Below are 107,120 nucleotides of genomic sequence, written 5' to 3'. Positions count from 1 at the left end.
AAAAATAAATATCCGTTAAAATCGAAGCAAATCACAAATATTAAAATTTTGGGAAGCGGATATCCGATCTGATCCGTCAATATATAAATACATGTATATCTTGATTATATTTAAAATTTTAACATATAAAATTATATAATTATTATTCTAACATATGATTTGATAAAGTCTATTCACTATTACTTATATAAAAGTATTACATAAAAGGAAGAGAACACTTTTATGACAATTATAATTTTTTTCTTAAGTTTTGTGTTATTATAATTGTTAACTAAGTTCAAAAAATTACAAAATATGTAGATTCACTACTTCTTTTAATTTTTATCATATATATCATGCAAAAAAATATTTTACAAAACAAATTTGTATCAAAATTGTAAAATTATTTGTATTAATTAAAACATATGACATATTCATAAATATCCGTAAATATCTATTTATTTTCTGGATATCCATTTTTTGAATATCCGTATTTTTCTGAAGCAAAGCAAATCTAAAATTTAGATATGCGTGACGTACGAAGCAAATCACAAATACTTCAAAAGTCCGGATATCTGATCCGTGCCCAGATCTATTTTCCCTTACTTAACGGCTCAAAACTCTGACGATAATCACACGGCCTACTCAACTATTTTATATTTTGATTCGATCGCGAAAAGAATAGTTTTGTGATAGTTAGTTGGGAAGAGTTGGTAAATTGAAATTCTATATTGTCCATGCGTGATTCTCAAGCCCGCCAGAATAACCTGTTCATCAATAAATTAGCATATTTTACTTTTAGCAACGGAAATGAAAAAAAAAATGTTTCAGATCTTGGTACGCCATCAAATCTCTTTGCTACTTCTGGCAATTTTTGCTTTTGGTCCCACTGTTGTAGCGTTTAATTTTTTTTAATCAAATGGGTTGGACTAGTGTTACTTGAAGATAATCCCAATACGGGGAATCCCCACTTCGATTTTCAACTTGACAACAACTGATGAAACCTCACATTATATAAATGAGGACCAATTAACATAATATGCACATTACTACAATCGAATGATATGTCGATATAACACTTAGGATCGAATCTACAGAGACCAACAGTTACATTTTACTTTTATGGAATAAATATTAGGTTAAAACGATAAGGGGGTTTCAAAATTAAAATATCGTAATAAACAAGTAACAAGCTAGTTTAAAGTTTTCAGATGATTAAAAATGCTAGTTTAGGATGGGTTGATCGGATGTTAAACAAGCGTGAACCAAACAATTATTCAAGCTCAATTTAATAATAGTCTAGAACTCGGATCACTTAAAATCATATGTACCTAATATTTTTATACTATACTGTATTATAAAATGTGTTCTAATTGTGTTAGCTCCTCCGTCACAGTCCTTCATCTTTCATGATAGTTAGTTGGGAAGATTTGGTATATTGAAATTCTAGATCATTCAAGCGTGATTCTCGTGTGTCAGAATTCTTTGTGGAAATGAATCCCAAAAAGTATTGGTTCAGACTTCAGATCTTTTCGATTTTCGCAAATGCCATCAAAGAGACTTTGCTATAGAGATGGGCAATTATTCTTCTAGTCTCATTGTTCTTGCCAAATCTGGATCTGGAGAATCATAAATTTAGTATAATATTTTGAGTCTTTGACGTCATAATGTTTAAATCATATAAAACTATAACGAGTGCACAACCCTTTTGTAATAATAGGCGGCCAAATTTCATTAAAAAAAAAAACAAATATCGAACTACTGTTTTTTTTCTATATTAAACCAAGTTAACACAGAGTTGTCAAAAACCAACAAGTTAATACAGTAATTGATTGTTGGAGGGTAAATTTTTCAATAGCTTCTTTTTAATTTTTGTTCACTGAATAATTTCCAAAGATCAAAGTGACGAGATTAGATTTTAATAAAATAGATAAACGACAATTATATCCACATTTATAATTTTTATTAATTATTTATCAACAAAAAATAAATTCTTAAACTTCATAATTTTGTAGAGATTATACATACAAAAAGGTCGTACAAAACCAAATAATAATACGTACTAATCACAATGTTTTTGTTATATTCGTAAGATGCACTTAGGATTAAAACTATTATTTTGGTCATAATTAATTATCAAATTTAATAAATTTATACTATTAATTAAAAGTTAAAGATAATAATACTTTTAAACTAATAATGTATATATTAATAAATAACTATAAGATAATTCTGTTGAAATATGCGGATAAAATACCTAGTAATTTATATACATACTAGATGATAATCCGCGCATGTGCGGATGAGTTTTTATGATAATGTTTGTTCATTAAATGGTTTTAACATTTTGCAACACTACAATCTTTATCGATTGTGAAATAACGAATACACATATTGGTCTCTTAAATATATCATCGGTGTTGAAGAGTTAATGTATTACAGCTCATTTTAATTAATTCTAAGACTTCATATGCACAAACAAATTTAAGTTTTGTGTCTCACACAAATCACTAAAACCAAAAAAGAAACATCGATTGTATAATAAAGAAATGAAATTAGGTTTTTTGCTCTCGATTTGTTTACTATTGACTATTCATAAGTGATTTTATTTTCCACATCTACAAAATTGTGGTTTTGTTATTCTCAATGTTTCATTGATATGAATTTAATTAGTTTCTTTTTTTAAATTTTTCTATGAATTCAGTGAATTGTATAAGTATCACTTTAAAAAGATGGACATCTGTAAAAATTAGTTCCACTCTAGATACTTATTTAAGAATCAAAATTTTGAAAAAAATTACCGGAAAACTCTATTCACAGGTCAATGTTTAAATCTAATATATCAAGTTGTTAGAGAATATAAGTGCATACTCGAAATATAAATGTATGTCTAGTATATATTCACCAGTTCGGTATAAAAATCATCTAATTCTATAGCAATAAAAAAATTACTTATTATATTAGCTTACACTTTTGAGGTTTAGTTATTTAAGAGTATACAGATAAAATATATATAATATTTTACCATTCTAGTATATGTAAACTATGTATAAACTAAGAATTGTTTGATGTATTAAATGATAAACCAAAAAACATATAACTAATAGTTTTAAATCTATCATTCTTACAATTATAAAGATAGATATGGTATTAGGGAGAAACAAATATTAGACGAATGATCAAATCTCTCTCATTCTTCGAACAAACTCAAAATGAGTTGATTGGAATTTTGTCATGATATTTCATTCAAAGCTTTTAAGGAATAAAAATCAAGACTAAATTATTTTATCTGAATGAAATAATATATATATATATATATATATATATATATATATATATATATATATATATATAAGAATCACTTTGATTTGAAGAAGAGTGTTTCTAGAATTGTCATGATCAAATAAGATAATAGAAACCACCTATTTAAAAAATAATTTGTATGCATAAAAGTATATACATTAGAGTAAGCACATAAATTAAAACCAATAGCTTTTGATAATTTACAATCACGTTTTTTGTAAGTAAATCAAGACAATCATTTTATGTACTTTATATGGTATAAATTCAACTTTAATGATATTGACATAAATGCGTAATATATTTTAATATAAATATTTTTGTTATTGACACTTCCTACTCATATAATGTTTTTTAATATTTGTACGTTTTTGTAACAAAAATTTAAACTGTTAATCACAAAAAAATTAATGTGAGATTTGTGAGTACAAACGGGTAATATCTGAACCCCAACGGGTAATATCCGGACGAGAATGGATATCCGAAGATAACCAAACATAATTATACTTAACCCTATATTTCTAGTTTACTTCTATTATTTTATTTAAAATATTTATATTAATGATGCACATTGCTCAAAATTAGATAATATACATATAATTATGGACAAAATCATTTGCTACTCACTTAAACTACATATCAATCTCTTGTTTCTTGCATTAACAAAAGTTGAATCTAAAATTTCAAAACAACAACTAAATTAGTTTCTTTATATTTTAAAAGTTTTATCTCTAAACCTATTAACAGTTTAATCTTTTAAAAGTTATAAAATCAGTTAACTTAAGAGTATATTTTAAATACAAAAAACTTAAATAATGAATAATTTATTTATTTTTTCTTCAAAATTTAAATATCCGAACCCGACCTAAAATATCAGAACCCAAACATAAAATACCAGAAACTGACCCGAAGTGTAGAAATACCCGAACGGTTTCTATACCTTTATACTGAAATATCTGAAAATACTAAATACCTGATAGGAATTCGAACGGATACCCGAACGCCCACCCCTACGATATATGATTCTTTGTAAAATTAAACTATTGATCACAAAATTTTCAATGTGAGACTTTTATCATTTATAGTCGTTTTTAAAATTTTTAAATATAACATATAAGAAAAAATCTAATTTTTTTATTATATGATTAAAGTAATTGTTTAATTTCTTTTAATAATTTAAAATTAAACAAAAAGAGAGGATACAATTTTTTTATCAAATATGTATTATTCATAATCATTAATTGTTATATATATGTTAATCATATTAGTTAATTCTATAGCTTTTATGTAAAGAAAGAAAAAATATTTTTTCGTACACTACTAACTAATTTTACTTTAATAAAAAGTATAATATATATTTATATGGACTAATTTATTTTTCTAACAATTTTAAAAATAATCACGTGGCTACGAAAACATGTTGTAATACTATATATTATTCGTATAGAGAGAATATCAGTTTAAACATATGTACCATAATGACATTTGATAATTGTATAGATATCTACTTGAACCCCCTAAATACTCAGAATATCATCACATAGATCGATTTTTCCAAAGCCATCCACATCCCCATTGTAAAACTCATTCGAGAAATATCCAGAAAAACCTCCCGACAACTGCGACACAAACATCTCTTCCCCATTCAACGGCTCATAGTAGCCAGTCACCCGATCATCGAACGGCTCCTGATGAAGATCACGTGGCGCAAGATTTTCCGGCGGCCGCGGAGAAGAGCTGTCGTCGGATACCGCAGAAGGGGAAAACTCGGGCTCAAGCTCAAGATCGACGGCGTCTTGGCCGGTGAGCTCTTGTACGAGCTCTCTAAACTTGGACGCACAAGTTTTAACTCTCATGGGGTTCGATATGTAACGCACTTTGATGGGTTTGTTCCTTGAAGCCGTCTTCTTCATTTGCTTCGGTGTTTTTTTCGAAACTCGAGATGGGTTTCTCTGGTCTAAGCTTGTGGTCGTGAGAAACGTCCATGATGATGATGACTTCATGTTGTTTTAATCCAGATGTGTTTGTATCTTATACCTTTAAATTAACCTCTAGCATCATCATCATATATAACATTTTATTTTAGCTCTTTGGAAGGAGAGTGGAAATTAATGGGAAAGACCAAAAGGAGAAACGAAACAAGAGATCAGGTTCGTGTACCTCACGTGCCTTCGGGTGGAATCATTCGAAAAGTCTGCACTTGGATGGTCATGGAGCTATATCTCGTTGGAGCTCCTCCACGTGAATACCGGTTTCACATAACATATGACGTCTTTTATGACATCACCGCCTATCATATGAGATGACGCCAGGCAACCAGTCGTTAAAATGGAAAATTCGATCATTGTTGGAAAAAAACACAGCATACGTGTTTGGAGAAACTTTTTAATGTTTTTTTTTTTTTTTTGTAACTGTACTTTTTAATGTTTGCATAGATTCGTTGATCTTTTAGTAGTCTAACTAGGTAATAATCCGCACACCTTCTGCAGGAATGTGATTATTAATTTTATTATTTTTTAATAAAAAAACATTAATCTGTTTAACTTGAATATCGATTTGGTTTTCAGTTAGTTTTCTTATAATTTAATTTCCTAAAATATAGCTATAATTCTAAATTAATATTTATTTTGGTTTGTTATGTTCAAATCGTTGATGTTTTTTGTTTTTCCGGTGATAACAAAAAAATATCATTATTTGTTTGGTTTCATGTTAAATGAATTTTAGATAGTTCTGATGTCGAACCAATGGTTTTATATTATAGCTTCTAAACATATAATAGCTATAGAAACAAAAAATAAAATAAAATTATTATGACAAATTATTTCACTACAATTTAGTCGATAGTGAAAGAAATATTAAAAATATATATTTCAACTTCCACGAGAATAAAATACTTTAGTTGTGGTGAATATTTAGTTATATAGGTATTCACGTCCATGTCCATATGTATGTGTATGTAAAGTATATAAAATTGGTAGGTAAATATATAAAGATACTGTTAATCAATATTAAATGATATTTTTATTTAAAATAACATATGAAAGATAAAATTCTTAAAATAAAATTAATTAAAAAAAATAAGCCTAGACATTAGTGAATTTTTTTTTCATATAAAAAAAATCAAATTGTATCTGTAAATAGGGGTAGGCACAGATCAAATATCCAAGTATTTGGAGGTATTCATGCTGATTCGATACGTAGTCACCAGGATATTCGGTGCCTCGGATATCCGGAAAATGTTAGAATTTTCACGGATATCCGATTTGATCCGTAATTAAAATAAAATTTTGAAAAATAAATAAAAAATCTAAAAATAATATAAAATAATAATATTCATTAGAATAATAATAATTTACGTAGACTATGGATGGGAAGCTCTCTGCACGTGATATGCCAGCGTGTTTATTCTCAAATCGATGTGAAGTTGTCACTATCTATTATAGTATGAACGCATTTGTTATAATATTTCTTTAAAAGGACTTCTGTTTTTACACAAATATAAATATTGTAGTACACGTATATCTCTAAGTTTCTTTTTTTGGGGTCAAATCTCTAAGTTTCTTTACAGGTAGATTTTCACGTAACATATAAATTATTGAGTAAATATAATTCAAAACACTAGTTTTTTTTAACGAGGATTTATTATGATCTTACAATTATGATATGAAAAAGATTATATAGACTATTCGAAAACCGACAATACTACCTGCCTTATGAAGACCTACGCCTAAATGCATCACTTGATCCGTCCTATGAAAATCCACGCCTGACCATATTTACTTGCACCATGTTGAAGATCCCTTGGAAGTCTTTCCTCTGTAGTCTGCATAATTGTTTAATAAATCGCTCTCTCCGGAACTTGAAACATGGATTTCATGTAATCTGCAATAAATTGCATAGTCTGGGATTCGAACCCCCAGACCTGGGTGTAAAAACCTTTAAACCTTAACCAGTAGACTACAGTGTTTCCACCAAAACACTAGTTTATAATTAACATATTTTCTTGATATCATGGATATCCAAAATTTTAAAATTGTCGCTTTAATTAAAATTTGAGTTTGATATATTTACAAAATGTAGTATCATTTTCTGCTGGCTTGTGACATTTTGTTCATTTATAACTTTCAGGCATTTAAATAAACTTTTTTTTGAAAAAAAAAATTAAAAAAAAAATATCAAAATTATCTAACAAAAACAAAATCAAGAGGTTCATTCAAACCTTTTACAAGTGACTTATTCCCTTATAATTCTCTTCACAAACCTTGGTATAAGTAATTAATATACATGTATCAATTTAAATATATGTATGGCAATTCATAATTGTATAGATATATGTACTTGAAACCCCTAAATACTCCGAATATTTTCACAAAGAATCGATCCTTCCAAGGTAGTCATTCACATTGTAAAACTCATTCGAGAAATATCCAGAAAAACCTCTCGACATCTGCGACAAGAACATCTCTTCCCCATCCAACGGCTCATAGTAGCCAGCTACCAGATCATCGAACGGCTCCTGATGAGGAATATGTGGCGCAAAAGTCTCCGGCGGCGGCGGAGAAGGGCTGTGGTCGGATACCGCGGAAGGGGAAAACTCGGGCTCAAGCTCAAGATCGACGGCGTCTTGGCCGGTGAGTTCTTGTACGAGTTCTCTAAACTTGGACGCACATGTTTTGACCCTCATGGGGTTTGATATGTAACGCACTTTGATGGGTTTGTTCCTTGAAGCTGTCTTCTTCATTTGCTTTGATGTAACGACCGGAGATGGGTTTCTCTGGTCTAAGCTTGTGGTCGTGAGAAACGTCCATGACGATGATGATGATGACTTCATGTTGTTTGCCGGTGAGAGAATCCAGATGAGCTTATATCTTCTGTTTATACTTGTACAGTTATTTATAAATTTTAATTAATCTCTAGCATCATCGTAAGTATATATATAACATTTTCTTTATGCTTTTTGGAAGGAGAGTGGAAACTAATGGGAAAGACCGAAGGAGAAACGAAACAAGAGATAGGTTCGTGTACCTCACGTGCCTTCGGATAGGTGGAATCATTCCACATATCTACATGTGGATAGTGAAGCGTGTATCCCACGCATGATGAGAAATAGAAGGAATCAGTGGTGAGCATGGCCAGGCGGCTCATGGTCATGGATCTCCTTCACGTGATACGTGAATACTGAATACCGCTTTCATATAAAATATGACGTCTCTTTTATGACATCACCGTATATCATACGAGATCACGTCACGCAACCAGTGATTATGAATTTAAGATGGAAAATTACATCATTGTTGGAAGAAAAAGCAACGTATACATGATTGCAGAAACATTTTAATGTTGGTACAGATTCGTGTGTTCTTAAATAGTCAAATAGATTCGAGAATAGGGGACACCATTAAGTTTTTCCCAAAAAGTAGGCTCGGACATTTTACACGGATCCAAAAACCGAATACGAACCGATCTAAAAAATTCAAACCAAAAATTGAACAAAAATATAGAAAATACTGGAACCAGTTATCGAGTTAGGGGAGATTGGATATCCAAATTTGAATTTGATATCTAAAGATAACCAAACATATGTATATTTAATCTTATATTCTCAATTTACATTTTATTCAAAATATTTATATTGATGATGCACATGGCTTAAGATCAGATAATCTATATACTATACTAAAAGGGGATATAAGCTCCTCTTAGAGTATCCACGTAGGCACAAAAAATTGTCCAATCAGAGAGTCCGAAGTTGCCACGTCATCTCATTTATTTTTTCGTAAAAAATGAAAAAAACAATGCAAAGGAAAGGATCGAACCCGGGTTAGTATGACATAAATATATGACAGATACCACTAAGCCATTGAAATTTTCTTGGATACATAAACAAAAACTACTAAATATGTAATCACAAACTCTTATGTACATTTACAATAATATGGATTCAACTTTCAAGACTCCGATACTTTGTTTTGTTAAAAAAAATAAGTAAGTGACTAAACTAATATATTCTTTGAAAGTGTGAGAACATTGACAAATATGAAAAAGCATAGATTTTCGTTTTCAGGAAAAAGTTACGAATTTTGTAAAATTAAGTTTAACATATAAATTTTCGTGACAAATATGGAAAAGCATAGATTTTTGTACAATTTTGACAAAACAACTCAAAACATAGTTCTCTAATGTCTTAATAAAATATTATTTAAGAGTGCAATAATTAAATATATCAATTCAATAAATTTTGTAATTTATAGACAAAACAATAACATAACAAATTTTGAAACATTTGTTTAACCTATCGATTTCTTTTCATGAGAATCCAACTAAACAAGATAAAAAACAATTAGATTTATTTAATTACCATTTTATTCAATTTTGAATAATTTCAAATTGTAATAATGTATCTTTTTGAAGTTACAAAAAAATAATGTTCTTTCTTTATTACACTAGCATTATATATAGATTCCATATACAGAAATAAATATAAGCTTGCTTTCTCCGATTCATATGAAAACTTTTTAAGTTATCCACCAAAGCAAATTAATTAAATCAATCAAATTGTTAGAATACAACAAATTAATATATAATTTTATTTTAAATTAAATTATTTAAAAAGTGTATTTTCATTAAAAACAAAATAATAAATAAGTAAAACTGATTTTATGGTAATTTTTATGACATATATATATTATGTGAAAGAAATATAAGCTTAATATGGAAAAAAATCCTAAATACAAAAAACTCTAAAATTAACAAAAAAACTAATAAAAATTAAACTATGATATCAATTGAAAACTTCTTAGACAATATTAATAAAATATTTAAGCAATAATTAGACAAATTTGATTTTTTTTACCAGCCAAAAGTTTATTATTAATTAGCATCAGTTATTTCAAGATGTTTAAGAAAGATTGGACTTAAATGATATATGAACTATGAATAGTAGTACTTTGTAAAGCTGACTTAGATAACACATCTGCACATCATTTCCAGTCCTTTTTGATGCCTAAATTCAATTTCTTCAGAGCAGTTATTCCACAAAGAGATCATATGAGACATTGTTTTGATATTCAGATTTGTTTCTTGACTGTTAAGAAGATTGATAACTGTAAAAATGTCTCCTTCGAATATTATATGCCTATATCTGAATCTCAACATGAGACAACTTTTTTTTAAAGTAAATAATTTCATTTTTCTTATATTATATAATAAATATATATTATTTACTGATAATAAAAATATAGTTATTCATCTATCACAAATATCTATGCAAATATGTGAATTAATTACAACAATCAAACAACATAATGATTTCCACAAAGAAAATTTAAAAAATATATTTATGTTAGGTAATCTTATTTTATATTCTTTAAATAATATAATACAATATTATACATTATTTTTTTTAGAATTGAGAAATACATATATATCAGTTAGACAAATTAAGTGATAATTAGACAAATTTGATTTTTTTTGCCAGCCAAAAGTTTATTATTAATTAGCATCAGTTATTTCAAGATGTTTAAGAAATGATAGACAAAAAAATAGGATGGACATAAATGATATATGAACTATGAATAGTATTTTGTAAAGCTGACCTAGATAACACATCTGCACATCCATTTTCAGTCCTTTTTGATGCCTAAATTCAATTTCTTCAGAGCAGTTATTTCACAAAGAGATCGTATGAGATATTATTTTGATATTCAGATTTGTTTCTTGGCTGTTAAAAAGATTGATAACTGTAAAAATATCTCATTCGAATATGATATGTCTATAACCGAGTTCCCAACATGAGACAAGTTTGTTTTAAAAGTAAATAATTTTATTTTCCTTATATTATATAATAAATACATATTATTTACTGATAATTAAAATATAGTTATTCATTTATCACAAATAACTATGCATATATGTGAATCAAGTACAACAATCAAACAACATAATGATTTCCACAAAGAAAATTTAAAAAATATATTTCTGTTATGTAGTCTTATTTTATATTCTTTAAATAATATAATACAATATTATACATTATTTTTTTAGAATTGAGAAATACATATAATATCTTATCCACGCGTAGCGCGGTTAAAAAATCTAGTATAAATATAATAACGGACAAAAGTGATTTGCTATTCATTTAAAATACATGTCACGCTTCTTGTTTCATGCATTAACAAAAAATGCATCCGAATTTTCAAAATAACAACCAAATTATTGTCTTTATATTTTCAAAATTTTGTTATCAAACTTATTAATCTTCTAACCTATTAAAAATTAAAAATCAGTTAATTTAATGGTAAACTTTTAAGTACAAGAAAATGGTAAATTTTTTAAGTACAAGAAACTTGAGAAATGAATAATTTGAATCTTTTTTTTTTGAAAATCTAAATATCTGAACCGGCTCCAAAATAACCAAACTCGAACTAAAATTATGAGAACTCGATACGATATATAAAAAATACTCAAACGGATTCTAAACTCATGTACCGAAGTGCCCGACCCAAACCTGAACACATACCAATATGCCCAAGGCAACAAAAGAGTATCATGTTTACACGAATATAAATTTCGTAATAATACATTTCATCTATATTGTTTTTTTCTTCTGTATATACGTATATAGTTAGTTTCTAATACATATTATCGTAGATTTTATAAGTATTTAGATATTTCCAGATGCTCTAATATAGATTGAAAGATTTTTTCGTACAATTAAGAAATTCGATTGTTATGGACCTTAAAAGGTTTGAGATGCATCGTATTTTTAACTACAGCCTAGTCTACAAGCAGTTTGATTGAAAGTTCATTAATGTTTTTATATTAAGAGATTTAATGTTCAAATTGCGAGAAAACAATTTACTAAACAATTACGCTGGAATAATGAAGAAAAACTTACATGAAATCTTCACCATAGTGAAAGTAAAATTGTTAAACTAGATACTCATAAGAAAAGTAAAATTAACGGTTAAGTTGAAAATATAATTTTCATAATTTGTAATAAATAATCATGAAAATTTGTATTTTCTATAACCGATTGAATTATTGTTTACTCATTTAGCTGTTGGTGTTATCTCTTTTGGGTAAGAATTGTGAGAAAGACAATGTTCAAAAAATTGCTAAGCGGTAATTAGACGTTCTGTCGAGGATTAACGATTATGCAGACTATTCATGATCTAGACAAGACCTAGGTTTTAACAAATTATTGATTTATTATATATATATATATAAGATAATTTAGTTTTTGGGTTTAATTATAATTTTTTTAATGAATTATCATAACTAGATATACCAAAAAAAATTGACAATCGATTTAAGGGGACGGGTTTGGGTTAAATTGAAAATGATTTAAATTGATTTAAAATAATTTACTAGCATTTTTATTTAATTTCACAGATTTAAACTAATGTAAATTGATTTAAAACGATTTAAACCTATTGCAAAAGATTTAAATCGTATTAATCGGATTTTAGTCAAAAATAATTCGGCTAAAACCGATTTTCTGCTTAAGCGGAGGCAGGCGTCCGGATTGATTTTTTGAATTATGGAAAAAGAATAGTTTTAAAGTTTAATTTTGTGGTCACCATTTAAAGAAAAATTAATAAACAAAAGTCATACGCGGTGAACTCTGAAAGTGAGCACGAGCGTTGACGTCCAAGTAGACGGTCCAAACGACTTTTGTGTTCCTTGTGGAAAAAAAATGATGCTAGAGTATTTTTCTTTCCTTAGTTTCCTTCAAGGTGTAAAAGATAGATTACATCGAAGGTGACACAATAATACAATATTAGTAATGTCCACATACGACCTAGATAATTTCTAAAAAGTTGCAGGACCTGGTATAACAAAGTTGATTTTCTAAAAATCAACATCGTACCATCAATGAATGGATGGACAAGGTTTTACAACATGTAACAATATCCCAAAATAACAAAAACAGAAAGAAAGAAAGTTGACCATACTAGTCAATTATAAGAAAATCTCATTGTCATCCCACATCCCTCAAATTTATACAAACATCACGTTACCAATATAAAATATATCTAATCTTACATATATACCTTTTTGTTCAAAATCTTACCTATATACAATTTGAGATATGCAGGAACTCTCTGAAATTTAGTTGGATTATCATTATATATCAAGGTCCAACAAAAAAAAATCAGTTCACAGTTGTGTTAGCTCGTACTCTTTCCGTTTCAATGTAGATAATGTTTTAGAAAGACTATTTGTTTCAGTTTACATAAAATTTTGAGGTTTTAAGGTTAACTTTAACTTTATTAGAAACTATTCAACCAATTATAATCTACTGTCTATTTTATAATTTGTTAACTGATTTTAAAATTATATTTATAAAATACTTTTTTAGAGAAATATAATTTTCTTAATCTTTATGCACTACTACAAAACGTCAAGTATTATGAAATGGATGGAGCAGTTATTTTGGCAAATGTTAATGTAAAATGACAATTCATTGAAAGATTTATGAATTTAAAATATATTTTTTGAATTAATCTGGGGTATCGCAAAACGTATTAGCGTCCCGTCTCCTTACCATCCGACCAGAAGGTTCTGGACAAAGTTAAAAAAAAAATTGATGATTACAAAATCCATTTCATAAAATAAATACCTTTCCCTCTCTTAACCTGATTTCTTTGTGGTTTAGTTTTTAGCTAATTATCAGCTAACTTTTCTTGTTATTCCAGAACATTGCTTCTCACAGATTTTTATTTTAAATTTTTAATTTTGGCGTGCGAAGTATGCGGCTATCCTAGCTATTATAAGTTTGTAACCATTCTCTTTTGGTTTTATAATTCACATCAACAACAAAAACAACATTTTGTCACTAAGCTTAGTTTTGTTATGAGATCGTTCAAGTATACCTTTCTTGTTATGTAATGGATTGATGCACGTTTTAGAAGGCATTACAAAGGTCCTATAAAGCAATCTCATTGAGTTCAGCACATTAGAACTCAGAAACCAGAGAGTACTAACTCAGTTACCTGTTAAGAAACATGGCCGCACACCTTAGGATAGATTCTTGATGACTTAACTTAAGCTTGCACAAGTCTCGCAGTTTTTCCCAGGACAATCTACTATGTTTCCCCAATACAAGTACTTGTCCGAAAGCATATGCTGTCTCTTACAACGAAGAGATGTCACGAAATAATCGGTTAGGGATTGTTGATAAACCAAGATATCTTGCTCATTGATGAGCATCAAATATAAATTGATACTTTTGTCAAGGTAAGAACTGAGGTATGTGTTCTTATTACAAAGGAACAAGAAAGAAGAAAGAGACCACTTCAATGGGGAAGTGGGTATGTTTCTTCTTCTGTACAACCCCTTTTAATCTCGTTAGCACCATTCTTGAACAATAAAGACTCTTATCTTTCACCAAAACAAAGAGAAAAAAAAAAGACTACCATGAAACAGAGCAAAAAGAACCCATATAATCTCCTAGACTGCAACTTTATCTGACAAATGTGGTAGCTCTGCAGCGGTTAAGTTCCTCTCGAGTTACCTATCAGGTCTAATATTTAGACTTGGTGTGAGGTTCATCTCCTAGAGGCAGGCTAAGGAGAAGTAGATGCGTGAGTGAAGGTAAGAAAGCTTCTCTACGCTTTCTGCAATCTCCGAGAGGACACACCGTGTAAGAGTCTGACAAAACCCAAGAAACTTAGCTTGCCATCAGAATGTCTTATCCAATCCTGAAGCACAACATGAACTGGTACTGATGGTCCAAGACCGAGCTCCTATCAACAAAACACACATCAAGAATCACAGAAGACAGATATAATTTAAGAAAAAGGGGTAAGAATGTGTATACCGATGCAAGCTCCTCGATCATGATAACTCTGTTTCCATCCTTCTCAAACAACTCATAAGCACGACGTGCGTGTTGCTCCCAAGTTCCCATTGCTTCTAGCTGATAAACACTTATAGCCGAAGCGCAAAACTCTTCAAAGTCTAGTCTCTTGTACTGAAGACAACTAATCTACAAATGCAAAAATGCAAACTATTACCATCTTAACCCAACAAAACATAGTGAATAATTAACTTAATCCCTTATAGCCTTACCATGTCTACAAAATCCAAGATTCTTGAATCCTTTGTAGCCTCTGTCGAACTCTTCATGATCGCCTGCAAATTTTGTAATGACTCCGTAAGAAAACAGAAAGATACCAAAGAGAAGTTGGAAGTCGGCCGCCTGCGGTTATTAACCGAACCGAACCTGCCTAACCAAACCGAGAAGTTCAGTTTTGTTCAGTAACGGGTTAGTTCGGTTATCTTTAAAAAACAAAAAATTACCAAACAATACCAATCTTAACCAAAATTCTGACCGAACTAACCAAAATCCAAACTGAAATAACCAAACTTAACCTTTTTTTTTTTGGATTTTATTCAATTTCAAACCAAAAACCAAACACTACTTTAGAAAATTTTGAAACCGAACTAACAGCAAACCGTAACGAATTTTTTTCGGTTCACTTTAAGATTTCGACCGAACTAACTGAAGAAACGGAGCCCGCAGGCCTAGTTGGAAAAAAAAAACAGAAACTCACTGTTTTGTAGTTCTGCATTGAGATATATCCGTTTTTGCTTGGTCCCAAGAGATTAAATTGCTCACGCAGATAACTCAGCTGCGGTACAGTTAATGTTTTGGCAAGAGCCTGTTAACATGAAAAAATAAAGAATCAGTTATGGATTTTTCATATATTAGGCCTGAGGTTGAAAGTAACTACTCAAGAATCTGACTCACCGATAAAGCCGTTTTCCTTAAAGAAGATGACATAATGTATACTTTTACCAGCTTGAAAATGATCATATCAGATGGTATCTTTAGTTCATGTGAACCGGCCAGCCACGGATGGCCTGGATATAAACCAATTCTATGTTATAAAGTGAGACTAATATGATTATAGAAGCATCAAGATGGTTTTTAAGACTTACATAAAGCCTGTGAAGCAGTTAGTCTCTTACGGTAATCTTTGTTCAGCAAAAGTTTCACGAAATCTAATGCCTCAGGTGAAAGAGATGGCCAGGGAGCTTCTTCGAAATTGGGTTCTGTTTTAAGAACAGCTCTGAAGATTCCAGATTCAGAACGGGCCCAAAAGGGTCTGCTACCACAGAGAAGTATATAAGCAATCACTCCAATGCTCCACATATCTGCTTCAGTTCCATATGTACGGTGTAACACTTCAGGGGCCACGTAGTAAGCACTTCCTACAATGTCATTCAACCTCTCATCTGCAGAAAGAACAAAAATGTTAATTTTTACTTCTACCATTGTGATAAGTAGGCATGCGGGTTCAGTTAATTCGGAGTTTTGTTTTTGGATCGGTTAGTTTGGAATTCAGTTAGTTCAGTTCGGCTGAAATCTCGCTGAATTGAACCAGAAAAGTTTGGCTCGGTTCGGTTTTAGGTAAATTTCTACCGAAGTTTCAAATTTGGCTAAATTGGTTAAATTTTTGGAAATTTTTGGTTAAGTTTGGTTTGGATTTTGGTTAGTTTGGTTAATTCGGTTTGGAAATTTGGTTAAAGATTGGTACACTTTGTTAAAAAAATATTTAGAAAATCGAACAAAACCAGTTACCGAACCGAAAACTGAATTTTTTAAACTTGATGAATCAAACCGAACCGAAGTTTTCAGTTTATATCGGTATGTTCGGTTCAGGCCTAGTGTTAAGCTTCAAAAGGATACACATTTGAAACCTCTTACCAGGTCTGACATAGTCGGAGAGACCAAAATCAATGGCTTTCAGAGGAGAAGTCTCGTCCTTTGTACAAAAGAGAAAATTCTGCAAGCAAAGAAAACCAAACATAGAAAAAGAAACAGTAAGGATAAGAGAACAATCTGCATAACTTAAGCAACTCAGCGAAGATTAGGTTCTATTACCTCAGGTTTGAGGTCACGGTGAACCACACCTTGAAGATGACAGTATGCTACTACACTAAGAATCTGAACCATTACTTTTTTAGCATCATCTTCTGAGTATTTGCCTCCCCTGATCAGAGCCCAAACGATTAAAAAAAACTCAAACAGTCAGAGCACGATACACATTATAAACTATAGGCAAGACAGAATCATGTATGATGTGGCAGTTACCTTTGAAGTATTTTGTCTAAGAGTTCACCTCCTTTCAATAACCTGACGACAAGAGAAAAAAAAAATACATTTAGTTACTTTTATCTCAAACATTCAATTGCAAGATGGTTCTGTCTACGAAGCAAAGTTTTTGCTTACTCCATGACAATGTAAACATTCTCATCATCTTCAAAGGCATCATAGAACTGGACTAGGTTCTTGTGACCAGTCAAAGCCTTCAGTATCTTCACTTCTCTTCTAACATCCTCAATTGCAATTGCCGTAGTCATCTACAAAAAAAAAAAATAACAAAACAATATAAATAGAACACTCAAAAGCTCAAAGAAGAATGTTATATCCATGAGCCAACCTTTGATTTGGGAATAACTTTGACAGCAACATCATGACCTTTCGAGCTACCTTTCTTCCCTTTAGCAGAGCAAGTAAACCCAAAATGACCACGACCCACCTCACCATCAATCTCATAGTACGCACCAAACTGCTTAGAGAATCCAAAAGCCTTATCAAGGCCAACCTCACACTCACTCCCTTCAGGGATCGAAGCTCGGTCAGGCTTAGCGGAGGAGCCGTGACGACGCGCGAGGAAGGCGCGTATGTGCTTGGCGGGTGAAGAAGGTGGGAAAGGTCGCTTGAAGATGCGTAGTGGCGTGGAGCTCACGCTAGAGGAGGATACAGCAGGTGAGGAGGTTTTGAAGAGGCTAGGGAATGGACTAAATGGACTAAACAGATTGAGAGGAGTCTTAGGTGCTTCCTCCTCCTCCTCGTTGGTGGTGATTGAGAGGCTCTGTTTCGATTGGTGTTCGTTTGGTTTTCCATGACAGAGACCCATCAAAGTTTGATGCTTTTCGGACAATTACAAACAAGGTAATGTCTGTCGTGTGAAGAAACCCAGAGACTGAAATAACGGAAAGGTGAGAACTTTCCGGGAAAAGATGCGATTTTTTTTCCCGGGAAAAGAGTGGAGAGACGTAATCGCAGAGATCAGAGAAGGAAAAGGAGTTGGACTTTACGGAATCGAGAGAGAATGCGAGATCAAGGGGAGAGAAGAAGATAACTGAAAAACAGAGAGCAGGAAGAGTGGAAGAGAAGAAGGAGAAGGGGAAAGGAAGGAAGCTAAATTCCACTCCAATGAGAAGGAGAGTAGAGACGAGGAAAAGAAAAAAAAGCAAAAGGCGGTAAGAATAAAAGTTTAGAGGAGGTACAAAAGTAAAAGAAGATGCTTGGCAACAGACCGAATAACCTAAGAAAAAAAAATCTGAAACCCGAAATCCCATACAAAAATAATACCTAAATCCTTTATCAAAAAAAAAAACTTAAATCTGTATATATGATATTTAAGAGGGTGATTGGTTGTGGCAGTAGATACTCTAGACAACCAAAATTTAATCTAAAATCATATATGTCAACCAATCGAGTTTTCTAGTTCAGTTTTAAATCTTCTCGAGATCAGTCAGATCTCCGCTTAGTGCTGAGGGCCTGGCCCTTCGATCTGCGATGATGAAGTGTAAGGAGCTGGGAATCCAGCAGGTAATCTTCGAGTCTGACTCTGCTCAACTGATAGCAGCTTTAAAGTCGCAATCGGCGCCCTCGGAATTATATGGGACAGTTGCGGATATCTTCCATTGCGCTGCTTCTTTCGAATTATTTTCCTTTATTTGGATTCCTCGTACCAGAAACATTGAATCCGATGTGTTGGCTAAACATGCTCTGTTTTCTGAAAACTATGTTTTGTACCCTTTGGAGATTTAAATTCTAGTTAATGAAGTTTGTGTTACAAAAAGAACAAACCAATCGAGCTTTCTTTTCCTTAAAAATATCACGGTAAAAAAATCTTTACAAAATTAAAATATGGCTGTAGAAAGCTTTATTTCTAGAGCAAAAGATAGTGCATTACAAAGCTACAACAAAATAATGTACATCAAATAAATCCACAACTTAAATTCTACAGCCAAAAACATAAATCTACAGCTCATTCCAATCACCTCCTAAGCTGTGAAAATACATGAGTATTTTTTGTGCGGTGATATAAAATAAATCTGAAGTATTATTTACGAATTGATAACTTGAAACATGCGAAAATTTAAAATAACTTTATAGAAATATTCAAAATCAATAATTGAAATCTAAAGAAATATTTAAATATTTAATTTTATTTTTATTTTGATATGATATCTAAAAATATTTGAATTCAAAATATTATTGAACCTTAAATGAATTCAAATACAAAACTGGTCTTAGACATCTGTATATATAAAATATACTCAAACCCAAAATAATAATTACTGAACCGATCCTAACATATGTAGAAAATGACCTTCAAAACTGAAACCAAAAATCAAAATTTTCAATATGAACTTGAACGAGTATATGAATGTCTAGACCAACTTGACAAAACTAGAGCAACAAGAAAAAGAGCATCAAAGAAAGAGAATCTAACAAAAGAAAGATTTGTTTTTTTTGTTTTTCTTTCTCCGAAACATTTTATTCATTTAAAACGGAATCACTGTGGAGTTTTAATTGCTAAGTAAAAAAGTCATATTCCTCATTACATACATTGAAATAACAGTGATAACATTGAGAGTGGGGTTTGCTAGTTTGTGGATCCTACCTTAACCAAACCAGCCTGTCCTCATTCAACACAAAACTCAATGTTTCATTCATTGGTTTATTATTCTTAAATCCTTCCCCCCATATCATGAACACAGGGCCGGGCCTTAGGATAAGCGGGTGAAGCGGCCGCTTAGGGCAGCAAATTTCAAGGGGCATGTTTTAGTTTTTTTTTTTATAGATAATTAAAGTTTGTAAAGTTGCTAAAATAATACTTTGGGCATAATTAATAAGAATGATATTTGTCGGATCTTTTAACAATATCAATAAACTGTTTATTAAAAAATATAGTAGTTAAATATATTATTAAATTGTTAGTAGTAAATTTCTATTTTAAATTATAATTAAAAGGAAACCCTAATTAAAATTTAACTATTAATAAGAAGATTGCTATCAAAACAAAGAAATTGCTTATTGCATATTGTTGACAATTTCGGTATCAGTTGCAATAGTTGAACGAAGTTTTTCGAAGTTAAAACTGATAAAGAACTATTTGCGGCCTACCCTGTCACAAAAGAGATTAAAAGGGTTGGTTCTGTTATCAATTGAGACAGCTATGGTTGAAAGACTCGACTACATAAGTTCAATGAATGATTTTGCAGGAAAAAATGTAAGAAGATCAATATTTCAACAATAAGTATCTTTGATTCTATTGTTTTTTTTATAAACATTTTTGATATTTGATTGTTTTATGGAAGATTAATTTTTTATTACTTTTGTTATACGATTTTGAATTATATATAAGAGCATAGTTTTTTTAATTGGCTTGGGGCATCATAAGATGTTGGACCGGCACTGCATGACCAATTGAACATGATGAACTAATATAGTAAAATATGAAGTTGGTGTGGACTTTGTTATTATTTTATATGTTATGTGAACATGGCAAGCTGTGTGATCGTGTAAAACACAAGTATTGAGAGACTTTTGCTTGTTTGTTGAATTCCAACTTTGACAAATTTAAGGGTATTTTGGATGTATATGTGTTTTGGCCCCTCGTTCTTTTACTTAATTTTAACTGGCCCATCATCTCTTTTTATCATTTGTGTTTTCTCAAATCCTTATTTGGTTAATCATACATCTGGAAATAGTTTTAAAATTTTATTTTGCAATTTATGCTTTGGATAATCTATATACCATCTTTTCGTTTGTATTGTACCGTTTTAAATTTTGAATAATGAACACACTCATTGGATTTTTAGTTTTTTATATATTGGATATATATTGGATTGTGTTGATCATTATTACTATGGCGTGCGTACATACTTCGTTTTTGTATTACCGCTAATAATATAGGGTGCACAAATGATTTCTTCCATTATACATTCTACACATTGTCCCTAATGCAGTGTCTATGAATTGCTTGTAGAAGATTGATTATTTCTATATATGTTCAAATATTCTTTTTCTAAATATGTGTCCTTGAATGTTTCTTTCGACAAATCCTTGAATGCATATTATAAGATGAGACGGTGGTAGTTAACTATAGCGACCAGCTTTACGAGTATTTAACTAAACAAACGTAGCAATCATTGGATTAGATTAAATGAACATAAATAATAGTAAGAATAACCTCATTTGGTATGGCGAATAATAAAAGATCCTGAAGAATACGAGGAGAAGATGGCTAGAAAGCACATGCACGTTGGAGATATTCATATTCCCTCTTCATTATTGATCATTAAAAAAATTTCCTCGCCAGGGTATAACAGGAGTACGTATTTAGGCATTTGCGTTGTAACAGTTTTTTATTAAACTCTATATTTGTTTTTGGTCGAAAACTAAACTCTATATTAGTCTCAGTAACCAACAATCACCACTTACAAGATTGCTAAAATGGAAAAAAAGCTACTATTTTGTAAATCTTACGAAAAGGGTTGCTTTATTGATATGTTTACAAGAGAATATATACTACAAACGTTCACCGACTTTAGAGAATATCTTAGAGATAATTCCTCCAACTAACTACATCCTTATCTCTAATACACAAGTATATCCAAACGGTATCTCAACCTCCTATACTCCCCCTCAAGTTTGGAGTATGAAAATTTCTTACTCCTAACTTGAATAACAAGTTTTCGAACTGAGCTCTTCCAAGTGCTTTAGTCAACACATCCGCCACTTGCTCTGTAGTTCGAACATGAACAGTCTTCAGTACGCCATCTTGTATTGCATCTCTCACCTGATGGCAGTCTGATTCTATATGTTTGGTCCTTTCGTGAAAGACAGGATTAGCCGCTATGTATATAGCCGACTTACTATCACAAAACAACTCAGACGACTTCACCTGCTTTGCTCCCAAGTCACATAGCAGTCTTCGCAGCCATTTTATTTCCCTTGTTGCCTGAGCCATTGACCGGTATTCTGCCTCAGCAGACGAGTGTGACACTACCTTTTGTTTCTTTGTCTTCCACGACACTGGCGAGTCACCCACAAGAGCCACATAAGCGCTCAATGATCTCCTAGTAACTGGGCAAGCTGACCAGTCTGCATCACAATAAACCGAAAGACTGAGATCGCCCTGAGAGCTAAGCAGTATCCCTTGTCCAGCTGTTCCTTTAAGATATCTGACCACACGCATTGCAGCCTCCCACTGCACCTCCCTCGGTGTTCTCATAAACTGAGAGAGTATGTGAACCGGATATGAGATGTCTGGGCGTGTTATAGACAGATAAATCAATCGCCCCACCAGTCTTCTGTACTTCTCTGCATCACGTAGGAATGGACTCTTATCCAAGCTAAGCTTGTGATGCTGCTCCATTGGGGTAGCAACCGGTTTTGCTCCAAGTAGCCCCACATCTGATATCAAGTCCAATGCGTATTTTCGTTGAGTGAGCATGAAGCCTTCCTCTCCACGGCCAACTTCTATACCAAGAAAGTACTTCAATTTCCCCAAATCTTTCATGTGAAAACACTTGCTCAAATACTCCTTGAATTTGTTCACAACATCCACATTATTTCCACACACCAACAGATCATCTACATAGATGAGTACTCGCAGTTCCACACCTCGTCTTGAGTAGACAAACAATGAATAGTCCGCATAGGAATGTTTGAACCCATATTTCTTCAACGCATCAGTGAGTTTGGAGAACCAACATCGAGGCGCCTGTCGGAGTCCATAGACTGCCTTGTGCAGCCTACACACTTTGTTTGGATCAGAGTGTTGAAAGCCTTGTGGAAGCTTCATATACACCTCCTCCTTGAGATCTCCATGCAAGAAAGCATTGTGCACATCCATCTGATGCACTATCCATCCCTTTGCCGCCACCACGCGCAATAGACTCCTAACTGTAGTCATTTTTGCCACCGGTGCAAAGGTTTCCTTGAAATCCCTTCCTTTTATTTGCCTATTCCCCAACGCCACAAGCCTAGACTTAGGTCTCTCCATGGTGCCATCTGCGTTGTACTTGTATTTGTAAATCCACATATTACCAATTGCTTTCTTGCCAGGTGGTAGATCAACCACACTGAATGTCTTATTCTCTTCAAAAGCTCCCATCTCCTTTTTCATAGAATTGCGCCAGATTTCTTGTTGCATTGCTTCTTTGAAATTTCTTGGCTCCCTTTCACTTGTTATGGCCGCCAAAAATGCCTTGTGATCAGGAGAAAATTTCTCATCAGAGATGTAATTCTTAATGGGATACGGGGTGTTACCTTGGACATTCGTTGAAGACTCTGATTTGGGAGGTGGAGCAGTAAGATCGTGATGGGGTGTCTTCAAATACTGAGCGTTGTAGCTCACGTAGTCACGCAGTTTGACTGACGGTATCTTATCTCTACAGCCTCTGCCCAATTCTCTAGAGGCTTCAGCCTCAGGTACATGTTCCTCTGTCTCACTCTGTTTGTCTTTCTCACTAGACACCACCTCTGAACTCTCTGGAGCCACACCAGTTACTTCATTATCACTTGTCTCCTCGTTGATTGACACACTCCCCATATTTGTGTCAGCAACATTAAGAACCCAATCCTCATCTGAGATCATCACGTCATTTCTCTGCTCTTCCTCCTTCTCACTTGTTTCTTTGAATGGAAACTCATTCTCAAAGAAACTTATATCTCTCGACACAAAGAACTCCTTCGTCTCCAAATCGTACACTCTCCACGCCTTCTTTCCAAATGGATATCCCACAAAGACACATCGTCTACTCCTCTCTCCAAGTTTGTTTTTATCTCTATCTTGTCTGTGTACATAACAGAGCGATCCAAACACCCTTAATGACTCATACACAGGCTTGGCGCCAAACAATATCTCATACGGCGATCTTCCTTTCAACAGTTTCGTGGGTGTCAAGTTAATCACGTGAGTAGCCGTTGAGATAGCTTCTCCCCAAAATTTCACTGGCATATTTGACTGAAATAGCAACGTTCTAGCCACATTCAGTATGTGTCTGTGCTTTCTCTCCACACGACCATTCTGCTGTGGTGTGTCCACACATGAAGTTTGATGTATTATTCCTTTGTCTTGGAAGTATTCTCCCAAGCACATAAATTCTGTGCCGTTATCGCTTCGAACAGTTCGGACAGACTGATCAAACTGTTTCTCAGCATATGCACAGAACCGCTGCAACACCTTCTGAACCTCTGATTTTGCTAATAACAAATAGGTCCATACAGCTCTCGAAAAATCGTCTACTATTGTAAGAAAGTAGTTGGCACCAGTGGACGCAGACACACGATAAGGCCCCCACAAGTCTACATGAATGAGCTCAAAACACTTATTTGTTTTATTAATACTATCATGAAAAACATCCCTTGTTTGCTTTGCTCTAAAACACACGTCACAAGGACTAGAGCAAGCTTTATTTCCAACACCAGAAAGCTCAGACAAAGAATTAAAAACACCAAAAGCAGGATGCCCAAGTCGTCGATGCCACAACAGCCTATCTCCACCACCATCTGCTCTGTTTGCTCGTGCGACTCTCACATCTTTGAAGTAGTACACCCCATCACGTTCTTCACCGGCTCTAATCAGAGTCTTCGAAGAACGGTCCTGCAACACACAAATTGTATCAGTGAACAAAGCAAAGCAGTTACTGAACTTCAACAACTTGGAGACCGATATTAAGGTACAATCCAACTTCGGCACAAACAAGACATCTCGCAGTGATATCTTATCAGTTAGTATCATGTCACCCATTTGACAAGATGTTGATGTTCCTCCATCCGCAAAACCCACAACACACGGTAGGGTTGTCTTCACGTTAACGAGTTGACTCAGATCACCCGTCATATGGTGTGAAGCCCCTGAATCAAGTATTACATCACCAAGTATCTTACCAGACAGTTTCTCTGACTGACCACTGGACCTCCCATCGTTGATGATTACAGTGATCGCCTTCCACTGGTCAGGAGTGAGATCTGATGCACCGGAACTGTAAGAACTCGTAGCATGTGCCGCATGAGCAGAGCCACGTCCTCCACCTCTTCCATTAGAACCACCACGACCTCCTCTTCCCGAGCCTCTACCACGTCTTTCATTCATCCACTCTGGATAGCCAATGAGCTGCCAACAATTGTTCTTTTCATGGCCCGTTTTGCCACAGTGAGAACAGATCCGGTCTCTTGCTCTGTTTCCAAAGCCAGCCCCGTTGTTATCAGCTCTCGCAGCATATCCATTAGCATCCCGAGTGTCTCTGTTCGTTGCAAGATCCTCCATTGTTCCTTCTCGACGTGCAACAAAACCAACAGCTTCTTGCGAAGCGACCTCTCGCGACTTCGACGAGTTCAACCTCGCTTCCTCCCTTATCACTTTGGCATAAACCTTCCCAATGTCTGGTAACTCATCTGCTTCAATAATTGCAGTCACAACGTTTCCAAACCTTGACTCATCCAAGCCCATTATGAACTGATGGACTCGTTCATCTTCTCGCTCCTTTTCATACGTAGCAGCTGCTGAACAACTGCATGCAGGAGGTGGTCTGTAAGTTTGAAGCTCCTCCCACATCACGGCTAACCGACCGTAATAATCAATCACAGCTTGTCCTTGCTGTCTACACGAGGTTAGCTGTTCCATCAACTGATGTATACGAACCTTATTCCCAACCTCAAATCTCTTCTTCAGATTCTCCCACAACTTGTGAGCTTCTGTGATAAAAGTCACAGTCGACCGGACCTTCGGCTCTATAGACGATCTGATCCAGCCCACGATCATTGAATTAACGCTCAACCAGGACTCCAAATCTGAACTGTCCTCAGCTGGCTTCGGAAGTGTTCCATCCACGAACCCATTCTTCTTCTTTGCTCTTAAAGCATTCATCATCTCCATCGCCCATTCGTTGTAGTTATCTCCTTTCAACTGTACAGATGTGATTAAAGCACCTGGGTTGTCTGAAGAAAACAACGTATACGGTGATAACACCACCGTCTCTCCTTGTTTTGCCACGATCTGTTTCGAATCATCTTTCTCCGCCATCGAAACTTTGAACAATTTAGTAAGAGAAAAATTTCGTGCAGCACAAGTTATTCAGATCTATGCTCTGATACCATGTAAATCTTACGAAAAGGGTTGCTTTATTGATATGTTTACAAGAGAATATATACTACAAACGTTCACCGACTTTAGAGAATATCTTAGAGATAATTCCTCCAACTAACTACATCCTTATCTCTAATACACAAGTATATCCGAACGGTATCTCAACCTCCTATATATTTCAATCTTATATCTATTGTAACAAACTTTAAATTTGTGATGTTGGTTTTGCAATTCCCCATGTATATAATATAAAAGCAACGGATTAAATTTCTTGATCGTGAAGAAAACTCGCTCTGAAGACGCATACCATTACAGAGCATAATCAGATGAATAAATACTATACTATATGATTAGATCTACAGATTCTTTCCCCCTTTTTCTGTCAGCTATTTTGTTATAACTTATACGATTACTATAATATAATAGTATAATGGAATAACATTGTCACAGATTCTTTCCTTTTTCTTTTATAGACTATACAAATATATATTCCTTGACGACAAGACAAAAAAAAAACTACATATTCCAATCTAGTCATCATCATTAATAATAATTAATATGAATGATACTTAGCATATGAATTGAAAAGACTAAGACAAAATGATTGTAACCTTCTTACCACTTCCAGAACATATTCATGAGTGCTAGCTAGCGTTCTTTGTATTTGTTAGAATATTATACTAGTTACGTTTATTTGTGTTTTCTAAATGGGGAAATTTTGTTTATACACTTTTCTTGATACCACTTTTATTTACAAATTTTATTTATTTTATTTGCATTTACATGTTTTATATGTTAAAATATATACTAATCAAGGTTTATGTATGGTGTTCAAAAAAAATAAAAAAAATCAAGGTTTATGTATATACACATACACATGCACGTAATGACGATAAAAGCAAATAATTCTTATTCCTTGACACCTTCATCTCCTCCACTTCTTTATAATAAGCCTGTAGATTCGTCAATAAGCCTAATCTGGTAGTCTATATAGCTACATTTGAGCTTACATTTATCCCAAAAAACATATGTTATATCTCTCATGTTAAAACATAATCATTCTTATGGACCCAACTTTTTGTAAGTTTTTAAATTAAATACATATTTCTATTATATAGTTAAATCCAGTTTTCTAATTGTGGAAAATAATATCATACTACTAAATATGTTTCCAGACAACACAATAACTAATCTTGTGTCAAAACAATATAAAACATTAAGAGTCTGATTGGCATTAGGGCTTTCATGGCTTTAGAAAACTACAAAGCCTTAAAAATCTAAATTTTACCGATTAGACTTTTCACAACAATTGTACCTTTAAAGTAGCTAAAGTCACTTTAGGTTCATCTCTCCTCTTTTATGTTGTATTCTTTAAAGCCAACTAAACGTAATTTTTACAACAAAAGTTTATTTTATAAAATCTCTACAGCCATAATCCTAAAGCGAAAGCCTAAAACGAAAATCGTTACCAATCAGAACCTAGGTCTCTTACTTTTTAAATATTTTTTTGTTTATCTTTTTTTTTAAAAAATTATTTGATTTAAAACCACTCAAAAATCATTTATAGAAGGTTGAAAACAAGTATAACTACTTTGTGGGTTTAGATACTACAAAAAATCATTTAATATGAAATTAATTATATTAATAGATTATTTAGTTTGTATTTTCATAAAAAAAAAATTACATTCCCTTAAACTTAATAAATATTAGATTTTTATTCTTAAAATGTCTTTTATTGTTAAAAACATATAATTATTTGTGCAAGATTATGCTTGGTTTAAGTTGACATTAAATAGTTTTATACAAATAAAATGTTACGGTCAGTAAATTAACATCAAATAAGTTTTAAAATTAAAAATTTATAAAATAAGTATATATAACAAATTTAATCAAACAAATTACATATATTTTATTAAAAACTTCGTAATGAAACGAGTTGAAATAATTTTAAAAATATGTAATAATTTTAGATATTTTTCCTATTTAATATAAATATAAAATAATATAATTATATAGTTTTCAAATATACTAAAATAAAAATGTTAAAAATTACTTTAAAATTTTTTTAAATATTATTTATCAAAAAATGTTAAAATCTATTAATATTTTAAATTATATTTTGTTAAAAAGATACTCACGCTTTTAAGCGCAGATCATAATCTAATTATTTATTATATCATAATGTAGTTATACTCCTGAACTGACTATACACAGACGATATTTTTGTACTTTGTTGTTAATTGATTCTATTCTATCTAAAGAACTCTGGTATTTAATTTTATTTTCAGGAGATTTCTGTTGTACTAAGACTGAATATGTAAAACATAGGATATAGTGATTTGAGTTTTCTTATGAGACCATTCCTCGCTGTAGAGTACTCTAACTATATATAGTTATACATGATACATCTAATGCTCGTGTACTGTATTTTGACATATTTTATCTCCAAAAGGACCAAAACAAAGTGGGCTAACCCACATTTACTTCAAGAGTACGTTATACGTACTACTATAATACTCTCAAATTTCAACTCAATTATTAAGATAAAGTACGTAAAGCACGGGATATGGTGATCTCGATTTTCTTATGAGACCATTATAAATCTAAGTCTAACTCGAGGCTTTGAGTAGCGAGTGTAAGTGGCATGTAAAATAATTGTATGGCAACAAAGTTGCTTTGGTCTAGTGGTAAAGGAGTTCCAGCTGGAGTGTCCGCCTTGGGTTCGAGCCTTGGCCACTGCGGAATTTACATATGGGCTGCAGCATCCGAGACCGAAGACCGTTACGCGGTGAGCCACCTGGCGACCTTCGGGTCCATGCTCGATTCGGTCTCTAGTCTAGACCACCACGGTGGAGTCAGAATATTCGTTTATCAAAAAAAAAAATAATAATAATAATAATTGTATGGCCATATATTGTATTTGATCATTCTTTATCTTCAGATCAAATTGGGCTAAACCCATTTATTTAAAAAGCACTATAAGCCCAAACCCTACTGGTATGTTCACATGAAGAGAGTCCTTAGTTTATGTAAAACTAATGTCTACATATCATGGAGACATATCCACATGTAAATTATTTTGAACTGTCTTCTGTTGTGATTCTCATGAGATTGCTATTGACGCTAGTGTTCAACATTATAAACTAAATGACATTTTAATGATTTTTTCCTCCAATCCAATAGATCAAAATTTGTTTTTAGTTTTCTTTTAATTATTTGTAGATAGACTCGGTTTAATTTCTGAGTTTCCGGAGAGATTAACAGGAGTGATAAGTCATAAGAGTATGAACGTCAACATTTCACATTTTGGGAAATGTGAAAATATGTACAATGAGTCTATGACATTTGACAAAAAAAAAAAGATTCCCTAGTTTCTTTGTAGTTTGTACCTCCTTAGTTGTGTATTCAACCAGCTTTTACCATGTGCTCCCAAAAAATCTAGTTTAAATTTTAATCAACAAAAAAAAGAGTGAAGGTACAAAAAAAATCAGAAAGATACGACACAAAAGGAAGAGATCTTTGGGGGACAAGATGACATGAGCTAGCTTTGAAACTCAAACACTTCTCCATATATATTCTTTCATTAAGATTCTACAAGCACCTTCTTTTCCCTGCCTTACGTACGTTCACTTTACATACGCCATTTTATGCTACTAGGGTTTTTATATAACGTGTATATATATAAAATGTTTTTGAAGTCTTGTTTCTATGCATGTACTTCACAGTCTTCACCCAATCACATCTCTTCTTTAGATTTCCTTCAGCCTCAACAAATATTCCCACAATCTAATTAAAACCTCGTCGTCAACTAAGTGTGATGCAGCGCATCATCTTCTTTACCGCCTTTGCTTTGGGCTTTTCTCGTTTCAGGCTTTACTTGTGTTCTAAGTTTTCCTTTTATTATTAGAACTAGGATAAGTGTTAAGTTTCCTTTATAGTTTAGGGTTTTAACTATGTCGAGCCTTATAAATAGAGGCTCTAGTCTTTGTAAAACAGATACGCTTTGATTAATAAGAACTATTGAGTTTTGGTTTTAAAAGAGCTTTCGAGCACTGCGAAGAGTATTCGCGCCCTTATCTACTTGTTTTCGAATTTGCTTCGAGAATACGTTACCTGTTTGAAGATCAACCCTTGATCTCTCAAACCCTAGCTTCCGCACTCTATCAGTTGGTATCAGAATCAGTACGTTTTGGGAACGAATCTCTCGTTTTCAATGACAAAGAAAACAGGAGGTTCGGGTGGTGACAATCGGGACTAACACCCGGAGGTAACCACCACAGAATTCACTGAGCTTCGAGCCCTACTTGTCGAGATGCAGACTGCAACGCAAGTGTCAACACAAATGACACAAACATCCCTCCAGCAACTTGGCGACACGGTGGGCACCTTAGCAGCCCGCCTCGACGCTTTGACAACAGCATTAACGGCGCGCTTTCAAGCTCCATCCGTTGATCCTGCTCCACTTCCACAAGCACGACAACATCTTCCGCTACAACAACAACAACAATTTCCACCTATCCATCAACATCCCCGGCAACATCAACCACGATTGTAACACCAACAACAGTTCGGCGACGTTCGGGCTCATGACTTACAGGAAGAAGAAGACGAAGAACATAGACGAGTGTATCGCAATGATTTTCGACAAAGAGATTTTATGGATACTCGTTGGGAAAATAGCTTTAAGGTTGACATTCCAGAGTTTCATGGAGGCCTGAAGGGTGATGATCTCGTCGACTGGTTAGTCTCCGTCGAGGAAATCCTTGAATTTAAACAAGTCCCCGCTGCCCGCCGAGTTCCACTCGTGGCGATGCGTTTTCGCGGCCATGCAGCTACATGGTGGAAACAACTGAAAACTACTCGTTCCCGCACCGGAAAGAATCCAATCCAGCCATGGGACAAATTGACTAAACATCTGCGCCAAACCTTCCTTCCACATAATTACGAACGCACGATGTACACAAAACTGCAAAATCTTCGCCAAGGGAATCGCACTGTCGATGAGTATGCAGAGGAGTTCGCCATATTACTAACTCGTAATGAGATCAATGATAGCCAAATTCAACTCGTTTCACGTTTCATTGGGGGCCTACGACAGCAACTGCAAACCGCCATGGCTCAGTTTGATCCGTCTACAGTTGGAGAGGCTCACCGTCGCGCTGCGTCATTCGAACATCAATCTAAATCGTCTAATTGGAACTCTTCCTCCACACGTTCTCGCCACAACGAACAGACCAGCAGCAATACTCCGTCTACATCTAATAAAAATACAGAAGAGACGACGGACTCGGCTGCCAAAACTGCAACTCCGGACGAGCAGCAACTACGACGATCCACACGGCCTAATGCCCTTCGTTGTTATGCATGCGGTGAACAGGGACATCGACAGACAGCTTGTCCTCATGCAACACGTCGAGGCTTGGTGATCGATGAGACAATTGAAGAACAAGAGGTCTATGATTCACAAGAGGAAGATGATAATACCAACGAGGATACAAGTCACCACACCACAGGTGATACGGGACGAGCATTAATACTCCATCGTTCTTGTCTCTCACCGCCACAACCAGATGACAAGTGGCTACGAACTAATATTTTGCGTTCCACTTGCACCATTAAAGATCGCATCTGCAGTTTTGTTATTGACTCGGGCAGCAGCCGCAACGTGATCTCTGAAGAAGCAGTCGAAAAACTGGGCATTATCCGCGAAAAACACCCGGCCCCATATAATCTTGGATGGCTTAACAGTACAGCAAAAATGCGTGTAACACAGCGTGCCATTGTCTCATTTTCAGTAGGGACTCTTTACCGAGATCGAATCTACTGCGACATTGCCCCGGTCGACTATTGCCACCTACTTTTGGGCCGTCCATGGGAATATGATCGAAAGATTATTCATGATGGCGCCAAGAACACTTACAGTTTTCTTTGGAACACTCATCAGATTGTGCTGGTCCCTTCGCCAGAGACGCCACCACAGTCTTCTTCCCCGACACCTCAACTGGACCGAGCTCCACCTGCAACAAAGTCGCAGCCAGCAACACTTTTATGTTCTTATTCGTCGTTCATATCCGAGTTGCGCACGGAAGGAATGGCCATCGCTCTCGTTCCTACCTCATCACCGCGCCTTCTTACAACATCACCGCCTTCCTCTCTCGACGCAGTGCTACAAGAATTCGCTGACGTCTTCCCTTCCGAATTACCCGAAGGACTGCCACCACTCAGAGATATACAACATCAAATAGACCTTCTACCAGGTGCAACATTACCAAATCGCCCCCATTACCGTATGAGTCCGACAGAACATGAAGAACTAAGACGTCAAGTGGAGGATCTTTTAAGCAAAGGACACATTAAAGAAAGCCTAAGCCCATGTGCGGTTCCTGCTCTCTTAATTCCAAAGAAGGATGGGTCCTGGCGCATGTGTGTAGACAGTCGAGCTATCAACAAAATTACAGTTCGCTATAGATTTCCTATTCCACGTCTAGATGACCTACTAGACCAGATTGGTTCGGCGAAAATCTTCTCGAAAATTGATCTTAAAAGTGGATATCACCAGATACGAATTCGTCCAGGGGATGAATGGAAAACAGCTTTCAAGACGAGAGAAGGCTTGTTCGAATGGCTTGTGATGCCCTTTGGATTATCTAACGCCCCCAGTACTTTCATGCGTATTATGAATCAGGCATTACGACCCTTCATTGGACGATTCGTGGTAGTATACTTTGATGATATATTGGTGTTTAGTTCATCTCTTACGGAGCACGAAAATCATATTCGTCAAGTACTCTCTGTCCTCCGATCGCAGAAACTCTATGGAGCAAGACAAAAGTGTGAATTTGGCGTTACAGAGGTTCTTTTTCTCGGTTATGTTGTGTCTGACAAAGGCTTGGCCGTTGATACCTCCAAGGTTGAAGCTATACGCTCTTGGCCGACTCCAAAAACAGTATCCGATGTACGGAGTTTTCATGGCCTCGCATCCTTCTACAGAAGATTTGTCAACCATTTTAGTTCGATCATGGCTCCAATTACAGGTTGTATGCGCGATGGTAAGTTCGAATGGACACCAGACGCAGCAAATGCCTTTGAGGTGATCAAAGAAAAACTATCGACAGCTCCGATACTCGTCCTGCCCAATTTCTCTGTCCCATTTGAGTTACATTGTGACGCTTCGAAGTTAGGTATTGGTGCGGTCCTAAGTCAGCTTGGACGACCGGTCGCTTACTACAGCGAAAAATTAGCAGGCGCCAGAGGTCGATATAGCACCTATGATGTTGAATTCTATGCCATTGTTCAGGCCATCAAACACTGGCGTCATTACTTGGTGCATCGCGAATTTGTGTTGTTTACTGATCACGATGCATTACGCCACTTGGATAGTCAAGCTAAGGTCTCTGCTCGCCATGCGGGTTGGATATCTTATTTGCAGCAGTTCACGTTTTCTATTCGACATCAGTCAGGAAAGACGAACAGAGTAGCTGATGCACTCAGCCGACGACATAGCTTGCTCTCCACGTTACACACATCAGTTACAGGATTCACCTCTTTTGCCGATCTCTATCCATCAGACCCATTCTTCGGACGCATATTCTCAGCTACTACGCAAGGCGTCTATGATGATTATACAATACAAGAGGGGTTCTTATTTAAAGGACTACGTTTGTGTATTCCGGAGTGTAGTTGGCGCTTGCAGATCATACGAGAACTCCATAACGAAGGTCACGTAGGCAGGGATAGAACACTTCAATTAGTAATGACTTCATATTTTTGGCCTACTCTTCGACGTGATGTCGAAAGATTTGTTGAACGTTGTCAGATTTGTCAACAGTCCAAAGGCAAAGCAACCAACGCGGGTCTCTATATGCCTCTCCCTATTCCCACACAACCTTGGACGGACGTCAGTATGGATTTTGTCCTTGGTCTTCCGCGCACGCAGAGAGGACATGATTCGATCTTTGTTGTCGTCGACAGATTTTCAAAAATGGTACACTTCATAGCTTGCAAGAAGACAACGGATGCAGTCAACGTTGCTGTTTTATTCTTTCGCGAAGTTTATCGGCTGCATGGTCTTCCAACTTCGATCGTTTCAGATCGTGATACGCGTTTTCTAAGCCACTTTTGGCGATCTGTTTGGAAGTTGTTGGGCACATCCTTGGATATGAGCACCGCTTATCATCCACAATCAGACGGACAAACGGAGGTGACAAATCGTTCGCTGGGTAATCTCCTTCGTTGTTTAGTTGGTGATAATATTAACTCATGGGATACGAAACTCGGCCATGCTGAGTTTGCACACAATCATGCTCTTAACCGTAGCTTGGGCTTCTCGCCTTTTCATGTCGTTTATGGCATTGTGCCTCGTTGCCCTTTGGACCTGACGACTACGCCTGACAAGACTCGCCATCACGGAGAAGCTATAGACTTCGTCACTGATTTACAAACCATACACAAGCAAGCTCAGTCTAACTTGGAGATCTCGGCATCGAAGTACAAGGAAACAGCTGACCGTAAACGGCGTGACGTGCATTTTTCACCAGGGGATCTAGTTTGGGTTTATCTTACAAAGGAAAGGCTTCCTTTACGCGACTACAACAAACTTAAATCCAAGAAGATTGGACCCATTGAAGTGGTGGAGTGCATCAATCCGAACGCTTATCGGGTTCGTCTCCCTTCTCATTTGCGCACGGCGGACGTTTTTAACGTTAAGCATTTATCTCGTTACCACAGCGAGGAGAGCCAGCCGGATTCGAGGGCGAATCCTTCTCACCCCGGGGGAACCTGATGCAGCGCATCATCTCCTTTACCGCCTTTGCTTTGGGCTTTTCTCGTTTCAGGCTTTACTTGTGTTCTAAGTTTTCCTTTTATTATTAGAACTAGGATAAGTGTTAAGTTTCCTTTATAGTTTAGGGTTTTAACTATGTCGAGCCTTATAAATAGAGGCTCTAGTCTTTGTAAAACAGATACGCTTTGATTAATAAGAACTATTGAGTTTTGGTTTTAAAAGAGCTTTCGAACACTGCGAAGAGTATTCGCGCCCTTATCTACTTGTTTTCGAATTTGCTTCGAGAATACGTTACCTGTTTGAAGATCAACCCTTGATCTCTCAAACCCTAGCTTCCGCACTCTATCAAAGTGTAAGGACACACTTCTCCCTATACATATGTTTGCAATCATAATAACACAAACACACACAAAAATTAACACAAACCAAAAAGTAAAACTATATAGGCTATAACTGGTAAAATAATAAAGGATTGGTGAAATTTTTAAAATAAATGAAAAGATAGAAATATAATATAATTTAAAATGAAATAGAATTCATTTTAATCATTCGTGGTTTAAACTTGTTATGTAATAATTTTCTTTGTAATTTTGTAGAATTGATGAAATAAGTATTTTATTCACTCAGGGATGTCGTCATAGGACCTCCAATTCTAAAAAACGAAATTACATGGAAAAGCTTCTCAAATTTGTAAAAAAGAATCTGTTTAGAAAAGTTTTACTAAATTGTTTTCGGCCCCCAATATCTTAGGGACGCCTATTGATTCACTTTATCAAATGGTGAATTTTTCTTTTTTGAATTAATAGAATATCATTCCACGTCGATCCATTCCAAAAGTTATCTATCTAACCAAAGTTAAAACTTTATATTAATCATAAGAAAACTATATAATATAGTGCTCAAGTCTCATCAAATCACACCCGTTTGATGTGATCGAGAGGACGACGTCTTTTGGACCTTTCTCGCCCACCACCATGTCCCATCATCACCGACTGGTTTGACCGTTCGAGCAACGATTCAAATGCGTTCTGTAGTAACTTCACCGACTCGACACTGTGCTGCTCTTTGTTGCCGACCACAACGAGATCATTTCTCGTCCGACCACCAATTGTCGTCATATATGCATAGAGAGTTTCCATCTGAAGAGACTTGAGTGTCTCCACGAGATCTTGCATGAGATCTGGCCTGTCCTCGCAGCAGAACGATAACTTGAAGATTATCCGACCGTCGTCGTTGGAACAGTTTTCGAAGTTGAGTACACTGATTTCGTCTGTCTCAGAGGGTACGTTTTCGTTGGAGATTTCTAGGGTTTGTTGTTTTAGTTCGTTGACTCGTTGGACCACTTTTGCTAGTAGTGTGGCTTTGTCGGTCTGTGAAGAAAAATATGAAACGTAAGAAAGAGAAAAGTCTTGGATCTTTAGAAACTCTTTGTTCGAGAAATCTTGTCTTGCATGTTCAATTTGTCTTTTTTTTGTCAAAGCTGTTCAATTTGTTTCAAAGGAATTTTTTTTTTTTAACAAAAAAACTTAAGAACTTTTCCGACAAAATGATTCAACAGCTTCAGAGAATAAAAATAATTTGAAAGCTTTTTATAAAATGTGTCATCAAATTACTAGATATTCCCAGTACTTGCAGCTTTTTTAATATTCGAAAACATTACATTTGACTGATGCTAACTTTAAAAATTATTTCATTTTGTATAAATTATATACTTCCAAATTTTCAACGTTCATTAAATCAAATCCTAAGACAGTAGACAGTGTCACAGTGCGTAGTGATGAATTAGCCAAACAAGATTCGTTAAGCATTTAACTAACTAAATATATACACAATAACATCATGCATGTTTAAGAACTCTGATTAGATAACCTCCAAAACTCTAATTCTCGTTTTAAGTCCCTCTATTAAGCTAAGTATACAGACTATATAGCATAAGTAGAAAAGATAGAAGTGTAGAATTAAATTTAAATCAGTTTTTGCTAAACTAAGTTTTAAATCATCATGTTTCTACTGTTAAAAATGCTTTACGGTTTCCACTTGAATGAGTAGATTATATATTAGCCTCTATAAAACTTTCAGTTAGTGAAAACTAATATGAAGTAGTATTTGTACCTTGGGGTTACAAGAGAGTAAGTTCCGGAGCTTGTTAAGACTAGAGTTGATTCTTTCTCTTCTCATTCGCTCACCTTCTCTATGTTTCCTGAGAGTAGTAGCAAGAGCTTTGTCTTGAGAACTTGTGTCTTCCATGGCAAAAGGGTAGAAAGACGACCTTGTGGTGGTGGTGGTGGTCGACGAGGCACAGGATCCTCCGATGAGGAAAGAATATAATATTTGATCTGAAATCTCTGGCTGCATTTTTGTTGTTGTTTGCTTCTCTGCAGCTTTCTTTTTTTTTTGTTGGGTTTGGAGCTTTTGGTGGGTTCTGTCCTAAAAGGAAGATCGTGTATATTTATACTATACATAAACGAGATTGGAGAGAGAGACTGTACAATATTGTATAGTGTCATCGACAATAATAAGTTTATTTATAATAAAAGTTTTATTGGTTCTCGGTTCTCCTACAAACGTTACATGCGTTTTGTTTGATAAACGATTGAAGTAGAAAAAGAAAAGAAAACATATTTTAACTCGATCTTCTATGGTTTGAAATGACTCGAACATTTCCAATATTGTTTTTGACAAACTTACTTTTAACATTAATATGCGTTACAAAAATAAAAATTAAGCCAAACTATTCAACTGCAACGTTTATGATCAAGCTAGGTTCGAACGATTTATTAACAAGTTATTGTTTGCACATCAGCCTCGTGTTCTAGAAAGTCTTTATTTCAAATTAATTGCAAATTTTTTTATGGACAAAGACATAGCCACCTACATGAGCTCGAGACAGATTCTATTACTAGAGACCATTAATAACAAACCACAAAACTAGACCAAGTTACAACTTACAAAGAGCAAGACTTGAAATTTTCAGACACAAAACAGAACATAAAAGAGATAACATTGGCGTCTTAGACAGCCATAAAACAGAACCAAGTCCCATGAATAAAAAACATTAGAACCATAATAGTAAATATAAGAATCACATAAAAGAGTATTAGTAAACCAAAACCTTAATCACTTAGCCATCATGACCTTGACAAACTCCTCATAGTTAATCTGGCCATCACCATCCACATCAGCTTCCTTGATCATCTCATCAACCTCTTCGTCAGTGAGCTTCTCACCTAAGTTTGTCATCACATGACGGAGCTCAGCAGCTGAGATGAAACCGTTCTGGTCCTTGTCAAACACCCGGAATGCCTCCTTGAGCTCTTCCTCGGAGTCAGTATCCTTCATCTTACGAGCCATGAGGTTCAAAAACTCAGGGAAATCAATGGTTCCGTTTCCATCAGCGTCAACTTCATTGATCATGTCTTGAAGCTCTGCTTCGGTTGGGTTCTGTCCTAGAGAACGCATCACGGTTCCAAGCTCCTTGGTGGTAATGCAACCTGTAAGCAATGAAAACGATTGTTCATTATTCAGTACTCCACAAAATTAACAATTACAAAACTCAAAACAGACAACAAGTTTCTCTCTTTTATCATTTTCATACAAAACTCAAAGCAGACAGCAAACAAGTTTCTTTCTTTTATCATTTTCAGACAAAACTCAAAGCAGACAACAAGTTTCTCTCTTTTATCATTTTAAGACAAAATTCAAAGCTGCAACAAGTTTCTCTCTTTATGTTTTTTTTCAGACAAAACAGACAAAACTCAAAGCAGACAACAAGTTTCTCTCTTTTATCATTTTCAGACAAAACCCAAAGCAGGCAACAAGTTTCTCTCTTTATGTTTTTTTTTCAGACTAAACAGACAAAACTCAAAGCAGGTAACAAGTTTCACTCTTTTATCATTTTCAGACAAAACTCAAAAGCAGACAACAAACAAGTTTCTCTCTTTATGTTTTTTTTCAGACAAAACAGACAACAAACTCAAAGAAGCAACATAGGTAGATCCAAATTCAAAGTTTTGTCTCTTTTATTTTTTCACATCAACAGCGTTTCTGGGCAATCGAAAGAGAGACTAAAGAGACGAGTCTACAGATCCGTACGATACAGAGCAGTAACCAAAGAATCAAATCAATCGAAGCCAAGTAATCACATGTATACACAGTAGCAAAATCCTAAGCATTCCACAAATGAGGCTGAAGAAGAAAGCGTACCGTCACCATCCTTGTCGAATAAGCTGAAGGCTTCCTTGAACTCAGAGATCTGATCGTCGGTGAGCTGATCCGCCATTGTTGAGATTGTTTCTTTTGTTTTCCTTCTTTTTGATTGTTTTCTCTCAGATGGAGGAGAATACAGAGGAGAGGAAGAAGAAGAGAAAACAAGAGACAAACCGTCTTTATCGGATGCTTAACGACTTTTACTCCGACCCGGGACTCGGATCCTTTTTATTAACCCGACGAATACTTGAAATCTCTATTACACCCACATTTGTTACTTTAATTTACGTCAATGCCATTAACAATCTTACAAACCGCCAGAGTGGACAATCTTTTACACGTTCATCTCACGCGGTCTGTACGCGGAACGTTGACTGTTGACTTCAGTATAATGTCCATTTATGATTAGTTCACTATCACCATTCAAATTTATTTGAATTATGATTCTTTTTCCCAAATGTTTACAACTCCTTAGAATAGTTAGAATACATCAAATCAATTTCCTACTAGGATTATTTGATGAATTGCAAGAAACATAATCATGTAAATTTTTTCTTTTTTTTTTAAAACACTAGATAGTAACTAAAAATTATTCAGACTTAGACGAGGTTTCTACAAATTATATGTTTGTTTATTATATATATACTAATATTTATTATGTTTTAATATAAATTTATGTGTTATAATTATAAAAACTAATTAAACAAACTTGTGAATAAAAACCAAAGTGCAGAAGTTATCACTATTTGGTTATAAATAAATTGATGGTAAAATGATATAACTAAATTAGTTATAATCCAATTTTATATTACTTGATTTAGCCGGTTTAAACTAATTAAGATCAATTTGAATCAATACAAACTGACTTGGAATAATTTAAAATGATTTGAATTGAATAAATCATATTTTAGAAAACACATAATCGATTTGACGTCTAGTCGAACGCTTCATGGACCTATCTTTTTCGAAAACATTAATTTACGTATACAAAGAATGTTTACCTATACCAAAGCAAATCTGAGCTATAGATCATAGAAATAGGGGTGGGCATTTCGGTTTAGTTTCGGGTTCGGTTTGGGTTCGATTTGGTTTGGGTAATTTGGGTTTTATAAAACTCAAACCAATTAAAACCAAAGTAGCTTTGGTTTGGGTTCAGTTTGGGTTTAATTCGGTTCGGTTCAGTTCGGTTTGGTTTAGATTTAGTTCGGTTTACATTATTATGGTCTAGTTTGGTTCGGTGTAGTTCGGGTTGGTTATAAAATATGAAGGCATCAGTTTTATACTTTAATTAAAAAATAATCAACTCATAAACGATAGAGTGAGAATATAAAAACTTATGCTATATGATTTTACATATAATAGTATTATTTGAATCGTATTTATAATTTTTTTATATATAATTTTTTATATATAATAGTCATTTACGTACATGCAAAATATGAGTTATAGATTGAAGAATAGTCATTTACGTACATATCAGTTGGTAAAAACATTTCAGCATTAATTCTACATGCTATAATAGCATTTAATGCTGAAATTATTCCGATCCATCTTTATTTCTTCTTCTATAATAATAGAGATATTTATTTATTTTTCTCTATTTATCGAGAAAGAAATAGCATTCATCTATTTTTTTATGCTAAATTTAAAAATTATTATTTTAAAGAATACATTGGAACATATCTCACTTCCATTATAAAATTCTTCTATTTTAGAGGTGAAAATAGTAAAATACATTAGAGATGTTATAAGATGAACCTCTGACAGTGGTAGAGACCGAAAATTATTTCACAAGAGGTCAATTTGATAATAATGTATTTAATATGGGTCACTAATCCAATTCATCAAAATTACAAGATACAAGGAATTTTTTTTTGTCATGGTTCACATAGGTCATATGACCACCCTGGTGCTATGCTGGCTCAGCCACTGACCTCTGGTTTCAAATTTTGGAAGTTTACATTCTTTTCTAAGGGGACCAGTGAAATTGTTTGCATGAACATATGCTCGTGCAAATAGTGAAACCTCACAAGATAAATTAAAAATATACACACTATTAAACCCAACCATTTGCACCCTCTTGAAATATACTGTATGTCTTATTAGATTATTAATTGAACAAACTTATAAAATAAGAGCTACAAAACGCGTTGTAGGTGAAAACTCTCGCGACTATGACATTCAAAGAACCTAAGAGTAGATCGATCACATCAAAACACTAATCTTCTTCGACACGCGTCGAGCGGAAGTGAGTTGGTACTCCCACGTCGGATGTGTCGGCGTCCACTTCCTTCGCCGTAACAATCAGTATACTTATGACACTCGTTGTCGTAGTAGTTAGAGAAGGAGGAGAGCTCGTGAACGGTCTCCGCGATTAAATCCCGACAAATGTGGTCATGAATGGCCAAACCGATCTTAACGACCTCTCTTCGTTGACCAGATGCCACGTCATCACAAACCTGGTTCACGCTCTCCATCAAGCCCCTTCTTACCTTCCGCACCATGATTGGCGTGGTGTCACGTGTCTCTATCGTTGCTGTCCTGGAAATGACGTCATGAATGGCGTAATGTTCCGGTCTAGAGATTAGATTAATGTGGTTGACTTTGTAAGTTCTGTTGTCTTTGTACTCATGATCGTTCTTCATCACCTTCGACAACATTGTTGTGTCCGTGTCTGTTTCGTGTACTGTCGCCTTCATGTTCTTATCCGTTTGCGTCCCCACGACGACATCTCCTGTCATTGGGTAAGCAAATACAATAATTTATACGACAAAATTTGTTTAGTATATTATCTATTTTATCATTGTCGTTGTCAAAAATAAATATTAGGTAAACAAAATCCTTATTGTATATACCTATCACAATAAGACCAAGCATCTACTAATTACAAAGTTGATTTCATCCATGTTTTTTAAATTAGAAAAATACATACATTCTTAAAATTTCCCTTTTAAATAGCAGAAAATATTTTTGAAGCTACAGAAAAAAAATAAAAAACGTTTTCTTGGTTGTTTTCTTATGTATAATTCCACAAAGAAAAAGTTTACATAAATTATGTGCTCTGCAGAATCATTTTGCTTAAAAAGTGGTATACTTGATTTGGTACCATTCAACAGTTTGTGGGTCAGAATCAGGAATAAATCAAATAATGAGTGGGGGCCCAAATGATGGAGAAAGTAAAAGTGGGCTTCATGAATAAAGCAATAAAGCCCCCTAAAAGCTGTTTCTTCCTTCATTATTTGTCTAACATGCCTCTTTCTCCACTCTCTTTTGCACTTTAATTAGACATAAATCATGTTAGATCATTAGACTAAGACTAAACGTCACTACTAATTATTCCCTAATATTTTGACTTAATATCAATTTGAGCATTATTCTCAATGACAATTGCCAACAACTTTGAAGTGACAATGACAAATGTGACTCAATCAAGTAACACATTCCATGCATGCATGAAACTGTTAGAGCAATTACATTTGTTTATCTCTATATATTCATATTAACGAAAAAAAAAAAAATGATGAGACTGTCTTCCACTATTGGACATACTCATCACTTCCCCACCACTATTTGGCATTCTCATTCTGCTATGTTAACTTAGGTTAAGTATAGTTTATCAGTTTAATTTTGCGATTAATATTTAGTGAATGTATAACATGATAAGATGCATTTATTAACATGAGAACCGAGAAACTCACCGGTGCTACAGAACTTGAAACTATCACGCGCCATCGGCGGTGAAACCTCAAGTTTCTTGTGAAGAAGGTAACTGGTTTTGATGACGTTGATGGTTCTTTGCAGCTCCTCTAAGTCCCTATCGCATTTCTCTAACGCTCCGACAAGACTCACCCTCGCCGCATCTCCCTCCACTCCTTCCTTGCGTGGAAGCGGCGGCTCGACGACTCCTCCGCCATCTCGGTCTGATGTATCATCTGGAGGAGAAGCGTAGATGACCGTTCTTTGTTCTTGTTTTTTAGAGCCCTGGGTGATGGATTTGCGGCGGTTGGAGGAGAAGTTGAAGGTGGAGAGGAAAAGGTTGAAGAATCCAGGGAGGCAGCCGGAGGATACGGCCGAGGAGTTTGAAGTTCTCCGAGAAGGATTATGAGCCTCCCGCCATGAAGATGAAGGAGAAAACAAGCTCTCTTGTTTACTCTTCTTCATTACTCCTTTGTCTTTTGTTTCTTTCTGACTTCTTTGTGTTCTCTCTATCTAAAACCTTAAACTCCCATCGATAATGTATTTTTATTCACTCCAACGGTAATTAGAACACTATACCCTTTTGTTATTTAGGTTTTTATTTTCTTTATTATTTCTTTCTTATCTCTTTTATTTTACGTTTTTATGCTTTAAGCTTGGTCCACTGGCACATGGCAAATACTGAATTACCAGTGTTTTTTACAATTATAATATACTAGGTGATTCTATAATAATAATTGATTGATATTTACTTTTAATTTTAAATTAATTTATAATTTATATGCATCATTTATATTTATAATATTATATTACTTTAATAATATATATGATTTTATATATGTTATATATATCTAATCAGTTTTTTTTTATTTTTACAGTTGATTTAGTTATCATTTGAGTAATTTGGATTGCATCTCTGAATTCAACTATAATATTTCTTATTCTAAATATATTAAAAAATTTAATAATTTTTTATTTGCATTTAGGTAGCTGTTATCTTAGATATGTGAATATATTTTATGAAGATTGTGTATAACTTAATAAATATATGCTTAGAATAAAATAAAAAATAATTTCAAGTGTGTGATTCCAAATTACATAAATTAATATAACGATAATATTCTCAAGTCTCATACATATATATAAAATTTAGAAAAGAACTAAATTGTAACAGTTGGTTAATATTTTATTTTCATGCATATATATATATATATATATATATATTTATTTTTTTCATTACTATTTTTATAAAATTATATATTTTTATCGTAGTTAAATCTATGATTTTAGATATAAATTGGATTAGTTGAGTCACTCATATTGTGACCATATTGAGTTACATATATTCTTTCAAATTAAAAATAAAGTTGAAATATTTTTTTATAATTAAGTCAAATAAAATCAATTTTATTTATCGTTTAAATGTGCATGTATTTTCATAATATTTATCAAGTTATATGTTGATTTTTTAAAAAAAATATTATAAAATAAAGCGATCCTCAATAGAAAGTTACATACATAAGTAGGTGATACATTTTTAGAAGCTCATGAACATATATTAATATTTACAATAATTAAAATATTTTATAAATTCTAAATAACTTTATGCCTTTGATTTATTGAATGGAAACTGAAATTTATTTTAAATAATTTTAAAAATGACATTTCAGATTTGCTTTGGTATTTTGATTATGTTTATATTAAGTTCCACAAATATAAAAAAATAAAATTTAAAATAAAATTTAATATTAAGAAAACAAATAACTTTAATAATGATAAAATATAATATATCTACCTCATTAAACTATTTTGTAACTATTTGATCAAACAATTTTTATTTTTAGTTTTTAATATCTCTTAAAAATAAGGAGTAAACAAAATTGTGATTGTACTTGAAAATAATATTATATAAGTAAAATATAATTTATCGATATTTTTTTGCTGTAATTGGAAGATATTATAGTCAACTAAATATATGAAAAATAAATAAAAAAAACTTCAATAATACTAATTATAAACTATTTTAGTCAATTAAACAATATGAGTTTATGTTACTTAATTATTTTATGTAATCATCTAAGAAAATAGATAGATATATAAAAATATTTCTATTACTTTGAATTTTTTTTGTATTGTTTAAAACTATGTTTTAAAACAAATTTTATTTCTTTTTCTAATATCAAGATTATATGTGTAAATCATTTTCAATGAAAATCACATTATATACAAATTTATATTTTTCATTTAAGAAAATACAGATATAAAGAAAATATTGATTACTTCAAAAGTATATTTCATGTTATTTAAAAATATTTTTTAAATGTGATATTACTATTTTGTGAACTTTTTTTTATATGAAATCATATTATATATACATATATTTTCGTGTTTCAATTCATTTTTTAACTTTATTAAAAATATCCTTTTTATTATATTTTTGGAAATTTTTTTAAAAGGAATCTAAATAAAAAATAATATTTAATATTTTAATTCATTAAAGGTATCAGTATAATCAACCATCGTGAGCGTTAATGTGAGAACGACACATAGAAAACTGACTTCTCAATTAATATTATAGAGATAGTTAATATAATGTTTTCCCCACTCCACTCCACTCCATTCCTCTTCTTTTTCCTTTTTGTATAAAGAAATTTACGATAAAATATTTCTCTTTAATTTCAGTGAAAAAAAAAATAAAAAATAATATTTTTATTATTCAAATTTTCAACTATCACCAATGAAGCTTAACTGTATATATTATTTAAACAGAAAACACACAAAGATTTTGGTGATGGATACAAATACATAAAGATTTTGGTCATATATCATAGAACATCCTTGTTTTGAATGAAAAAGACTACAGTGCTATTCTCAAAAAAAAAAAATACTACAGTGCTAACTGCAACCAAGGGTTCTTCAATGTCAACCAGACAAACATGTAAGTTAACCGATAGTGACGTATCAGTCAATTGAAGGAGCAAATCCTGTAAGACAGTGAACGAATAAGTACAAGCTTAGATGTCCTTGTTCTGATCCAATGGTGAGAAGTTTAGAGTTTTGGCTTTTCTGAATACAAGTTATGAAAACCAGTAAGCTTTATGTACTTGACACTTTGGACAAGAGACCTTGAGTTGCTGTCATAGTGCAAAGCCCATCTTGAGTTGATATATAGTATTTGAGAAGAAACCCTAAAATCTTTGTTCTCTGTAGAAAAGTTGCTGCGGTAGATCTTCTCGAGCTGCGCATAGGACATACCACAAAGCCCATTAGACAGTCCCATCTTGAGTTTATATATACTTGAGAAGAAACCCTTTGCTTTCACTGCAAGGAACTTTTTGCTTTCTCTGCAAGGTGCATGTTCCTTTAAAAGAAACCCTATTGTTCTTTCTTTAGAAAAGTACTCTTTTCGGCGTTTCAGACTAGGTCAGTGATTTCAACATCTCTCTTGATGTTTTGATTGTAAAACATTTCTGATTCTTTTGAATTTATTCTGGTTTTGACATTTTTAATGTTAACAAGGATGGAAAAGTACGAGGCGGCACCTGTTGAGCTCCTAGCATCTAAAATATCGGTATGGTGGGACATCACCAGCTGTCCGGTTCCCGAAGGTTATGATCCTCGTCTTGTCCGTAAGACTATAGAATCAAAGTTAAAGAAGACATGCTACAGTGGTCCTCTCACCATCACTTCCCTTGGCAACCTAAACTGATGAAGTCCTGCAAGCCTACTCTTCCACTGGAATAGTTCTGAAACACGACCCATTCATTGAATCTTCTTATTCTGAAGGAGGTGTAGCATCATTCATTGCGGTGGAACTGTTTGGTTGGAAACTGTGGAATCTACCCCCGGCTTCAGTGGTGTTCATATCCGATCCCCAAAACATTAGCCGCTTGACTCTGCGGATGCATACTATAAATATGAGAGGATATAACATTCTTCATATATTGAAAGATACTCCTGAGCTCCCTATTAGATTTTGGGGATGGAAAAGTTTCCTGAAAGGTTGTTTTCCTCTCTCTCTCAGTTATGATGTGTTTAGTGTATCTGAACTATGTTTTGTTTTTTCTTTCCACCACAGATGCAAGAATGGGCAAGAAAATTCAGGAGGATGAGCTGGATGATTTCAATGTTGAACCTGTTGGTATTGTTTGCAGAGTATGCCATGTCCCCTATTAAACAATTTTCCAAATTTTATTTAGATTTACTCAGTTTCGTTGATGCTTAATAAAACATTGTAGAGAAATAGAAAGTTTAAGCACAAAAGAATCAAAGGTAAGTTTTACTATCTGCATTTTTTTCTTAATTGAGTTTTAAAAAAAATAAATATTTATCTATAGATTTTGAGAAATTTAAAGTATATAATGAATTTGAAAATTTAAATTGGTGAAGATGGTTTCGGAACCAGAAGAATGGCCAGCATTTGAAAGTTATCTGAAAGATATAATAGTCCTACAAAGGAGTTTTTACAACTCAGAGATCGTTCATGTACCTTGGACGGAGAATAAAAGGGCGGATAGCTTAGCACGCAGTGCTAGAAAACAACCGTCTTTCGTCGTTCACATGGATGCAGAGTTGCCGGTTTGGTTTACAGAGTCAAGTTGAGTCTGTGAATGTCTTGTTGTCAAAAAAAAAAAAAAAAAAAGAATTTGAAAATTTAAAGTATATAATGAATTTTAAAATTTTAAAAATCATTTAAATGGGTTATCAGAATCCGAACCGAACCGAACCTTTCCGAAATTTAGAAATATCCGAATGGGGATGAAATTTTGGACCCCAAAAACCCGAACGAAACATGTATAGACCCGAACCGAATCCGAATGGATACCAGAATACCCATCCCTAGATTTTACAGTGAGTAAAGTAAATCTACAGTTCTAGTTAAAATTGTAAATGGTTTGATAACTAGCCACAAATACAACTGTTTTTAATTTCTGTGAAAATATAGATAACTAGTTAACCAAAGAGCTAACTAACAACGCTATATTATGCAAAGATTAGGGAACGCTCAAGATCAAGGCACCTAACAACGCTATATTATGCAAAGATTCAGCATCAAGATCTTATGTGGGTTCAGCTCTAGTTTCTGAGGCTTTGGCAGTAAGGAACGCTCTTCGAGCAGCAGCAGCTTTGGGACTAACCACCCTCAATTTATTCTCGGACTCCCTAGTCCTCATCTCCACCCTCCTTTCAGGGTCTGATCTGAATGAGATTGTGGGTCTCCTGGTTGACCTCAGGAACCTTGCCTCTCTCTTCAATCACTTATCTTTCTCTCATGTTTCTCCTACTTGTAATGTAATGGCAGACTCCTTAGCCAAATCAGCTCTAGCAAGGCTGATGGCAGACAATGCTCTCTTTAGAGCCTAGTAGTTTTTATGAATGAAAACCCCTTTCTGATAAAAAAAAAAAAGTTAACCAAAGAGCTAAATCTCATATTGCCTTTGTGGTTTTGGGGTTTTGTGGTTTTGTATCCTATCGGTTCCTTCATTTTCTATTTAAGAGTGACGAGTAGGAAAAGCATACAAGTTCAATAATATAAAAGCAACTTGATTAGTTAGTATTGTAGACCCCTTTCTGTTGATACTTTATTGTTCAGTTAACTGCCGTCAATAGAGATTTGACTGAGCAAAATTCGAATTTAAACCTGACAGGTTTTCTGTCATCAAGTTAACCTTGCTAGTAAAACTTATCCCTCTATCTAAATCATCACTTTAAGGTTTGTACGTGTTAAGATATCAACAACTTCCTCACAGCATTGTATAAATTGAATGAATACAACATTTTTATATATTTAAAGATTCTCCTGAGTACACTGTTAAAATTTGAGGCTGTGAAGGCTTCCTGCAAGGTTGTTGTCCTATGTCTCTCTGTCGCTCTCTCATGTTTTGTGCATATGAACTATGTTTTGTTTTTTTCCCATCACATATGCAATAATGGTCAAGAAAGTTCAGGAGGAGGAGAAGTTCAAAGTTGAACCTGGTAGTATTTTCTGCACAGTATGCAATAAATATTAATGAATGAAATGGAATTAAGCATCCTTTGCTTGCTTGCCTCCTCTCTCTTGCTTGTATCACAAACCCTCTTTATCAAAAACTGTTATTGGTTGTCAACCCAGGTATTTGGGAAAATCACTCGGCGTCTAACCAAGGTCGACCCAAGATGATGAGAAGTATAGAGCTTACCGAAAATTTACCCAAGACCAAAGGCAAGTTTTAGAAGAAAAAGACATGTCTGATTTCCCCCCATAAACAATGCAAATTTTAGTTAGATTTGCTAACTTTGGTTGATGCTTAATAATACATTGTAGAGAAAGAGAAAGTTCAAGAGTAAGGACCAAGGAATCAAGGGCAAGTTTTCTCTTTTATTTTTGAGTCTTAAAACAAATATATATTTTTTTTCACTTTGTCTCTCAACTTGACTCCAAATATGATTTTTGTAGGGAAGAACTTGAATTTACTCGCTTTGGTGGATGCTTTATAAACATAGTAGAAAAAAAGAGACAGTTTAAGAATAATGATCATGATGAAGTAAGGAATCAAAGTGAACAAGAGGAAGAATAAGTTGAATGAGACAACCACAAAATGAGCTTCTAAACCAGGAAGAAAGCCAAAACATACATTACGGTTTTTTCTTACTAAAGGTTGGTCCATTGGCACATGCCAAAAACTGAAATAAAAATGCTTTTACTATTACAATATATACCATTAGACATATTTTGACGTCTAGCTATTAGACATAATTTTTTCCCCCTTTTTTTGTGGTTTTCTACGTTTTCTTTTGTTAAAAGAGAAAATACATATATATTTTGGTCATATCACATAAATGCATCCTTGGTTTGATTGTAAACTGGTTCTAACAGATGATACTGATCTATAATCAACACCTGTCGAGATAATTCACTTCTCAAACCCACAATTTAGTTAGCAAACCAAGCGCTCGTAGCTTGGTGGTAAAGGAGGTACAGCTGTACTGCCCGCCATCCGGGTTCGAGTCTTGGTCACAACGGATTTAACATCTCTTCCGTTGGGGCGCTGGACCCCTTTCGGGGGGATAGTTGGGAATGTGACTACCCAGATACCAGAGTTATCAAAAAAAAAAAAAAAAATTTAGTTAGCAAAATTAGATATAATTCGGACCAAACTGATAAAAGAAACAGTTACGTGGGCTAAAAGTCTTTTTTTTTGTCACATTTGGGCTAAAAGTCTAACAAAACATTACCCGTGCCATACAGCCCTATGTCAATTGGATTGGTTTAAATTTAAAAAATTGGACTTAAATAATGATGGGTTGAGCCAGGTCCATGCAGCAGTGCAACGCATGGACGACTATTGAAAGTCCAGATAGCAAGCTATCTTAGTGGGTTTTCTCCCTAAAAAATAGAGTTAATATCGTGTGGACCGATGGCCTACATATCAGATATTAAACTGATAAAAACAGATACTACACTTGATCTTAGCCAAAAAACCGAGAAAGGTATGAATTGTTAAGTTTGACTCGGCTTCTTTATATAGTACAAAGCTTACATCCCTCTTGCTTTGGCTTACCGATGTGGGACTTAAAAAAGACACTATCTATTAGACACTCAAAAACGACGTCGAGTCAACACTGTCTTCTTCTTCGGTTCGTTCAATATACTCGTCTTGGGTTTTTCTTTCTGGTTCTTGTCAGAGATTTCAAAAGCATCGTCGTCTGGGTTTGGAACAGTTTTGAAGAAGAACACAAATGTTCCGTCTTGTTTCTGCCTTTGTTTGCTCTTTTGGCATTGATTTTCAGAACTATGTAGATACTTTAAGCTAAGTGATTTGTGCGCACATAGAGTTCATAAAAATCATATCTTTGTTAACTTCTCAACAGATTATTAAAAAAACAGAGCAATGGGAAACAATGTTTCAGAGAATCAATGCTATTACAAACTACAATGACAGCCAACACAGCAGATAGAACATCCCAGTCTCCTGTTTGTCCTATAAACGTAGAGAAAGCAGTTGCAGAGTAGAATCCCACCAAGAGAAAGAGCAGCTTCTTGGGAGATCTTTCTTTATCTCCTGAATTTCACCAGAAGCTTAGTTCTGAGATCTTGTATGGCTTTGATTAGTCTCGGACGTCTATAGCTTTTATCATTTGAAGAACCGGATGGTGGATCTAATCTGCCCCCACCAACCGAGCTCATGTTTGTTGTACATGCCATTCTCCTGGAGAATGCAAAAGACACAGTTAAAAATAGATACTAGAAAGATGAATTTAATCATAAGATCTTTAAGACACAAGAATCGATAAGCAGAAGTGTGCAGAAGAAAAAACTTACATAAGAATCTGAAACACTTAGAAACTCAAGGACCTTACTACTCTTTAATACAATGAATCATGGCTTAGATATAATCTACTCTGACTTAACCATGAATTAGTAGCTGGTTCATGTTCTGTCTGGGACAAGGGTTCTAAGAAATAATGAGATTAGCAGTGAGCATTATTAGCAAGAATCTTCATTGTAGCTACTTCCTAGACACACACTGTTTGAGCACATCCAATGAAACATCTAAAGAAAATAAAGTTTTATTTAAGAGACAATCAATGTGTTTGGTTCCTACTACAAGCTGATAAACAAAGACCTAGCCTTAAACAGTTCAAGTAATTGAACTCAATAACAACACAACCTCAGTATATTAAATCCCATGATTTTGTCATACAGGTATGTAATACAGGTTCCTTATGGCATTGGGTTTTGTTATGAAAGCATTTGTCAAAGAGTAGCCTAGTTTAACATCAAGCTTGGCTATTGCTGAACATATATAGTAAACAAGTTCTTATGATGAAAGTTAGCTGTATGATCCATCTTCAAACAGTTTTCCTTCCTGTGTGATCCATGTTACAGACTGTGTCTATTGTTGTAATCTTCTTCTGCTCAACATCTTAATTTGATAATCAACACACTCAAGAAAAAAGATTGTTGTTGCTACTAAAAATAACTCTTAAATGTTTTTAAAAAAAGTTTAACAGAATTGCTCTAAGACAAAAAAAGTCTACCGAATGTACAAACAAACAAACAAAAGCTGTTTTCCTCTCTCTTTTTTTATAAGCAAACCGGCACAAAAACAAAAACATAGTTTTGAGATCAGAAAGGAGCTGAGCTTGTTCGTCTGAGTTGCCGCTTGGGATCTGGCGGTGGTGCACTTGGTAGTATCTTCTCTACCTCCTGCAAAGTAAAGAAAACAACACCTAATCAATATAAGGTTTTGCTATGAAAGAAGATATGTCCGCCATGTGTTCTCTTGTGTCCAATGATGACTAACAAGAAGCAAAGAAACAATAAAGACTTAACCTTTCAGAGGCCTATATAGTTAGGGAGCAAAGAAACAACAAAGCTTAAGCCTATACACACTTTCTATAACTCATGGTTTATTCATATAGTCTATTGTCTACTATGCTTGTGCGCAGTTCCATACTTTACTATATCTTCTATCATCTATCATTCCCTCTAATTCAAATCCAAAACTTAATACATGACAGTTCTCACTACTAATGACTTAGTCCTATCAATGCATTTGTACAACCAAAAGAGCCAATCCAAAGCAGCAAAACATTACCTTTTGCCTCCTTAGTCTTTCGTTTTCTTCTTCTAACCGTGAAACTTTGATCTCTAGCTCCTGAGTGTAAGCCTGCTCTTCATCAAACACCCAAACGTTACACACCAAAAAAGAGAAAGGCAATGCATTTGCAATTACATAAAGTTGTTTTCTCACCTGTTTCCTAGCACGAGAACGAGCAGCAGACTCTCTATTCTTGATCATCCTCTTCTGCTTCCTCTCAACAGTCTTCTCCACAACCTCCCCTGAAGCCACCCTCTTCCTCCCCGGAGTCTGCGTATCATACAAACCCCCCATCAGAGACGTCTGAGACACCATCGCTTGCATGTCAGCCACCGGATACGGCATAAAAGACTGCCCCTGCAGCATCGACGGCAGCTGATGGTACTGAACCCACGGACCAGCCTGAGGTATGTTCTGTCCTAAACCAGTAACCGTCTCAGTCACAACTCCTGCTTTCAATAACAAATCCTCAAGCGTCATTTCACCAAGCGTAGGCTCCTTATGAGCATTATTACTACCTCCATTAGTGTTTTGCTGAATGTCTTTCCAGACTTCCTCGACAGTCTTCTTGCTGAGATCCCGAGGCAGAGTCAAACTCCCCTGACGAGAGAGACCACCACCACCCTCCTGAGTAGTGTCACCGTTCGAATCCACGGAACAGACGCTCTTGAGAAGCTCATCAAGGTTCATGCTTCCGAGGGCTTTACCGGAGCCACCTAAATGGGTTTGGACCTCGTCGAGAGTTAAGCTGTAAAGAGAGGAGCCTTGCCTATTCAAGGAATGAGATTTGGGTTCCCTCTGAGAATCCATTAACAACCTAAAAGATTGAAACTTTTAATCTCAAATTTCAAATCGAGGAGGGGAAAGTAACCCTTTTTTACTGAGGTCGAGTTGTGGAGCATGCAATTTAAAAGGGTCTTGGGAACTGCATGCAGCATCGGGTGGCTAGCGAATGCAGATGCAGAATCTTGCGAGGAGGAAGAGATTAGTGGAAAAGGTAGGATCTTTGGACAAGGGTTGAACGAATTTGAGCTTAAAGAGGATCAGATCTATGGAAGAAAGATTTGGGTTTTTATTTCTTTAAGTGGTGAGTGGGAGAGAAAAGAGAAATGATTAAGTGCAGATAGAGAGATAGAGAGATTTTACAAAGCAGACCTAAACTCTCTGTGTGTTTGTGTGTGACTCTCTCTCTCTCTCTCTCTCTCTCTCTCTCTCTCTCTCTCTCTCTCTCTCTCTCTCTCTCTCTCTCTCTCTCTCTCTCTCTTTTTTTTTTTCTTTTGTTTCGCGCAGGAGAGGAAGTGAGAGGAAACCTTTTGATTGAGGAAGTGTCACTTCGATACTGTTTACTTTCAAAGATTAGTTTATTTTAATAATAATTGTGATTAGTGGTTAGGTTAATTTGATGAAGATTTCGAGTTTATTCCCTCGAAATATACACTACGCTACATAGTCTACATGTGCTAGTTAGACTTCAATCAATTCAGCTTTTAGTTTTCCTATTTAGGCATCTAAATAGTTATCAAAGTTGGATTCATCTTTCAGTAAACTAAAACTTGGAAAGCACATTCTAGATATGTAAAGATGTAACTGCAAACATTCACATGTAGTCTGCAGAAAACACAGCTCAAAAGTGTTGTGAAACTGCCACTGGAGACAGATTTTGAAGTATATAGGATTCAACGGAGAACGAACATAGTTTCTTTCCCTTTCAAGTTTCAATCACTGGCCAAGATGGGATACAAAAATTTAATAGCGCAAAGATATATGGCTGTTTTGACAACAAGATCAGCAGTAAGATTCTTTAACTTCTTGTCTTCTACAGATTTAAACTGAGACTCCAAAGTTCTCCATGGCTCCGGAATATCTCTTATGTACGTCTTGCCCATGTGGTTGGTGGGATCTTTAACAGCTTGCATGAGGACCTTGGAATCACTCCGAGCCAGACCTCTCGGAGACAACCTGAGGCATTGCCAATACAAGAGCAGCAGTTGGCTCCAGACTGGATAGGAAAGAGGGGCTTGGCTCCGAACCACCTGAGCATACCCGTGTTATCCCTTAGAACGCAAAACCATGAAACCGTAAAGCAGAGAGGTCGAAAAGAACTTATTTATAAAATTGGGAAAAACTAGAATTTGATAAGACAAGAGAATAGTTGTGATATTAAGTTTTACAAATGAAAGTTCTATAGAGATGTTTCAGAAAATTGAAAAATATAGATATTAAATCTGAAAATACTACAAAGTTTTTAGGAATGGCATAAAAGATAGTTGGTGAAAATAAAAACTTTTATGAGTTTGGCCTTATGAGCAACCAAAGAGTAAACTTTTCATAAAGACTTCAATTGCATCAGCTCCTTAATAAACTTCAGAAGAATCACCAAGCCAATATTAAAACACTGTTTTCGGATATCTGCACAATCAGTTGAAGGAAAATAAGAAAAACCTTTTCACAAATCTCAATCAGCCGAAAACAGAAAACCCTTCAGAAAAACAGTTAAAAGTAACAAAGCCGTTACAAAGAAAATTGCAAAAGTAACGTCTCTTATCATGTAACTGATGCAAACACACACCGGGCAGGAAGCAAAACGTGTAGATTAAGACACAGAAAGTTCCTGTGTCGGTTCCATGTAAAGTATATACTAAGGAGACGACATTCATTGCTATACCTGAGGGGGCACATGATACATCTAGTGGCTCATGTAAGGAGAGTATTGTCCAAAACCATGTTGCCCTCTGCCTTTACCGCCCTGGCCAAGTGGTGGAGTCTGATAGTTAGGTATTGCACCAGGTGACATACTGTGAGTACCAAATGATCCCAACCAAGCCTGACCAAGTGCCGGATTAAACCCCAAACCAGCTCCCTGCGACACTAACAAAGCAGTCAAAGCCTGTCCAATAGCTGGGTCCACCCCTTGCGCTGGAGCACCCATCCCAGCTTGGTTACCAGCCACAAAACCACCAGGTGCACCGTAACGAGGATTGTTGTGACTGGGAGTGTCAAACTGCTGCTGCTTCCCCTGTTTGGGACCATCTACAGCCTTCTGACAATGCAAAACATGCCCCTCAAACGTCTTATGCGGCTCCTACAAAGCCCTCTTGGCACTCTCACCACTCTTATACACAAAAAGACAAAACCCTTTATGCCTCCCAGTAAACTTATCGTGACCCAACGGACCTTCCTCAACCTCACCAAACCTCGAGAAAAACGCCAGCAGCCTCTCCGGATCAAGCTCCGCTCCAACATTACTAACATAAATCTTCCTCTGAGTATGCTCCACACTCAAACCCTCAACCACGGGTCCTTTACAAGCAAACTGACACGACGTCATACGGCTCCCAATCTTCTTCTGAGGCTGCTTAAGCGCGTTGCGAGCGCCTGATCTCGACTTAAACAGAATAAAGCCGTAGCCTTTGGACTTCGATCTCTCCGTGTTGATTGAAAGCTTCGATTAGGGTTTCAGTTGTGGTGTCCCACCCGAGTCCGTGGACGAAGATCTTGCGGTGAGATGGGTCTTCGTCTGCTACTTCGCGGATTCGATTCGCGACGTCGGGGTGGTTATTCGCCGCTTGTTTGAGGAGATCTAGAAGCTGTTCCTTCGAGAACGGTTCCAATAGATCCTGAATCGGCTCGTCCTCACCTGGATCGCCGTTTGCTTGATTAACCTGATCATTGGTTTCAATTTGTTCCTCATCGTTAGAGGGTTCGAGCTCTCTCTTCTTAGTAATGGTGTAAATCATTATGGAGGAGACGAGTATCAATATGGAGATTTTAGGGTTTCGAAATTTTCCTCTTTGGTTTCTCCTTTTTTCTCCTCTTTGGTTTCTCCTAAACGAAAGAAACTGATTCTCTTCCTCATCTACGCCATATGAATGAGGTATTGTCTCCTAATTTACCATTTTACCCCTAACCATTTAAACTATAGGCCAATGTTATTATTGAGCTTTAAGTTAAAAGGCCCATTGATAAGCTCAGGGGTTGAGCTTACCTGTGTAGAACAGAAATGGGAGAAGATAGAGGAAGAGCAAGGGGAGAAGAGAATCGAGAGAGGAAGAAATTAGGGTTTAACCCAGTTTTGATTATGATCGTAATTCGATACCTTTCTCTGATATATTTTCGAGTACATATAGTTGTGTAAAAGGCATAAACAATAATTAAATAAATAAAGTAAACGAGGCCCAATTGTTGGTCCATCTTCATAAGTCCGTTTCGTATCACCCATTTACGAAAAAATGAAAACAAGAATAACGTAGCATGGACCGAGTGGAATTCATTCCAAATCTGAAGCAAACAATAATACTCAGTCTCAAAGGGCTAGATGCAAGGATGCACACAGAAAACTATTGTCTTCTCTCTTGGAAAAATGCTTGATTGGAGCTAAGCTCACAAATGAGATGAAATCGATGAGACAACTCACAAAGAGATGTCTTCTAGCTGAAGACTTGGATGTAACTTGGATATGAAGGTTATTTAGATCATGTACGTTTAAAAGTAGGCAGACTATAATTAAATATCACTATTGTTCGTTCGTTTTTAATGGTGTTTCTGCTAGTGTTAGTCATTGTGATTAATCGCTTGGTTATTCGTATACCGATCACACGTAATTTGTTGTTTTTTTTATTTATCATTTAAATGTTGAATCAAAATTCTAAAAGAACTAGTATGACTAAAATTCTAAGTCATTGTGATTAATAGCTCGTACAACAAATTGTTGTTGCTGTTGTAAACAAACATGGATATTGTCTCTAAAACCAAGATAATGAAACTTAATTCTTGCAATAAACAACATTTAATGCAGCAAGTCAGCAACTCCAACATCATCTTAGTCGTCTACCGGTTTGCTGACACGTAGGCATTCATAAATGGTTCCATCATAGTTCTTCGCTGATAATCCCAACTTAGATTTAATAGTACATCCCATATTCGAAACTGTGCTAGGCGCTAGTCGACAGTAAGACGGCCCCTAGAGATTTACCAAAAATCAGAAAGTACTCGGGGTCTAATTTTAAATATATTTTAATATATTTATAATATGTTTAGCTAATTTTAAACATGATGACATAAGTTCTTAGACATAATTATATAATTTTTTATAGATAATCTTAAACAGTCTCTTTTTGATTTGTCGAACATTTAGATAAGAGTTTATTTGATACGGAAAATTCCTCAAATCTAGTATGTATGTGTTTATTTTGGGTTTGAATAATGGTTTTCGATTTGATACCTAATTGTAATTATTTGGTAATGTATAATTACACAAATCTATCGATAATGAATAAAAATAATAAACCGCATTTCAACTTTATGCGGTTAAAAAAAATTTATGCGGATCAATGCAGGAATTACACGGATCAACGCGGGTGGAGAAATTACACTGGTCAACACAGATCAATATCTTACTTCACCGATTTGGTCATATTCGTCTGTGGTCAAGCTCCAAACAACGTCTAGGGGACTGCGGTTTTGAACAGGGTACATCCTAATAGGATTTTACCAAAAGCAAAAAATAGTTCTTTCCCCACAGTCAATCCAACTTGTTAAGACAAATCCCAGAAGCAATTCAGTTTCAGCGAAGAGCCTAGTTCTACCAATTGGGCCCAGATTTAATTAGCCCATTCATGTGAAAGATGTTAAACTCAACTGGTCCTACTACATATCAGATTTAATTGCTTTTCTATAAAAAGAGACAATATGGCAGACTTTTTTAGGAAAAGAAAAGGAATCTTAATTGTTTTAAGGCGCAAGCAGCTTGGGCAACAAGAGTGGGCAGTTCTCGGGAGCCATGAAGAAACTTTGGGCGCAATGCATCTGACACGACCGCTCCTTCGAGTCAACATTCTCACGTGTCCCTCTCTCTTTTTGTTTCAAACTTTGCTTTTTTATCGATCAGTTTTGAATTATTTTAACATTAAACTATACAAATAATAACTAATATAAACATTAGTATAATTTAAACGCCTCTCGTCATGATACCATCATGATTACATCGTTTCTAAAAGCTGACGCCATCGCTGGCGTCTCTTGACTTTTGTTCCTCCCATAATAAAAGACAGTGCTGTATTTTTCTAATGACTATAAATCAGTAAGACTTTCCACTTTTATTTTATTTTGGTGTATTTAAAATTATGAGCATAATGGTACAAAATGTAACAGATAGCATTTCGTAGGAAAATTATCCATAATCTGATTTTTTTGGTGGGTTTTGCTTTCTACTTGAGACCCACTTAACTCATATTACAATTTACCAATGTAAGTAAATCTTAATTGGGATGATATAAACTTCCTTTAACCAAGAACAAAAAATATATAAAAGTTTCGAACAGAGAGTAAAATGAGTTTCAAAATTCATTGACCTATAATTAAGCAGTTTCATTGGTGAAAGAGACCTCTTGAACGCAGGTGAGTCGTCGCAACGAATTCGAATATCTAAGATCGTAGTAAACTAATATTACTACTAATAGTATTATTTAATTGACACCAAGCTGACTAAATGAAAAAAGTTATAGGTCTTAGTTGCTGATATTGATGTGTTTCTCAGCTTCTCAGAATGGTTAATTGTCAATGATCGGGACTATGCAAGTGTTGTACAACTAATATTGTGTGCTGACTCGTTATTATTTATAACTTTTATAAGTATCAATTTCTTAAATAAACGAAAATCATTTTAACTGTTAATATATGAACAAACAGTTCATTTTAAAATATAGTAGTATGTTTTATGTGTTTCTTTTTAAACTCTTCGTTTTTATGTGTTAAAAAGTGATATATTTCTAAACGGATAAAACTGGGTAAAAATTACTCCTTCCGTTTTTTATATAAAATTTTATAAAAAAAATTTGGTCAATTTGTATGATGTTTTGAATTTTTTTATGTAAAAGTATTAAAATAAATGATTAAAATATTAAAAGTTAATGTGTGTTTTTTTGTCTTATTTGTTCAGAATAGCAATGATTAATTACTTTTGGTTATTTTTGTTGTCATCAAGTGTTTTTAATATAAATAAACTATTTCTTAATTTGTATGTTTATGGTAAAATATCATATAAAAGATATCTTAAAACTTTATAAGTTTATGTGATGTTAATTGATTACTTATTTTATTTTTGTGCTTATGATGCGAAACCCTTAATGATTGTACCTAAACGAATAAAATCGATAGAACAATGCCTACGTCATCCAAATTTGATGACTTCAATAATTGACCACTAAAATCAAAGGCACAACAAGGAGAGCTATGTAAAAGATTGGTCCATCTGTTTTTTTCTTCTTCTTATGGTCCACTTCTTCTCTTTAGATCAAAAACACAAAATGAATTGTCTGGCTTTATATATTAAATTTTTTGATCCATACAATTTGGATATATATTGATAAACCAAGATAGTTTTCTTCACGCAATTAGATTCATACTGACCACGCAATATATTACCCTTCGATTAAATGTTAATTTTTGCCAGCGCAGTGAACTAATATGCTTACCAAATAAATTCATAAGAAGAAGAGGCAATAATTCTTTACAAAAAAGAAAAGAAAAAGAAGATGCAATAACAAATACTGAAAATATTTAAGGGAGTTAAAAGATCAAGAAGTAATGATAAAAAACAGCGGCGCACAAAAAAATTAATGGATTAATGCTTTCAATACCAATTGTTGTTACCTCTTTCATGACTTATAAATATAAAACGGTAGTATAAGAGTTTTATTGATAACGATTACAAGTGATACTGGTGGTACTGGTACCATGTGTAATTGCATTAAACAAAGATATCTATTGCATTCAGTTCAACTGAGATTGAGATATGAAATATTCACGTAGTAATGAGAATGAAAACTATATAGAAAAATGAGACTTTAGCTTTATTAGTATCATATGTGTTCTCAAATTTCATACTTGTGATAATCAAGATTTTGAGTTTAGAATAACATAATTAGGTACATTTCCAGACGAAATATATCTGATTGGAAACAGATGAAGTAGAGTAGAATATTATTTTTATTTGACATCACAAGACCAAGATTCTGCGATTGACAATACTAGGAACTTGCGATGAAAGAGGCACGCGACAAGTTGTAAGGGAATACTGAAAATCACGACTTATTATATAGTATGATTTAAACATTTGTGCTAAATAATTAGCAAGTGAAATCAACAAGAAGAGAAGTTGCACAAATAATACGGAAGCTTTTTGTACCATTAAAATGTTACAAAATTTAAAATCTAATCTAATCAATCACTAAAACATTAAAATGTTTTTCTTTTTCAATGGAGGCTTCTACTTTAGTGAACTTGACGGATATATAATAAGAGGTTAACAAAAGTTAATCTGATCTATTTTAGTTAGATACACATATACAGATATATACATGCAATATTATAACTATAAAGATAATTATTCAGCAAAAGGAAAAGAAAAGACTATTTGATAGGTTATAGAATATAAAAAACAAAGACATGTGCAAATGAATTAGTTTTTCTTTTCTTATTGAAAAGAAAAAGGAGAAAAATAAGAATGGGTCGGAGGTGAACACTGTAAAGATAACGAGCAGGATGAGACATAGGGAGACGTGAGACGCGTTTTGCATAAAGAAAAAAGATGGCGAGGCGAATAATCATTTCAGATACCCCATGCATGATTCATGCAAAAGTCTCATAGTCAGTCACGACTCCCACGTTACAGTTTCATTTATAATTTTAGAACATATAATAATACAAACTACACTTATAACAAGTGTGCTTTTGAAAAAGAAGTATCGCTTTTGACACACTTGTTAGTTTCAGTTACATACTACTAATTAATTTAATTTGCATGTATGTGATAGGATTATAAATTTTAAAGAAATAGATGTCCAGTATAGTCCATGCATGTGTAAGAAAATTAAAAAGCAATTCATGATTTAATATGTTCTCAGATAAAGTTTCACATGGTATCAAATAGCATTCACATTGGGGATCATGCTAACTATAAAGCCCAATCCTTTTAAATATTTATTCAGAATCTACTTGATCCCAAATCAATGTCTCATTTATAAAGCATAATTCAGCTACTATATACAGTAAAAGACTTTCTTTCTTCTGTTGAAATATGTTTTTATTACGGGGTAGAAGAAATATGTCGAAATTTGAAGTTGGGGGGGGGGGGGGGGGGGGGGGGGGGATTTGTCAGTATTTGGAGAATTCATATCAACATTTTAATAACTATATATATATTCTATTTAATATTTTAAATAGATAATTATCCGACTTTGCTGTATATCAGTGTTGATTTGGAAATATTCACCTTTATTATACAATATAAAACATATAAAAAGAGTATAAATTGGCAGTTTTTGGTGGAAGTAAAAGTCCATAACCTTATGACTTTGACTCAACATATGTAAAAATTGCTTTAATTAATTTATAGATTGTTCAGGATCAATTGAGAAAAACTACATGTTTAGGGTTTAAATATCATAGTGATCGTCAATAAAATATAACCAGTGTTTGTGTATATTTTATGCTGTCAATTTTTATCAGGAAAAATTTGGTGTTGTCATTGTTAAAACCACTATATGAAATTACTCAACTTTAACTTAGATTTTATTTACCCATTGACAATAGGAAAATTTGCAATTTAAAATAAAGGAAATATCAAGAAACATTGAATAGGTCAAACTCTTGGTATCTAGTGTAGAACGTTAAAGGAGAGTGACTCAATAACGTACGTAGTATAGTTGTTGAATGGGTCAAACCATGGATGGTTGGATTTATTATCAAATATTATTTTAAAGTTCTTCCTTGCAATCTTAGATATGTATGTTTGTTTCATTGTTTGTAGGTTGGTATAAGATTTAGACAGACACAAAAAAAGTTAGATAAGTGTACAATGTCGCACTATAATTAGAGCTAAAAACTATAATTAGAGCTATACACACAGATTAAAAATATTTATTTTCTTACATTTTCTTACATTTTTTTACATTTTCTTAACAAAAACATCATTAATTATTCATCTAATTACAAATCAATTAATAACAAAATAGAAGATATAATATTTATGGTAATATAACAAAAAGATTAATAAATTAAAAAATTAAAAACGTCATTTATTTTGGAACAATTTTTTTCTCTAAAATGTCATGTATTAAAAAATAGAGGGAGTAAAAGCAACAAAATATATTGCATTACAAATTTTATAACTTAATAAAAATGAATAAGAATGATGCAATTAATAACGCTAAAAATAACTCTGGACATCCGACCTCAAGTATGAAGATTGGGGACGTCATTATCGTTAATTAATACGGGATAAGTTGGGTCATGGACTCATGGGTTTAATCAATTAAGACCGTAGACCAAACAGAGCTGAGTCAGACATCCGTACAACACTGCTGACGCGTGTCTTACTTTATCTCTCTCTCCTCTCTACGCGTTTTCTCTCTCCACCCTCCCCCTCTCCGCCGTCCTATTTATTATCTCTCCTCCGCCTTCATTCTTTCACTCTCTAACTTCATCCCCCACTCCTATAAAAAAAAAACAAGAGGGCTCCAAAATTCTATATTCGTTTTTTTACCGTCTTAGAACTCGATTTTCACTGTGGTTAAAAAAAATTAAAACATGGCGTCGTCTGATGGATTAGCGAGCGTTGAGCCTTGGTCGTTCCGACAAAGCTTCAACATCGACTCCTGGTTACTTCCTGATCACGACAGTGACATACTCGCCAAAGCTCTTCACAGATCCATCTCCACATCCACACCCACCGATCCTTTTTCTCCCTCGGCTTACTTCGACTCCGCCGCTGTCTCCGATCTTTCTCCTCCGCAAACCCTCTCTAACGTATCCTTCGCCTCAGATCCGGACATCTCCGGCGCTGGTGGGGCGAAGCGGAAGCGTGGTCCTGGCGTCGCCGGAGATAAACCAGCTAAACGCCGATCTCGAGTCTCGACGAAGAAGTCTCAGACAACGTTTATTACGGCGGACGCGGCTAACTTCCGGCAGATGGTTCAGCAAGTCACCGGCGCGAAGTTCATCGGCTCTTCCTCCCACGGCATTTTCCCTCCGATCGTGAAACCGGAGCCGCATAGGCTCGCTAGCAGGCTACCACCACCGTCGTCCTCGGCTGTTCCCACGCTTGATACGTCGTCGTTTTTGTCGAACCATCACCAGGAGAACATGGTCAACGATTTTAGCTCTGTTTCAGCACCGGCGAGTTCGTTTTTTCAGTCAAGTACGGTGAAGGCCGGTGTTAGTGGTGGCGGTGGCTCCGCCGTGGAGCTGGATAGTTACTTCCCGACGCTTGAGTCGTGGAAAGTTATGTGATCGAATCGGATTTATAAGTTAGTGTTTGTAGATGTAGTCCCCTGTATCTCTCTGTGTTTGGTTATGAACATCTTGTTATCATCCTGAGCTTTGTGGCTATGGAGTCTCTTGTTCATACTGTTGGGGGATTAATGAATCAATGGTTAATGGCAATTTTTAATTTTTTTTGTTGCAATTAACAAAATAATACAGAAGCTAAAGAATATCTTTCTTGACGGTCCCATGGACATGTTGTCAATATCACACATAAGACAATCATATACGTTACCACCACCACAGTTTTTTTTTTGATAAAATTACCACCACCACAGTTATGTATTCATTACTGATAGTCTGATACAAATCCATATAGTTTTCTTTAATTTTTAATACCAGAAACTGATGCAAAAGAAAAGCTTAGTGCAACTAAACAGTTTATACAAAAAAGAATGTTATCTTCCACGAACTACACCCGTGAGACCATGTCAAAGTAAACGATAGTGCTAGAACCCAAGTCAAAAGATTACATCGTAACAAAAGGTTAAAAACACTCGTAATGGGTTTGGTGATCAGACAAAAGAATCAAAGAAAATAGAATATTTAATCCAAAAAGGTTAAGTTGTGAAATATTAAAAAAAATAAAAAAATAGACTATTTATTAATTTATCTACAGCGGATGATAAAAGTCGCAAGCAATCTGCAGTTGTTAAAAGTTTATTTTTTCAATACCACCTTGGGGTCAGGCTCAGTTTAAAAGCTGAGTCAACGTCAATGCTACAAAAGAGGAAGCATTGATCATATCCATCCATCATCAGTCGTGTTCTTAGTTTTGACAGTAAAATGTCACTTTCGTTTGAACACTTGATTCCTATATTACACGACACCGATGTCTTGTTGTGATTAAACTTACCCATTAAACACATAACGTAAACTTTAAACAGACTTCAAATACTGAAACGATGTAGCAATGTGAACACTACGTTTGGATGAACTTATCGTTTTGTTGGATCTATGCACAATGAATTTCGTATCCGAGTCTTATTTTAGGAACATGTGGACGGTGGAAGAGACTACTACTAACTCGGCAATAAGTATAAGAAGGGACCATGGATTGACTCAGGGATTTTATATAATATATAGTCAGAAACGAAGACTAACGCAACGGTGACAAGTATAGGTGGTGGTTGGGTGCACCTGAGAAGGGGTTTATGAGAGAAACATCATCTACTTTGACTTAATCAGATTCAGACACTTATCTATCATCTCATGTGGGTCTGTCTTTGGACTTCTAAATATACGAATGAGGACGACATAAATGAATATTTTTTATGTGTTAGGTTTACTTGGAATCGGATATATGGTGTAAAGAAACTTTATACTGCAAGTGCTAGAGTGAAAGCATATCTTTGGACCTTCCTTGGGTTATACCACCTTCATCTTGAGTGACTTTGCTTTTGTGATGAATCACATATCGTTTCCTCAAATGATTTCTGAAAAAAATTACAGTGCTTATAAGAAAATAATGCGACAAGACCATACAAGTCGACAAGTTTGGGCACAACAATTCATATGCTCAAAAATAAGGCTGATGGGAACAAACTAAAACCATGTCGATGAATGACATTCCGCTATCTACGTTCTATAAGGCGAGACTGAGGAGAAACGCGCTAGGCTATTCAGGAAAAGAATGGTCGACCTCAAACGCGCCGCTGTAATTGGAGAGCAAGAGTGACACATTAACAGCTTAGATGGATATGCGCTTGTATAACATATTCCTATACAGTAGTACTACACTCATTAAAAATCGGGCCTAAAGTCATGATGAGGCTTATATTAGTACTTAACATTAGGCCCAATCAAATATTCCTAATGATATTTAGTTTTGCGTTATAAATGGTTAAAGACCTTGTGATTTGCTATAATAAATGTATAAGAATAAAACGAATATTTTTCCTTAACACTGAATAAAATGAATATATCAAACAGATTTTAGGGGAACAAAAATTTATAAAATATTTGTTTTCTAGAATTAAAAAAATAAATAAATGAAAAAAAGAACGACCAAAGAAAAGAAAAAAGAGAGAAAAATTACATGACTAAACAAGCATGTACATTGTCATCGCTAAAGAGATGAATATCATTTTCATCAACTTTTTGGGGTGAACGAGGATAATACCCGTTGATAGAAGAATCTTCGTAGAAATTGTAGTTCCCACCGTATGAAATAGTGTTTTCTCCATGATTATTTATTTTCTGATTCGATTGTTCCAAATATTGAGAAGGATATGTGTAATAGCCGCCGTAATATCCGTTATACGGGAATGGCCAGAACTCTGCGGCTCGTCCCGTTCGTTTCACGATTCTAAGTACCTCTTCCCTATCAATGTACCCTGTGACCGTCACCTTTTGTCGATCCACGTCTATCTCTACCGTATTCACTCCTACACATATTCATTATATTTGCATTAAGTAAAACCAAAATTATGATATGAATCAAATCCATGTTTGGATTAGTATTTTTTTTCCTTACCACTGAGTTTGGAAATGGCTCTTCGAACTTTAGTTTCACATCCTTGGCAATCCATATCTACCAAAAGCTCCACAACCTTGAACAACAGAAGAAAATATACATTAGAGAGATCGAAAGAAATAATAAACGGCGTGTTGAAGAACATCGAGCAAAGAGGTATAAATCAACGTACAGATAGAGCGAGGGGAAACCGAGAGTGTCCATGTATCCAATCAAGCATTGCCTTGTCTTAAATATTTCTGTGAGCCTTATACTTTTTGTCGTAAAATCTTTCTTTGCTTTCAATATGATCTTTTGGTTGTGTAGTAATATAATGTGCGAGCTTATATATATAGGCGTAAATGTCTGCGTGTGTTTTGGAACACTTGGTCTATGTTCCAAGTAACCGCGTTTGCGTCTTGTGAGATGCAAAATGCTTATGTCTTAAGTCTTACATTAGCTTGTGTTTCGGTGTTGCCAGGGTATTTCTTTGCCTTCTTATTTTATTTCACTTTAATTATTGTCTTATCACTAGAGTAATGATTTACCATTTCTGCTTCGGCTCTAGGTTTTTTTCCTGTTTAATAAACATAAATATGGCTATAAAAATATTATTTCAATTCAATTATTTTTAGATTTTTATAAACTTGTCCTATATTTCGAAAACTTATGAATGTTTTACCAATCAAATATATAGCTTAGCTGTTGCTTCTTTGAATTGCTAATATCCTTTTAAATTAACTTCGATTAGGATGGAAGAAATCTCTAATTGTGTGTGTGTTTTTTCTAAAGTCTTCGTTAAGCTTTATTCCTGTTGCATCTTTAAATATATTGTTAAATTTACTGCATGATGAAACTTAAACATATTGTATATAAAAAATAAGATATTAATTTAAAACTAATAATGATTTGGAAGCATGTGACTTATATTAGTTATGTTGACATTCTTTGTGAAACACATATTTTCGTAGGCTGAAGAATTTCGAATTTTTTTTTTAAACGAAATATAGTGTTTATTTTTTGTATCCCGAACCGAAGTGTCTGTCGATCATATTCAAAACGTCAAGATTTCCTGCTTACAAAATCTTGTAAATATACACACAATTACAGTCATATATCAGCTAATCAATGTACGTTATAGACGTACAAGTGTGAAAAGCCATTAAAAACGTACATGTATGTGCTGGAATTACCCTTTAAATTGGTCTTAAGTACGTAGCTAATATATATGATTTATATGATACACATAAAAAGATGAACCTTTGAAGAATTATTGTATGTAAATTACCGAGAAATATCACAAAACCTTATAGAGTTGTGTTACCTATATTAACGAGAAGAAACACACATAAACACAAACCATTTCTTGAACCAAAATAGTTTTGTTACTAGAAGAAAACACAAGATATTAGGAACATTGCAGTGGCTTAACTTAGTCCGGTCCGTTCCGGCTCCAACATAATCCATCCTTGGATGACGTAGCTTGGTAAAGATTGTGTCCAGTTAAGACCCGGTCTAAGTCACTGTGAACCGGTGTCAAAATGATGAGCAAATCAGTCCTCTCTCATGGAGCCCCTGTGGAAGATATCCTGAAAATGTTTTCTGCTAGACTTGTTTTGCTTTGCCTCATTTTGGTTTCTGCTAACTTTGTCCATGCTGTCATCCCTTTACACATTTTCACATATTTGGCATCAGCTTCATATGCAGCTCATCTTTTGCTTAACTTGAGTTCTATAGAAGGGCCATTCATAATGAAAGAGATCAATCCAAAAGCAATGGCTGCATTTCAAAAGGCATTAAAAATGGTTCCAGAAAGTTTACAAACAACATTTCAAGAAAAGTTGACTTAAAAAAAAAAAAAAGACAGCAAAGACAAAGAGTCATATCATCATCATGTCTAGACATTCTTGAGCTTCTTCATCTTGGAAGGTGGCCATCGACCTTTCTTCCTCAACTTCCGCTTACGAACCAGACGTTTCCTCCTTAGCCTAATCTTCTTGGCCAGCTTCATCTTCATCCTCTGTTCCAGCAACATCTTCTCTTTAGCTTCTTTTGATTCCAACGGTAGTTTATCCACAGGAACAGCAGCAACAACAGTCTTAGGTGGTTCCTCATTGCTCTCAGCCTCAGCTCCGTCCACGCCAGAAGCAGCTGCCTTCACAATCACTGCTCTTCCATTGCTAATGCTCAAATTGTACCCATTGAGTGAGACTCTATTGGGTTTAAGGATGAAAACTGAAACCAATACAAGGAAGAAACCAAAAAGATCAGAACTTTCACAAGTAAATAACCAAAGAAGCATTCTAATCTTAAAGTGTTCGATGAAATGCCTCAATGAAAATCTAATGCCATCTCTTCAGCTTTTAAACAAAGGAAGAAGCTTTTTAGTTTCTTGGGTCTGTAATGGAGATTTGAAGCGAAAGCAATACGTGAGATGACTAGAGAAACAAGTGAAGCTGCGTACCTGGTGAAGCGGAAGACGAAAGCTGAAGCCTTTGAGAAGAGAGAGGAGCGAGAGGATTGAAACAGAGAAGAGACATCTTCTTCGAATTGAAGAATTTCGCCTTCAGACAGTCATTTGAAGTTTGGTTTCTGGATAAGGCTTTTGTTTCACCTTCTCTCTCCGTCCGTCTTATTAACGAACGGATTGGATTTGATCCGGTTCAATCCGGTTTGCACTTTGGTTTAGATTCTATTTTTGCTATTTAATTGTTAGAGTCCGGTTTAGCTTTGATGTGTTTTAGAAAAAAAGTCAATTATTTCAGCAAGGCACTTTTCGGTTCAGTTGGGTTATAAAGTTTCGGTTCAGTTCGGCAATTGAAAAAATTGATTTTTCGGTCCGGTATGTAATAATCGGTTAGTTTGGTTTTCTATATTTTTAACCAAAACTATAAATTTAGATCAAAATTCTGAATCAAACAAAATCCAAACCAAACTAACCGAAAAAAATAACATGATCAAAATTTTCAAATTTTAACAAGAAACTTAACTAAAATAGAATATTTCAGTTAATTTCTGTAAAAAAAATTTGAAACCGAATTAAAAAGAAACCAAACTGAACCAATTTTTTTTTGGTTAGAATTAGATTTCTTTGATCAAAATAACCGAATTCTAAAGCTTAGCCTCAGTTCCTCAATGACTGGCAAGCCAAGCTCTGGTCTCGTTTCTTCTACCTCTCAGTGAGTAAACACTTTAACTCTCTACTTCCAAATGGTGTGGCCTAACCGGTAAGATGATTGGTTTTGTAGGTTTATGTGACAATGTACCTCAACGATTGTCAAAGAACTGATTTCTATGAAGGTATATTGGTTTAAACACAAAGGAGTTTGACATGCACGTCATCATTGAGGTAAAATAACTTGAAACCAGGAGACTAATAGTAAGCTTTGTGTCTGAAAATGTTGGGAGTTTTGATTCAGACAAACCGAACCACGGCTAGAATATTCCCGGCAGTGTTGGATGTTGAGAACCCTGAGTTCAAGAGGAAGCTAGATAGAATGGTTGTGATCAATGAGAAGCTGATGGCTGTAGGACAAACAGACGATCCTTCCTTTGTCAAGAACCTCAAGAGGATTCCTCTCATTGCTGGTTTAGTATCTGAGATCTTGGCTGCCTATCTCATGCCTCCTGTTGAGTCTGGATCTGTTGACTTTGCTGAGTTTGAGCCTAATCTTGTCTATTAAGTTTTTGAGGCTGGTTCTTGATTTCTTGGAATTTTATGAACCAAAATACTTTTACTGCTCTCTATCAATCACATTGCACATTGTATTAGCCAAAATTCAGATTTTATTGAACTGATTGTTACAGTTGAGTTTGCTACATACAAAAACACATTATGAAATCTAATAAGAAGAGGATGATTGCATATGAAAGCTAAACCTCTATTACTCAATCAGTTTTAGCCTTAGGTTTCTCTTCTTCTTCGGTGAGAGGCTTAAACACAACATTGAAGAACCAAACAGCCAGCAACGTAGCCTTGATAGGTCCTAGCCAATACACAAGTAGATGCTCTTGTGTTATATGTTCACCTCGTGCATAGGCCCATCCCATAACCTGCAAAAATCTCACACAATCAAATAAACAAAGAGCTAAAGACAAACACATCACAATCACAAAGACTCCTTTGGGGTTGATACCGCTGCTGGATTCATGCATCCACCGGTTAGATCAGCTCCAAGAACATGGAGAGTTAACTTAGCAATACTACCAATCCAAGTCTTCATGAAGAAACTTCCAGGGATCTTCCTTGCTAGTCCCAGCGAGAGCATGACAATAAAAAATGTTAGTATCCCCTCGGTTAAAGCGCCGTGATGGATTGCTACGTTTAGTTTTGGTCCTTTCCCAATCTCAGGGAAAACATGAATGATATGTTTCACCCCAAGGATTGATCCTATCACCTGAAAACAAAAAGAGGCAGAACAAAATATTAATCATTTTCTACTTGTAATAACAAAAACAGAACAAAAAGATCACATTCATCTTCTCTACTTGTAAACAAAACAAAAGATCACAAAAACAGAACACAATTTTCCACTTGTAATAAGAAAAAACAGAAGACAAGATCACAAAAAACAGAACACAGGATTCATGTTTTCTACTTGTAATAAGAAAAACAGAACACAAGATCACAAAAAACAGAACAAAATATTCATCATTTTCTACTTGTAATAACAAAAACAGAACAAAAGACCACAAAAACAGAACAAAATATTCATATTTTCTATTTGTAATAAGAAAAAACAGAACAAAAGATCACAAAAACAGAATAAAAGATTAATCTTTTCTACTTGTAATAACAAAAACAGAACAAAAGATCACAAAAACAATATAAAAGATTAATCTTTTCTACTTGTAATAACAAAAACAGAACAAAAGATTCATCTTTTCTACTTGTAATAAAAAAAACAGAACTTGTACTTGTAATAACAAAAACAGAACAAAAGATTCATCTTTTCTACTTGTAATTAAAAAAAACAAAACTTGTACTTGTAATAACAAAAACAGAACAAAAGATTCATCTTTTCTACTTGTAATAAAAAAAAACAGAACTTGTACTTGTAATAACAAAAAAACAGAACAAAAGATTCATCTATTCTACATGCAATAACAAAAAACAACAAAGATTCATCTTTTCTACTTGTAATAACAAAAACAGAACAAAAGATCTCAAAATGAAGTCTTTAGAACCAAAAGAAAAAAACATGATCATCATGAGTTAATGTATAATTGTTATTCATCATCATTACCTCAACGGGGATTCGAACCAAGACGGTGAAGATGAAATTGCTGAAGCCACCGGTGACACCAGCAGCCAAAGCGGTTAAAGGGTTGTAAAGTCCACCTTTGCTGAGTTTCTGAAGGAATGCGAAGACGAACATGGAGATGACGGAGAAGAGATACCGGACGATCTCGCCGGTGGTATCTTTCCGGCTGAATCCGAGTACTCCGTGAACTAAGATGTTGACAAGAACTCCTGCCCATGTCCACATAAAGGACAGCACAAGATCAGAAACCACTATACCGATTCGACCCATTTTCGATTCCAACGATGAGAAACAAGAAAAGATTCACAGAATGATCGTAAAGCAGGAAGCCTTGTCTATGGTTGGAGATGTTGGATGAAAGAGAAGAGATCGAGATTATGATTGGTTATTAGCGGTTTGTGAATTTAGCACATAATTGACGCTAGAGACGTTTGTGTTATTGGTTAATAATAATAATATGGTGGTGAGTCAGCTTCCGACAATAAAGGTTTTGTTTTGTTCTGTCTGATCTTTGGCTTTGTTGTCATGAGATTAAAGAAAAAGATTTTCATACTTCGGAAACGATGATAGAGCTTGTTGGCTACATGAAGGAGAGGCTAGGGAGGGAGACGGTAGAAAAACATTTACTGGGTCCAAACATGGTAGCTGGTGAGGAAAATATTTTTACAGCGTTGATAGATTTTTTAATATTCGAATTCAATTTGGGCTCATGGACTTTTAGCATATAAGCCTAATATATAGATTAGCCCAGGAATTATGTAACTGGAAAATTATCAAGGAAAAAGCGTTAGCGTTTTGGAAGACGGCAACGAAACGCCGAAAATGATCACACGGTGAAATTTAAAACATTGGATTGGTGACCAAAATTTAATTTCCTTAAATTGAATTTAAAATATCTTTTTTTTTTGAAACACAGTTTTAAAGATATCTAAAGAACTTATTTCTTAACTTTAGAAAATTTACAAGTGAATAATTAATCTATACTATACTAAAAGGGGATATAAGCCATGGAGAGGGTGTCCACATAGGATAGAAAAATCAACCAATCAGAAAACCCGAAATTGCCATGTCATCTCATTTACTTTTCGTAAAAAATAAAAAAAACAATGCGAAGGTGAGAATCGAACCCGGGTTAGTATGATATATATATAGGACAGTTACCACTAAGCCATTGAAACATTCTTGGACACATATACAAGAACCACTAAGTATATAATCACAAACTCTTATGTACATTTACAATAATATAAATTCAACTTTCAAGACTCCGATACTTTGTTTTGTAAAAAAAAAAATAAGTAAGTGACTAAGCTAATATATTCTTAGAAAGTGTGAGAACGTTGACAAATATGAAAAAGCATAGATTTTTGTTTTCGTGACAAAGTTAAGAATTTTGTAAAAGTAAGTTTAACATATAAATTTTCGTGACAAATATGAAAAAGCATAGGAAACAATTAAAATATATTTCTCTAATGTCTTAATAAAATATTATTTAAGGGTGTAATAATTAAATATATTAATTCAATAAATTTTGTAATTTATAGACAAAACAATAACACAACAAATTTTGAAACATTTGTTTAACCTATCGATTTTTTTCATGAGAATCCAACTAAACAAGATAAAAAAAATAATTAGATTTACAAATATTTAATTTCCATTTTATTCAATTTTGATTAATTTCAAATTGTCATAATGTATCTTTTTGAAGTTACAAATATGAAAAAGCATAGATTTTTGTACAATTTGACAAAACAACTCAAAACATATTTTTCTAATGTCTTAATAAAATATTATTTAAGGATGCAATAATTAAATATATTAATTCAATAAATTTTATAATTTATAGACAAAAAAATACCACAAATTTTTTTAAAACATTTGTTTAACCAATCGATATTTTTTTTCATGAGAATCCAACTAAACAATTAGATTTACAAATATTTAATTACCATTTTATTCAATTTTGATTCATTTAAAATTATAATAATGTATCTTTTTGAAGTTACAAAAAAAATAATGTTCTTTCTTTATTAAACTAACATTATATATAGATTCTATATACACAAAATAAATATAATATAACAACATAAGCTTGCTTTCCTAGATTCATATGAAAACTTTTTAAGTTATCCACCAAAGCAAATTAATTAAATCAATGAAATTGTTAAAATACAGCAAATTAATATATAATTTTATTTTAAATTAAATTATTTAAAAAGTGTATTTTCGTTCAAACAAAATAATAAATAAGTAAAACTGATTTGATGGTAATTTTTATGATATATATAAATATATATATATATATATATATATATTTATATCAATTCTGTGAAAGAAATAGAAGTTTAATATGAAAAAAAAATCTTAAATACAAAAACCTCTAAAAAGTAACAAAAAAACTAATAAATTAAACTATGATATCACTAAAAAGCTTTTTAGACCATATTAATAAAATATTTAAGTGATAATAAGACAAATTTGATTTTTTTTCCAGCAAAAGTTTATTATTAATTAGCATCAGTTATTTCAAGATGTTTAAGAAATGGCGGACAAAAAAATAGGATGGACATTAATGATATATGAACTATGAATAGTACTTTGTGAAGCAGACTTAGATAACATATATGCATATCCATTTCCAGTCCTTTTTGATGCCTAAATTCAATTTCTTCAGAGTAGTTATTCCACAAGTAGATCATATGAGATATTATTTTGATATGTAAATTTGTTTTTTCAATGTTAAGAAGATTGATAACTGTAAAAATGTCTCCTTCGAATATGATATGTCTATAACCGAGTCCCCAACATGAAACAAGTTTGTTTAAAAAGTAAATAATTTTATTTTTCTTATATTATATAATCAATATATATTATTTACTGATAATAAAAATATAGTTATTCTTCTATCACAAATATCTATGCAAATATGTGAATCAAGTACAACAATCAAACAACATAATGATTTTCATAAAGAAAATTTAAAAAGTATATTTATGTTATGTAGTCATATTTTATATTCTTTAAATAATGTAATACAATATTATACATTATTTTTTTAGAATTGAAAAATACATATATCAGTTAGACAAATTAAGCGATAATTAAACAAATTTGATTTTTATTTTGTGAGCAAAAAGTTTATAATTAATTAGCATTACTTATTTCAAGATGTTTAAGAAATGATGGACAAAAAAATAGGATGGACATAAATGATATATGAACTATAAATAGTTTTTTTTAAAGCTGACTTAGATAACACATATGCACATCCATTTCCAGTCTTTTTTGATGCATAAATTCAATTTCTTCAGAGCAGTTATTCCACAAAGAGATCGTATGAGATATTGTTTTGATATTCAGATTTGTTTCTTAATTGTTAAGAAGATTGATAAGTGTAAAAATGTTTCATTCGAATATGATATGTCTATAACCGAGTCCCCAACATGAGACAAGTTTGTTAAAAAGTAAATAATTTCATTTTTCTTATATTATATAATAAATATATATTATTTACTGATAATAAAAATATAGTTATTCATCTATCACAAATATCTATGCAAATATGTGAATTAAGTACAACAATCAAACAACATAATGATTTTCACAAAGAAAAAATAAAAAATATATTTATGTTATGTAGTCTTATTTTATATTCTTTAAATAATATAATACAATATTATACATTATTTTTTAGAATTGTGAAATACATATAATATCTTATCCGCGCGTAGCGCGGTTAAAAAATCTAGTTCTTCTAAAATCTACAACCAAACTTCTACAGCAAAAATTTATACAACATTTTTTTTACAGTATTAGTTCTATATCAAAATATATAAAGTACAATTCATTCCATTCGAAGTGAGAGAAAGAAACTGATTATTATTCGAGATACCTTTTAGAAAAATTTTCATTCCAGCTTTTCAAGAATGTCAAATTTGAGTAGTTTTAATGAATTTTTTTTTTGAAATATTTTTTTTTTGAGTTCTTAGGATGGAATGAGAAAAAATGTTCAAGATAAATGATTTTATGTATAAGAAATGAGATAAAAAGATGTATACATTGATTTCTGGTGCATTAAATTTTGGTTTTGTTTGTGAATGGTGGTTGGTAATATTGAAGACAATAACATTTTCAAAAATTAACTTATTTCAAAAACAAAGTAATAAATAATGAGATTTTTGTGAATTAGTTGAACTTTTAAGGTGAATATGGCAGAAAATATATAAAAAATTAATTTTGTGTATGACAACAAATTTAAGGTGATTTTTAAAAGACGTTCTTGTTAGAAAGTATATAATTTTATCCACAGTATAACAATAAAGAAAAATATCTACAAGATTTTTAATTTTGATAGTAAAGTCAGCAAATTCTCAAAGTTCTTATTATGGTTAACAAATTTTATATTGAATCTTAAAAAAAAAACTTTTAATATAGGATATAGACAAAATATACAGAGTTTTTACTTTTAATTATAATCCCACTTTATGTAACCTAGATTACTGGTATGGATCTGGACTAACAAAGTTGAAATGATCAAATTCATATTTTCAGCTAGAGTAAAGTGGGGTTCAAAATACACATAATCAGTTTAGGCTAAATTGATCAGTTATTTCTTCAATTTAATTTATAAGAAAATGTATGTATATATGTTTGTGAGAGAAAAACTCGGAAATGCTAAGAATAGAAATAAATGGGTCTTGAATTGTTTCTCTAAATTTGAAGGCTTTCAGTGGTTTGAGGAGATGAACGGTTACCTCTTTGACAAGAAAAGATGAAATGTCGGAGAGAGAGATGTTTTGATCCCTTAACTCTTTTGGCCATTAGTTAGGTTTGGTTGATCGTTCAGAGCAGTATTCATTCCCAAAATGTTGCAACTCAAATAAGAACAAAAAAAAACCTGTTTCTATATGATTCAATGACAATGGAGACAAGAAGTCACATACTTTAAGTTAAATTGAATATTCGTGCTGCTTTTTATTGAATGGTTAGGTCTACAGTTTGTCTTCTCTTTTGTACGTGTACATCTATAGGATTTGTTGTTTAGACAAGAACAAATATGTTTTCTTAGGTTTTGTTCTAGGATATATACATGTCTCTAGAAAAAAAGAAAAAGAAAATGAGCAAGGAACAAGGCTGTGTTCTAAAAGCTTGGGAGGTGACAATGAAAAAGACCCAACAAGCCAAGAAGCGAGCAAACAACATTTTTGGGACAGTATCTGTAGCTCCACAAACAGATGATGAAACTTCAACAACCAATGAGAATGATGATGAGAGCAGCACAGGTGAAATGTACCATGCAGAGAAGGTACTTCCTAATGGAGACTATTACACAGGTCAATGGTATGATAGTTTCCCACACGGGCACGGTAAGTATCTATGGACAGATGGTTGCACGTACATTGGTGAATGGTACAATGGCAAGACTATGGGGAAAGGGAAGTTTGGTTGGCCTTCTGGTGCTACATATGAAGGTGAATTCAAAAGCGGGTACATGGATGGGACTGGGACTTACACAGGTCCTAGTGGAGATGCTTATAGAGGCCAATGGGTGATGAACCTAAAACATGGACATGGGATCAAGAGTTTTGCAAACGGAGATGTGTATGATGGTGAATGGAGGAGAGGTTTGCAAGAAGCTCAAGGGAAGTATCGTTGGAGAGATGAGAGTTTTTACATTGGTGAATGGAAGAACGGTTCCATTTGTGGCAAAGGTACTTTTGTTTGGTCGGATGGTAGTAGATACGATGGGTTTTGGGACGATGGTTTCCCTAGTGGAAACGGTACTTTCAAATGGGATGATGGGAGTTTCTACGTTGGTCATTGGTCTAAGGACCCGGAAGAAATGAACGGCACTTATCATCCACCCGAGAACGAAGGGAGCCTTGAGTGGGATCCTAAAGATGTGTTCAACAATCTAAGTGAGTACACTATCTGCAGTGGAGAGAGAGTTCCTGTGTTGCCTTCACAAAAGAAGCTCTCTGTTTGGAACTCTTCCAAGCGTGTAGAGAAGCCGAGGAGGATCTCAGTTGATGGGAGGGTGAGTGTTGGTTTAGATAGAGCGTTTGAGAAGATGAATATGTGGGGAAGTGAAAGCGGTGAAGGCGCTGCTGATATTGACTCCAACACAAGAAGAGATTTAGATGCTGAAATAATGAGACTTGAGGCTGAAGGCTTCATTCAAAGCTTGAAACCTAGCCCTGTGCCTATGAGACTGCCAAGGGCAGGGAAGAAGCAAGGCGAGACAATATCGAAAGGTCATCGAAACTACGATCTTATGCTTAATCTACAGCTTGGAATCAGGTAAGTATCTTACTCACCTTCTCACCAGTAGGACCGGTCTTGAGATTTTGAGGGTTATAAACAATTTAGTAAGAGTTGTATTCTATTTTTTTTAATACAAATCTGAAAGTCTATGTTTATGCAAAAAGAAAAAAAATCTTAAATTTTAGAGGCCATAAACCAATGTTTCATTTGCCTATGCTCAGAACCGGCTCGGCTCTTGTCACCAGTTATGACAATTTAATCCTTCTTGATGTTTTTAATGGTGTTTTGATTAAGCAGACATGCTGTTGGAAAACAAGCTCCTGTTGTGTCTCTTGATCTTAAGCATTCAGCTTTTGATCCAAAGGAGAAGGTGTGGACAAGGTTTCCACCAGAAGGAACCAAATACACGCCTCCTCACCAATCTACTGAATTCAAATGGAAAGACTATTGTCCATTAGTTTTTAGGTGAGAGACCACAACACTAGGCTCTACATTTTCTTACACTATGTTATGCTAATTCATCTATCTTCAGGAGCTTGAGGAAGCTATTCAAGGTAGATCCAGCTGACTACATGTTATCATTATGTGGTAATGATGCCCTTAGGGAGCTATCGTCACCTGGTAAAAGTGGAATGTTTTTCTACTTAACAAACGATGATCGTTATATGATAAAGACAATGAAGAAGTCTGAAACTAAAGTGAGTTTGCTTCTTCTTGAAGTTACCAGATGAAGAATGGGTGACTGCTACAACTACTAACTGATTTCTTGAATTATGATGATGTAGGTGTTTCTGAGAATGCTTGCAGCTTACTACAACCATGTTCGAGCATTTGAGAACACTTTGGTGATTAAATTCTATGGTCTACACTGTGTGAAATTGACTGGAACAATCCAAAAGAAGGTGCGGTTTGTTATTATGGGAAACCTGTTCTGTTCCGAGTACTCTATCCACAGACGCTTTGATCTAAAAGGATCTTCTCTTGGTCGTACAACCGATAAACCTGAATCTCAAATCAACTCAAACACAATCTTGAAAGATCTTGATCTGAATTTCATATTCAGACTACAGAAAGCTTGGTTCCAAGAATTCACCAGGTTAGAAGAACACAAGTTTGTATTATGAATATAATAAATAACTATCAAATATATAACTATGTTAATGTTTTTAACTTTTAAATATAAAAATTTAAATCCGCCTAAACATCCCCACATGCCGTATACTATTCATATAAATGCTATTATGCGTCCGATTTATTTAAATCCACATGGGAGTAGGCATCCGCATAGACCGAATATAGAACACTGTTACTAACCCATTTCTTTACGTTGAGTTTTCTTATATGACCATTGTTGTTATTGTTTTCAGGCAAGTGGACAAAGATTGTGAGTTTCTAGAACAGGAAAGGATCATGGACTACAGTCTTCTGGTTGGGATTCATTTCAGAGAAGCATCAGTGGCTGGAGAGCTGATTCCTTCTGGAGCTCGCACGCCTATTGGTTCGTATATTCCTATAAAACTCAGTATCATTTCTCTTCAGCAGAATGCAACAACCAAATATTTCATGAAAAATTGTCTCTTTGTCAATAAATAGCACACAATGGATTTTTTTTTCTTCCAAAATAGCACTAATTAAATGTTAAAAATACTTTTGAGGGTTTTAATTTAGTGACTAAAATTTAAGATTTAGTAGTTATGGGGTGGGGTTAGTATAAGGGTTTAGAATAGCTTAAAACCTTTTAATTAATGGTATAATAGATATTTTTTTCCTTTTTATGTGCTATTTTAACCTAATTTGTTTGTGCGATCTAAAAGATTTGTCCCATTTTTGTTTCTCAACTTCAGGTGAATTTGAAGATGAAACAGCCCCTCGTCTCTCCAGAGCAGACGTGGATCAGCTTCTATCTGATCCCACAAGGTTAGTAAACGCACAACAAAAGTTGAACTCATATTTAATTAGAAACAATAACTTTTCTCCATTCTCAAGTCTAAGAAATGGGTTGGTTGTTGTAGGTGGGCTAGTATCAGACTTGGAGGAAACATGCCGGCTCGAGCAGAGAGGACAATGAGAAGAAGCGACAGTGAGTTCCAGCTAGTTGGGGAACCAACAGGAGAGTATTACGAGGTTGTCATGATCTTTGGAATCATAGACATTCTTCAAGATTACGATATCAGCAAGAAACTTGAACACGCTTACAAGAGCATCCAGTACGATCCTACTTCAATCTCAGCCGTTGATCCGAGGCTGTACTCTAGACGTTTCCGTGATTTCATCTTCAAGGTCTTCACTGAGGACGATTGAAACAAGTTTCATCTCCTATGTTTCTAGCCTTCTCAAGGTTACTTGTGGGTCAAGAAATAAAGGCTTAGGTATATATATACTCGCTGCCTTGCAGCCACTACATTTTTTAAATATAAATTTATAAGTTATGCTGATTTTATAATAAACTATGTACAACAGTTATATGAATTAATCACCTAAATGAATTTTCACATTCCTCGTACAAGTACAACATCCTTTCACTTAACTCTTCGCAATTCATTTTGTAATGATCATCCATATTTTCTACTTGAAGATGCAAAGTGTAGAAAAGCCTTTCCCCTTGAGACCTTGAAGATGAAACATCCACAAGAACAAAATCATCTTCTTCTAACCCAGTTAACACATTAGATATCGAGAAGTTATTAATCTTGGATGATGAGATTTGGACCATCACTTCGTTGTCTCCAAGCCTAGTCGCGGAAACAGTGGAGACATAACTTGCGACTGTCTTTGGTTGTGGCTTAACGTAAAGTTCAATGTCTCTTTGACCTGATACTCGAACCAAGAGTTCTTCCTTCTTTTGTAATAACTTCTTCACTTGCTCTTGCAACTCTGGTATGTACTTCAAGCTTCGTGAAACGGTAGCTGAAATGCTTAGCTTTTTCTGCAAGAAAGTAAAGGGAAAAGGGATCTTAGCATTCTTCTTTTAAATGGTTTAGATGCAGATCCAACTTAAAATTAATTGATATGTTAAATGTTGTGAACAAGCCCAAATCAAACAAGAAGAAAGCCAAAGAATTTAAAACTTGATTGAGGCCATTACCGTTTTATGGTTTATACTGATTATGTGAATAAATTTACGACTCTTTAGACAAGCATTTATACAACTTTAAAAATCTGATTTAAGTCAATTAAATAACAGTAAGCTGTTAGTATATTTGATATCCTTTGTATATCACTTTAGGTCCTAATCTCACTGTAAGATTCCTAACATATTCTCTTAGAAATTCCAATACATAAAACATAATGGACATATCAAAAAAGTTATTTACCGATTGATCTGAGGTTGGAAGACATGAGCGGAGAGATGCAAACAAAGAGTTGATCTTCTTGCGACGGTCACGCTCACTAGCATTGTGATTAAGCTTCTTTTTAACAACCGGGTTGTTGTCTATTCCATTTCCCTCCGACGAAACAGAAACTCCTAAGCTGTTCTGATGATGAGCCAATACTCCATAAGTTTCCAGTACCGGAAAATCAAGAAACATGTCGTTGTTGAGGTTTTCTCCGCCGAGGTAGTAGCTCCTCTCGTAACCTGCCGTCGACGGCCACCCAAAGTCGGGGAACAGTGGAGGGACTAATGCACACATTTTTGGTTAATTAATGATATTTGTAGAATTTCTATCTCTTGAAGCTGTTTCGATTGGAAGATTATTGAGTCCCGTATTTGTATACGGGCAAATGGTTAAAGAAATAAAATATATGTTTTAATTATTAATTAAGAAACTGAATAATAGGAGTTTGTTGTATTCGTTAAGACAACGACTTCTCATACTAACAAAAGAATTATCTAGGTCTCCATAGATGGCGCATGTTGACACGAGCCAGAGCCTTGTTCCACATCGAAGTAGGACCAGTCACCAATCGATAATATTGTACAATAACCCAAACACGAGCATTACATGTATCAAAACTATAATAAGATTATTATTTGCATACTGAAAGATGACTCAGCTTAGAGAAATTGCTGGAGGCTCGTGGAAATCAGGTGGAAAGATGCTCTGGGCGTGTCCTCGTCCCAATCGTTTTCGATGTTGTAAGCCTATACACAAGCATTTTCGATGTTGTAAGCCTATTCGTAAGCATTTCGATTTTTTTTAATCATAAACAAATCCAGATTTCGTTATTTAATACAACAAAGCCATTATAATATTTATCAGTTAGGTCAACTTGATGGCATATGTATAAACTAAACTTAATTGTTCTTCCAAGAACCTGTCAAAATTATTCCAAATTTGTAAATGTGAATCAATGAGGTTTCATAGATTCTTATAGTGATCCACATTTCCAAACTAATATAATATTCTGAAAACTACAGCTATCATCCCGTAATATTCGTACTCTTATTGTAAAATACTCTTTTTGTCATTCCTCATAACACAACTAGGACTAGATAAAAAAAAAAACCGAACCAAAATACCCAAAACTAGAACTGGATGAAAACTCTCAGATCCGAACGGTTTCTATATTTCTAAAGTCAACATAACAGAACCAAACCGAAAACCGAAGGGATAGCCGAAATATATAAAAATAATTATATATACATATACATATAACATAAATATTATATATTATATATATAATTTAAAAGTTAACTAAAAGTATTCGAAAAAAACTCTTACAAAGTATTATCCGAAATTATCCGAAACTATCCAAATTTTAATCCAAAATATCCAAAATAATTTTAATTATCCAACATTTTTATTTGATAATCTATCCAAAATACCTGATATATCTGAATTATCCAAAATAACCAAATAGGAACCAAGCAGAGCAAATTTTGTTTTCTGGTATTTTCCCTTACTAGTTTTATTATCCAAAACGAACCTAACCCAAAACTATGAGAACCAAACCCGAACCAGAAACAAATCAGTTATTAATTGGATCCTTCAGCCCTTATCCGAACTATGCGATATCCGAAATGTCTGAACTGAACCAAATCAATACCCGAAATACCCAAGTCTAAACACAACTATCTATTTAAGCATTTACTATCTGAGATACTCTTAATAACATTTTATTAATATGTAGCAACTTTTTTCATACAAAATTAGAAAAAATCTGTTTACAAATATAATTATTATTTAGTAATAGTACATTTTAAATTTTAAGAAAATTAATTGGGTTTATTGAATTACTACTAGTTTACAAGTCTTGTCAGCTAAACTAAATATTAGTATTTCTAACCAGTGATGTTGGATCGAAATGTAGTCAACCGAAACAACTCAATTACAATGCTTTGGTCAAGAATGTTAGATGTTCAAGAGAAAGGGACGACATAACTAAAAGAAACAAGAAAAAGTTATCCTCTAGTATGAGTTCCCACATTCCTCATACAAGTACAACATCCTCTGACTCAACTCAGTGCAATTCAGCTTGTCATTATCAATATTGTCCACTTGGAGATGCAAAGTGTAGAAAACCCTTTCTCCTTGAGACCTTGACAATGAAACATCCACAAGAACAAACCCATCTTCTTCTAACCCACTTAACACATTAGATATCGAAAAGTTATTAATCTTGGACGATGAGATTTGGACCATCATTTCATGGTCTCCAAGCCTAGTCGCAGACACGGTCGAGACATAATGCGCAACCACCTTTGGTTGCTGTTCAATGGCTCTTTGACCGGATACTCGCACCAAGAGTTCTTCCTTCTTTTGTATCAGCATCTTCACTTCTTCCTGCAGCTCCAGTATGTACTTCAAGCTCCTAGAAACCGTTTGGGGAATACTTAACTTCTTCTGCAAGAAAGTAAAGAAAAATAGTTAGTTTTATATTTTTCCTCTAAATAATATAGAGACACATATATTTTATCGAAGTATCTATTTACCGATTGATCTGAGGCTGGAAGACATGAACGAAGAGATGAGAACAATGAGTTGATCTTCTTGCGACGGTCACGCTCGCTTGCATTGTGTTTAAGCTTCTTGTTTACGACCGGACTCTTGTCTATTCCAATTCCTGCCGACGAAATAGAAACCCCTAAGCTGTTCTGTTGATGAACCAGTCCATAAGTCTCTGGTACCGGAAAATCAAAAAACGTGCAGTTGTCGAGGTTCTCTCCGGACAGGTAGTAACTCTCGTACTCACCCGTCGACGGCCACCCAAAGTTTGGGAAAAATGGAGGGACTAATGCACACATTTTGTTTGCTTAATTAGAGGCAAGTTTATAGCTTATGTTTTCTATTGAAGATGGAATATTAGTGTCTCCCGATTATATAGCGGGTATAGGATTTAAGAAATAAATCTATGTTGTTAAATATAACAAACTATATAATGAAGTTTCAATTTGATTAGTTGGGACTATTTATATAAGTATGTGCTATACTTATATTTACTACAAAGAAAAATACGTAGGTCTCTGTAGGGCACAGGTTGGCACGTTCAAGAGTGTATGTTCCACGCATGCACTAGGTCCAGTCACCATTGGAGATATTCTGTAGGATTTGAAGACGAATACTAAAACTATAATAAGATGATTTTTACATACTGAAATATGAGTCAGCATTAAGAAATTGTTGGAGGCTTGTGGAAATCAGGTGGAAGATGATTTTCCCTTTCTCCTCCCAGACATTTGGTCGTGGTAAGCCTATACAACAGCATCTTGATGATGTAAGCCTATACATAAGCATTTCAATTTTTAATAGCTTTATCTTAATTAAATGCGGCCTCGATATTTAATACAAAGCCATTCTTTATAAATACTGTGGTCAACTTGATATCTGTCGTAATTAAATTATGTTTCTGGCTTAGTTATTCTTTCAAGAACGGGAAATTGCGGGAAATTGTAAATGTGAAATCAGTGAGGTTTCATAGATTCTAGGGGTTTTTTTAAATATAACCTTATTTTTATTAAATTTCAAATATGACTTAAAATTTTAAATTAAACAGAAAATTAATCAATATTTCTTTTGAAACTTTCATTTGTTATATTCATCATAAAAATTTGAGTTATTCACGAAAATATCATTTTTTTTTTCAGAATCAGAGTTTTACTCATTCATCCTTATCTTTCTCATTTATTTACAATATTGTTATTGTCATCAAAACACCAACCACCATGAACAACCAATTGCATGTTCTAAATGCACCTAAAATCAACATACACATCTTCGTATCCTTATGTTTTACGCACATAAACCATTTCCCTTTCACTTTATCTCTTATTTCATCCAATTTTTTTTCTTTTCAAAAACTATAATCTTATTAAAGTTACTCAAGTTCATGATTCATGGTCAAGAACGAGTGAGTAACTTCCATTAAGAAGTTATGTGTGCTTGTAAAAGCTATACATGAATTTCACCAGATCTAAAAATGATATTTTTTGTTCAGATCTATTTTGCGAAGAAGACTCTTCTAGAAGTCTTCTCCAACGAAAAGACATCTAAAGAAGTCTTCTAGTCAATGCATATGTTAGTTTTGCAATTGACATTTTGTGTGCTTTTAGAGAAGACTTCTCTAGAAGTTTTCTAAGTTTTCCTTGTTAAGAAAAAATAAATAAGATAAGAGTCGTCTCGGATAAATAAGTTAGTTTTGCAATTGACCAAAGTTTGTCAGAAATTTGACTTTTTATAGAAGACTTCCTGAGAAATCTTCTTGGAGAAGACTTCTCGGGAAGTCTTCTTTACTATTAAATAAAGTCTTCTCACTATCGCAAGAAGTCTGTGTAGGTTAGTTTTGCAATTGAAAATTAATAGTAAAAACTTTAATATTAATGAGAAGACTTCTTAAGAAGTTTTCTCGAATTTTATTTCGGGTTTTTGGTCAAACCTTTGGCTACGAGAGAAGAATTCTCTGAAAAAGTTAAATAAAGTCAATTTCAAAAGTAACATACGCAGACTTCTTGGGAGAGTGAGAAGACTTCATCTGAACGTCATAAAACTTCTCTAAAAAAATCCAATATCTGTAGAACTTTGGTCAATTGCAAAACTAACTTGTTTGCCAAAGAAGTCTTCTCTTGTATTTTCGAGGATTATTCAAATTCAAAAGTAAGTCAATATTTACAAAGGAAGACTTCTCAAGATGTCTGCTGTAGAGTAGACTTCTCTAGAAGTATTTCTTTGTAAATTTGCAATTGCAAAAACGACCTAAATGGAAGATTTTCTAAGAAGTCTTCTTCAGGAAGACTTTTACGTCAATATTAAATATTCTTTTATTTTCTGTATATTTAAAATGAATTTTGAATATTTTCTTATTAATTAATGTATATTAGTCACTATTGGAGTTTCTGGATGAAATTCATAACTTATTTGGTGATAATTATGATATTTCAAATATTAATGTTTACTAATGTTTCTAGTTAATTCGAGAAGACTTTTGGAGAATTCTTCTACGTTAGATTTTTCAAGAGTGTTAAGTAACTTAAAGGTATGTTTTTTTTTAACTTTCAATAGTGTTAAGTAACTTCAATGTAGTTTAATGTGTCTTTTAGATCATAAGATATAATTTTAAACTTCCACGAGATTTAAAATTTCATCTTTCACTTAAAGTTTGATTTTGATTTTTTGTAAATTTGACTAAGTATTCTTGAGAAGTTTTCTCTCTTAGTTTTATTAAATGTAACTAAGTTTTTGTGTTATTAGTGGGTAGAATGGTTAAAAAAAAATATTGGTATGTTGTATCAATAATTTCAATAAAGTCAAGTACTTTGGCAAAACATACCAAATTCTTTTGATTAACATCTCTTCAAGTTTACAAAAGAATTCACAACTAAAATAGTACACATACAAATCATAAAATATACCATAAACAAAACTATTACACATTGAGCTAGATATCATTCTTCAACATAGATAAGCTTTGTCTCCACTTGATATCATCCTTTTGTACCATTTTCGGCAGAAGACTTCAGAAGATTTTCTGAAGACTTCGTGGGAAGTATTCAGGCATAAAATACATTAAAAGACATCCCAAAAAGTCTTCCGAGAGTTTTCCGAGAGTCATCCAAAAGTTTTTTGAGAAGTCTTCCAAATTCTGACTCAGATCTGAAAAATCTGCATATTTAAAATCATTCAAAAGACTTCAAAATAGAGAAAACTTCAAAAATAAATCTTAAGCTTAGATAATAAACAAAAAAGTCACATTAGGTTGAATCTATAATTTTTTAGAATCTAATATATAAAACACACATAATACATATCCAAAAGAATTACCACTTTAGGCAGAAGACTTCGAAAGACTTCCTGAAGACTTCGTGCGAAGTCTTTTAGCATAAAACACTTTAAAAGACTTCCCAAAGTCTAACTCAGATCTGTTTATAACATATTATGAAATAATAAATATATATTGAATACTTAAAAAGTCATTATCTACTACTTATATAATTAAATTGGTGCGAACATATAAATAAATTTTATAAATCAAAAAAATATATTTCTATTTGATATGATATATAATTAAATTTAAATGATAGTAACATATATATGGTATATTTTAATATTAATATTTATTAGATGATGCTTTTTGCTCATATTTTTTTTATCATTTGTATCTGTTATAGCAAAAAGTCTAAATTAGTAATAACAAAATTTTCACTGTGGGATTAATGGTTTAAGAAATTTATAATATTTTAAAAATTAAGTTGGTAATATTTTTTCAAATTTTTTACCAAAAAATGTTCAAAGTAAATTTCAAAATTAAGATATTTATGTATTTTTATATGGCATATAGTTTAATTTAAAATGATACATATATTTATATATCTATTATTTTTGATACTTATTAAATGAGACTTTCAACTTATATTATTTTTTAATTATTTATATCATGTCATAACAAAAGTTTTAAATGATAGATCACAAAATTTGAATGTGAAACTTTTAACATTTTTAGTAATTTATACTCGTTTTTTAAAATTCAAAATATAATATATAAATAATTTTTTTAATTTTTATTATTTGGTTACTATGATTTTTTAATTTATTTTAATAGCTTAAAATTAAAAAAATATAATTATAATACACACTTATTTTATCAAATATTTATTATTCAAAATCATTAATTGTCATATATACTTTAGTCACATTAAACAATTTCGTAATCTTATTTAAGGAAATATTGAAGCACATTAATAATATATTTATTGTGGTTTAATAAAAAACTTATTAAATATTTAGATAGACCAACCTATTTTTCTAATAATTCTAAGAATCATTCTAGTGATGACACGTGGCTAGAAAAAAAATGTTGCAATGCTTCTCAAATAATATATAGGGGATATGTGTTTTTGAAAATAATTAAGTCCATATATAAACTTCGTAATTACATACATTATATGATAATTATTTTACTAATTCCACATATACATAATAAATAGTATACAACAATTTTGTTATACATAATCATATAATTTTGATCCATAAAAACAGTTTATACAACAATTTTATTATATATTATAATAAAATTTTGGTCCATAAAAAAATAAAAATACATTTGTGTGAATTTACAGGTCATATTCTAAATAAATAGATGATATAATTAAGGGTTTACATGATAAAATAAAGCTACTCAATATAAACTATAAAATTATTGTGTTTAGAAATGACATATTAAAACAAAATTAAACGGGTAAATTTCAAAACATATATTATCACTTATAAAAATAAATATTCATTTATAAAGTAAACTAACATCCGCGTGGGTGCACGGATCAAGCTCTAGTGTCAAATTAAAAAAAAAAAGAGCTTTCAAAATTTAACCCTAAAATATCAATAATATTACATATGTTACCAAACCCTAAATCAATGACTATCATGATTTAGTCTACATTCGCTCATCTATGTTGAACATAATTAAATTTTAGTAAAACTATATTTACATCATTTAGCAATTTTTATTATTACATGTTTTCAAGTTTTTCTCCATCAAAATATTTTTTATAAATTTTAAAATTATTTTAAAGATCTATTGAACGAGAAGAGTTATAATGGTAACACTCAATACATATTTTTTGTTTCATAAGAATTTTTTTTTTTTTTAATTTCACTAATCTTTCGGGTTATTTTTGCATTCGATTTAATTTGAAGTACACTTTTGTATTCAAAATAAAGTTTTGAATCATTTTTGGCAATTTATCCTCGACTCTAATTGTGATCCCAGCATTAGATAAATATAATACTCTGGAAGCTACAAATATAATCCTGTTAATTTATATTTTAAAAAGCCAAATAAAGGAGAATAAAACTTTTAAAATTGTCAAACACTCAAAAAAGCAATTTAAAAAAAAGCGGAGACAACATGTTATCTATATAACATTTTATAGGTACTTATTAATACATACATTTTAATTTGAAATTTGTTATGTATTATAATTTTTTGAAATTTTTTTTGTATACTATATTCATTATTAACAAATAAATATAAAATCAATCAATATTCTCTTTTAAATGATATAAAATTAAGAATTTTATTTGATTAATATTATAGAGATGTATTTTTTTTTTTAATTGTTATTAAAAGATAATTGTGAGATAACAACATTATATATATATAATTTTTTTTTAAAGATATTTTTATATTTTTAATAATTCTTATTGTTATTTATTTTAGTCACTTATCTAATCAAAATTTGTTAATCGTTTTTATTTTATAGCTAATTTATATATATTTTATTCATTAATGGTATAAACGATATTTATAACAACTCTAACTTTTAACGTAAGTGCTCAAACGTAAAAAAAATTATTTCGTAAATAATAGTATAGATATATAGATATGTTTTGCAACAAAAGAAAATTTTCAAAAAATATATTTAAGAAAAACAAATTAAGTATTCTTTTGCCAAAGCATTTTGTGAGATCGTCTTTTTCTGTTAAAGATGAGAATGTTACTTTTCTGATTTAAAATTTTATCATTTGTTTTCTTATATTTGCAATATGCTAATGTGTACTCTATATATAAATTCCAAGATGGCAAAGATCAATGGATAACCATGACTTCTCTTTTATCATGTATTATAATGTTCCCTAACCTGGCCAATGTGTACTTTTTTATATATAAACTCCAAGTTCAATGACCATGCCTTCTCTTTTATCATGTACTCTATTGTTTCCTAACGTGCCCTTTAAATGTCAGGATCATCTCCTAATAGTATTATCACCGGCACCGGATTGGGCCAAGCATATAGTATATAACAAAATTTTATAACTTTTTAATATAATGTTGTCCTTTTTTGTCAACTAATATAATGTTGTTCATCTCCTATGAAGCATTTCAAGAAAAATAAATTGGTACATATAAATATATATTATACTTTTTATTAAACTAATAATCAAATTGATTAATATTATACAAAAGAATATTTTCAATTCTTTATTTAAATAAAAGCTACATAATTACCTAATATAATTAATATGACAATTAATAATTATGAATAATAAATATTTGATAACAATTGTTCACAAAAAAAAATATTTGATAACAATTTTGGCATCTTCTATTTTTTTGTTTAATTTTATATTATTAAAAGAAATTGAACAATCACATTAACCATATAATAAAAATATAGATTTTTTCTTATATGTTATATTTTCAATTTTTTTAAACGAATATAAATTACTAAAAATGGTAAAAGTATCACATTGAAAATTTCGTGATCAATGGTTTAAAATATTTTTTGTTCAAACAAGATACGATTTATCATAAATTGTAAGAATATGAAGTCTTATTAATAAATGTTTATAATATATATATATATTACTAAAATTAAATTATATACTATATAACATATATAAATATGTTAATTTCAAAATTTCCATGGAAAATTATTGAAATCATAATATTTCAATTTTGAAATTTGTATGGAAAAATCTCACATTAAAAGTTTTGTGATTAATGGTTTAAATTTTTGTCACAGCAAATATACAAATTTTAATAAATCATACTGAGTAGAAATTGTCAATAATAAATATTTATATTAAAATATACTATATATATATCTATGTCAATATCTCTAAAGTTTAATCATATACCATATAGGCATATAACATAATAAAATAAAATGATTGTTTTGATTTATTTATCAAAAACATGATTGTAAATAAACAAAAGGTATTAGTTTTGATTTATGTGCTTACTCTAAGGTATATACTTTTACGTATACACATTATTTTTTTAATTGGTAGTTTCTAATATGTTATTTGATCCTGACAATCCTATAAATACACTTCTTCAAATCGAAGTGATTTTTAATACTGGAAGCACTATTTATATATATATTATTTCTTTCATATTAAATAATTTAGTTTTGATATTTATTCCTAAATGTTTTTTAATGAAATATCATGACAATATTCAAATCACCTCCTTTTGAGTTTGTTCGAAGAATGATAGATTTGATCCTTTGTCCAATATTTTTTTCTCCATAATACCATATCTAGCTATTATAATTGTACGAATGAAATATTTGAACTATTTATTATAAGTTTTCTAGTTTATCGTTTAATAAATCAAACACTTCTTAGTTTATACTTATTTTACATATACTAGAATTTTAAAGTATTATATATTTTGTATCGGTATAATCTTAAGTAATTAAACCTCAAAAGTGTAGGTTAATCAAGTAAGTAATTTTTTGTTGTTCTAGAATTAGAATATTTTTTGACCAAACTAGTGAATATATACTAGATAGACATTCATATTTCGAGTCTTCACTATATTCTATGACAACTTGATATATTAGATTTGAACACTAACCTGTGAATATAGTTTGCCAGTGACTTTCTTTAAAATTTTGATTCTTATATATGTATCTGGAGTGAAACAAATTTTTACATACGTCTATCTTTTTAAATTAACACTTATGTAATTCACCAAATTCACAGAAGAAGTTATAAAAATAAACAAAACTCATATGAGTGGAAAAAAATGAGAGCAAAATAGAATTTTATAGAGGTGGAAAATGAAATCACTTATAGAGAGTCAATATTAAACAAACCGAGAGCAGAAAACATAATCTCCTTTCGTCATTTTACAATCGATGTGGTCTATCTGATTTTGGTGATTTGTGTCAGCCGCAAAACTTAATTTTTTTTTGTGCATATGAAGTCTTAAAAATATTAAAATGAGTTGTAATATGTTAACTCTTCAACAACGATTATACATTTAAGAGACCAACATTTGTATTCGTCATTTTACAATTGATAAAGATTGTAGTATTGCAAAATGTTAAAATCATTTAATGAATATAAGTATAAAAAATTCATTCCGCATGAGCGCGGATTATCATCTAGTTATATAGTATTAGTGATACAAGAAGTTATAAGGACCCCTTTTGTCTTTTTGTTTTATCTAATTATATATAAGACACAATTAACTGTTAACACTTAACAATATATAAACAAATTAAAATGCATAAACAAAGAGTAGAAGACGACAAAAAGTTGGGCACCCAAAGACTCAAGTATAGACAAAAATAAAAGTTTTCGGCAATAGCATGAATTTCATAGTAATCAGTCAATATTCAATAGCATGTAAATGTAATAATCGATCATCGACTTCAACAAGAAAAATAAACAAAATAACTCGCCTACATGAATGTTAGATGTTGAGAAACGGATCGATGACATAACTAAAGAAACAAGAACAAATTATCATCTAAACGAGTTTCCACATTCCTCATACAAGTATAACATTCTCTGGCGTAGCTCTTCGCATGTCAGTTTGTAATCATCTTTATTTCCCATTTGAAGATGCAAAGTGTAGAAGAGCCTTTCTCCATGAGACCTTGAAGATGAAACATCAACAAGAACAAACCCATCTTCTTCTAACCCACTCAACACATTAGATATCGAAAAGTTATGATTCTTGGACGATGAGATTTGGACCATCACTTCGTTGTCTCCAAGCTTAGTCGCAGAAATGGTCGAGACGTAACGTGCAACGGCCTTTGGGTGCGGCTCAACGTAATGTTCAATGTCTCTTTGACCTGATACTCGCACCAAGAGTTCTTCCTTCTTTTGTATTAGCTTCTTCACTTGCTCTTGTAGCTCTGGTATGTACTTCAAGCTCCGAGAAACCGTCTGAGGAATACTTAGCTTCTTCTGCAAGAAAGAAATTAAAGAAAAAGAGTTAACTCAATATTCTTCCTCTAAATGGTATAGATACATAGACAAGCTAGCGTATTATAAATATCACATCAAAATAATGTAATGAACAGCCCAATTATCTAATTATTGCTATTTGGTTTTGAGGTGAAACTGATTAGACGATATAGCGGAGTAGCTACTTACCGATTGATCAGAAGCTGGAAGACATGAACGAAGAGACGAGAACAAAGAGTTGATCTTCTTGCGACGGTCACGCTCACTAGCATTGTGATTAAGCTTCTTGGTCACGACCCCATTCCCCTCGGACGGAACAGAGACCCCCAACATTTCCTGAATCTCCTGATGATGTTCCACTCCATATGTCTCTGGTGCCGGACAATCAAGGAACGTAAAGTCGTCGAGGTTCTCTCCGACCAGGTAGTTACTCTCGTACTCTCCTGTCGAAGGCCACCCAAAGTTTGGGAACACTGGAGGGACTAATGCACACATTTTTGTTTGATTAATGACAAGTTCTAAGATTATGTTTTCTCTTGAAGCTGGGACTTCCCTGAACTATGGGTAAAGATATAATTGTAGAATATATTTATATCCGGATAACAAGATAAAATAAACAAATAAATCTCTAGTTAAATAAAATTTAAGAAACTATATAATAAGTGTTTCCGAAATGTTATACGACTCACCTATACTATAAAGAGAAATATTTGGATCTCAGAACGTAAGTGGGCACACGCCAGAGTCTATGTACCACGCGAGAACTATGTACAGTCACCATTAATAAGAATATTGCATGCATTAAGAGTACACTCATTTACATTAAAGAATATTGAAAGATGACTCAGCCTCAAGAAAGTGTTGGAGGCTCGTGGAAATCAGGTGGAAAAAGTTTTGGACAAACAATTCTAATGTTGTAAGCATATACATAAGCAAGTTGTAAGCATATACATAAGCATTTTATTTATTTGTTGACCCACCAAAAAAAAAGAAAACATTTGTTGAAAAATATATTAAATGTTAAATTCAATAAACAACAACAACGGTCGGTGATCTATAATGTAAAGGCATTATCGACCTAGGGTCAACTTCAATCATTACCTTTAAAACAAGTAAGCAAATTATGCTTCTCTGATTCAGACATCGGATTAATACATTTCAAGGAACATGTCAAAAATATTCCAAAATGGTAAAAATATGAATCAGTTTCCGGTCTCTCTATCTCTTAATTGGGCCTATTAAAACCCTTTAATGGGTTTAATTTAAACACGATTGTATATCTATTGAACCCCTCTGAATCAGTCGCCTGCACACTTGAATGTCCTTTGCAAGCTCAGGTGTCTTATCTCTCTCTCTTTCATGTAGCTGTTCTTCATCAAAAGTTTCGTCTTCTCAGGTTTAGCTTCAAACTAATGCTATACATGAATGTAATTTACTTTCTTTATGCAATGTGATTACTTTTCTGTATGTATTCATATCGACGTAGTACATTTGTGTTACCATCTTATTCTCTGCGAGGGTGAGGCCGTATGGGAACAAAGTAAAACAAGAGGAAGGAGAGACAAGAGAGGTACGATAAGGAAGAAGAGGAGCAACTATATTTGAGCATAGGAAAGTAAGAAACATGCATAAAAGTTATACCTGCAGAAGTATTTAATTATTGCAACTGTACATGGTACAGTGGATGCATCTACCATACAAGCATGTCTATTTTTAAATACAAGCAACAAACAAAAGACACTTAACTTACAAAACATGACTCCATACATTTAACAAACGGAATCACTCACTTGCGATCAAGAACCCATACGGCAGGCGTGAAAACGGACCCAAACCATATCTTACTGTAGATTTAGATACCGAAAGTACTTGTGTTATTAGAACGGTAATGCCAACCTACTTATACAATAAGAGAGTCGGCTCTTTGGCCTTATCATCAACGATCACTTCCTTAACAATAGGAGTGTTTATCTATATTTCTAATACTTATCACAAACTCTCGATCATTATCTCTAATATAGCATATCCACGCCAATACTTCCCCTCAAGTTGGAGAGTGAGGATTCACGATGCCCAACTTGGACACTAAATTTTGAAATGTAGCTCGTCCTAGCGCCTTAGTAAGAATGTCAGCAATCTGAGACTCTGTTCGGATGTGCTGAGTAACAATAGTGCCATCCTTAACCGCATCACGTACTGAATGACAATCGGACTCTATGTGCTTTGTGCGTTCATGGAAAACAGGATTCGACGCAATATGTATGGCTGCCTTACTATCACAGAAAAAAACGTGTTGGTTCTGTCTGTTCTGCGCCAAGATCTTTAAGGAGACGCTGGACCCATTTGATCTCACGGAGTGCTGCAGCCATTGATCTATATTCCGCCTCTGCAGATGAATGGGAAACCGTCTTCTGCTTCTTTGTTTTCCAGGAAATAGGAGAGCCACCAAGCATGACAACAAAGGCACTGAGAGAACGTCGAGACAAGGGACAAGCCCCCCAATCTGCATCACAATAAATTGTCAAAGGTATGTCAGGGTCAGCTTTAAGGATAATCCCTTGACCAGGTGTCCCTTTCAAGTAACGAACTACACGAAGAGCTGCCTGCCAGTGTTCTTCCCGTGGAGCTTTCATAAACTGAGAGAGAATGTTAATGGAATAACAGAGATCAGGACGTGTGTTGAGAAGATAAATGAGCCGTCCCATGAGCCTACGATACTTCTTTGGATCGGCCAGTAGTGGTCCTTTTGACTCAGCCAACTTATGATTCTGCTCCAGAGGCGTTAATGCAGGTTTGGAGCCAAGGTTGCCCGTATCAGTAACGATATCAAGACTGTACTTTCTTTGCAAAATAAAAATCCCCTCTGGCCCTCGGCTTATTTCAATGCCAAGGAAATATTTAAGTTTTCCCAAGACTTTCATCGCAAAGCACCTGCATAAATACTCCTTAAAACGCTGAAGCATATGAGCATCGTTTCCACAAATCACCAAGTCATCAACGTACACAAGAACTCGAAGCTCGATGCCTTTGCGGGAAAGTGAGAACAAGGAATGATCCTCCCGAGACTGAACAAAACCGAACTTAAGTAAGGCATCTGAAAGCTTCTTGAACCAACATCTTGGAGCCTGTTTCAATCCATAGAGTGACTTGCGAAGCTTACAAACTTTGTTGGGATGAGTGTGTCGAAAACCTGGTGGTAACTTCATGTAAACTTCCTCATCGAGATCACCATGGAGAAAAGCGTTACTAACGTCCATTTGATACACCTCCCACTGTTTAGCTGCTACCAAACGCAACAAGGATCGAACCGTAGTCATTTTGACTACCGGAGCAAAAGTTTCCTTGTAATCTTCTCCTTCCACTTGACTCTTACCATTGACCACAAGACGTGATTTATGTCGTTCGATCGTCCCGTCTGCATTAAACTTGATTTTAAACACCCAAAGACATCCGATGGCTTCTTTTCCAGGTGGCAAGTCAGTAATATCCCAAGTATGATTATCTTCCAACGCAACAATCTCTTTGCCCACAGAGTCTCTCCAAACTTTCAACTGCATTGCTTCTTTAAAATTTTTCGGCTCTGTTTCACTGGTAATAGAGACCAAGAAAGCACGATGTCCAGGAGAGAATTGATCATCAGTAATGTAATCCGACAAGGGGTAAAGAGAAGTACCTGAACCGTCAGAGGAAGTTGTAGTCGGCAGAGGCGTGAAGTGTGTATTACCATCTGGTGCGACGGTGACTTTGTAGAGATGATAATCTTGTAAAGCAACAGTCTTAGTCTTTTCACGCAAGCCTCTTCCAAGAGGTTCTGGTGCGACTTGTTCTGCTGGTAAAGTAGTCGTAGCAGGAGGTTGTTCTGACTGAACTGGTACTGATGGTGGAATGGTAGTCGTAGGAGGTTCACTTGTATCATTAGACTGCACTGTTTCAGAGGGTGTTACTTGTGCAGACTCAGTCGATTCTGTTGCAGGGACAGTAGGAGACACAGTTGCATCTGGCGGAGTGACTGGAGAGATAACACCGTTACTCCCCCTGTCGTCAGACGGCACCAGCACCCAATCATCATCAGTGGGAACTGGATTTGGTCGTAGAGATGGAGTCATCTTAGGCTCAGCGTAAGGAAAAATGTCCTCTCGAAAGATGACGTCTCGAGAAATAATGAACTCATCACGATCGATATCATAAACCTTCCAACCTTTCTTTCCAAACTGATATCCCACAAACACACAGAGGCGACTACGTTGACCAAATTTATCTTTGTCTCGAGCCATCCTATGCGTGTAACAAGCAGAGCCAAACACTCGCAAGGTGTTATAGTCTGGTTTCACACCATGAAGTACTTCATACGGAGAACGCCCATGGTGAATAGCAGTGGGTGTTCGATTGATCACATGAGCCGCTGTTAGCACCGCCTCTCCCCAGAACTTAATGGGAAGACTTGCTTGGAACATAAGAGACCGAGCAACATTGAGGATGTGTCTATGTTTTCTTTCGACGCGTCCATTTTGCTGTGGTGTTCCAACGCAAGAAGTCTGATGAACTATGCCGTTATCTTTGAAGTAAGAAGAAACAACCATGAACTCAGTCCCATTATCACTGCAGACCATACGAACTGGCTTATTAAACTGTTTATCTGCGTATTGTATGAACCTTTTAAGAGTGGTTTGGACTTCTGATTTTTCTAAAAGAAGGAACGTCCAGACTGCTCGTGAGAAATCGTCCACAATTGTCAAAAAATAAACAGCACCGCATGATGAAGGGATTCTATACGGACCCCAGACGTCAAGATGAATGAGAGAAAAACAATCTGTTGTTTTATTCATACTGTCATATAAAATCTCACGAGTTTGCTTGGCTCTAAAACAAGTGTCACAATGACTGGAGCCAGCTGATTTAGAAGAAATAAAAACCAAATCCGAAAGCACAGTAAAAGAAGGATGTCCCAATCGCCGATGCCACAGAACTTGATCTGAACTGAGAGAAGCTCGATGACTCTTTGCTGAAACAACCTCCGTCAAGTAATACACACCGTCACGCTCCTTACCGGTTCCAATCAAAGTCCTCGAAAAACGGTCATGTATTACACAAATAGAGTCAGTAAACAATGCCAAGCAATTTGTTTGCTTCAGAAGCTTTGCAACTGAGATAAGAGTGCATTTCAAGTCAGGTACGTATAAGACTTGATGTAAAACAAGCTTCTCAGATAATCGTAAAGAACCCATCCGAACAGCAAGTGTTCTGTTGCTATCTGCAAACGCTACAGAACAGGGTGGTATGATCTCGTCTTCAGTCAAAAGTGACTGATCTCCAGTCATGTGGTGCGACGCACCTGTGTCGAGAATTACTTCACCAAAATGTTTCTTACCACAGAGCTTATCAGTCGCAGGAGCAGGAGCACTTGCAGCATTCGCTTTTGTCTGAAGGATCTGACTGAGTGCTCTAAGCTGATCAGGTGTGAATTCCGCAAATGAAGAGGTGTTGGAGCTGGTTGCGTGAGCGTTGCTTACTTGTCCACGACCACGACCGCCAGAGCCTCGGCCTCCTCTGCCTCTGGATCCACTACTCTGTCCTCGTCCAGCATTGCGCTCAGTGTACCATTCCGGGTACCCCACTAACTGCCAACAATCCCGTTTCTCGTGTCCTGTTCTGCCGCAATGAGAACACAACATCCGAGATCTCAGAATGGTATTTTCTGGTTTGCTTGACGCATCATTTGAAGTTGTTGAGCTGTTTTGTCGAGTCACAAAACCAACCGCTTCTTGCTGCTGATCACGAACTCGTGTTGCTGCAAGTCTCTGTTCTTCTCGGATAATCTTGTTGTAAATCTCACCAAGAGATGGAAGAGGATCAAGACCAATTATGTTTGTGCACATGCTACCAAAACGTGAGTCATCTAGCCCCATCACGAACTGATGAATCCTTTCCTGATCTCTTTCTTTGGCCATCGCTGTAGCCGCTCCACAGGAGCACACGTGAACTGGTTGATAGACCTGCAATTCCTCCCAAAGTGCAGACAATTTGCCAAAGTAGTCTAGCACAGACTGTCCTTCTTGCCGACACGAGGCGAGTTTTGCCTTTAACTGATGAACACGCACTGTGTTCCCAACGGAGAAACGTTGCTTGAGATCTTCCCAAAGCTGATGTGCGTCGGTGATGTAAGTAACAGTCGATCGCACCTTTGACTCTATAGAGGTACGGATCCACCCCACAATCATAGAGTTAACTGTCAACCAGTTCTCCAAGTCGACGCTTCCTGCGTCTGGTTTCTCCAAGGTTCCGGTGATGAAACCTAATTTTCTTTTGGCCTGGAGAGCGTTCAACATCTCTGAAGACCATTCATTGTAATTTCTCCATTCAACAGAACGGAAGTAATCGCGGTGCCAGGATTATCGGAGCCGTACAACGTATAAGGTGAGACACGTTCATCCTTCTTCACAACTTGCAAATCTGCCATAACATGTTTCGCACGGAACACACGAGAAATTTATTTTGAGTCAGAGTTTTAAGGATCTCTGCTCTGATACCATGTAGATTTAGATATCGAAAGTACTTGTGTTATTAGAACGGCAATGCCAACCTACTTATACAATAAGAGAGTCGGCTCTTTGGCCTTATCATCAACGATCACTTCCTTAACAATAGGAGTGTTTATCTATATTTCTAATACTTATCACAAACTCTCGATCATTATCTCTAATATAGCATATCCACGCCAATACTTACCATCATCTCTCTCATAAGCCTCACTCACATACTGCATCGTTTTCCCTTCTTTGTCCTCAAGTATCTCAACTATCTCCCCCGTCTCCCCGGATATTTTCACGGCGACCCCATGCAGCTTAAACCCGTTCACTAACCCAATCAATAACTCTAACTTCACCGTCTTTTCGACCAACTTCCCTAACCACTGATTATTCACAACCAATCGTCCTAGTAAGTTTTTCTTACAGTGTATACCAATCCAAAAATCACCAGTGGGTGTCAAACGGATGTTGTCAGGATAACCAGGAACCTTGGCGAAGATATCATGAGTCCCGGCTTTAGGACCTTTAATCCAATATCGATGGACAAGGCCAGTGGCAGACTCACATGAGACTAAGATTGTCCATGACAACCTTGGCCTCTTTCGTCTTCTTATTGTATCTGATCACTCTTCCTGGCCGCTCACCGTTGACAATCACGTAAAATACATCCCTGACCAACAAAAATTACAGTTAGATTTAAAATTTAGATTGTTCAAACGCTAATTTTTCGAGAATTTAGGTATACATTAAACTTTGTTAAAATGCAACCGGAAACAGCCTACAACTTCTATCAATTTATTTTTTATTTATAAATTGAAAAAGAAAAAATAAAAACTACTAAAGATTGTGTTTCATTGGAGAAAAAAAAACAGATTAAAACGTTAAGTAAAGCTTAAACATTAGGTAAAACAATATGTTAGGTAAAACATTTCGAAAATTGGTTGATCCTAAGTGCATATATATAAGTTTGGTAAAGCCTAAAACATACCTGAATGATACTTGTCACTACTGTCATTGAAGTAGAAGACATCATCCTCTTCGTCAATATCCATCGGGTTCGCAAACATTACTTTGCGACCTTCAGCCTGGTCCACTACCAACTCAGCCAAGCCTCCTTCTGGCCCAACCTTCATGACCCCGAGGTAACCATCACAGATGTACAAGTCTCCTGTTTTCTTCTCGAAACTAAGACTACTAAGTCCTAGTGGCCTTCCACATGTAGGTACTACTTCATGCCGTGAACAGTTCCGTCTACTTACAACATGGATAAATACATCATCCCCTATATATTATTTGAGAAGCATTACAACTTCTTTTTGTAGTCACGTGTCATCATTACGATGATTCTTAAAATCATTAGAAAATTATGTTGGTCCATCTAATTATATAATAAGTTTTTTATTAAACTAACATAAATTCATTATTATTGTACTTTATTATTTCCTTAAATAAAATTTACAGAATTGCCTAATGTGGCTAAAATATATATGACAATTAATGATTTTGAATAATAAAGATTTGATAAAAAAAATTAGTGTATCTTCTATCATATTTGTTTAATTTAAAACTATTAAATAAATTAAATAACCACAATAACCATATAATAAAAATTTAGATTTTTCTGTATATGTTATATTTTGAATTTTTAAAAACACCTATAAATGACTAAAACTGTTAAAAGCCTCACATTCAAATTTTGTGATCCATAGTTTAAAATTTTTGTTATGAAAAAATACAAATGATTACAAAATTATATAACTAAAAATTCTAATTTAATTAATTATATTAATATATATATATATGATAAATTAAATTATAGACCACATAAAATACATAAATATTTTAGTTTCAAAATTTACTTTGAACAATTGTTTTGATAACAGTTTTGAACGAACATTGACAACTTATTTTTAAAAATATAAATTACTAAAACTATTAATCCCACAATAAAAATTTTGTTATCAGTAATTTAAAAAATTTTCTATAAAAGATACAAATGATCAAAAAATATATGAGTAGAAATCATCATTTAATAGACATTAATATTAAAAGTATACTAAAATACACTATGTATGTTAGTATCATTTAAATTTAATTACATGTCCTATCAATTATAAAAAAAAATATTTTTTGGATTAATAAAACTGATTTATATGTTCACACCAATTTAATTATATATCTAATAGTTACAAACTTTTAATTATTCAATATATATTTATTATTTTATAATATGTAAAAAAATTTAATACATAAAATAATTTATATATATAATGTTCATCTTGCGCAATGCGCGGATCTTAACCTAGTTGTTATTATTAAAGAAACTTCCATAGTGTAAACTGTAAACATATGTATACTGTTTTCCCGCACATGCGATCTTTTACGAATACTTATCAATTTATATTTAAATAATTCAAAAATTAACATAATAAAGTATTATTAATGTTTTCAAAAAGTTATCAAACATCAAATCATTATATATAACAAGTTTTTTCACTAAAATATATATGCTTATTATTGTGTTAATTTTTTTAAATCACTCACATATTAGAAATATTTTAGAAATATCTTTATACAAACGTTTTTGCTTGATTAATATTTAATTATAAATTATTTGATATTTTAATTTTAATTTTTGTTTGTAACAGAAAATAGTATTTCTAGATAACAACACAATATATAAGAATTATCTTTTTAAACATGTATTTTTAGTTTTGAAAATTTTATTAAATTAATTTATAATCAATCATCTAATATACCATTGAAATATAATACTACTAATATAAAATTCGTTTTCATTATATATAAAATTTAATAATCGAAAATCACTTTGCAAAATAATAGTATAAATATATAAAAAATTTCTTTCTAATTTTATTGGGCAGAAGGAAAAAATATGAAAAGGCTCCAAAACAATACAGTAAAATCCTCATAGTCATCTAAAGAAAACAAAATAAATAATTAAACAAATTGTTTTGTTTGCTTAAATTATTTGGTCACTATGCATGTGGTTGTACGCTCTAATAAACGTTGTAAGAACCTGTGAGGAGATGTGTATGTTGGAACTCGTTTTTCACAAAGTGGTGCGGACTATTTTTCGATGGGCTTTTTGATGGAGATGTCTGTCGGAAAGATTGGAATTTAGGCACGATGTAATCGTCACCGTGAACACTATGCATTAGTGTATTTGTTGGTCAAAATCAGAGTTGTGTTGAATGAGAAATGAAGGTCCAAAGTGATTGATATGCAAAATTTATAAAGCTTTTTAATTTGGATAAATATAAAATATTTAGCAAGTGATTCACTTTGGATATTTGGGTTAGAATTTGAATTTAAATTTGTTAATGAGACATTATGTCAATTAACTTATTTATTCTTATTCATAATAATTTTTATATGTTTATTTAAATATAAAAATTATAAACCCAAGCAAGTATATTAAAGTTTGTTGACTTGGTCAAAAACCATAATGTTACTTTGCAAAGTTAACGTACGTGAGTCATGGAGATCAATTCCATTTATCACAATTGATTCATACGTTTGCTGACTCCATTAATTTCATAACGTGTACTAATCTCTTTATGTTATAAATAAGAGAGCACTTGTGTAGTGTAAGACACAGAGAAAACATACAATCCTCCATATTTCTTTTATCTTTTTATTTGATTTTCTTTTGAGTCTGAGAGTATACACAAAACTAATTTCGTTAGGCTTCTGATAGAGGGACGCAAATCAGAAGATTTTTTGTAGATGTATCTTAGGACTCATTACGTTATCAAACCGTCGCACTACGAGACATATTTTGAGTTAAGAAAAGAGATAATATCTCGCCTCTGCAGTTGAATTATCATTTTTCTTAATCTTTGGTATACTTTTATAAATTTTATTCTTTACGACATTCAGTTTTCCGTAGTTTATATAATACAGTCCTATCAGTGTATGCGAACTCAACCCAACCGAGACCATCTCCACGCCACTTGAGAATACGGCCATCCACAACAGCAGCATAAGGACCTCCCCCTTGCGGATCCCACTCAATGCTCTCTGGTCCATCGACAGGAAGTGGTATGGTCTTAGCCATCGACAATACATTTTTGGTGCCGTTCAAAGAAGAAATATAAATATAATAATATTTCACAATTTTCAAAATATGATTTTATTTTATTTTTAAAGTTATATAATTTTAATTACAAACACAATTCTTCAAAACTTTATGCAATTTTAAAAAAAAATGTAATTTCTAATCCTTATACCTTTAGTTTCTTTTAATATCTAAAATTTTTATACATATTATTTAGTTTACGTTTTGATAATTTTATACCTGAAAAAATTTTCTCTTGATTTTTAGAATTTGATTTGATATATTTTAACCAAAACAAATAGATAAAAAACTTTTCCAAGAATATAATTTTAAATATGCACATATATATTATTAAATGTAAATTTAAATAAAAATTATTTTTAATCTTAATTTTACATTAATTTAAATTTAAAATTAAATATTATAACAAATAATAAAATTTAAAAATTAGCAAATTTTTGTTCTAAATATAATTTAAATTTTAAAATTTTTATTTCTGTACATGGTGAAAGAAAACACCTAGTAATATTGTAATTTCATAGCAACTATAATTTGGTTTCTCGCCTCCTTCACATACAAATAAGAGATCGGATCTTGACAGACAAACCATTCGGCATTGCCAACTACGATGCCGCAATGGCTGAGTTAAGATCCCCACTCTCCCTTTGTTGATACGCCACTTCTCCGTTCACCACCAACTCCTCTTCAAGCCGATCACGACACTTCCAACGGTTCGGTATTATCAAAGCTCCAAACTTTCCAATGTATTCGGTTTATTATTGGTTAACTTATAATTGTTGACTAGGATAAGATCCACGCTTTGCGTGGAGTGAGACATGTATAAAAATCATATATTCAAAGTAGGGTTGTTCAATCTAGACTTTGGTCTGCTCTCAGCTCAGTTTTTTGATATTTTGGTTTATAAAAATTAGATACCATATTAAAATCATATATGTTTTGGTTTGGTTCAATTTATATACTGTCGGTTTTTGGTTTATTCAATTTTAGTCTCGCATGGTTTGGTTTTTTGATATATTGGTTTATAAAAATTTGATACCATATTAAAATCATATTTATTTTGGTTTGGTCGGTTTGTTTATTATCGATTTTTGGTTTATATCAAAAAAACTTAAACTATATTTATCCTTTATTATATTTTTTCAATTTAATTTTGTATGATTAAAAATTAATTTTATTAAATACTACTCTAAATTTTAAATATAATTCTTTTCTATTATATTTAACTATTAAAACTAATTGTTAAATAATTTATAGTTATTATAGATTCACAAGAAGAAAAGAAAAATGATTAGTAATATACTAAATTTAAAACAAATTTAATTATTCAAATTAACATCTTAAATATTAAGATCAAATAAATAAAATAAACTACATGTGTATAATTATATTATGTAATTTACATAAAATTATACTATTACATTTTAATTAATCAGTTTATTCGGTTTATATGGTTTGATCGATTTATATACTGAAACCATATCTATACACCACTGTTTCTAGAAATAGCATCTATTCGATTTATACTGTGTTACCAAATCAAACTATAGTAGTATAGTCTTATGTAAATTATTATACATCAAAATGTTGTCGCCGATAGACATATGATTACATCGAATGATGATGATATCGATCGAATGATGATGATATCGTTGGAGTACATCCAATAATTTATATAAGATAATTAGTTAGGTTAAGGTGAAGGTATAATAGCATTAACTGTCGCAACCTAATAATTATTTCTTTTCTTAGTTACCGTGATTTTTTGGGCAGTAACTTGGAGCCAAAGTTTGTTTAGTATTCAATATAAATTTCCATATATAGGTCATACAGAATTGTGTGTCAAGCAAATTTATTCGATGTATAGTGCTGGCAATTGGGTTGTACCGATCCACCTTGTCCCGCCCCACCGCAGTACACGGTCAATACGGGTCTTAGCGGTACAGGTCCGCGCAGGATGCGGTCTTTAGAAGTGCTGCCCAATCCCGACCCGCAACTTGCACAAGCCTTGGTGGTACATGCCCGCGGGACTCCGATCTTCATCAACACCTGTGCATATTACCTACAAGAAGAAGAGACCAATAGAGATGAGAACACAACATAAGTCCTCCTTCTATGAATCCGTTAAACACAATGATGCTCAGCCTAAGCATTGAGAATCGTAGGAATGGAGCAGAGCTGAGAAATGGAGCAGATAGAACAAGACAAGCTTACACAAAAACATAAAAACAATAACCAGAAACAAAACAAACATCACCGAAGCTTACACATTAAAACGATCTCCATGTTCTCAAGCTTATTTTCAAGTCTCATCAATATCATCGCCTGACAGTTTCTTCCATCCATTAGGACCCACGTTGTACACTGATCCTATGACAAGAGACGAGTATTATTATATGAGCCAAATATTTAGTATCTTGAAAGTTTGGTATCACATATGAGACAAATAACCGCTAGAGACACGCCGACACCACCACTGGCTCCATCACGGAATGTCGCATGGTAGATTGATCTCCTTGCTACGACACAAGCTTCTTCAACTGACAGCAGCTTCCTCTTGTTTGCCATCTCATGTACACAGGCACTTGGATAGACAAATAAATCAAGAGATTAGCCATAGTTTCATCACAATGAAAACTTCAAAAATAAGTTCGATATATTAACTGATGTTTTAAGCAAAAAAGAAGAAAAAAACCTTACCGAAGTATATATTTTTTTCTCATTGAAGTTCCTTTGCTCCAGATCGAAGACAAAGACAACACGAGAAGCAAGAGTGGAGCTTGAATCGTCGTCGCCGGAGCACAAGAACCACTGTCGGAGCTTTGTCGGTGATCCAAACTTCTTTTGCTTTTTCGGTGAGCCTCGGATATCGAAAACGTAGGTACCACAAGAACCACCGTCGGAGCTCAAACGCCATCACCGGATCTTCCACAAGAACCATTGTCGGCAAAGATCTCACCCTTCTCGTTTTTTTATCAGGTGAAGAGACGACTGGAGAGAATGATGCCGTTCCTCAATTTCCCGCAGGCTCATTTGGACCATCCCGCGCGAGGCCCATCCCGCACAGTCCCTATCCCGCTAGGCCCACTAAGAAAATGGGCCTGAATCTTAATGCCCAATCCTGCTCCGCTGCAGAGCTTAACGGGCCCGGCCCGCGGGCAATCCTTCAAATTGCCATCTCTATCAATGTATATAATAGTTATTTGATTAAGCTTTATATATTTATTTTTTTCTTTAATAGATAAAAAATAATATATATACCTACCTAAGTCACACTAATTCTAAAAGTATGTAACACCGGTTAATGAAGATTTGTTTTTCGTTATAAAATTAATATTTCGAAATTATTTGATTGATTTATGGTTCG

The 107,120-nt window shown here is 33.6% G+C and overlaps 17 protein-coding genes, 1 non-coding gene and 2 pseudogenes across 25 annotated transcripts; 4 read left to right on the top strand and 16 right to left on the bottom strand.

Moving 5' to 3' along the window:
- Positions 1 to 4,666: 4,666 nt before the first annotated feature.
- LOC103863088 (sigma factor binding protein 1, chloroplastic) lies at positions 4,667 to 7,208 on the bottom strand. 2 transcript variants are annotated; one of them, XM_033290679.1, is made up of 3 exons: positions 6,986 to 7,208; positions 5,440 to 5,569; positions 4,667 to 5,330 (listed from the first exon to the last, which is right to left on the bottom strand). In XM_033290679.1, the coding sequence occupies exon 3, from the start codon at positions 5,280 to 5,282 to the stop codon at positions 4,797 to 4,799; it is 486 nt and encodes a 161-aa protein (XP_033146570.1). In that variant the 5' UTR covers positions 5,283 to 5,330; positions 5,440 to 5,569; positions 6,986 to 7,208; the 3' UTR covers positions 4,667 to 4,796. The 2 variants fall into 2 exon arrangements, with proteins under 2 accessions (XP_033146570.1, XP_009139077.1); XM_009140829.3 differs by having other exon boundaries at positions 4,667 to 5,569.
- A 232-nt stretch (positions 7,209 to 7,440) lies between these two features.
- LOC103863089 (sigma factor binding protein 1, chloroplastic) lies at positions 7,441 to 8,867 on the bottom strand. The gene has a single exon (XM_009140832.3). The coding sequence runs from the start codon at positions 8,108 to 8,110 to the stop codon at positions 7,646 to 7,648; it is 465 nt and encodes a 154-aa protein (XP_009139080.1). The 5' UTR covers positions 8,111 to 8,867; the 3' UTR covers positions 7,441 to 7,645.
- Positions 8,868 to 14,461: 5,594 nt separating this feature from the next.
- Positions 14,462 to 20,737, bottom strand: LOC103863087 (CDPK-related kinase 7). 2 transcript variants are annotated; one of them, XM_009140827.3, is made up of 11 exons: positions 17,733 to 20,737; positions 17,522 to 17,652; positions 17,384 to 17,425; positions 17,174 to 17,282; positions 16,997 to 17,075; positions 16,228 to 16,524; positions 16,037 to 16,149; positions 15,840 to 15,947; positions 15,355 to 15,417; positions 15,104 to 15,271; positions 14,462 to 15,029 (listed from the first exon to the last, which is right to left on the bottom strand). In XM_009140827.3, the coding sequence occupies exons 1-11, from the start codon at positions 18,210 to 18,212 to the stop codon at positions 14,892 to 14,894; spliced, it is 1,728 nt and encodes a 575-aa protein (XP_009139075.1). In that variant the 5' UTR covers positions 18,213 to 20,737; the 3' UTR covers positions 14,462 to 14,891. The 2 variants fall into 2 exon arrangements, 1 of the variants encoding a protein (XP_009139075.1); XR_004457715.1 differs by lacking the exon at positions 14,462 to 15,029 and having other exon boundaries at positions 15,355 to 15,512.
- A 14,881-nt stretch (positions 20,738 to 35,618) lies between these two features.
- LOC103863086 (putative transcription factor bHLH107) lies at positions 35,619 to 37,870 on the bottom strand. The gene is made up of 2 exons (XM_009140826.2): positions 37,363 to 37,870; positions 35,619 to 36,620 (listed from the first exon to the last, which is right to left on the bottom strand). The coding sequence occupies exons 1-2, from the start codon at positions 37,603 to 37,605 to the stop codon at positions 36,165 to 36,167; spliced, it is 699 nt and encodes a 232-aa protein (XP_009139074.1). The 5' UTR covers positions 37,606 to 37,870; the 3' UTR covers positions 35,619 to 36,164.
- Positions 37,871 to 38,114: 244 nt separating this feature from the next.
- LOC103863085 (calmodulin-2) lies at positions 38,115 to 39,712 on the bottom strand. Its single transcript, XM_009140825.3, has 2 exons — positions 39,454 to 39,712; positions 38,115 to 38,741 (listed from the first exon to the last, which is right to left on the bottom strand). The coding sequence occupies exons 1-2, from the start codon at positions 39,527 to 39,529 to the stop codon at positions 38,368 to 38,370; spliced, it is 450 nt and encodes a 149-aa protein (XP_009139073.1). The 5' UTR covers positions 39,530 to 39,712; the 3' UTR covers positions 38,115 to 38,367.
- Positions 39,713 to 41,475: 1,763 nt separating this feature from the next.
- LOC103863084 lies at positions 41,476 to 43,848 on the bottom strand. Its single transcript, XM_009140824.3, has 2 exons — positions 43,155 to 43,848; positions 41,476 to 42,190 (listed from the first exon to the last, which is right to left on the bottom strand). The coding sequence occupies exons 1-2, from the start codon at positions 43,615 to 43,617 to the stop codon at positions 41,667 to 41,669; spliced, it is 987 nt and encodes a 328-aa protein (XP_009139072.1). The 5' UTR covers positions 43,618 to 43,848; the 3' UTR covers positions 41,476 to 41,666.
- A 1,603-nt stretch (positions 43,849 to 45,451) lies between these two features.
- LOC103863083 (ABSCISIC ACID-INSENSITIVE 5-like protein 2) lies at positions 45,452 to 56,484 on the bottom strand. 2 transcript variants are annotated; one of them, XM_009140823.3, is made up of 3 exons: positions 52,890 to 56,484; positions 52,734 to 52,805; positions 45,452 to 52,342 (listed from the first exon to the last, which is right to left on the bottom strand). In XM_009140823.3, the coding sequence occupies exons 1-3, from the start codon at positions 53,544 to 53,546 to the stop codon at positions 52,262 to 52,264; spliced, it is 810 nt and encodes a 269-aa protein (XP_009139071.1). In that variant the 5' UTR covers positions 53,547 to 56,484; the 3' UTR covers positions 45,452 to 52,261. The 2 variants fall into 2 exon arrangements, with proteins under 2 accessions (XP_009139071.1, XP_033146545.1); XM_033290654.1 differs by having other exon boundaries at positions 52,734 to 54,128.
- Positions 46,565 to 50,285, top strand: LOC108871607. The gene has a single exon (XM_033290685.1). It carries the CDS (start codon positions 46,661 to 46,663, stop codon positions 46,859 to 46,861), a length of 201 nt encoding a protein of 66 aa, XP_033146576.1. The 5' UTR covers positions 46,565 to 46,660; the 3' UTR covers positions 46,862 to 50,285.
- On the bottom strand, positions 50,432 to 50,626 carry LOC117133832. The gene has a single exon (XR_004457875.1). It is a non-coding gene; the product is annotated as a U2 spliceosomal RNA (small nuclear RNA).
- LOC103863338 lies at positions 54,366 to 56,529 on the bottom strand (annotated as a pseudogene).
- A 6,662-nt stretch (positions 56,530 to 63,191) lies between these two features.
- On the top strand, positions 63,192 to 64,192 carry LOC103863082 (calmodulin-binding protein 25-like). The gene has a single exon (XM_009140822.3). The coding sequence runs from the start codon at positions 63,324 to 63,326 to the stop codon at positions 64,023 to 64,025; it is 702 nt and encodes a 233-aa protein (XP_009139070.2). The 5' UTR covers positions 63,192 to 63,323; the 3' UTR covers positions 64,026 to 64,192.
- A 530-nt stretch (positions 64,193 to 64,722) lies between these two features.
- LOC103863080 (heavy metal-associated isoprenylated plant protein 45) lies at positions 64,723 to 68,035 on the bottom strand. Of its 3 annotated transcripts, XM_009140815.3 has the most exons (4): positions 66,707 to 68,035; positions 66,535 to 66,610; positions 66,181 to 66,445; positions 64,723 to 65,494 (listed from the first exon to the last, which is right to left on the bottom strand). In XM_009140815.3, the coding sequence occupies exons 1-4, from the start codon at positions 66,752 to 66,754 to the stop codon at positions 65,392 to 65,394; spliced, it is 492 nt and encodes a 163-aa protein (XP_009139063.1). In that variant the 5' UTR covers positions 66,755 to 68,035; the 3' UTR covers positions 64,723 to 65,391. The 3 variants fall into 3 exon arrangements, with proteins under 3 accessions (XP_009139063.1, XP_033146568.1, XP_009139065.1); XM_033290677.1 differs by having other exon boundaries at positions 66,535 to 68,035; XM_009140817.3 differs by having other exon boundaries at positions 64,723 to 66,445.
- A 241-nt stretch (positions 68,036 to 68,276) lies between these two features.
- On the bottom strand, positions 68,277 to 69,205 carry LOC103863079 (50S ribosomal protein 5, chloroplastic). Of its 2 annotated transcripts, none has more exons than XM_009140812.3 (2): positions 68,978 to 69,205; positions 68,277 to 68,748 (listed from the first exon to the last, which is right to left on the bottom strand). In XM_009140812.3, exons 1-2 carry the CDS (start codon positions 69,051 to 69,053, stop codon positions 68,411 to 68,413), a joined length of 414 nt encoding a protein of 137 aa, XP_009139060.1. In that variant the 5' UTR covers positions 69,054 to 69,205; the 3' UTR covers positions 68,277 to 68,410. The 2 variants fall into 2 exon arrangements, with proteins under 2 accessions (XP_009139060.1, XP_018513915.1); XM_018658399.2 differs by having other exon boundaries at positions 68,277 to 68,751; positions 68,978 to 69,194.
- A 537-nt stretch (positions 69,206 to 69,742) lies between these two features.
- LOC103863337 (magnesium-protoporphyrin IX monomethyl ester [oxidative] cyclase, chloroplastic) lies at positions 69,743 to 70,211 on the top strand. Its single transcript, XM_018658290.2, has 2 exons — positions 69,743 to 69,862; positions 69,933 to 70,211. The coding sequence occupies exons 1-2, from the start codon at positions 69,845 to 69,847 to the stop codon at positions 70,194 to 70,196; spliced, it is 282 nt and encodes a 93-aa protein (XP_018513806.2). The 5' UTR covers positions 69,743 to 69,844; the 3' UTR covers positions 70,197 to 70,211.
- LOC103863078 (probable aquaporin SIP2-1) lies at positions 69,972 to 72,682 on the bottom strand. 2 transcript variants are annotated; one of them, XM_033290668.1, is made up of 4 exons: positions 71,760 to 72,682; positions 70,650 to 70,910; positions 70,406 to 70,566; positions 69,972 to 70,355 (listed from the first exon to the last, which is right to left on the bottom strand). In XM_033290668.1, the coding sequence occupies exons 1-4, from the start codon at positions 72,045 to 72,047 to the stop codon at positions 70,265 to 70,267; spliced, it is 801 nt and encodes a 266-aa protein (XP_033146559.1). In that variant the 5' UTR covers positions 72,048 to 72,682; the 3' UTR covers positions 69,972 to 70,264. The 2 variants fall into 2 exon arrangements, with proteins under 2 accessions (XP_033146559.1, XP_009139059.1); XM_009140811.3 differs by having other exon boundaries at positions 70,282 to 70,566; positions 71,760 to 72,584.
- Positions 72,683 to 75,333: 2,651 nt separating this feature from the next.
- Positions 75,334 to 80,399, top strand: LOC103863076 (phosphatidylinositol 4-phosphate 5-kinase 4). The gene is made up of 7 exons (XM_009140809.3): positions 75,334 to 78,080; positions 78,342 to 78,509; positions 78,577 to 78,742; positions 78,830 to 79,140; positions 79,412 to 79,542; positions 79,889 to 79,961; positions 80,057 to 80,399. The coding sequence occupies exons 1-7, from the start codon at positions 76,870 to 76,872 to the stop codon at positions 80,343 to 80,345; spliced, it is 2,349 nt and encodes a 782-aa protein (XP_009139057.1). The 5' UTR covers positions 75,334 to 76,869; the 3' UTR covers positions 80,346 to 80,399.
- A 59-nt stretch (positions 80,400 to 80,458) lies between these two features.
- On the bottom strand, positions 80,459 to 82,957 carry LOC103863077 (transcription factor ORG2). Its single transcript, XM_009140810.2, has 2 exons — positions 81,359 to 82,957; positions 80,459 to 80,970 (listed from the first exon to the last, which is right to left on the bottom strand). The coding sequence occupies exons 1-2, from the start codon at positions 81,674 to 81,676 to the stop codon at positions 80,518 to 80,520; spliced, it is 771 nt and encodes a 256-aa protein (XP_009139058.1). The 5' UTR covers positions 81,677 to 82,957; the 3' UTR covers positions 80,459 to 80,517.
- Positions 82,958 to 83,191: 234 nt separating this feature from the next.
- LOC103863075 (transcription factor ORG3) lies at positions 83,192 to 87,502 on the bottom strand. Its single transcript, XM_009140808.3, has 2 exons — positions 83,920 to 87,502; positions 83,192 to 83,830 (listed from the first exon to the last, which is right to left on the bottom strand). The coding sequence occupies exons 1-2, from the start codon at positions 84,229 to 84,231 to the stop codon at positions 83,396 to 83,398; spliced, it is 747 nt and encodes a 248-aa protein (XP_009139056.2). The 5' UTR covers positions 84,232 to 87,502; the 3' UTR covers positions 83,192 to 83,395.
- A 5,000-nt stretch (positions 87,503 to 92,502) lies between these two features.
- On the bottom strand, positions 92,503 to 95,384 carry LOC103863074 (transcription factor ORG2). Its single transcript, XM_009140806.3, has 2 exons — positions 93,317 to 95,384; positions 92,503 to 93,127 (listed from the first exon to the last, which is right to left on the bottom strand). The coding sequence occupies exons 1-2, from the start codon at positions 93,620 to 93,622 to the stop codon at positions 92,678 to 92,680; spliced, it is 756 nt and encodes a 251-aa protein (XP_009139054.1). The 5' UTR covers positions 93,623 to 95,384; the 3' UTR covers positions 92,503 to 92,677.
- Positions 95,385 to 99,662: 4,278 nt separating this feature from the next.
- On the bottom strand, positions 99,663 to 106,321 carry LOC103863073 (annotated as a pseudogene).
- Positions 106,322 to 107,120: the final 799 nt, after the last annotated feature.

This window comes from Brassica rapa, chromosome A04 (assembly GCF_000309985.2).
Source record: "Brassica rapa cultivar Chiifu-401-42 chromosome A04, CAAS_Brap_v3.01, whole genome shotgun sequence".
In the NCBI taxonomy this organism is placed as follows: Eukaryota; Viridiplantae; Streptophyta; class Magnoliopsida; order Brassicales; family Brassicaceae; genus Brassica; species Brassica rapa.
The sequence above is the reverse complement of the archived record's forward strand: the minus strand, read 5'-3'. Positions and strand labels throughout refer to the sequence as shown.

What these genes read in the sequence shown, in the direction of transcription:
- LOC103863088 (XM_009140829.3), bottom strand. Translation starts at nt 5,282, where the DNA reads ATGAAGTCATCATCATCATGGACGTTTCTCACGACCACAAGCTTAGAC.
- LOC103863089 (XM_009140832.3), bottom strand. Translation starts at nt 8,110, where the DNA reads ATGAAGTCATCATCATCATCGTCATGGACGTTTCTCACGACCACAAGC.
- LOC103863087 (XM_009140827.3), bottom strand. Translation starts at nt 18,212, where the DNA reads ATGGGTCTCTGTCATGGAAAACCAAACGAACACCAATCGAAACAGAGC. An exon ending in AAGTTATTCCCAAATCAAAG is followed by an intron (nt 17,653 to 17,732) that starts GTTGGCTCATGG and finishes TTTTTTTTGTAG; the next exon opens with ATGACTACGGCAATTGCAAT. An exon ending in AATGTTTACATTGTCATGGA is followed by an intron (nt 17,426 to 17,521) that starts GTAAGCAAAAAC and finishes TCTTGTCGTCAG; the next exon opens with GTTATTGAAAGGAGGTGAAC.
- LOC103863086 (XM_009140826.2), bottom strand. Translation starts at nt 37,605, where the DNA reads ATGCAGCCAGAGATTTCAGATCAAATATTATATTCTTTCCTCATCGGA. An exon ending in TACTCTCTTGTAACCCCAAG is followed by an intron (nt 36,621 to 37,362) that starts GTACAAATACTA and finishes TTTTCTTCACAG; the next exon opens with ACCGACAAAGCCACACTACT.
- LOC103863085 (XM_009140825.3), bottom strand. Translation starts at nt 39,529, where the DNA reads ATGGCGGATCAGCTCACCGACGATCAGATCTCTGAGTTCAAGGAAGCC. An exon ending in ATTCGACAAGGATGGTGACG is followed by an intron (nt 38,742 to 39,453) that starts GTACGCTTTCTT and finishes CATTGCTTACAG; the next exon opens with GTTGCATTACCACCAAGGAG.
- LOC103863084 (XM_009140824.3), bottom strand. Translation starts at nt 43,617, where the DNA reads ATGAAGAAGAGTAAACAAGAGAGCTTGTTTTCTCCTTCATCTTCATGG. An exon ending in TTTCAAGTTCTGTAGCACCG is followed by an intron (nt 42,191 to 43,154) that starts GTGAGTTTCTCG and finishes ACCCAATGACAG; the next exon opens with GAGATGTCGTCGTGGGGACG.
- LOC108871607 (XM_033290685.1), top strand. Translation starts at nt 46,661, where the DNA reads ATGTTAACAAGGATGGAAAAGTACGAGGCGGCACCTGTTGAGCTCCTA.
- LOC103863083 (XM_033290654.1), bottom strand. Translation starts at nt 53,546, where the DNA reads ATGGATTCTCAGAGGGAACCCAAATCTCATTCCTTGAATAGGCAAGGC. An exon ending in AAAGACTAAGGAGGCAAAAG is followed by an intron (nt 52,343 to 52,733) that starts GTAATGTTTTGC and finishes TTTACTTTGCAG; the next exon opens with GAGGTAGAGAAGATACTACC.
- LOC103863082 (XM_009140822.3), top strand. Translation starts at nt 63,324, where the DNA reads ATGGCGTCGTCTGATGGATTAGCGAGCGTTGAGCCTTGGTCGTTCCGA.
- LOC103863080 (XM_033290677.1), bottom strand. Translation starts at nt 66,679, where the DNA reads ATGTTCTTCAACACGCCGTTTATTATTTCTTTCGATCTCTCTAATGTA. An exon ending in AGCCATTTCCAAACTCAGTG is followed by an intron (nt 66,446 to 66,534) that starts GTAAGGAAAAAA and finishes GAATATGTGTAG; the next exon opens with GAGTGAATACGGTAGAGATA. An exon ending in GAAGATTCTTCTATCAACGG is followed by an intron (nt 65,495 to 66,180) that starts GTATTATCCTCG and finishes AATTTTTTTCAG; the next exon opens with AAATCATTTGAGGAAACGAT.
- LOC103863079 (XM_018658399.2), bottom strand. Translation starts at nt 69,053, where the DNA reads ATGTCTCTTCTCTGTTTCAATCCTCTCGCTCCTCTCTCTTCTCAAAGG. An exon ending in TTCGTCTTCCGCTTCACCAG is followed by an intron (nt 68,752 to 68,977) that starts GTACGCAGCTTC and finishes TTGTATTGGTTT; the next exon opens with CAGTTTTCATCCTTAAACCC.
- LOC103863078 (XM_033290668.1), bottom strand. Translation starts at nt 72,047, where the DNA reads ATGGGTCGAATCGGTATAGTGGTTTCTGATCTTGTGCTGTCCTTTATG. An exon ending in TGGTTCGAATCCCCGTTGAG is followed by an intron (nt 70,911 to 71,759) that starts GTAATGATGATG and finishes TTTTGTTTTCAG; the next exon opens with GTGATAGGATCAATCCTTGG. An exon ending in AAACCTAAGGCTAAAACTGA is followed by an intron (nt 70,356 to 70,405) that starts TTGAGTAATAGA and finishes TCTTCTTATTAG; the next exon opens with ATTTCATAATGTGTTTTTGT.
- LOC103863076 (XM_009140809.3), top strand. Translation starts at nt 76,870, where the DNA reads ATGTCTCTAGAAAAAAAGAAAAAGAAAATGAGCAAGGAACAAGGCTGT. An exon ending in TGGTTCCAAGAATTCACCAG is followed by an intron (nt 79,141 to 79,411) that starts GTTAGAAGAACA and finishes TATTGTTTTCAG; the next exon opens with GCAAGTGGACAAAGATTGTG. An exon ending in CTTCTATCTGATCCCACAAG is followed by an intron (nt 79,962 to 80,056) that starts GTTAGTAAACGC and finishes TGGTTGTTGTAG; the next exon opens with GTGGGCTAGTATCAGACTTG.
- LOC103863077 (XM_009140810.2), bottom strand. Translation starts at nt 81,676, where the DNA reads ATGTGTGCATTAGTCCCTCCACTGTTCCCCGACTTTGGGTGGCCGTCG. An exon ending in TTCCAACCTCAGATCAATCG is followed by an intron (nt 80,971 to 81,358) that starts GTAAATAACTTT and finishes ACTTTCTTGCAG; the next exon opens with AAAAAGCTAAGCATTTCAGC.
- LOC103863075 (XM_009140808.3), bottom strand. Translation starts at nt 84,231, where the DNA reads ATGTGTGCATTAGTCCCTCCATTTTTCCCAAACTTTGGGTGGCCGTCG. An exon ending in TTCCAGCCTCAGATCAATCG is followed by an intron (nt 83,831 to 83,919) that starts GTAAATAGATAC and finishes ACTTTCTTGCAG; the next exon opens with AAGAAGTTAAGTATTCCCCA.
- LOC103863074 (XM_009140806.3), bottom strand. Translation starts at nt 93,622, where the DNA reads ATGTGTGCATTAGTCCCTCCAGTGTTCCCAAACTTTGGGTGGCCTTCG. An exon ending in TTCCAGCTTCTGATCAATCG is followed by an intron (nt 93,128 to 93,316) that starts GTAAGTAGCTAC and finishes TCTTTCTTGCAG; the next exon opens with AAGAAGCTAAGTATTCCTCA.